The sequence below is a fragment of the Astatotilapia calliptera genome, chromosome 17 (genome assembly GCF_964374335.1).
Source record: "Astatotilapia calliptera chromosome 17, fAstCal68.1, whole genome shotgun sequence".
Lineage (NCBI taxonomy): Eukaryota > Metazoa > Chordata > Actinopteri > Cichliformes > Cichlidae > Astatotilapia > Astatotilapia calliptera.
The window spans coordinates 39,241,504-39,347,763 of NC_137438.1; the positions used below are offsets into that span (position 1 = coordinate 39,241,504).

Below are 106,260 nucleotides of genomic sequence, written 5' to 3' on the forward strand. Positions count from 1 at the left end.
ATCTCAATAAAGGAGCCATGGTGAAAGAATTAAACCCAGAGGATATTTCTGTTTTACAATTATTATTATTATTAATTTCTAAGTGGACACATCCCAAACATGCTTTTCCCGAGAAAAGTTCCACTTCACTATATTGGCATTTGGCTTTATTCATTGGGCATGAGGTACTGGTGTGTGTAAAATGTTTGCAGTTTTGTCCTGTTATACAATATTTGAAATGTAAAAAAACAACCAAAACACCACATTTTCAGAAATATTTGTGGGTTTTTTCTTGTTTGTTTGTTTCTTTGCACTACTTGAACACCAAAGTGGCCCTCCAATGAGAAGACAGTGCCGGCAGGGGCCCACAGCTCATTTAAGTTTAAATGAACAGCTGCAACATCTGTTGTGGAAACAGAAAAGTGTCTGAGTGGTAATATTTACCGTTTCCCATTCAAAAGTTTCAAAGGCGACGCTGATGGAGAATGAAGAACAAAGACAGAAATGATCAGCGTTTAAATGCTTCAGTTGTTCGTTGGCTGAACTTTGACGAGCTGTTGTTGAATTTGTTGTACAAACGCATAAAGGGTTCAGGTTCCTATTAAATTGTATATTCTCGATTTTGTGGAGAAGTGATCCAATGGGCTGCCGGTATACACTATTAAACCCGCCTTCTTGTGGTTGCTATGCCTACTCCGCGTTCCTCTCTGATTGAAGGGAGGAGTAGCCAATCAGCGCTGAGCTGGGAGGGAGTTTGCGCTCACACTGGAAACTGCCTGGTGAATTTCTACTACTAACGTCAAACCGCTCAGGGTCCGCTGAAGAGTCGAGCCCGCTGAAAGCCCGGGGATGGAAAATGTACGATAAGCTGTGTCTGAAAACTCCGTGCAGGTGATACGTTCTTCCTTTTCCTCCTGCCTTCCTTTGTGACATTCTCTGCAGGCAGAAATAGCCTAGAAAGACTGCGCTACTGCACCGCTATTGAAAATATCGGGCAGTAGTAGACACGCTTGTTTGACATATGAAGCGAGGGAAATCCAGCTAACGCTGAAGGAGAAACTTGGGTGAGACAAGTACGTGGGTATAGAATGTAAGCTATGGCCAGAAGCTGAGCTTTATCTTAATGTTTCCGCAGAAACACTTTGTTTTTGGTCCTGCTAACATAAATGTGTTTAATATCCTGTCTCGCACTGAGAGGCTGTTTCTGCTCTGTGATGCTACTTTGCAGTCATTTGAGTGAATTTATTGCCACAGGGTTGTTATTGGGAGTTGAACTGCTCGATGGGGTTTCCTGCATGCTGAAGCAGGTTGTCTGTCGTTGTGATGATTGTTACTAGACAAGTTTATGCAATCATGGAAACCTTTGACTTATAGGCCGGTATTGGTACTGGCGTTTAAGAGTTTAAAATACTGTATGCTCGTACAGGTCTGTCTGTGATAACCTGAAAGCAGCTGCTAATATCAGCTGCATGTGCGTGACCAGCGAGGTGGATCAGAACCAGTCCTGGGTTTAACTGCTGGACATCACAGATCACGCACCCGCTGTGGGGCTTCACTGACTTGACTGCAGATGTTTTGTCCTAGATATCCTCTGTCAGTTCTTAGAAGTGTGTCAGGCTTCACCGAGTGACACCCAACTTAAAGACATATGAGGGAATTCGTCTAATACTTCTAAGCAATATGGACATATTCTCTGGGCTGTGAGGTACATTTCAGTTTGCATGTCTGTTTTGTAGCTTCAAAGACACTAAACTGAGAGATGCAGCAAGATATCAACAGAACATGGAAATCAGCTGATACTCATATTGGTTATCTGCAAATATGATAGCAAGAGCACTTGGCAGTTCTCCTGGACAGATGGGGAGATAAATAACAAAAATATTGGACCGACAAAAATCAGCATCAGCCGGTGGCCAAATGACTACTTTATCATGTTAAATGTTTGTGTTGGCCCAGAGTTTCACAATGAGTGTAATGTTTGGAGCTTGTCGTGAGTCTCAGTCTCAACTCAAGAAAAATACATATTGGCAGTTTCATAGTGTCCTGATTGTCGGTAAACAAGCAAACCCACATGTAAATCAGGTCCACCCCCTCGCTCCACGTCCTCTCTGTCACTCTGTTGACTGCTGTCAAATAAAGGGAGCTCGAGTGGTGTTAGCCTAACCTTGAATCCACTTTGCTTGATTCTGGAAATGCATCATGTGAAACACCTTCAGGTGCAAGTAAAGGCTCATTTAATTCTGTTGCATCACTTTTGAGGTGCAAATCAACCACTGTCTGGTTGCACCAAAGAAACCATTGTGTGGAAATCCCCGTTTGACTGATAGACATTCTCGCCATGACTTTATGTTAGTTTGCAAGCATGTATAGCGTGAGCCGCAGTGTTTGCAACCTCAGACTGTAGCACAGCTGTCTTTCTCTGTGTGTCTTTGAAACCAAGTGGCAGGAGTTGAGAGTTGAAGGCTGCTGGGATCTTTTGATATGAGAGGTAAACAACACTCTCCCTTGTGCCTTGACTACAAGGAGAAGGTTCTGTTTCCTCCTGACTCTGAGTCAGGGTGAGTGGGATGCAGAGAAAATACTGAAAGGAGGTGTTTTACTATCATTAAATAAAGTATAATGCAGCAGCGTCGGGAGGAATGGATTTCTTTTCTCGATTCTTTTGTTTACAGACGTCATTAGAACGGATTGCGTTTGATTGCTCGCTGTTCATTCGCTCACTAAGCTGCGTGTTTTCACACCCCCGCACCGATCTCTGCCTAAAAATCTGATTGCACATGGACCAAAAGTTTGATCTCGATGTAGAAGGACGCGTATACTGGTTTCAACATAAATGACGATGCGGTCTAAGTTTGTCATTTTTATTAGGCCGTTTGATGTTGTGGGTTTATTTTGGTTATTGACGGTGTGTTTCTTTCTGGGAGTCTTAAGGTCGGTATGATATCTAGATTCATGCGCACTGTGTTCGGTCAAACTGCTGGCATCATCATAGATTGAGTCTTAAATCAGCTACGTTGGCATTCGTTGAGTAGTTGCTTGTGAAGATGCTGATGTTTAGCTGATTATGTGACGAAGGCTTATATCACGGCGGTTGCAAAGAATCTCTGCTCTTCCCACGGAGTCTTCACTCTGTGTTGAAGGTCAAGGTCATACTTGTCGTTTTAGGTGTCATTTTTCCAATTTTAACCAGAATTGTTACTCATCCTTGAGTATTGTGTGATTTTTACTGAGCCCTGCACACAGTCATCACCTAATGGATCAAGGTGAAGGTCACGCTTGAAAATTCATAGTTTCACATAGCCTTGGATTCTGTTAATCAGAGACAGATGGACAAAAGTGTTTCAATGAGTCGAAGTTACTCAGCGTAAAAGCCTGTGTGTGTGTGTGTGTGTGTGTGTGTGTGTGTGTGTGTGTGTGTGTGTGTGTGTGTGCGTGCGTGTGCATGTGTGTGCGTGCATGCACACGTGCGTGAGGAAACACTGCATCTTTCAAGACGCACACAAACCTACAGATGTTATTACGTGCCTGGTAAGGCTTTGCAGTATCTCTGGAGCAGCTGAAGACAGAAAGTCTGTCTGAGTGCTGGACAGGTGCTGTGCAAGATGGATAAATATTGTACGGTGACACAGTTCTGCCACTGTTGTGTTTTCCACGTATAAAATATTTGACTTTTCGTGATTTTAAGTCTGGGATTCACACGAACCGTCTCTGCTGGTCTGCCTGGCTCCGTCTCCTTCACTGATGTCACTGAACAGTGAATAAGTTGGCAACGCGAGTTCTTCTCGTCATTGCCAACTTACCAGCTGTGTTGCTACATTTAGTCCTTTCACAGTTATTTTATTTGTTTATTTATTTTTGTTGTTGTTTGTTTTGTCTAAATATTACGTACTGCTGCTAAGCGAAGCACTTAATACTGACCGCTGGATATAAAAATGCCCTGATGTATTCACATAGTGGTGCTCCAGGACTGATCATTACAGGACCGTTTGGAGAGCTGTTGGCTAACATGTGATTTCTGTATTTACAAGAGGTGGAATAACCAGACACCACACAATATGATATTATTGGGATTTTTAACATTTTCCAATATGATGATTAACCTTCCTGTTCTATGGGAATATAAGCAGAGTAACATCAGCTAGCTTGAGGTGATTCCTATAGACCGGGGGGAGGCAACTCCAGGCCTCGAGTGCCGGTGTCCTGCAGGTTTCAGATCGCACCCTGGGTTAACACACCTGAATCAAATGATTAGTTCATTACCAGGCCTCTGGAGAACTTCAAGAAATGCTGAGGAGTCATTTAGCCCTTTAAATCAGCTGTGATGGATCATGGACTCATCTAAAACCTCCAGGACACCAGCACTCGAGGCCTGGAGTTGCCTACCCCTGCTATAGACTGATGGCAACATGTTGACAATCTATGCATCTTACAATTTAGACAGTAAGTGTTGAAAATCTTCAGCTCTGTCTCTGAGACTGATTGCATTCGGTCCAAGTCAGACACCATTATTCGTGCAATCCCCTCGTAATTGCCTTTTTATTTATTTATTTCTGTCCCGTCTCTCACCAGCCTGGTTCTGCCAGAGGTTTCTTCCTGTTGAAAGGCAGTTTTTCCTTCCCAGTTTTGCCATATTTTTTCCCCAAGGGGGGTTGATCTTCACCTTACACTATAAAGTGCCTTGAGGCAACTGTTGTTCTGATTTGCCACCATGTAAATAAGATGGAATCGAACTGACTTAATCAAAAGGGGCCATAAGTGTGCAGCACCCTCAAGCTTGGGACAAACACGAGGTCACCACAGGTTGCAGTTGGTTGGAGAATGTGAAGAAATCAGGCAGATATCATTTCTATTTTATTTATGTATCTATTTATTTTGTGTAGGTGGAGGGAGGCTGCTCTCCCACTTGCACTCGCGTGACTGAGCCGTTAGTTTACTCTGAATTAGAAGGTCGCTTTTTCCAGATAAGTGTGTTGTACGTTTTTTTGTTTGAGCCGATTTAGTGAATGTTTGCTCCGCTAATGTTATCTGAGGAAGGTGGTGCATGAGATGAGCCTCGTTTGTAGGATTCCCAGTGTCTCTGTGTATTTTGCAGTGTAACAGCACAGCAAACGCAGTAAAATTGTTGTGGGAGACCAAAAGCATGGGCACCTAGGGATCATTCCAGGTGAGATATGTAGTAGTTACTGGTCGTTATCTATGCAGCCACAGCGAGTGAGTAAGCCGGCCACCTGAGAAGATAATACAGGCAGTGAAAAAGTACCCGAACCTCTCATGACTCCCTCAAACATTGCTGACTCGCACTTTCTCTCACCTGCTGCACACAGCCAATTACTGAAGCACATACACTCCGTTACAACCTGGTATTTCCTCCTGCAGGCAGAAGAGGACAAATAAAAAGAGCTCCCTGTTCTGCATTTTAATTTGGAAGCACCAGATGCCTGCACTGAACTGATGCTTTAACCTGTTTGAACAGTCCTTCGGCTCGACCTTTCAAAAATGCTCATGTGCACACAGAGCCACACGATCAATTATACATGTGTGTTTTCATATGTAGGCTGGAGCACCGCAAGGCCTTCCCTTGTCTTTGCCAAGCAGGGCAAGACCTTGAGACAGGAAACAGTCGAGTGAAGCTCTTTTGTAATAAAGAGAACACTTTCAGTTCTGAGCTGCTCTTTATTTTACAGTAAAATATTTTATGTAAAATATTGTATACTTTTAAAGCAGTTGGAGTTACATGTAAGAAATTTGAATGAAAGCAAGATTAAAATAAAATAAAAAATGTATCTAAAACCACGACCTGTGCCTGAGGTCACGAGCGAGTCCAGCCAAGCTCCTCTTGTAGCAGATGGGAGGGTCCCGAGGCAGGATGGAGGACTGAGCTCGCGCCTTCGGCTCTCGCCCGGGTCTGTTTCTGAGCGCTCAGCAGAGCGAGAAGAAGCGTTGAATTAAAATAAATGACAGGAACACGGAGAGTGACTTCAATTTAAGATTATTTTAATTACTTCAGATTAAAACTAAAATCAGCCACCAGAAGGGAAACTCTGAGTCAGTGACAGGTTGTCTTTTCATGTAGTTTAGAGTAATACAAGTGTATTTATTGGGCTGTTTTATGTGTGGTGGTGGTTTAAAATGTTTCATTTTTCCGTTAATGAAGAAACGTGTCGAGCAGTACAACTAAAAGTTGTTGGTTGCAGGAGGAGGAATTTACTCTTTCCTGTACCTGATACTGTAAATATGTTTTTAGCTGCTGATCAAACAAAACAAACAATTTAAGGAGTGGTAATCCAAGACAAAATAACTGGTTTTCACCGGGACTGTTTGACTATTCTTTAAAGATCACCCGACACCCCGGACTGGTCTCAGATGACTGAGCGTAGTACCACACCTGTAATATGTGCGCTTTAACTGGTACAGTTTGCAATATAAAGGAATATTACACCATGTCACCTAATCTTACCAAGTCTCACGTGCTTTGCGAGTGTGATACCGGGTACATAGTAGACCAGCGGTCCCCAGCCTTTTTTGCGCCGGTTTAATGTCAGATAATATTTCCACGGACCGGCCTTTAAGGTGTCGCGGATAAATACAACAACATAAAATGACCACGACAAAAACCGTGGTATTTTGTAAATATAACAATAAAGGCGAATTCACTTTGCAATTGTGTAACTTTATTAGCAGCGTCCACCTGAAATGTGCCAACAACACTGACAGTAACGTCCTCCTCTCTGCCCCTTAATGCTCTCTGGTCGCTATGGTAACGGGTAAATATTTCTTTCAAAATAAGACGCGCAACTACAATGCGGCAAAAGACCCAGGGAAACGGAGTTAACGTTAAAAAACCCTGAAAACCATAAATTTCACACCCGAGCCTCAACTCTCGCGGCCCAACACCGGTCCACGGCCCGGGGGTTGGGGACCGCTGTAGTAGAGGACTCGCATTTCTTTTGATAAATGTCCCCAAAGTGTTTCTAGATGCTTTCCCAGCAGCAGTAGTACTGGTTTTATATACATTTTTCTTTTTTTTGATAGACAAAGCTTTTTTAAGTTAAGATATACTCTTACATGTAAAGATTTGCTGCTTTTCTTTGTTTTTCGTTGCAACCTTAGGCCATAAAGAAGCAAAAATGACTCAATTCTGACTAATTTACCCTTCAAAGAGTCGTCTTGTCACCTCCACTGCTGTCCTTTTAAAGAGCACTTCCTGAACGCCGTATGTGAATTAGAGGTGGGAATCACCATACATCCCACGATACGATATTATCACAATACTTAACACACGATACGATATTATTGCAATTTTTAAAAATATTTTGCGATATTCAGATTCTGTACATAAAGGTAAACTTTATCAATATTCATTTATCTAATATCAAAGTCTCACACTCAGTCTTTCTCTCAGTTCAGTCAGTTTTATTGTTGACAAACTGAACGGTTTGTATTACAGTCTAGTCCAACTTAACTGAATGCAACCATCTGGTACAATTACAGCTATTCTGAACTATGCAATATGAAAACTATGCAGCCCCTTCAGCAACTGAAGAATTTGAAAGTAAATTAAAACAAAATATAATTTTACATTAAATAAAAAAGTTTTAAACGTAATTAAAATAAAACACGTCTTAAATTAAAATAAGTAAACTGTCATGTTTATTGCTGCCAAAAAAAGGTTAAACACATTTGGACAGTGTCAGGATTCTTGCTCAGAAAAAGGATCAACATGCTCTGAAGTCAGAGCACAAAAACCTTTTTGTAACAAAATATCGATTTCTGCTGTCCCTGTATCGATACATTATTAGCAAACAAAATATCACCATACTACACAGTATCGATTTTTCCCCCCACCCCTAATGTGAATATAACAAAAATAAAAACGCCATCTTCTCTAGCCGTGCATAGCGCTCGATGAGCGGCTCTGGCCTTATGCAGCTGGTCGTGCCAAGCTTAGAAGTGATGCTCGCCTGGCACGTTGTCATAGACTGGACTCGACTGGAGCTGTGTGCTGCAGTAACAAAAGCGCATTCAGGCCGGGACAATGGGGAGCTGACAGCCCGGGTTGTGTTTATCACTCTGCTTTTTCTTTCGCTGCTTTCCTCCTGTTTATTGTGTTTGCCGTCTCTCCGCTTCTCTCTTCTGCTCTCGGTCGTTGCCTGTGCTTACGTTCAGCAGGCAGCGCGTTTGTCACTGTAAGAGAATAGCTGTGCACAGTGTGGCTTCGTCATTAAACACAGGGTGTAATTCTGTCACGGTAGTGACAGCGATCTGATTGTTGGGTTCAGGCTCTGCTTTAGCACACTTTTGTTGACTCATTTGTTTGGTGGGCAGCAATTTGTGGGTGCTGAGGTAGTTGTCTATAATTGTAGCAATCATGTTTTCTTATAATAGACCAGCAATGAATCACCAAGAGGATTTTGTACGTCTGTAAGATCACGGTCTCATGTGGACAATTGATCCAATCTTTCAGCCTCAAGAAGCAGCCCGGCTGTCTGTTTTTGTTTTGTTTTTGTGATCAGTCACTTTAATGAGTTTGTTTAAAGGATATCAGCAAGACATGAAAACGCTCATTGCAAATTGCCAGAGATTAAGCCGGCATGCTGAAATACTAATGCCCATACATTTTCCATTTGCAACAAATCCTAATAGTCCTGAAGGCGGCCCAGCATCCGAGCACGTCATTTGCTTGAATGTTTATTATTAGACTCATAAAGTTAAAGCAGTCGGTCCAACGATGAACTTACGAAAAGTTCGTTTTGTTTTTTCAAGTAGACGTGAAATATTTTTTTGGTTTAAGTTTCTCAGAAGTACGAGGAGAGTCCCAAAGTCAGGTCTCCAAAGACGTAGAGAAACTGTTCGTACGGCTGTTGGCCCCACTGTTGTGATTGGTCCTTCCTCCCAAACAAGCATGCGCGGCTTCGCTGGGATGCTCAATCTTGAAAATGGAACATCGCGCAGTTATTTTGATTTTTGAACCAAAAGGTGATGAAGCGGTTGAAATTCATTGACAGTTAATGGAAGTATACGGACAGCTATGCATGGATGTAAAAAACTTTGCAAGTGTTGTAGAGAGTTTACAGCCTGGTGTCATAGCGGCATCCTAAAACTGTCACAGCGTTTACAAAAATGATCGACCGAAAATAAATAATTCTTCAACCTTTAAAATGATGCAAATATGATAGAAAATAAACAGTTGTTTTATTTCAGGAAAAAATAGGAGACCTTACTTTTGGGTTCGCCCTCGTAAATATATTGTTGTCATAGACTGTATCGTGCAAAGGTTTGTGGTCATTTAGTCATCTCATTATTCTTGTTATCCTTACTGTAAAACAGGAAATCTCTCTCTGTTTGTTTCTTTGTCCACAATCTCCTCCGACACAATCAGGATTTGAGCTACAAACTTGGCACTGGTACATTTTCTGGGCCCATCATCCATGCAAACAGTGACGTTGCGACAGCTCCCTACCATTTTGGGTGTGAGCACTCAGTCTGCGTGATAATTCACCAAGGAAAACCTCCACATCAGAGCTGCTGTAGGACAGAAGAAGAGAAGTGAGAAGCAAAGTTGTTCTGTCAGAAAGCTTTTAGCGACATGTTGTTTTTTTTGCATTATGCCATTTTAATTTCACAACATCGTCTCGTTTATATCGACAAAAGCTGAATGAGGCATCTTATAACGTCATCGTGTTATAATGTGATATGTGTTGCGTACTTGCGTTCATACAACGCCTTATAAAAGCATTGAATGTCATGGTTTGCAGCATCAACAGGCCCAGCAGTACTGCAGCATGCTACAGTAAAACTAACCAGAAATGTTATGAATGAAACTCTTGTTTACAGAGACTCTTTAACATAATCCAAGTTTATCGTGTTTATATCATAACTGATCATTGGAAACAGCCTTTTTTTATCAGGTCAGCACAGCTGAAAACTGTTAAACTGCTAATCAAAGAGTGAATGCATCTGTATAGCTGAGTATCGGAGCAGCTTTCTGGGTCTCTTCTGTCTCATTGCAGTTTTAAAACAGGAACCGCTCCTCTCACAGAGCCCCCCCCCCCACTGTCCATCAATCAAGAGAAGTGTATCAGTGTCTCTGCTGTGATAAATGTTCTTGTCTGTAAAAGTAGTAGTACTATTGTTGAAAACTTCCCAAATTAATTATTATTTCTCAGAGCAATTTGTTTTAAGCTGAAACTCAACCTACAAAAGCAAATGCACCAGACAATTTCGACCGTTTTTAGTGTTGAAAAGTCAAAGTGCTCATGTTAAATTAAAAATGTCCCTCTGTAGCTGTGCGTCCATTAGAAATGTGAAAAGTTCCTTTGATCAGTAATTGTTCTGCCTCTGTCCTGGTTGACACTCCTCTGTAACATTGTAACAACAAAAGGAGGATCTGAGCGTGTGCTCACATTCCTCAGCCTCCCTTTAAGGTCTTTGCCAGGGTGCTGGAGAAGAGATCCCTTCAATCCGGGGGGGATAATGCACTTTTCACGTGGTTGTGCGAGACCGGGCCAACTCTTTGTCCACTCGAAGATTTGGTGGACAGAATTTCGAGGCACAGCCAGTAAGCAGAGGGTTTCTGCTTCGGTGGCCTTGGGATGACCTCTCTACATTTTGCTGATGATTTATCAGACAGAGACCTCCAGCTAGCACTGGGGCAGTTTGCAGCCAAGTGTGAGGTGTTGGTGATGAAATTTAGAAGCTCCAAGTCTGAAACCGTGGTTCTCAGCGGCAGAAAGGCGGCAAAAGTTTCGGTATCTCGGGTTCTTGTTTGTGGGTGATGGATCATAGATGGTTTGGTGTGATTCAGCAGTGACGGACTGTGCTGAAGAGGTAGCTGAGTATAAAAGCAAAGTGGTCAATTTATATGTCAGCCTCACAGAGTAGAGCTGCTAAAGTCTGCGTTTCTCTGCTTAGGCTACAGCTCACATGGCCCTAAAGGTGGTAGACTACGCGAGGAAATAATTTTTGGTATTAGCTGATTAGTTAATGAGTTGTTTCTTCGGTGCTTATATAACATGTAGTCCCATTCCACGTGTCATTCTGTTAGCAATGATGAAGAAAGTAAGTGGGGAAAAAAACAATCCAAAGTCTGAATATTTTGTAATGAAACTCGATTTTACAGGTCAGTGCCCACAGGTTTGATATGATGGAAGGAAACATCCACACTGATGTCTCGCTCTAAATTACTGTCCTCAGTAGTGAGTCATCCCATTGGCAGATGTGGCAGAGCAGTGCTGGAGTCTGTTGGTGGCGGTGACACAAAATGAGCTCTCCTCCACACTTCACCAAATCAGGTTTAAAACTGATAGCGAAGGACAGCGGAGCTGCTCCGCAGTGCAGCCGACGCCGGTCGCTTCATCAGTTCGGTCCGCCTGCCCATGTCCTCTCTCACACTGCGTCTCACATCTGCACTTGGGTAATAGCAGTAAGTCTGACTGCTGTTTCTGGCAAATGAATTCACACATTTGTTCATTAGAAATAATTCTGGTGATTATTTTCGAGACAACATTTTCCTGTCATTCCCATTTCGTCCAGTTTAAAAGCCGGTGTTATTAAGTCTCGTCAGTATTCAGAGATTATAATGGTTTCTGATTGTACAACTCGTTTGGTATTAATAGATGATGAAAAGCATCATTTTGACACCTTTACTGATTGCTTCCTTCCCGTCCTTCAGCTGTTCGAAGGTTTGTTCACCGATCCGACTCTGTGCTGTGGCTCGTTTGTTTTATCTTTTAGTCACACTTTGCCTACGTGTCCTTTTTCGTCCTTTCCTCTGTTCCTTTGCCTCGTTTTTTAACACCTGCTTTGCTCCCAGAGCTTGTGACAAATGCGCCTCCTCCGAGGTTAGCAGGGCATCTTTATTTTATGCTCAACTGTGTCATTACATTTAACCCAGTTCCATTTTTATTTTGCTTTTTGAGCCAGATGAGGATGCCGGTGTCTGAAAGCGCGAGGAGACACGTGGGGACTCGTTCCTCTGTCCTCTCAAGCAAAGGAAGGAGAAAGGCAGGTGGAGGTGGTGAGGAGGCGGGAGTTTGGGTTGACCTTCCCTTACCCTCCTTCCCTCCTCCCTCCTGTCAGAGAGACGTCTGCTAGTAGAGCCATCGCTGGCAAAGGGAAAGGAAATAAAAACTGAAATGCTTAGTATGGGCGGAGAGGATGCATCATTTATATCCTGCTGTGGGTAGTTCTTGTTCCTGTATGAGACCTTATTTCATTCCTTCCCATCTGCTTTTTAAAGGCCTAATTTTTCATGGCAGCCGTCTGCGTGTTGTCAGGCAGTGTGAGGGTGGCAGAAGACGAGGTTAGAGTGTTTTTAATTGATAAGGCTGCATTTCCTCCCTGTGTGGCTGTTAAAGATATATTTTCCTCCTCGTGTTTAGTTTTAGTTGCATTGCCTGTGTTGCCGTTCTGCATCTGCTCGTCTTCGGCCTGCAGTGCCAACGCCAAAAATAAGGGTTGATCGGGTGTGTAGAAAACAGAATTACCTGATGCCGATGAAAGGCCGTTTGAAGTTCTGCCAAAAAAACATTTCTAAAAATAATTTCATCGCATGTTTCTCAGAAAAAGGCATGTAAACGGTTTCAGTGCGTTTTTAATTGGTGGATAATCAGTCCAATTTTCAGAGTAAATATTTGTTAATTTATATATTATTACATCACATTTTGGGTCATTTAGACCAAAATACTCAATTTTGCTCTACATGGGCCTGATATCCAGTTACGAGGACGTTATGCTGCTACTGTTCTATCAAGCTTGTAAACGAGTATCCTCATATGTGGCTCTCATTTTTCTTAGAAACAAAAATTAGGTAAAAAAAATAAATCTGGTAATTCTTTGTTTTTACATTCATCAGGTCCCAATCAGCCCAAATATCAAAGAGAAATTAAAACTGCTGCTGTGGAAGAGTTCGGGTCTCAGGAGGTTAAGCCACCTTTATTGTCCCAAAGAGCAGGACGAGATTGAAGGAATCTGAGAACATGAGCACCGTTGCCTATTTTTGAATTTTGCCACATATTTTGGTGCAATCCTCCAAGATAATAAAACACTAACACAAATAAATTAAAAATATTGGATGCAGCAGATCGTGATATTGCTGTTAGTTTGGTTTGACTATTGCAGATCCAGCGGCCTAATATTTAACCTAATATCACCTCGGCATCAGTGACCAAACATTCATATTCTACAAAGTTTGGTTCGTTGAGGGGAAAAAACTTGGAAACTGTGGCCCAACTTTAGTGTTTCACACTATGAGAAAATTTGTATCACAGTATTTTTTAAGACTGTTGCTTCATAAAGTCGAAGGAGGTTAGAATTAACATGATTTCTGCATAATTGAGCTTTTATAAATGTATAAGGACTGTGTGGAATAATAACGCTCTTTAATGGCAACATTAAAAATAAAATAAAACCACATGATTGTTCGACATATGACTACAACGTTGGTCCTTGACAGGTGACTTCTTTTGTTGCTAAACAGAAAACATTTGGCCCGTTGGTGTCAGTGTTTCCACAGCAGAACTTCACACGGACACGTCGCTCTGTCAGGAAAAACATCCGTTAGATTTGCCTCGTTCCCCTTGGCGTTTGTGGACGAGATGCCAGAGTCTGATTTTATAAAGCCGGGGAACTTGCAGACAGCAGACGCAGCTCCTGTCTTTGTCACAAGTTTCTTTGATCCATCTCTGGTCTCCTGTTGATCTGCCGCTACAGTTTGCTCAGCTGTTCACAGACTGTCGTGCTACCTGACTGCCTAGCATTACCCAGCATGCTTTTCATTAGTGAAATGTTATAAACGTGCGATGATCTTATATATTTATATGATTTTTAGGTTTAGAACCATTATTGAGGAGGGTGCACAGTTGTACCTCCTCTCACTGTACTCTACAGTCCTACTAGTATCCAGTAATATAAGTCACTCGAGAGGACACAGAGGACTTTTGCCTTCTTACTGACATGCTCAGGTAAAGCTAAGGTTTAGGCCCCGCCCACAGTGGACACAAGACTGGTCAGTGAATTTTTTGCAAGCTGTGAATAGTTGACGAGTGGTTGCTGGAGGTTGCTCGCAGTGACTAGTGTGAAATGATTTGTGTACGGCGCTGCACTGAAAACCTTGCGATCGCTGTGGTTGCCAGCAGACTCCTGGAGTTGCCTGTATTTTGCACGGAAGATGCTGACGTGTCTGCAGACACTCGTAAACTACTCGCTATTCTGCATTGAAACTGCGAAAAGTGCGACGCCAACCAGAAACGGTGTCTGCTCACCTTCACAATAAAAGTTTGAAATGTGTGCACAGCTTTTACTGTGAAGGCAAACGGTCTCTGTTTCTGGTTGTTTCTTACTTTCTCCAAGCTTCACTACAGTCTGGAGAGAAACTGAGAAGTGTTTGTACAAGTCGGCAGCTTTCAATCCCGGGTGGGTCCGGTGGTGCTGCACCCTGCTCAACACGACGCATTCAGTAGATGCGATCAGTGAAACTTTATTGATATGTCATAAGAAAGTGTCAGGCGTGAGTCTCACACCCACACTGTGACATTACAGCAACTCACGTTTCCAAATGTCAAGCGTTTAATCGGTGCATAACGCGTTTCAGCATGTTCGCTGCTTGTGCGAGCAGTCAGTAGATGTTGCACATGGCAGGACCAAAAACTGCGCCCACATTTATTTCCTGAATAAAAAATGATCTGGAGTTTGAGGAATCAGGGTCACAGAGTGTCCCACTTCTTCCCAGGGCTCTGTTTGCCCCAGAGCTGATTTCAGCTCAACGTTTAGTTGGAACCAGGCGGAGAATGCTGGATGTCAGCTACTTCTATACATGCCAGCACCGTGGGTATGGTGTCTTTGTGCCTCTGCTTTGTGCTGCGTCAGGACTGTGAGGATTAGAGCTAAAAGTATATGTAATTAACTCAGATCTACGAGCAGGTTTCGGTGTCTTTGTGACGCGTCTGTTTTTATCTGGTGTGCTCCCTTTGCCCCCCTTTCTGCTTGCCTAAAAACCATCTGGTGCTCTGGTCAGATCTGCCGTCCCGCTGCACGGCTGCCGTGGAAATCTGCTCAGGCAGGATTTATTAGTAGTGGGTTAAAACCTGTAAAATATTCTGACAACGAGGACCAGCATTTCTCTGAAAGGTTAGGATAGCGTTTTAGAAATATCGAGGTTGGCCAGTGATAATCATTTGAGGTACTGACGAGAAGTTGTTGGGTTTTTATTAAATAAATTGATTGATGTGCTGGTGTATGACCTCCACCGCTGACTCCGCCCATATTAAAGGCCAAAGATGATGAATCTTACGGTGGCAGCGCTGCAGTAGTCGGTCATTAATCATCTTCAGGAGTTTGTTTGGTTTCCACACTGTACAGCAGATATGAAAATATTGGCAAAGTGTAGTTTCGCTGGAAATCGATACACTAAGCATTGATATCAGTCGTGCAGCTGCTGCTCCGCAGTATTTCCGTCCCTCCTGTGGGCTCTCCTCCTCTGCCCAACACAAAGCGGTCTGCAGGCCTCCAGTCCTGCTGCTGAGCTAATTACTGAGGTGTGAGGAGTTTCAGGTGTGTGTGTGTGTGTGTGTGTGTGTGTGTGTGTGTGTGTGTGTGTGTGTGTGTGTGTGCATGCACACTCTAGGCTTGCTGTGTTGGTTTCTGCATGTGTGGCTGTTGTCTTATGCCAGGTCACCAGGACTGAGCTGAATCTGTGCCAATAGAAGGAGAGGGCTGTTGTCAACACACACACACACACACACACACACACACACACACACACACACACACACACACACACACACACAGTCAGCAGAATAACAGATAACAGGAACCCTGCGTGAGCCCTGGGGAAACTCTTGCCCCATTATGGATTCTCTTGTAAAGGGCAGGATGCTTTGTGTACACGTTGCATTAAAGTGTTTGTGTTTCTTTGATATAATTGTGTATGCAGGGGCGTAAAAGGTGCATGTTGCTCTGCTGCTGCAGTGCACTTCCTCCTGTCACCAGCAAATTAAAAATAAACCTCTCGTGAAAACGGTGGACGCACGACAAGTCGTATTTAAGCTCTGAGGCGATGGGGGTCACATGTTGTTCTGATGTCGTGCGATCTTTGATTTTCCTGTTCGACCGCTCGCACAGACGTGCGTTGGCATGTGTGACAGGGCTTGTGTGTCGGTAATAAATTGTAATAAACTGTTGCAATCCAGAAATGTTGAGCAGATAAGCAGAGTGTTTGCTGCATGCATGTTCAAACCTAAATGCACCAGTAGCTGTGCTGCGATGAAGTGCAGCACATGCACGTCTTTTTTTTTCTTCTTTCCGTGGAGGTTACCTTGGTCTCTTCTGCCTTGTTCACTCCATCGATCGCTCTCTCTCTCCTCCCCTGTTCTTTCCTCCCCCATCTCTCCCGTGTCACCCCTCCTCCCTTCATTCTCTGAATTTATCCTTTGAAGTCATCTGTGAAGCTCCTCTCTGCTCTCCCTCAGGAGTTCCCTTCCTACGCTCAAAGTGTCTCAAGAGTTTCTACAAAGCTGGACTTTGCTGAAATCGTTTACATGCGTTTTGCTGACACTTTGATAGTTTGTCACAGGGCAGAGGAGAATCTTTGACATTTCCACATTTTATAGAGTTACAAAACATCCTCTGGGTCATTTTCCTCTCCAGCATGTGGAGAGAAGGGGGGGAGAGAATCTAGACGTCACACTTTTCTCTAATGCGGCTCTCCCTCTTTCTTACAGATTGCTGTGACGTTCTGAGTGAAGATGGCATTATTTCAGAACAACTTCTGGGTAAGTGTCTTGAAAACCTCTTTAAATGGAGTAACGCTGCAGGGCACGTGCAAAGATCTCTAACTGAACTTGGTCACCTGTGGTAGCTGGATCACAGCTATGACTGACCCAGCTTCTCATTCATATTCTCCACAGACAGTCGTGCCTCTCTGTTGTGCATCAGGTACAAACAGGAAGTGCTTGTTACCAATAGATACCAGTCTTTTATTTAGATCTCAGCTTTCAAGCAGTCTCATTTAAATTCTGCTTCTAGGCTGAGATGATGGTGATGAATGGCTTTTAACTCGCAGTTACTAGTTATTATGTTAAGACTTTATTTATTTAAAATAACTGTTATGTGGCAGATGCTGTTGATGGGCATCAGTGATTTTTGGCAACTTGGTTTGAGGAAACTTATTTTATTTAAAAAACACATTTTTCTGGTGAATGTCAGAGATTGCAAGTTGAATGACTCTCCCTGTCACTTCTTTTCATCTGTTCTGCATTTCCTTTTACTTTTGGCTGGTTTATAAAGAAAAATAAAAGCTTTTCAAACCCACTTTAAAAAAAAAAAAAAGTAGCTATAAATATGTTTGTCCCAGTCCTGGCGATTTATCTGTTGGTGGAAAATCAAAATCCAAAATCTTTGGTGGGAACCTGAATATTTTTATATGCAAAAAAATGCTGCAAAAGGAAAAGTCCAGTTATGTTATTTCCCTTCAGTCTTCACATTTCACCCGTATCTGTCTTTGCACACAGAAATTAACGTGCAGGCGTCTGTGGACACGTCTCTCTTCAGATAACAAGCGGCAAAAGTCGCCCACAGACGTGCTCCCGTGCAGTCCTCCAAAATCTAGGTCTTGTGTCTGTTTGCGAACCACAACTGTGCGAACACAAAAACTCAAACGCTTCGTTTAACAGATTCCCCGAGCCGGTGCCAGGTGTTTACAGCGTCTCGCCTTGTGTGTTCACCGCCACTAACTATACATCATGTCATGAATCATCCTCTAACATGACATGTAAGAGGAAAAAACAGGGTAATTAAAAGCCTGACAGCGAAAGGATTCATAAGCTCGGGTTAGATTACACTCGGTTTTGCAAGTATTAAAAAAACTAGTATGACTAATTATGGCATTAATTGGCTTAATTTCTCCGTGAATAACGGCCTCATTAGTAGTCTTACACCAATGTACGAAGCACAGGAGTGAAAGTCTCCCACATGCCTCTGTGACTTTGTCAGCTGACAGCTTTTTCCTTCTCTCTTTGTCCTCCTCTTTGCTTCTGTCCCAGCCTACCTAGTACATCTATTTCAGGTGTGCCCTAGTTTTTGGCCTAACAGACAGAAAAGTTTTGCACATTGAACTAATATTTCCAGACTTTCAATTAAGGTGCAGAAGACACAGTTTATAACAGAGACTCTCGAAGTTTAGTTCATTGAGCCGACGTGCGGTTTAGGGCCAGAAAAGAAAAATGACCCATCTAAAGCCACTAATTTATAACTCCAGAGAACCTGCACGGACGGGGGAGTCCAGTAGTATAGTTAACTGTAGCCACACCCCTTATTTCCTATCATGCCTCATTTCCCATCACTGACTTAGTAGTCAGTTGTCTGTTTTATGTTTCAGTGCAAGTGATTCTTCAGAGGAAGCTGGTTTTTGCTGATGGTCACACCACCCATATTTGGAAACTGTATATTGGTATTAAACAGTATTTTATTTTTGCATGCAGCCTTATTACTGAGGCAGTTTGAGAACCTCGTCATTGAACTTCACCCCATGATGATTAGGGATGGGTATTGAAACCCGGTTCTTGTTGAGAACCGGTTCCCACTGTCTCAAATCCTTGGAATTGTTTGCCATTTTTGCAAACGATTCCCTTATCGATTCCAGTCGCCCCGAATGACGTCACCACGTTGCGGAGCGTCATTTACCTGGCAGGAAACACGGCGGCTCAAACGCTCAAAAGTTTGGTTTTACTTTACGAGAACGGATGACAACAGGGCAACTTGCAGTACTTGCAAAGTAGATACTTCATTTAAGGGAGGAAACACTACGAACATGCAAAAGCATTTGCTCACAAAACACGCGATGACCTTAAATGAATGTCGTGTTTTTAATTCCGCTCCGGACTCGTGAATCTCAACCAGCAGCAGCGGTAACGTTTGCACGTCCTCTCCCGTTAATGCGGCAGGTAAATAATCAACTAACAGTGCATATTATGTTAGCGCGATCTGCCTTATTACAAACCTGCCATTACTGTGCATTTAGTGACCATGATGAGACAGAGTCTGGCTCAGATGCTGGCAGTTCTCGCTGCAGTCTGCCGGTAGCGTCTCCTTTCAGGCAGGATAGACGAACGTCACCGAGCAGTGACTCAGTTTGTGGTCAAAGGTTTGCACCCGTTTGCCACAGCAGATGATTTTCAGTAAGTGAATGTGTTTAATTGTAGGCAGGGACATTACTGGATATTCTTGTGTAATTGCTACAGAATAATTGATGTTATACTTTGTTATTGCTACAGAAGAATATTTATTTTATTATTTTACATTTACATTTTGTTTTCCTGGGGACCCTGTGACACCCCATTGAAGAGCCGTAGGCTGGATCTCTTAAGATCTCACTGCTGGGTTTGTAAGGCCATGTTACTCCTACATTTCTATCTTGTTCAAAGAGAAGATAAAAAACAAAGTTCTGAGCTGATCGACCTTAGTGTTCTCCTTTTTAAAAAAGAATCGATAAAGAATCGAATCGTTAAACAGAATCGAAAATGGAATCGTGAAAATCTTATCAGTACCATCCCTAATGATGATTTATTGAACTTGAGCCCACTGTAAGCAGCTGTTATTACCTCTCCTGCTCATCTGTCCGTCTCTTACAGCTGTAGTGTTGCTTTGCTTTCGTGTTTTCTTTACTGGTGAATATGAGCTGTCGATTGTCTTTGTGTGTTTGTGCTGAACATAGAACTGCAGATTTACAGCCAGGCAAGTAGAAAAGCAAAATCTAAAGAACAAATGAGGTGACGTACTTGTGTGTCTTTACATATTTCCCATTCAGCCTGCTTTCAGAGCCAAATGGCTTTGAAATACAAACCACTCTCTAGTTAATTAGGCAGCACAGCCACTCGGGGACGAGCTACACACAGAGCCTCGGCTTGTTTGGCTCAAGAACATTCACAGCCACTCACAAAGCCTCCTCATAGCACTCTGTCCTTTCCCATTAACTGAATGAAAGCTGTGCTTATGGTCCACAGGAGGAAGCGTACCGGCTGTAATTAAGTGCATCCTTAGCAAATTAAGGCGCTGCTAAGTCTTGGGAACAAAATGTGTTTCTCTGTAAGGATTCGTCACGCTCGATCGTTCCAGGAAACGTAATTGCACTTAGCAATAATCATCGAGGTATATAGAATATAAAATATCTCTTCAGTATGCTTTGATTTCGTTTGCTGGCTCTCAGATGTCATCACTTTGCGAGTGTGCCAAAGGATTGAGACAGTTTTTATTCTCTTGGTTCTCCCTTTGCCTCGAAGGTAGAGAAGCTAAAATAGTTTATTTCAGTGGATGAACCGAGCGGCTCCACAAAGGCCCAGAATAAGGAAGATAAATAAGGATTACTTGGACCTGCGAATCATGCAGAGCTACTTCACTGGAGTCCAAAAATAAAGCAAAATATGGAGCTTAAATTTTGGCAGAATACGTCGCCATTAAATCTTCCCAATTAAGAATTTCATATGGTTTGTTGTTGTTCTTTCCTTTTGATGTAATTCAAATAATTTATTATTTAACAAAGTATATTTTCTAATATGGATTAACTGAGTAAGCTTTACAGTTTGTTTTTTTTTTTTTTTAAATGATGATGTAAAATATGGGCTATTGTCGTCACCCCGACAGGCAAGTTTGTGAGTTTGATATCTTAAAGATAAAAAGGTTTCAAATTGATCTCAAACAAGTTCAAATCGCAGTGATCTTGAAGGTTGCATATATTTTGTGCCTCTGCGCCTCACAGTCCTGACGCAGCACAAACTCAATCTAGTCTGTTCCCAGCTTATAAACGAAATATTACATTTGATTTGATGCCATCACCTACAAAGTTGCACCATTTAGCATCGTTTTACAGCCCCGATAAAAAGTTTAAGACCACTTGAAAAATGGCAAAAAAGTCTTATTTTGCACGGTTGGATGTTAACAAGCTTCAACAAGAAGAAACGGGAGAGAGACGAAACATTTCTTTGAGCATGCGATTCGTTGACGACAACGCTTAAACTGATACAGGCCGTTTTACAGCTGATCAACAGTTCAGGACCACACCTAAAAAACAAAAACGTTATTGTTGATCACTTCAAAAATTTGTTGCGGCATCCTTGATGCAAGTGTTTCCATGAGGTGAGAGGGAGCATTTCTCCAAGACGGCCGCATGAAGCGTCCATTTTTGTAACTTCCCCAAAGGTTCTCTGTTGGATTTAGATCAGAGATGCAGGATGGTCCAAAAGAGCGATGTTATTCTCCTGGAGGAAGTCCCTTGTGTACTGTAGCGCTGTCCTGTTAAAAACCCAGTGGTTACCACACAGACGAGGGCCCTCAGTCACGAGGGACGCTCTCTGCAACGTCTGGACACAGCCAGCGCCCGTTTGACGCTCCTGCACCTCCTGAGACTCCGTTGTTCACCTCACGGTGCACCTCAGCAGCGATGGCACGCTGCGAGAGACCCTGCTTATGCAGTTCAACAACACGACCATGTTCAAAAAGGTTTTTTGCCTTTGCCATCAGAGCGTCATGACAGTGTGACGACCTGACAGAAAAGGACAATGGATCCACATTGTTGCACAGATTTGGCCTTTTAAAGGTCAACTGGTCCTAAACTGTTGATCAGCTGTAGATCAGCATGTTTCAGTTTAACAGTTGTTTTCAATAAATTTCTTCTTGCTGCATGTTGAAGCTCGACTTTGAACCTTGTTAAGATCCAACCATGCAAAGTAACATTTTTTGCCATTTTTGAACTGGTCTTAAACTTTTTATCAGGACTGTATTTTAGAAAATAGCCACATAATCTGAATTCATTACTAAGCTGACCTGTATTAGCTTCTTTAATAATATTCGCTGCAGTGCTGTATAGATCTCAGAAGGCCAGTGTGCGTGCTTACCAGGGGAATTTAGAAGAACTGCATCAGAGAAACCTTTAAAGCTCGGCGAGCGGTGCAGCTCTGTACAGTATAAAGGACAGCATTGTCTGCTGTCGTCTCTTAAAAATGCCTCCTTTGCCTGCAGATATGTCTGTTTGCACAGAAACGCTGCACCCACTGGACTTTTATTATTGCCTGCAGCTCAGTTTAATGATGCCAGTGTTGCTGCCCTGCCATCACTTTGAGTCATGTGGGTTTCTTGTGGGGTGAAGATCTGTGAACACACTGAGAAAATCTTCCTGCTTTCAGGGTTTTCCCCCCTCCTCTCATTTCATCCCTGCTCCTCTTCTCCCTGCCACCTCCTTTCGTCCTTGCTCAGTTGTTCATTTTAAAAAATGCTCTGTGCCAGGTTAGAATAGGAGCCAAGACCGATCAATATGAGACTCGTTAAATCTGTTTTATGTATGGCAGTAATCTCCAAATATTCGTGTTCCTCGTGAACTGACTGCATAGTTTGGGTTGGTTAACAATTAAATAAATAGTACATATATCTATGTGTACATGACATAAGAAAATCAGCAGGCAAAATAAAAAGACGCGCTTAAAGAGGTGAATTTGCTCAAACCGTCCTACTCGTCTGCGATGATGAGCCTCTGCTGCAGCTACCTGCTGCTGACGTTATTGACACCTCTCTGCTGTGGGAGCGTTCACGCCGCTCAACCTGCTCGGTCAGCAGAAAGTTTCTGTGAGTCAGCGAAAGTCGCAGCAGCTCTGACAGACCGGCCAATCAACTGGCTCCGTGATAGTCTGACGCAAGGTTGTAAAAGTTTACAGCTACTGTCAACAGCAGCCCGTCAGTGCAGGACAGTTCAGTGCATCACTGTGTGGTGCTGACCTGTCACGTTTAAATGATGTTTTGCTCGTGACTTGTGAAAACTGCTACAGCATAATAAAATTGATCTGTGATGACTGGAAATAGCTGGCTTTGCCTTATTGCAGACAAATAAATGCACTGGTTCTCTAAAACCAGCAGAAGAAATTTATTCTGTACATAATTCAGCAAAGTACAAATGTAGTTTAAACCAGCACGTGTTGAAAAAGGGTCTTCCTGTGGGTGCTGGGCGAGGCTGGATATGAAGAACTTAAGACGTGCAGTATCACTGCGGCCTTCATACGCCATGCTGTAGACCAGGGGTGTGAAACATAAGGCCCGGGGACAGAATTGGCCTGCCAAAGACTCCAATCTGGCCTCTGAATAGCAGTTATAAAGTTTAGACATTTAACTTTATTTTCCTGCTGATAAACCACGACAGCCATTCATACAACACCTAAGTAAACGAGTCAAATCGAAATAGTTAAATACCAGAAAGTTGCTTTTTTTCACAATTTACAATAGAAAATATTTTTTTTAACATTTATTTTAATTAATTACTATTTTATGACTTTATCATGTAGAAAAACTGAGATATATTGAAATTGCATTTCTATTTCTGGAGTTAAACTTCTTTGCAGTAACAGAAAGGAGCGTTTGTGTGTCTGTGAAATAAGTTTGACTTCCCTGCGTTAGACTGTTTGGGATTTCTAGAGGAGGTGTGTTCCTGGTGCTACTATGTGTCATTTGTTTCTGCTTGTTTCTTACTATTGATGAAACAATACAACACAATGTGTTAAAGAGCAGGAATATGCTCAGACACTGGATCCATCCGTCCGAAAAAGAGAAATCTACAAATGCAGTTCCTGGGAGTCCTTTTGTGTCTCTCTCTGGTCCTTTTGTGTGCTGCGAGTTAGAGAGCACAAATAGTCCTAACGCAGGTAAAACCCGCTGCCGATTCTAAAAAGCAGAATATTTCTGAATTAATGTGACGTTTCTAAAACCACCAGCCAAGAACCGCAGGCATCCAATCAGGTGAAAGCAGAGGATTTCTTGCTAATGCCTCAAGCTGTCTTTGGCTCATCTGTGTAGGGCACCATATAATCTTTTACCCTTTCTGTCATTTGCCAATCAGCAGCACAGGTTAAACAGTTGAGATGCACAGGAATACGTTTGTATTTGTTATAGAAGCAGCTGTGAAGACGACCGTGCAGCGCAAAGTGCAGCTCAGCCCAGGTTCACCGTCTGTAATTAGTTTCATAAATGCCTGGAAGAAGTCTGAAGATGTGTCTAATTAGAATCAAGAGAGAGCAGTTTAAACACACACACACACACACACACACACACACACACACACACACACACACACACACACACACACACACACACGTCGGGTATTCATATCTTATGGGGACATCTAATTGCAATCATATTGCTTTCCCTAACCCTTAATAACCCAGCTGTAACCCTGACACTAAAACCACATTTTGAGTCACTATTGCCTTCCAACTCGTGGGGACCTGGATTTTGGTCCCTATAAGGGCTGTTGGTCCCCACAAGTATAGTAGCATTCCAATTTTGGGTCCCCACAAAGATATGAATACGTGCTCTCTCTCACACACAGAAGCCGACATTACACTGAAATGATGACTAAGATAAAGAGCTAATATACTGTCTGAAACAGCAGGCTTATAAGTTCAGTTATTTCAGTGTCGTCTGCTTCAGACGCAGTAGCGGGTAAACTCTGGGGACTTGCTAGACTAAATCCTCGCCCTGTTTCACACTAAAGGTTTTGTCTGTTTTAACAGGGAACAGCATTTTTAGGTCATGTGAGCCACGTTATTCTTACATCCTGTTTATATCCTTATGAACATGTCGTGTTCACAGGAAACCGTTTGAGAAATACAATGTAACACTAAACTCTGAACTCACTCTAAACATTGTTGCCATTTCGATGAAAGTGACCTCACAGGAAACCTTCATGCAGCCTCTGAGTGAGCCATGAGAAGACTGAACTTCTCTTCTTCTCACTTGCATGCAGTTCACAGCAAACCCTGTGTAAGAGCCAAAGTCAATGTTCATGTTTTTCCTTTTTGTTTTGGTGGCACAGGTGTATAGCTTTACCTGCGTCTCAGGTGATGGTATGTGGGTGTGGTCACAGTCTATTTACCTGATGTCGGTGTTCGCAGCAGGTGTTGGGTGAGTGGTTTGTGGGCAAACTTTTCTGTTGACCGTCATTTTTTGGCACACCAGTTAATCCATGCGCTAGTTGTAAATTGATTGAAAGCGCAAACGTTTGTTTTTGTTTTGTTCTTAAAATAAATGCGCAAAGTACAAGTTCGACTCATTATGGATTATTGGAGGCGCGTCACAGGGACACAACCAACTCAGCCGGCCGGGGCTTTATTTACGGATGAAAGTCGCAACACCCTGTGAGCCTCTCTCGTATGTTGGCTTCCAAAACTGCCAAATCAGTGATGGTCAGTACACTCATCAACACGCTTGATTTTAAACCACTTTTAGAGGAGTCTTCCCTGCACCACCTTCCCTGTTAACAAATCTGAGCATTTCTCCTACTGACCTTAGTGTCCCGCCAAGTCTGTGTCTTCATGAGAAACTTGGACACATACAGATTTGAAACCCTCCCTCGTCTCCTTTTTTCCGCTCCTCATTGTCATGGTAATGGCTCCATCATGCATGACCAAAGCGGTCAGCTTAATTGATGAAAAAGAGATCAGCGAGAGGTGGGAAGAGAGGGGGGTTCGCATATATCAGGCATGAAGGCTTTTCTCGCACTGAAGGCTTTAAGGAATACTTATTGCTAACCTGCATATTTATTGTTTTTATTCTATACAGTAGTTTAGTTATAGCCAATGAATCAAAGCAGGAAAGCACCAAAAACCATGATGTTCTTTTCAACCTGATCTGCACTCGCCCCGTTCATTCTGAACTCATCCTGAAGTGAAGATGAATAAATTAATCCCTAAACTTGTGCAGCGGGATCTATTTTCAGCTGCCGATAACATTTGGATCTCTAGTGGGTTTTTACTCGTTGCTGAAAATTGTTTGTGGGATTGACTGAAAAAGAACCACAGAGCCCATAACAACCAACATGTTATGATGTGTTTTAAATAGAATTGGTGGTGGTACAACTTTGCTTTCAGCACAAAGGAATAAGTTTCATCAGGCTTTGAATTCATGCGAATGTGTCTAATATTAGCATTATTTTCTTTGGGGGTTTTTTCCATGGGAGATCTAAAACATAGTTTATATTTAAAGATTTTCTTATGGCATACAGTTTCCCAATCATCAGCATTTCATATAATCAGTAACGACCCAGTTCATCCACGTGATCTGCTGCAGCTGAGGACACATGATCTGAATATTCTAGTTTTCAGGCAGTCGTGCCCTGAAGAGACGATGGACAAAGCTGAAACTGTCTGACAGCCCTGCTGGCGGGAGAGCCTTTTATTTCCTTACATCAACAATGAGTCTCTTCCATCTAATGTGAAAACTGCAAGACGACAAAAAAAGACCAGCTGTCGCAGAGAATGAAGCAGATTTGGAAAATGCGCTGCTTTCTCTGCTAAAAGTGGTTTGTAAAGCAAACCTGAGGTGAAACGTTGCCGCGGTGCAGAGAGCAGCACAGAGTCACACAGCTGCTCCTGAAAGTCATCGTGTTGAACTAACTGTACATGCAAAAAGTGAAAGAAATGGTTTAATTAAATAAAAAAACAACCTTCTGGTCCGTTCGGTGCACGCTTGTCACGGTGAAACTTGTCACTGAGAAACGACCTCGTCTTTGTCAACTTAATCTGCGATCGCCGAGTTGTCGGCTAAACGGGAACATGAGTAAATATTTGAGCCTTAGAGAAGGTAAATGCAGACAATTCAATGTGCTGAGCAATAAGCTGTTGTAATAAAGTTCGTATCTCTCCTAGCACAGTTTGCTCAGACTCGCTTCTCACATATTCAAATGTTCTTAAGGACTGTGATCATAATCAGACACGGTGCTCACCTTATAAGGCACCGTGACAGACTGTGGGGAAGCTCTATTTGCATGGAACTGAGAGGTGTGTGTGTGTGTGTGTGTGTGTGTGTGTGTGTGTGTGTGTGTGTGTGTGTGTGTGTGTGTGTGTGTGTGTGTGTGTGTGTGTGTGTGTGTGTTGGCAGCTCACCTTTCTGTGGCACGTGTAAAGTTTCTGCGAGGAAGGAACGAGTCCTGCATGACATTAGTCCAACTCGCTGTTTATGGACAGTGAAAGTCAAAACATTCAGCCGTTTGGTGAAAACACGGATCTGAAGTTACGAAGGACAGAAAACAGGATGTAGGCGTTTCATCGTGTGCTCAGTACAACGAAACCACTTTGTGTGAAGTTAAAGGACTGAGTCTTTATGTCAGGATAGTGTAACCAGTCAAGTCTTTGTTTTTTTTAAATTTATTTTAAAATTGTATCTTGCACTAGTTTTATTTCTAAAAGCAAAACGGGTTCATCCAAACCATAAACTGAAACTGGTTTTAAAGAGTTGAATATTGGCCTAAAATTAAAATTGTCTTGTGTGTTTGCACTTAGATTAACCCTAATGTTAGCTTCTAAGGAGCTGGAGAGAAAAGCGACCGAGAGGCTTCTTGGCTCAGAGGTGAAACGTCTTAAAGAAACTTTATGAAGTCTAGTCGCTTGACCTGGATGTCTGAGAACCTACACAGATACATTAAGAGTAAGATAAAACATCATGTTAGTGAATGTACTCACAGATGTACCCATATGAACCTATGGGTGAACCTAATCTTTGCTTATGTCAGACACAGGATCAAAAGTTAAACTGATTGCGGCTCCGCTGATGATTATTCTGATGATTAAGCTGCAAATGAGTTTCTCTAATCTTCATGTTTGAGACTTCACAAAGCTTGTTTTATCTGTGAAACAGCATAACTCGGACTTTACTGAGGCACAAAGAAAATACAAGGTTAATTTTTTCTTCTTTATCAGCTGATTGACTTTTTCACCCAGATCTGATCTTGTTTTGATCCTTTTGCAAAAGCAGTGACTCATAAATGTTGTCAAAATTCAGCAACATCTGTATAGCTGCTTTAAGAGTGTGTGTGTGTGTGTGTGTGTGTGTGTGTGTGTGTGTGTGTGTGTGTGTGTGTGTGTGTGTGTGTGTGTGTGTGTGTGTGTGTGTGTGTATTCATATCTTTGTGGGGATCAAAAATTAGAAGTTTACTTTACTCATAGGGACCAAAATCCAGGTCCCCACAAGTTTGAAGGTATTTTTGAAACTCAAAATGTGGTTTTAGTGTCAGGGTTACAGTTGGGTTATGGGTAGGTTCAGGGTCAGCAGCTGGGGAAAGCTTTGTGTCAATGAGATGTCCCCACAAGATATGAAAATGAGTGTGCATGTGTCTCTTTTATGGCTATCATAAAAATAAAGCTCAGGGGACGTGACCGTGTGAGAAGCTGACTTTGTTGTGTGTTTTCTGACAGATGCCAGCACCTCGTCTGAGATCTTTCTCAGCTGTTTTTTCCTTGTCCTGCTCCTTTACGTCTGGTTTGTGCGTGCGTGTGATTTACTGATGACCCTTCCTTGGCATTCCAGCCATTCCCCTGGTACCTGGGAAGTGGTCTGTTCCCCAGCGCGATATTTTTAGGTCCTGCGAAGCAGCTGTCAGCGTTTCTGCTTGCACACACAACCCTGCTGTCTGCTGACTGAAAAATGTGGTGAGGCTGAAGATGCAATCTGCCTCTGCCTCAGTCGGGCTCTCATCCAGATTACATAGATGTAATCGGAGGGAGGTTTGTGTAATTACAGCGGCGATGGGGACGGTGCTAAATCTGCTGAGCCATAAGGTGTGCGACTGATCTCACCAACAATCCAGTTCTGTGTTTGTTTGTGCTTCTTTCACACAACACTGAGTCATGTTGGTCCTGAGCTTTCTGCTCCACAGAGGAGCAGAAAGCTCAGCTCAGATTGCAGCAGCCGCTCGCAGCCCGAGACGTGGCGTAGTTGATCCTGGAATATCAGCACGAAGCGATCTGTTCAGTTATCACAGCTCATGTTGGAACTAAGAGCAACAAATGCCAAATAATAGAGAGAGAGGTGAACAGTGTGGGTCCTTTGTGTGATAGTCTAACATTTAGAGTGTGTCTCAGCTGGTCAGGCTGCTTTTGGAGTAACTATCTATGAGCACAAATTGTTGTACCTGAAGAGGACTGGTACTGATGCTTATACAGCAACGTCTGAATGTGTGCTACACGAACATGTTGTTTCTTCAAGCACATGCTTTCCAACTCGTAGGGCTTAATAACAAAAGAAAGAAAAGCAGTCTTTGAAAGAAAATTAAATTATTTTGATGAATTCATTTGCAAAAATGTTTTCAGAAGGCTGCGTGTAATGATATTCACTAAATGAGTGGCACAGTGTATTCAGTATAAATGATTTGATGCTGTGCGATGCTGCAGGGTATAAATAAAAATAAAACTGTCAGCGATCAGAACAAAGTGACAACGAAAGAAAACAGCAGTGAGAAGAGTCAGTAGCTGCAGGGACCCGTGAGGGACGGCTGGATTTAAACCGCTGAAACTTACAGACGGTCACAGTGTGAGTGTCCTGTGCTACATGTGCTTATGGAAATCCATCCGAACACTACCGATAAAGCACATTAGTTATTCATTCATAATTAATGTCAATAAATTGTTCTTTTATTAACTCGACTGTCTGTCGACCTGCAACTCACAAGAATCACTGATCCTCCTACGGGATTCACACGATAACGAACTGAGAGGTTTTCACCCCGATTGATCACTTTTGTTGTTTTACGGGCAACAACCTGAGAGTTATGAGTAGGGATGGGTATCGTTTAGGTTTTATCCGATACCAGTACCAAACCGGTACTTTTGAAACTGTGCCGGTGCTTAAACGGTGCTCGAACCGGTGCTTAAAGAATCAAGAACACAAAATTGGTCCAAAAACCTCTCATGTTTAGCTGTTTCCCATTTTTTCTTTGGTCATTTTAGCCTTTTTGGCCAGGGTGAAGGGAGCATCTGCCATCAAACAAGAAGACAGCCGCATGTAGCTATGATGATGTTTGCTAGTTCACCTTACATGCATTAATGTAATAACGTGGTTAGCCTACTCAACGTAAATTACACACGAACAACATTAAGCTACTCACGCAGAGAAGAACGGCTGCTGCTGCATCATCATCCTCATCATTTCTGCTACACTGGCAGGGCTAGGGGCCAGGACTCTCCTCTTCGGGTTTTTGGGGGATGTTGCTAACTCCGGGTCTGATAACAGGCAACCCACCCGCAGTAGATGTGCTCGATGTGAGGTCTCGCAGCAAGCTATCAAATACGGCGCATTTCTCGGCTTTTAAAAAGACGCTATGCGTCGCCAGGTGTTTGATCAGATTTGAGGTGTTACCTCCTTTGACAGTATCACAGTATCAGCTTAAAGCACTTGTTGCTGCTGAGTTTGCATCTTTTACTGTGAAGTACAGCCAGACTTTGACCGCTTCGCCTTGGGCATCTTTAATCTGTAGCTCTGCTCTAAAAGAGCGTACGTACCTGGACCCGCCTACTACGCTTGCAAAGGTAAAATGATTGGCTAGAATCCAAAGTGTATCACATCTCAGGGAAATAAAGCACCGAAATATGTGCGCTGCTTTTCGGTCTGGTTACTACCGTTTATGTCAGAACCGGATACCGGTACCCATCCCTAGTTATGATGGACTGTGAGTCAGACGAGCTTCTGCACACAGATGCTGTGGTTACGTTTAACTTGAAGTTGTGCTGTTCAAACGCTAAAATGCTGTGATATGACAATATGAAGACCGTCGAGCGGTAAAGCAGTTTAAAAAGTGCATCAGAGAGACACTGGTGTTATCAAAAGGAAACTTTAAACACGCAAAAGGTCTTTTTGTGAAGCGTTGAGTTCCCTCGTGCACTGATGACCAATCGCTGTGATGTTTTGAGGGAGAACAAAAGAAATGAGTAATATTTGTGGCCATATGTTAAATGACTTTTGCCGCCTTTGGAAGCGCGAATGCTCGAATAGCTTTTCTATAACTGAAGGTCACGTGTGTGTAACGTGCAGGACTGGCTTATAGAAGGTGAGCGATTTACCCGTCATGCCCACACGATTCATTAACTTCTTTTAATAATTTCTTTTTATCCAGATGGTAGAAGCTGGTTTCATTTTTACTTTCACCCTGAACCTTTGAGTGTCTCTGGTGTTTACAGCAGACGATCAGGAGAAAAATGTCTCAAACTCGCAAAACTGGCATCGCTTTTGTTACTTTTGCCATGTTGGTTTGCTGTTTCTCGACTTACTGCTAACAGACGTGTGTGTCTGTGTGTTATTTTCGGCAGGGGGAGAAGAATGCCGGCTTTGATGTGCTCTACCACAACATGAAACATGGCCAGCTGGCAACCAAGGAACTCGCCGAGTTTGTCCGAGAGAGGTGAGGTTTGTGTGTATTTGTGAATATCTGTGTGGGAGGTGGTGCAAGTGATGAGATTTGGGTGGAAAATCCACCGTTCTTTACTACGTACATGGATATAAAGATTGTGCCAAGTTGGAAGAAATACTGGAAAATACCAAAAAGCATTCTGATCTCATCTCTCAGTATAACAAGGTGTTCAGATTCATCCTGTCTGTAGATTGTGTACTGTGGAGCACACAAGTCTGTCTGTGCTTTGACCTCTGACCTCACTATTCTGCTTCTTTTGAAGTGCCTGTTTCTCAAGCACTCAGGTCTGAGCACTGTATGTGGATGACCTCTCATCATAGCTCGCCACAGCAGGCGACACACTGCACGCTGCAGTTCTGAACTTTTTTTTCTATCATAATCCGACGAGCAGAGCAAAACTGCATGACGCCGTTGGATCGGACATGGCGCCATCTATACAGTCAGGTCACATAAATATTTGGACAGAGATGACTTTCTTCTAATTTTGGTTCTGCACGTTACCACAATACGTTTTAAACGAAACAACTCAGTGCAGACTTTACGCTTTAATTCAATGAGTTGTGACAAAATAAAGCATTTTAACAGTCTTTTCATTTCAGGGCCCAAAAGTAAACGAAGAAACTAAATAACTGAAAATAAAATGCTCATTTCTAATACTTGGTTGAAAACCCTTTGCTGGCGTTGACGGCCTGGTCTTGAACTCATGGACATCACCAGATGATGGGTTTCCTCCTGCTGGGCCTTTACTGCAGCAGCTTTCAGTTGCTGTTTGTTTGTGGGCCTTTGTGTCTGAAGTTTAGTCTTCAACAAGTAAAATCCACGCTGAACTGGGCTAAGATCAGGTGACTGACTTGGCCATTCAAGAATATTCCTCTTCTTTGCTTTAATAAACTCCTCAGGATCTGTGTTATGAAACGCTGCCCAACCAGTTTGACTGTATTTGAGCAGTCTGTCTCTGGACACTTGCACCTTGCAGTGAACCCTCTTATTTACTGTCATGCAGTCTTCTCTTTGCGGTAGGCTTGGATATCGATACGCCGACCTCGAGGAGAGTGTTACTACTTGGTTGGCTGTTGTTAATGGAAATAATTCTGCGATCATCCACCACCGTTATCTTCCGTGGACATCCAAGTCTGCGTTACGAAGTTCTTTCAAATGCAAGCACCACACCTCAGATTAACTCCAGGTGATCGATTTCCTTAATCAACAATGACATAATAAAGGAATTCCCCACACCTGCCCATGAAATGGCCTTTGAGTCAATTGTCCAATTACTTCTGGTCCCTTTGAAAAGAGGGTGGCACATGTTGAGTGTGGGTGCTCTCAAATGAAAGCTGAGAGTGTAGACGTCTTGTACACGTCTATTGTATAACAATAATTGGAAAGTGTTTAAGGAAACGGGTAAAAATGTATCCAGATGTATATATTTACACCTAACTGTGACAGTTTTTACCTCCCTGTGGTGTGCATGTTCAAATTCATCAGGTTATTGTCCATTAAATACATAGAAAGCCACTTAATATAATGTGGCCTTCTCCTTGTACACTGTCGAGGCAGCACCCTCACATAAACCAGAGTGCTTCTACTCGTGAGACACACCTGAGGTCACCTGCTGTGTACACCTCTCTGACTGTTGGGTTTCTCTGTGTGTTTTATTGTAGGGTCTACCTTACAATATAAAGCACCTTGAAGCAACTGTTGTTGTGATTTGGCGCTGTATTAATAAAATTAAATTGAGCTCTGCGGTACAAAATATTTTCCTTGTGTACATGTTTACCACTTTAGTAATCAGTTACTATGCATGTAGACACAGTGCACGTCTTTGGGACCTTTTTAAATGGTTTGCAAACTAAAATAAATCAGTCAGATGAAATCTAGTTGTCATTTTTCTTAGCAAAATCAGCATGAGCCATCTACGAGTCAGTAATAACTGGTGGTGCCATCGTGTCTGGGATGTAAAAACGGGACAGTTGCACACTGACACAAAACTAAGTTGAGAGTGTGTAACGTCAAATACTCTGTCAACTCATTTGTGATTTGCAGTTAGCACACTGAGGGGAGTAATGAGGAGTTTGTGCTCTCACAGCTGGATGCTAACGCGTACAGAGCACACTGTCAGACCAGCGATATAATCCTGACATCGATTCAGAGTGCTGTGCACATTCCTCACAGGGGAAATTCACTTATCTGCTTGGAAAGCAGCAGACAACAAATCAGCAGTCAGGAAATGAAATAGCGCTGTGGGTGAAACCGTGTGCGATCCTGCAGGATGGAGGCGAGGCAATTGTCCTGATAAATTTCCTCAATCTTTCTCTCTCGCCACTTTCCCGAAAGGTCATTTTGATATAAGAGAGTCTATGAAACACTCGGTTAAAGTACCAGAGCAACCCTTCAGCCACACTATCAGGGTTTCTGCATTCTCTGCATAGCACTGTATTTACTTTAAGGAAGACAATCTGATTGGCTAGAGCTTGGAGTCTGAGGATAGACGACGGTTGTCTAAATAAAATGTAGCAGAGATCAGCCTTTAAATATATCATTCAATGAGCTAATTAGTTACTAAACATCACAGTGGTCATTTATTATAGAATTATGTACTGAGAGACTTTAAGTTAGATACAGTTGTTCACAGTTTCCAACAGTGTGAGGATCTCATCCTGGAAATAAAAAGTATTTGGATTATAGTTGGTGGATGTCCTACAGACACTGCATTAAATAGACATTCATTACACAGAAGAAGAAGAAGCAGCAGCACATGAAAGTGTTGGGCCGGACGTGTTATTGGTGAATCCAGGTGTATAAAATGAAGCACTCAGCCGGTCTGTCTTTACAAACACTTGTGAAATAATGGCTCATTCTAAAAAGCTCACTTACTGTGGGATTGTAATAGGATGGCAGCCCGTTTGTGAAGTTTCTTCCCTCTTTGATATTCCACAATAAGCTGTAAGTTGTGTTATTACAACGAGGAAGCAAATAGAAAAAGCAGCAACTCAGCCATAAAGTGGCAGACCACATGAAGTCACAGAGCGCCGAGGCGCACAGTGTGTCACAGTACCAACGCTCCAAACTTCCTCTGGCAGTAACGTCAGCACACAGTCTGTGCACCGGGAGCTTCCATGACTGAGCAGCTCCTGCAGGTGTCATTTGTAGGTGTACCGTGATAACTTCACTCTGGGATAAAATAACTGGTCATCTTTATGGGAACCACGAGCCATGGAAGGCTGGGCAAAGCACAACAACAAAAAACAGATTTTAAGCCTTTCTAATAAAAAGTAACAATAATAAACAAAACTTTAAAGCACGACCGTCAACAGTAACATTAATTCTCTATACGTGCTGTGTCGACACAGATCAAATAGAGCCCCCATGAATTTTTAATAGGTGCAGTTTAGTATCCAAAGATATACAGATGTTCACAAGGAGCACTAATGTGAGATTCCATTAAAATAAACCACTTCTGAAACTCCTAAAACATCAAACATTTAACCTGTTACCACAAATCAAGCCTAGTCTTTGGCCTCCTACAGAATAGAACTGGATCCTTTCGGATAATCAAACGCCTAAAAAGGTCAGTTTAATTTAAGATATAAGTAATAACTTGTGAGACTGATTCAAACTCTCTGCACGAGACGAAGAGTAACGATAAGTCTGTTTGTTTACGACTCTCGGTTCTCCTCTGCAGCAGGTTCCTCTGTTCTCGGGATATTTGGATCGATGTTCCTCTGCTGTCCCTTCAGGGTCCACAGATGGTTATTAAAGTTTTATGGCCAACCTTGTAAACATCTATTTATCATTTAAATGTGGCTCCTTGTAACAGTTACCCAACACAGATGAAAATTAATCTTTATCTCACAGACTCTGACTCAGGAGGCAGATGCCCGGTGTCTGGGCCAAAGTAAGCTCTAGATGGAGAGCATAACATATGAGGCCATTAGCTGATGCAATGGCGTTGTGAGGAAGTGCTACTGGAGTGCATTTGGTTTATCGGTCTAAAGGGTATTTAGATTAATTTACATTTCAGGGGGTTTGTGCATCATTAGTCTTGTCATGCTATTAGGATAACAGGGAGGCTAAGAAAAGGTGTGCAGCTCCACCTTGCAGGCATACATGCATATGTGGATGAGATATAAAATTAGTCTAGCCATGTGTCCTGTTCATGCTTACGTATATATGTTTTTCTCACTTTCTTTCCCTAAAGGGCTGCTATCGAGGAGACTTACTCTAAGTCAATGAGTAAACTAGCTAAAATGGCCAGCAATGGAAGTCCACAAGGGTGAGTACCTCATGTACGATATATAACAGCAGGACAGCGTCCTGTGAAGGGGTTCAGAAAATTACTGTATAGATTTTATTTCCCAGAAGGTGCTGGTTTGGTAATTATAGATGTGATGGTCATATGGCTGCATATGAGATATGGATGAGCACCATCTGTGGCACCAAATGCCCACATTTGTGATGCCATTCAGCCTATATCGTTCCAGTCATGTCGTCTACTCTTTGATGGATGATATTTGTATGTTTAATTACCTTCTAGGACTGCATCACTGGACACGATTACACAAGTCTGCAGTGGTTCAAAAGTTTTTCTGTATTTGTTTGTTTTAAAGCTGATTTGGCTCATGTGGAAATACTTTGCTGTGCTAATCATATTTCAGTAACATGATTAGAGTGTGTGGATTGTTTGGCTGTTGTCAGTCAAATCTTATCAAAACACAACCAAATAAGCTGAGTTTTGTTTTTTACTTCACATTATAAGACAACAAACAGTTTTCTTGGCATTATTTAGAGTTTAGGTTTAGTTTTTAAGCTGCGTCGTCTGGTAGCTGCGTGTATACTCCGTGCTACATTGTTGCAGTCCAACATCACTGCTGTGATTATACTGTATATGTAACAAAGCACACTTCTGCACACTCTGGTCAGTGATTCGTTTTAGTCAGACAGGGCTGTGAGAGCCCTGCATCATTGATTTCCACATACATCGATCAGCCATACCATCGATGTTCTTGGTCTGCAGCGGTCAGTGTCTCTCAAAATTGGTTCGAGGAAGGAACAGACGTACCAGCGACGTGGTTGTAGGCAGCCAAGCCTCACTGATGTGTGTCGGGAGTGAAGGCCGGCCTGTGTGGTCCCATCAACAGACGAAAAAGTTCATGCTGGTTCTGATAAAAGGTGTCAGAGGTGCTCAGTCAGGGTGTTGACTCCTGTCCACAACTGAAAGCGCCAACAATGTTCTTCAGAACTGGACCACAGAGTAATGGAAGAAGACTTTCTTTTATATCACATGGATCGTCAGATGCATGTGCCTCATCTGCTATCTAGCAGATATCTGCATCAGGCCAGCGGAGGCAGTGTGATGCTTTGGGCAGTGTTCTGCTAGGAAACCTTGGGACCCGCCATCTATGTGGATTTACTTCGACCCGTACCACCTACCTAAGCATTTTTGCAGACCATGTGCACTTTTTCATGGGAAACGTATTCCCTGATGGCTATGACCTCTTTCAGCAGGATAAAGCACACAGGCACAAAGCAGGAATGGTTCAGGATCGGTTTGAGGTTCATAACAACAAGTTTGAGGTGCTTCCGAATTCTCCAGAGCTCAGTTGAGTCAATTGTTGGTGGGATGTGCTGGACAAACGAGTCCCAATCCGTGGAGGCCTCACCTCCCAACTTACTGTTGCTAACATCTTCAGACAGCACACCGTCAGAGGTCTAGTGGAGTCTGCGCCTCGATGGGTCTGGTTGTTTCGGCACCAAATGGGACCAACAGAATATTAGACAGACTGTTATGCTTGATGTTTGAAGGAAAATCAATTTCAGTGATCTCTGAGTAACAAAATGAGAATAAATTTGTGTAAAACAATAACTGCAAATGTAATTTTACATTTTTGGTCCTGTTAGTGATGATAAAAACTATTAATATGGTGCCCGACATGAACAAATATACCTATGAAATACTCAGTGGTCCACGATTTCTTAAGCGTAGTGGAAAATGTAGGAGTCTTTAGGACAACAGTGGAATTACATGTTGATTATCTCTTATTACTATCTGCATATTTTCCAGGACTTTTGCTCCCATGTGGGATGTTTTCAGGGTGTCTTCAGACAAACTTGCCCTCTGCCACCTCGAGCTGATGAAGAAGTTCAACGATCTCATCCGCGATATCAACAAGTACGCAGACGAGCAGGTCAAAATTCACCGCAAGGTACGTATCTGAAGTGAGGGGGAAAAAACACTTCACCCCAGTCCTGCCAGCCCTGATCAGCTCTTTTCTCAGAGCATATCCAGTTACCATCCTTTCCTTCATGTAATTGGTGCATTTGCCCTGAAAAGTACTCGGTACAATGATCCCCTGCACAGTATGTCCATATGTAGGCTTTATTCTTTATGCATGTTTATGTGTATCAACCAGACTAAGGAGGAGATGGTGGGGACGGTGGAGGCGGTGCAGGTGCTTCAGGTTCAGAGCGGACAGCTTCAGAAGTCCAAGGAGGGTTACCACGCCAAATGTTTAGAGCTGGATCGACTCAGGAAGGAAGGAGGTCCTCAGAAAGAGCTGGAGAAGGTTCGCCTAACCTTTCTCACTGCAGAAACCAACTGCAAAGTGTCCCATGAAATGAAATGTTTCTGTTGTTGCAGAGGTTTGTTGTTGTTGCAGCATCATCTCGCTCAGAAAGTTTGAATTAGATTCAATAATTTAAAAACATGAATGCCTGGGTGATGTTAAGTCTCAAGCATGAGAAATCTCTTGTTTTAAGTAAATATCAACTAGATAGAGAAGGTCTGCAGCAGCGTGAGGGAGCCAGGCTACATATTTCATGCTGGCCTTGGAAAATCTCATAAACTGAAAGCGTGGCTCGAAAAGGAATGAGCAACCTCGAGTTTCAATCAACTGAAGAATATTTACCAAAATCCACTGCTCAAAAAAAATAAAAGAACAGTTTGAAAACACATCAGATCTCTCGGTTGGATTTAGGTCGGGCGGGGTGGGGACCAATCAGTGGTATCGGTTCCTTCATCCTCCAGGAACTGCCTGCATGCCCTCACCACGTGAGGCCGGACGTTGGCGTGCACGTGAAGGAACCCTGGGCTCCTTGCACCAGCGTAGAGACACGTAGTGGGTCAGAGCATTTCATCCTGGTACTTGATGGCAGTCGGTGCTGTTACCTAGCCTCGTTAGAAAGAGCCGTGACAAGACCAAAAACATTTCTCAGGTGCAGAAATGTCCACAAAAAGTACTCATTAAGTCAGAGTAACACAAATGTACTAATAGAGCTGTAACTAATGTAAGAGTATACAATAACAGGAACATTACAGAATATCTTTACAATAAAATAAAAACAGCCAGCATTAAAAAAAATACTGGAACATAAGTATGGTCAGTTAACTGTCATTAATTAGTCATAATTATCAGTTCTCTTCATGATGGAGACTGGATCTCTCAGGATCTAGTGATAAATAACAGCTACAGCGTCTTTGTCAGCATCACAGATAAAGTTTGGTCTGATTAAATTTGGGAAACACTTGATAATCAGTAGATTGTACGTGTGTGGGTGTTTGCTGCAGAACATCTGATATGACGTGCTATTCTGACTTTGTCTGGTTATAAGCTGCCCACAGCTGTACACACTGGTCTCTCCTTCCTCTGCAGCTGACACTGTAGGCTTGTATCTCTCATCTCCTGCAAGCTGGTTTATTTTTTTACACCAACTAAAATGTTATTTCTCAGGAAGTGGCTGCAGGAACCTTGAAGAACTGCAGATCTTGGTATCGTTTAAAATACCCAACTTTACACATTAAATGCATCCAATGCATACAGCCTGGTAGAAAAGTAGATTTCCTCATCATTGCAGCTGTGTTATAGATGATTTTATTTATTATTCTTCTATACTGGAATTTCTTTATTTATATTTTAAGAAATGATCTAAAGATGTCAGTGCCTCTGTGCTTTACTCCCGTACACTGTATGGATTCAGTTTGGTAAACCTGGCTGTTGTTTGCTGAATGTTTTTAATCATTTGGTCACTTCTGTCTCCTAAAAACTAACATGGCAGCAGTCAAAGCGCAGCTATGGCCGTCTTTCGTATACAGCCTTTGCTAATCTGTGGCCACAGGTCGTGGTAGTTCTGTAAAAATTAACATTTAAAATATATTTGCTTGCAAGTTCATTAAAACTCATATATTAATAATCTTGTCAGACCTGTCAAAGAACTGTGTTTTGATGAGGTTTAGATGGGAGCAGAGAATCATGGAGCGAGGAGCAGCCGGCCGAACAAACTAAATGCACAGCTGTCTTTCAGAAGAAACGCTTCCTGGAGTCTGAGGTGCTCTTTGGGAGGGATACGTACTGGTTTATACACCCAGAAACTCCAAGGCCCCTCTTCTGTGGAACCAGCTTCCAGTTTGGATTCAGGAGACAGACACTATCTCTACTTTCAAGATTAGGCTTCAAACTTTCCTTTTTGCTAAAGCATATAGTTAGGGCTGGACCAGGTAAATGGTAAATGGCCTGTATTTATATAGCGCTTTACTAGTCCCTAAGGACCCCAAAGCGCTTTACACATCCAGTCATCCACACATTCACGCACACATTCACACACTGGTGATGGCAGCTACATTGTAGCCACAGCCACCCTGGGGCGCACTGACAGAGGCGAGGCTGCCGGACACTGGCGCCACCGGGCCCTCTGACCACCACCAGTAGGCAACGGGTGAAGTGTCTTGCCCAAGGACACAACGACCGAGACTGTCCAAGCCGGGGCTTCAGGTGACCCTGAATCCTCCCTTAGTTATGCTGCAATAGACGTAGGCTGCTGGGGGATTCCCATGATGCACTGGGTCTTTCTTCTTCTCTCACTATGTGTTAACAGACCTCTCTGCACTGAATCATACTTAATATTAATCTCAAGCCCCTCCCTGAGCCTGGTTCTGTCGGAGGTTTCTTCCTGTTAAAAGGGAGTTTTTCCTTCCCACTGTCGCCAAAGTGCTGCTCATAGGGGTCATGTGATTGTTGGTTTTTCTCTGTGTGTATTATTGTAGGGTCTACCTTACAATATAAAGCACCTTAAGGCGACTGTTGTTGTGATTTGTTGCTGTATAAATAAAACGGAACTGGATTGAATTAAGGCGGCGCTCCCTTTTCAAAAGACTTTGTTCATGTGAAGGTATCATGTAAAAACAGTCTGTGAACACACCAACAGGAGATGTCTTTAAAACCTTGGCAGGTGAAAGAGGACGAAGATTCACCAAAATTGAATTCAAATCTGACAAAGAGAACAAAAAGGGGAAACGTGGTGACATAACTGCGTCTCTAATAAAGTTCATGAGAAAGCTGTAAAATCCCCGTTTAACTCAGGATACTTACTGGCCCGTAAGCCTTCAATCCAAAAAACGTTCCTTTGGTTAAGACTCCTGTGTCTGTCTGCTTGTGTTTAAAGAGCGACGTGATCAAAGGCTTGTGGTGTAGACGGGTTACTATTCTGAAGCAAGCTAGAAAGAAAGAACCTGAACACACAAACTAATCTGTAGTTATCGTAGTAGGACTCAAACTGCCATCAGAGTTCATCACTGAGAGCTCACAGGTGAGCCCTTTAACAACTGTCAACACTCAAAAGTGTCATAAATATGTTTTGAAAGTAGCACGTGGTCACATTTGAGAAGTTGTAACAAAGTCGTTCTTATTTCAGGACAGCCAGCTGATGACTGGTTACATAATCTGAGTATATGTGATGTGTTCCAGCGTTGCTGCAGACATTTTTTAACAAATCTGTCTCGTTCTCTTGTGGAGTCATTTACTTTTGTCCGTCTTGTGATCGAGGGTCAGTATTTAAGGGCCGTTGTCTTTTTTCCTTTTTCCCCTCACTAGGCGGAGCTGAAGTCAAAGAAAGCAGCCGAGTCGTTCGCGCTGTGCATCGAGAAGTACAACCGCGTGGGAGGAGAGTTTGAGCAGAAGATGAGCGAGTCCGCCCAGGTCAGCTCCGACTCCAGCTGGGCCTAAAGCCACTTTTATCTCTCTCTCCCACCCTCTGATTTACTGATTTATGCATTTCTGCTTCTCTCGGGCTGGATTTGTCTCTCCGTATCCTCCCACCACACGAGAACTCGCTCTTATCTGTTCGTTTGTCATCCTACATCCTGCTTTGCCCAAAAAAGGAAACCTCTGCCCCCGACTCCCAAACACCCACCGACCTGTGCACACATCCCGCAACCCTGCTCGTTACCTTTAATCACCGGCTCTGCACTTCCATGGTTACTGCTGCTGTTACCATGGAAATCTTCAACAAACCCCGTTGAGCGGCTTTGTGTTTTAGATTTGAGATGGCGACAAGAATCTCAGCGACCAATTATCTGTTGTAATAGCTCTGAAGGAAAAGGTCTGGTAGTAATTATGAGGAAGTACTTGGAAGAACAACATGTCAGGAGACGGTCGTCCGGGTGGAGGGAGGCTGCTTTTATAAGATCAAAATCCTTTAATTCGACCAAGAGAAGAAGAAAACGCACGTGGTGTGTGTTCACGCACATTCCTCCTGCAGGAACTGTAAATATGAAACCCCTGAGAAGCCGAGGGCAGCGTGCCGTACACCAAAAACAACACCGGCTTTAGGGAGAAGCGTAAAGGTGCATTTTGCTTGTTGATGCAGTTGACAGACGGGCACCTTCACACGATACAAAGTCAGCGGTGAGGCATGAGTTATTGATTGGACCGCTTTGGCAACAGCCATCCTAAACGATTATTCGACTAACTGTTGAAGCTAGTTATCCACAAACTCACTGCCAAACTAAACCAAATGCACCAGAGATGGTTCAGACCCAGAGCAGTTTGTTGTGATGTTTCAGGGAGAAACCAGTTGCATACACAGAAGCGTTGCAGTGAAACCTTGAGCCGTGTCACAGTGCAGATGGAAATGAGGACTCTGCCTGAGGCTGACAGCAGCAGTATTTTATATTTGCTCTCCAAGCCCAGATCTTGCATGTATAATTGGAGTAAAGGAGCTGGCACAAGCTTGCTCATAAGCTTGCTTCTCCACCGAAAGCCAATTTCCCCTATATCAAGACAATTCCCCTGAAGCAGACAGCGACAAATGAGCTGGCTGAATAAAGAGCCAGATCAAACTCAAATGCTAAATCTTCTCGAATTATCGCAGGTTTAACGACCTGGCGAGCCGGTGCCTCCGTAGCTGGCTGACCGCCCAGCTGCAGCGCGGCTCTTTTTCAAAGGCTATTTCCATTTTATTGAATAAAGGTCGAGTTTGAAGAGTGTGGTGGCTGCTCGAAATGCAGAAAAAAACCAAGCCCCACAGTAAGTAGCTCTTAAATCTCAAACCCCACACGAGGGTTTTGGCGCCGTAAAGCAAAGGCTTTTCTTGTCTCACCATCTTTGTCTGTGTGTGTTCGAGCAGAAGTTTCAGGAAATCGAGGAGGCTCATCTGCGGCAGATGAAACAGCTCATCAAAGGTTACTCCCACTCCATAGAAGACACCCACGTCCAGGTGGGACAGGTACGCTGGAGTTCATGTGAAATCCTGCTCTCATATATTTTGCCTCGTTCTTTTCATGCCGTCTTTTTCTTTCATCGTTTCCTCCTGGAGTTACGTTTGTTTAAAGCTCGGTGGGAGAGCCGAGCAGAGCCACAAATCTGGTTCAGGATTTGTGGTGACAGCCGATGGTAGTGGACCGCACACGCTAGGTGTCCTTGCAGATGTGTCAGAGGTGGAATGGTGATTCCAGTGTTTCCCAGTATGACCATAAACAGCGTGTGCTCTGTTTCCTGCTGGGGGGGGGTTATGTGCAGTTTATATTAAACAAACAGTGTTTGTGGGTAAATTAGAGCCAGGAACTGACGCATCAGCACACAGACGCTGTAGCGGTGCGTCGTGGTGAAGAGAGAGCGCTTGATTTACCGGCCAATCTACGTCCCTACCCTCACCTGTGGTCACGAGCTGTGGGTAGTGACCGAAAGAACGAGATCACGAATAAAAGTGACAGAAATGAGCTTCCTCTGACGGGTGGCTGGCCTCTGAGGAGTTCAGCCATCAGTGAGGGGCTCAGAGTAGAGCCGCTGCTCCTCCACATCGAAGGGAGCCAGCTGGGGTGGTTCGGGCATCTGACACGGACGCCTCCTGGGTGAGGTGTTCTGGGAGAGATTACATCTCTCCGGCGTGTCCTGGGTCTGGGTCAGTAACCAAATAAATCCTTCTGCTGTTCTCAACTGCAGGTTCACGAAGAATTCAAGCAGAACGTGGAGAACATCGGCATCGATAACCTCATTCAGAAATTTGCTGAACAGAAGGGCACGGGCAAAGATCGTCCAGGTACTGTGAGCTGGCTCGTCCAGTTAGGAGGAAACATTCAGCTGCAGAAGTTGCATAACAAAATATGAAGACGCCCACATTCATAACAGCAGCGTGGAAGCTGATTCACAGAAGCAAACTGTGACTGGCTTAAATGGATGGATGTGTGTGTGATTTTCATGCAGCTGCGGTTGGATTTGAGGAATACATGACAGCTTTGGCGCCCGAAGGAGGGAAAAAGAGTCGGGCGAAGGCCTTCAGGATACCCGGTCTGGGCAAGAGGGACAAAGAGCCAGACTCTGCGTGAGTGTGCGCATCAATGCTCCTAATAATACACATCGAGTGTCTGAGGGATTTTCTGATTCACCTGCGTGTTCGTCTTATTTGCAGCGATTCGGCTGTGACCGAGGCTCTGGTGAGTATTTCACAAAAGGTTTAAAGGCCTGTGCGTGTGCGCGTGTGTGTGTGCGTGCGTGTGTGTGTGTGTGTGCGTGCGTGTGCGTGCGTGTGTGTGCGTGTGCGTGTGTGTGCGTGTGTGTGTGTGTGCGTGCGTGTGTGCGTGCGTGTGTGTGCGTGTGCGTGTGCGCGCGTGTGTGTGTGTGTGCGTGCGTGTGTGTGCGTGTGCGTGTGCGCGCGTGTGTGTGTGTGTGTGTGCGTGTGTGTTTACAATGTGCCTGACGGTGTGGGGTTTCCTCGGTCTATTTCGGTACTTCTGGGAACAAACTTGTGCCAGAGGGGAAGTGCAGCGCTCCACGTGAGGGCACGTGTTTGCGTACACAACTCGGTGGATACGCAAAGTGCTGTAAACAGAGGTGTGTAGCTTCGGCCTGTGGTCGCTGCCACAGTGTCATCCAGCAGACTGAGACGGAGAGTAATCTAATTACACAGGTTTGGTTTCTCGATCAATGGACTTTAATTAAATCAGTGGCTGCTTAAAGTTTAGATATGAAATTGTGTTTTATTTAAAGGTTAGATTAGGTTATGATTAGATTAATAAGTAAACAAACAGTAAACTGTTTATTTTTTATTTAATTTTTTTTGTATATTTTCATTTTGTTTTGTTATCTTTAACCTCGTAAGACCTGAACTCTTCCACAGCATCTTAAATTTCTCTTTGATATTTGGGCTGATTGGGGCCCAAGAATGAAAAAACAAAGAATTACCAGATTTATTTTTTATTTTTTTACCTTATTTTTGTTTTTAAGAAAAATGAGAGCCACGTATGAGGATATTTGTTTAAAATTTTGATAGAACAGCAGCAGCATAACGTCCTCGTAAGTGGATATCAGGCCCATGTAAAGCAAAATTGAGTATTTTGGTCTAAATAACCCAGAATGAGATGTCCACACATGTGGACGCAGGTCCTAGGAGGTTAAATGAACTTTAAGAAGTTTGCAGTGGTTATCTGTAGGTAACTGGCCGTGAATAACTAAGTCTAACTAGCTGATCAGTTTATTCTCTTTCTCTTTAGAGATGAAGAAATAAGATCTTAAATGTACAAGTGAGGTCAGAGGTCAAATGTTATATTTAGAATCCCCGTATACCTGGATTATTACCTGAATGCTTCCAATACAAACAAAGGCAGCAGAATGTTTTAAGGATAAGAGACAATTTATGAACCTTTGACCTTATTTGACCTTTAAGAAAAGGTCAAAGGTTCAAAGTAACATGATCTGAGGAATCTCCGTGCATCATTCCCTGTATGTTGTGTTTTATATAACAGTATTAACACTTTGGCCTTCAGATCAACACATTTCCCTTAAAGGAAAGGTCAGAGGTCAAAAATGTTACACAGTACTTTGTTGTAATAATCAGTTTCTAAGGCTTTTTTTTTAACACATAAATCTTTCATTTAACCTTGAACACCTCGGTGCAGGCCAGATGATAAGATGACCCCACTCTGCAGCTCTACAACGTTTTATCGGTTCTGCCTGTAAACACGAGACCTTTGAATGACTCATTCAAAGCTTTCCGAGCTTTCACAGACTGGACGACACATCCCAGCGCCGCCGCAAACACGACCTCATTGACGCAGAGCTCAAAGAAACGAGAAAAACGGCTCATTTTTCATGTATAACTTTCTAGAGTTTATCACTGATTTTATGTTTGATGCTGAGCGGGTGACGCGGAGCCCAACAGCAGGCCGTTATTGTCAGACTGCGACGTGTAATCACTGAGTGCTAATGTAAAATCATTGATCTTTACATCTACAGCACGTGGCTTACTGCAGTTAAGCAGCAGCTGCAGCTGCATTTGTCTTATTAATGTGACTTTTATAACCTCGTCATATTAACTAGATCACTCGCCTGCTCCTTAATTATCGTCTTTCCCTGCGATCCTGTTCAAAAACACGTCGGCGGTCTCGGTTACACTCGTCATCTCAGACCCACAGAGGTCTGTTTGTTGAAACCGCGTGTAATGAAATATCATCTTAATAAGCCCGCGCTCTAAAAATAACTGCTCCCATGTCGGCGAGGTATTAGTTTGGATTTCCTCTCGTCTTTATCGTGCTTTCGCTCCCAGACGTCCTGCCTTGCTTAAACGATTTCCGTCAAACTTGGAAGTGCTCTTGCTGCTTCAGCGAGCTGATGGCAAGAATGTGTTTAATGCACAGCAGCTGCAGCAGTTAGTCACCGACTACCAAACAGTGTGTCATATTTTTCAGCTGTATTATTCCCACTAATGGAAAGCTCTCAGTGCGCGCAGGTCGGAGTGCTCAGTTACACCGTGTGACAAAACCCTTCTTTGTGTCAGATATCAGCCGCTTGTCTCTGATCCAGCTGCTGTCTGCCTCCCTCTCTCCCTCCTCTGTGCGCGTATGTTCCCATTCATTCCCGCAGAATTCCCCCCTGGAAGTAGACGACGAAGGATTCGTCATCCGAGCTGACAGCACTCAGAATGATATCCTTTTGCTCCTCCTGCATTCAGGGCCAGGAAAGACCATTAAGGAATATTTCTGTTTTGAACCTGTAATAAAGAATAACTGAGGATCCAGATGCGTGGCAAACAAAGAAGACGCCACAGAAAAGCCTCAGTGTTCACGAAACTGTTTTGAAATGAGCTGAAAACGTGGAGGCGACTCTTCTGTAACACGTGACCTTACTGGGAGTCGATGGCACCAGCTCAGAGTAACTTTTAATAACTTGTGTCCTAAAGAATCGTCTGTAATCTTTTTTCCGTCACCTGTCTGCGGTGTCTCGCCCTCTCAGGAGTTTTTATTTAGTTTTTGGTTTATTCCGATCATTTTGTAGCAATCTCTTCTCTCTGGAACATCAACGTTTTTGATTTAATGTAACAGTTTCAGCACACGAACACTCCCAACCCAAGAGGCTGAGTGCGTCTTACAGCCGCTCTATTGTCTTTTTTATGTCTGCACTATTTCAATTTCATGCCCGTATTTAATCGATGAATGTCCACCATATGTCATAAAAGTCTTTATTTAGCAGCCCGGTAATAACCATGACCCAGAGTGTCCACAGTTCAAGTCTAGCGGGGGTCTTATTCCCGCCCTCCCCGTTAGTATTTCCAACTTAGTCTGAGCACCGCTCAGAAACTCTCCAAAAGAGTAAACGACGGCGATTTTGATCAACTAAATCTCGATAAACTTCCTGTTGAGTCTTGGGTCTAAATGTGAACGAGCACAAATATAACGAGGACCATCTGTTGGATGAAAACTGGAAGAACAATCGCTGCTCCAAATGATTCACGTCTCTTTCGTTGCTGTGACCGAAGGAAAGCTTGACTCAAGTTGAGTGACGACAAATTATAACCCCTGAGATCACTGCATGAAGTCTGGGAGACCCCTTAGCTGAGAAGGATTACGGTGATCTTTAAATGGTTTGTAGTCAGAAGGTGAGAGATGGAGTTTAACCAACGCGTCTGCGACGTTTTCAAATTAACCGTAGACGCAGACGCGCCCCTCGGCTCGGCTGCGTTCGTGTTTGGTGGCAGTGTGAGTGGATGTGAGGAGGCTGCTCTCCCTGCCTGTGCCATCTCTCCACTAAGCTCCCCGCAGACACTAATCAGAGTCTGAAGGTGCACGTAACATTTTCATATGCAGATTGAAGTCCGGGGAGAGGAGGAAGGGGGTGTGGCTTTTCTTGTGGGTAATGATGTGGCAGGAAGTGGCAGTTTGACAGTTCTGCACCACTTACCTGCAGGAAGCGGCGGTCCTGCTTATGTTCATCATGTCCGTCTGTCGGCCCCTCGTTGCTGCTGGTTGTGTTTTTGTTCAGATTTTAATGAAATGAAATGTTTCCCGGTTTAATTATATTTTCCTGTTTGTGTTTCTGAAATCTCAAGTCTCAGGTGGATCATTTTAACTGAAATTAAAAACAGCAGAGTCTTTGTGTCATTTAACCATCACGTAGTTTCTTCCTTGACCCTCCTCCACGCTGCTCCAAGGAGAAGGAGACCAACTTTTACTCCAGCGATTCAGACTTTGATGACGAAGAGCCCAAGAAGTTCCACATTCAGATCCGACCGGTGGCCAGCAGCAACCGCAGCAGCTCCGTTGCCACAGAGAAGGAGCTCAAAGCTACCGTGGGGGCGCTTACGCTGCCACCCAACAGAGGGCCGAAGCAGCAGGTTGGCTTTGATTTCCTTTAAATGAGGATATATTTGAGATGTGCACGTTAACCCTCCTCAAAACAGTCTGAAGACGTACTCTTAGTAAATTCCACAAAGAGACAATATGATGACAAACACATTTAACTTTGAACAAAAAACCTCAGCATGTTTTGGAAACGACTACTTTGTTTATCAGCACAAAGTTATTAAGAAGCTAAAGCTTTGTTCCTTTGGGTATATTCATGGGATTTATTGACAATAATAAAAACACCCAGCAGAATGTCAGCTCCTACCCTTTTCATAGCTCAATATATTGAATATTTCTCACTCTCTGTCTCGACTTTCAGGTCAAGCGACATCTCTCCCGTAAGTTTGAATGTTGGCATTTAAACTGCTTTAAAAAAGAAATAATAAAACATTTCCAGTCCTTGCTGGTGTGCAGTAATACCTCTGCTTGTAACATAAGGCAGTGGGAAATGTTTAAAGTGCCATTTCTTAACTTTGTTTCCAGGAAACTCGAGTACCGCAGGAGGCCGATCAGAAGATGGGGACGCTGCCTCCCGCAGGGGTGAGTCTTTCAGTATCCAGACATCCAGTCCAGTCCTTTATTTACACAGAATAAACAATAAAGATCTAAAGATAAATTTCTTATTGGGGAAAAATAATGGACAGATTAATGAGTAGTGAAGGCACTTGATAGTTTTCAGTTCTGTCTCTGTTTACATCTGTAAGAGTGTTTTCAGGTTGGTGTCCTTCGTTTTTGCGAGTCAGAATCATCTGTGTATCTGCAGCATCTCTCTGTGTTTCTGTCTAAGGTCAGGGGTCGGCAACCCTGGACGCGCACCGGCTACCGGGCAAATGCCGGATGGTGATCTTTCTTTTTTGTGGGCCGATTTTTATTATTATTATTTTGTAGTGGTATAAACAATGAAAGGTGGTGGATTGGCCAGATGCTGGTCGATTAACAGGGAGAAGGGGGCACAAAGAAATACTTTTCTTTCTTATTCTCATTTAAAATGTCTCGCTTTTAATAAATAATTATCTGAATTTTACAACCAAAGTTTTTACCTGATGTAAAATGTATAGAAATCATACATATACCAACAAGACTGTACATCACTGTCACAGCAGCGTCTGTTTTCATTCAAAGGCTTCATGGCTTTAATACCTGGGGGGCCGGTCTCTAGTCAAAATGCCCGGGCAGATGTTTTGTCCCAGTCCAGCCCTGGGCACGACACACAGTGAGTTAATCTGAGAAGGTGCATTAAAAAATAAATGGCCGGGCCAGCGGTGCACATCGCAGATTAGCTCACATACACACATTAGTTGTGCCGCTTCTTAATGACGGCATCTTAGCTAACAACCCCAACTACCAGACTCAACTTGTAATTGGCTAAAAATCACTTCGCCTACCGGTGAGAGGGACGTTGCTAGCTGGCAGTTTTTTCAAGCGATGTTGAAATTTCCACATTCCAACACTTCAAATGCTTCAGCAGCTGTCGGCTCAGCGCAGCATCAGCACCGCTGAAACACACGGATACATCCGTAGACTCGAGACAGAATTCACAATGCGTTTTCAGGACTTTCAGGCGTTTGGACCAATGTTTTCTTTTCTGATCAAACCAGAAGCTTTAATGAGCAGCTGGTTGTCTCACATTAACTGGCTGAGTTAATGCCAGTTAATGCAACATCGAAACGCAGCTGATTGAACTGAACAGCTCGACTCTGTGGGGTCAAAGTTTGCAGAACTACGAGCGCAGCTGGACTCCACAGCTGTGCGTGTTCATGGAGCTGCATGTTCACCTGCTGGACGTCACTACCTGACAAGTTTAACTGTCTTCAGAACATTGCAGAGGCCTTATTGACAGTATTTGGCTCTACATGTCTGTGTGAGCAGGTTTTCTCTCACATGAGTCCTGAGGCAGCCTCTGAATGCTGGACACTCGGAGACCTGTGTCTCTGAGTGGGAGACCAGAGATCACAGTAACATGTGTGTCTCTGTATTAACAAACATGCCATGTTGGCCCAGTTTATTTTTCTTATCATTGTTGTGAGGAGGCCATAAATAGCATTGGCATTTTCTGTTGTTCAGTTCATTTGCTGTTTTGGATAAAAAGTCTTTTTTTGTTTCAAAATAGCTGATAACTATTTGCTGACAGCTGCCAACATCTGCAAACAAATATGATTCTATAAAGTGGTTCTATGTAGTGTGTAACTGTTGATATACAGCCTTATTACATTTATTGCTAATGCAATCATATGGCACACTGACCTCTGAGGAAACTTTAGATGCACTCATCATCAGAAATCTGATCTAGGCAGAAAATCTCTTCTTTGGTTGACCTTGCACATACCAGTCGTTAGTCTGCTCGTGCTCCGAAGCATGTTTTATTGCAGACTGGTTCATTATTTTGTCAGAGGTTAGGCTCAAGTGGGAGTCTACAACCTGCTGCACTCCACCAGTGGGGAATCTCCCTCTTAAATCCACAGGCAGCAGGATTAATGATCAGCATCTGATTAAAGCCGTTACTCTGCAGTGACAGCAGCACTGGCTGGAGCTCAGTGAGACCCGGCTAATTGCTGGTATTTATTACAGAGAAGATATTGGCGGGGGGGGGTCTCATGTAGTCTCATGTCAGCTCGTCCCAGCCTCTGAGAAGCTCTGACGAAGGACAGCGTGCTGCTGATTAGTCCCGATGTCTCGTAATGACGTGTGTGTCTGTACAGATGGAGAGCAGGAGGGCCTTCGCAGGTCCACCTCCAGCCCCGATCACAGTAGGTAAGCTACCTTTGCCCTTCACATCATCTTCTACCTGCTTTAAATCTGGCTGTGAGCAGGGTGGGGACACTGTTTTGGAGGTTAAATGGCATCATCAGCATCATCAACGGCCTGTGCAGCGCTTTGAAGCTTTCACCCTCTTCCATCTCATTTTACCTTTGCAAGCTCGTTTAAATGTGAGGCTCATTCGTCTAATTACCTCGTCCTTTCGCCTCCGTCGCTCAGATGAAACGACTGTTTTTCTCGGTGGTAGTGTGGCCCGTATTGTTTCTACCTTGTTACCATGGCAAAATGTAGTAGCGTTAGGCCGGTGTTTATATGATTGTGGACAGATGTGACAGCACAATAGCGCCACTGTGATGCAGGGGCGCGAATGATACGCGTGACCGGGTGGCACTGGGCCCACACCTTTACGCTGTGGAAATCTCGATATGCTGCTTAACTGCTTACCCAGTCAGGGTAGCTGTCACAGGGCAAGAGGCGGGGCTACACACTGGACAGGCCACCAGTCTCATCACAGACAGCCACTCGTGCTCGCATGCACATGCTCGCCAGATTAGACCAGTTCCCCGACACGCTACTCTTTAGCCTCTGGCAGGAAGTTGAAGTACGCGGACAGAGAACCTCCCTCTGCCACTCGCTCTGATTTTCTTTATCGTTTCTTCGCTACATCAGGTTGAGCTCGACAGCGTCGGGCTCGGACAGTCTGTTTGGACCGCCGCTGGAATCGGCCTTCAAGTCCAAAAGCTTCGACAGCCGGGACCAACTCAGAGAGCGGAGCGCGTTTGGAGCGTCTGAATGTAAGGTTACTTTCATTTAACTGTTGCTTGTGTTTTGTTTCTTACAGAGAGACGGGACTGTTGGACGACCTGAACATAAAAGCTCTAAATTCTGTCTCGGCGCCGTTCCCACGACTAATGTGTTGATTGTGTGTGGCAGATGCTGCTTTCTCCTCCGACTCCTCGTCTCCGGAGAATGTTGAGGACTCTGGCCTCGACTCACCCTCCCATCAGCCCCTCGGACCCTCCCCCGAACCAGCAGGCTGGGCGGCCTGGCCTCCTGCATCGCAGAGTAAAGAGCAAACACGGGGTCGACCGTCGGACCCTTTCCTTTCCGCTTTCCGTGACCACTCCCCCGGACGCAGTCCTCACCCGCAGGATGACCCTACCGCCGTCTGGTCTGTCGCTCCGTCGCGCCCCTCGCGAGTTCCCCCTGATAAGGACCCCTTGTCGGTGCGGTTCCCCGCCTTCTCTCAGTCCCTCGCCCCACCAGAGATGGAGTCATCAGTGTGGAACTGCAAACACATCCCACCCGAGGATCCCTTCCTCGCCGCCTTTGAGAGGACCGTCACCCAGGAGACGTTAAACCTGTCGGACGCCTGGGCGCGCCCTCCGCCTCGCACTGCTCAGGAGGGCAGAGGAATGGATCTGCGAGGGGACCCCTTCTCCGTTACCTTAAACGACACCAAGACACTTCCAAGCACTTCCTCTTCCTCTTCATCCTCCTCGTGCAATCGGAAAGAGAGGGAGAGGAAGCGGGATCGCAGCCTCCCGCCTCCCATTTCTTCCGATGACCCATTTGCAATCACAATGATCGGCAGCCCGACGCATCAGTCGTCGCTGGCGGCAGCTGTTGGGGCGATCCCTCCACGCGGCGGCAGCGGCGGCGGCAGCGGCAGCGGCGGCGCCGCCGGCGCCACCAGACTTGGATTCGATGCCAATTCGAACACTTTACCGTCAGCTCAGCCAAAGAAGGAGCTAACGCACTGGAACTCGCTCCACAACCCATTTAGTGAAGGCAACGGCTCCAAATCACAAGAAGCAAGCGGAAAAGGGGAAGGTGGCGGCGGAGAGAGGAGAAAACACCGATCATCGGAAGGTGAGCCGCGCAGGAACGCCCCTCCCCTCACGAGGCATTCGGGGCCCCAGGAGGATCTCTGCTTTTCAACAGACAAAGATCAAGACTGTCTGGATCTCAGCACACAGATGTCCTGCAGTGTCAGCTCTCGTAAGGGTACTGCTTTATTCTTTTAAGTTTCTACTGACTGTATTAAAAACATTTCCAGTTCTAATTATAAAAGTAAACGCCGAGAGTCGTGCTGTCCTCCAGCCTCAGTCTGTGGCGCTCCTTAATTAGTCACAAAGGTAGCAATCAGTTTCTTCTCAGAGTAGTCAGAGAAATGAAGCATGAATATGCACATATGCTGGATTTAGTAACACCTTCGTGTCACCTGTGCTGTTTTCTGGCTCACACATTAAAGAGTCAGCTGTTTTCCACTTGGAAAGAAAAGTGCTTCAGACTCTCGCTGTGATTGGCCCTTCTAGGTGGGCTAGCCCTTTTATTTCACGTTGAAGGTTATGCAGTCTGATTATTTAATAGCACGTTATGCCTTCCTGATTGGTCATTAGAGGCTGCAGGGTGGCTGCGTCTGATTAAAACAGGGAAAAATAAACGCTAAGCGGAAGGACTGAGATAAAACACATTTAACCAAGTAGACAATACTACAAAGTTAACCAGCAGGTACTTTTGATCTAGGGCCTTTTTTGAAATACCATACCTATAAGGCGCACTTAAACTCCTTTAATTTTTTCAAAAATCAACAGCGCGCCTTATGTGTGAATTCTGGTTGTGCTTACTGACCTCGACTGATTTTACGTGCTACACGGCGCTCAGACATCCGTCACAAATGTTTTAGTCCGACTTTGGTCGGATGGATCGTCGGAGAAAGGAGCCTGGCGGAGTCATCTGGGTCCTAAACTCCGTCTGTTTCAGGTAGTGATGTGCGATACCACTGATTTCCAAGTAAGATTCAGGGTGGAGTCGACGATACTGATCCGAGACCGATACTTTGCACAAAAACATTTTATTTCTTATAAATTATAGCTTCATAATGATTACTGGACATCAGATTACTTGTTCTTATCGCTTAACAATGTAGAATTCATCATATAGAAATAAAAAAACTGAAGTTGTGGCTATTTGAACACCTTGCCTGCCTGCAGCACTAAAGGACTCCGTGAGAGACGTCTGTCTCGCCCTAGCAGCACCTGTCCCTGTCCTCCTCTTCAGTTCATCTTAACATACGCTCGTCATGTTCTGTGATATGATTTACTCTGAGGTGTTTGACGAGGTTTGCGATACATTTCTTGCCACATGTATCGCAAACCACGCCTCGGCTGTTTGTGGAGGTAAAATACGTCCACACATGACTCCATTTAAGCTCAGCCATTGTTGTGAGTGCGCACGCCAGAGGCTGCCACATTTATACAGCTGTTCAAATGTACAGCTCTGCTATCACTTCCAACATAAATGAAGACAGAAAACTAAACAGCAGTGACGTTTGTAGGTAGGGCTGGGCCATATTATACCGTTCACGGTAATACCGGTATAATGTTAGGCAACGATAGGAAAATGAAATATCGCGATAGAATGGGAGTAAAACGCGCATGCGCAGTGCCTTTGTTTTCATACGCACATGGCGGATTGTTGAGTGAAACAGATGAACCAGAATTGGTTTGTAAAAATGGTGCAACTTCCGTGATGTGGAACTGGTTTGGTGTTTGTCCGTCAGATACACAACAAAGCACATTTTTTTGCAGAACATGCAAGCGGCCGTTGTTATTGTCGTATTTGTCGGACTAAGATGCTCTTAAATCTGGGAGTAATCTGGGTCCTAAACTCCGTATGCTTCAGGTCAAACAACACTGCAGCATCACTGAGAGTTAAAAACTGTCTAAATTCTTTCATCTTTAATAAAACGATCAGCATTGTTGCTTTACCAGGTGTAACTATAAAGTTTAACTTCCAGGCATCCATGAAAACAAAAGTTATTACATTTAACGGAGTTAGAAGTTAGCAGGAAGCTAGCGGAAGTTAGCTCGCTAGTTTCGCTAGTTACCTAAGCATGATATAGCATGTTCTGACTGAGAGATTTCTGAAAAAAAATCAAACGTACAGCTCTGCTATCACTTCCAACATAAATGAAGACAGGAAACTAAACAGCAGTGACGTTTGTACGGTTACTGAAGTTGGGCTAGCTGGTATATAATGATGTGCTACGTGATCGCTAGCGACACAGCTATGTTAGCATAACATAAACAGTGAAGCTGGAGGACGAACACTAACACTTTTCCACTTATAAAAGTTAAGGTGAAGGTTCTTCATGGTTAGAGACAAATGCAATCGCATGGCAGGATGCTGTAAACGGACCAAACTTCAGTCAGGAGAACAACTGAGATAATCCATCCACAATACGAGGTTAGTCAGTAATATACTGCAACAACATGGGAATAGAGCAGCTGCCAGAGAATTCAACATTAATGAATCAATGGTACAGAAGTGGAGGAAGCAAGAAGAATGAGTTTAATAAAGTTTGATTTATCTGACTGCTTTGTTTCACTTAATGTGCCTTATAATCCCGTGCACCTTATGGTCCGAAAAATGTGTACTGCACACTGCAGTTTAATGTTGCAAAGCACCTCTTTTTAACTTCAGTGGATATTATACATGGTTATGCTCAGGATGTGTCAGCCCATTTCTACTGGAAATGCCTTTTGGTTAAACTTTCAGCAAGGAATTTGCATTTGCACTGTTACATTTTTATAAAGCTTTAATGTACATAAAAACCAGCTTGTTTAAGTGAAAATAAATGGAAGGTTGTCTTTTTGCGCTAGTAATGTTGTGGAGTTGTATTTTGTCTCGCATCAATTATATCGTCGGTTATATCGTTATCGCAAATTTTCAAATATATATCGTGATAAATATTTTTGGCCATATCGCCCTGCTCTATTTGTAGGGTTACTGAAGTTGGGCTAGCTGGTATATAATGATGTGCTACGTGATTGCTAGCGACACAGCTATGTTAGCATAAACAGTGAAGCTGGAGGATGAACACTAACTTTTTTCCACTTGATAAAAGTTAACATGAGGGTTCCTGATGGTTAGGGACAAATGCAATCGCATGGCAGGATGCTGTAAACGGACCAAACTTCAGTCAGGAGAACAACTGAGATAATCCATCCACAATACGAGGTTAGTTATTAATATAGTGCAACAACATGGGAATAGAGCAGCTGCAAGAGAATTCAACATTAATGAATCAATGTTACTGAAGTGGAGGAAGCAAGAAGAATGAGCTGAGTAAAGTTTGACTTATCTGACTGTTTTGTTTTGATTAATGTGCCTTATGTATGAAACATAGGGTTCCAGCCATGTGGTTTTATGTTTTTAAATTGCTGTTTTGTTGTTGCTTTGTGTGAACGTTTACCAAAGATATGCAAAGCTAGAACTTTTCAGCCTGACTTATATTTTTTGTCGGGATTGTAGTCGATTGCAATTTATTCAAATGTGAAAATAATTTTTCTCACATGAGCTACAAAACAAACAAAGCTCTCGGCATCCCAGAGAAAAACAAACACTTTTCCAGCTCGTCAATCACTCGTGCTCGTCTTAACACAAACTCGTGTTCAGCAAGTCTTTGTTGAAGCAGTGCAAATAAGATTTTGTCAGCGTGGTGTTTTGAGCGTGTCTCATCCTTTAGATCCGCTTTCATCCACTTTGTGTGTGTTTCTTTTTTAAGGCTCCAAACATAACTTCAGACAGGACACAGCCGAAGGCATCACAGCCGCTCCTGCGAGAGCGACCCGAGCCAAGAGGTCTTCGGGTCGACTCGGTGGCTGTGAGAGAGTGAGTATCGGTCACGGCTTAACCGTTCAATGTCAGAAGCAAGACTGTCATTAGCAGCACTAACTCAGACCCGGCTGTGCGTTTCAGTCGCGGTCCCTGTGTTCCTCTCCACTGCCAGAGCCCAGCCCTTCCCTCACCTCCTCCTCCTCTTCCAGTCCCAGTGAGTGGGGGGGTCAGAACCGAGCTCAGAGCCCTGCCGGGGTGGGACAGGCCTCGCCGCTGCCCTTCCAGCACCAGGACCACCAACAGAGACAGTGTAAGCCACACGGGCACGTCTAAAAATGTCAGTTAAAACCTCGCAGTGAGAGCGAGAGATGTGAGCAATGTTTCTCTACAGTGCATCTGTCCAGAGGCCCCAGTCCCATATCGCTCAGCACACAGGAGGCGTGGCCAGTAGCAGCAGCCATTACTGAATACATCAACGCCTACTTCAAAGGTGGACAGCACAATCGGTCAGCGTGGCGCTCTTTATTTCTTCATTTTGTTATCTAACTGCAGACGGTGCGCTTACTTATTAACTTGCCTCGTCTTCCGTCCTCAGCTGTCTGGTGAAGATCACAGGTGACCTCACGATGTCCTTCCCAGCAGGCATCACTCGTATTTTCACTGCCAATCCCAACGTTCCCGTGCTCAGCTTCAGACTGGTCAACATCTCAAAGATCGATCACTTTCTGCCCAATCAAAAGCTTCTCTACAGGTCAGCCATCTTTTTGTTGCTTTTTAAGTCTCAGCTCTCGTGTCTTTATCGTCGCTGTCTTCGATGCTCCTCAGCGACCCGTCTCAGAGCGACCCCGACGCCAGAGACTTCTGGTTCAATATGCAGGCTCTGCAGCTGCACCTGCAGCGAGAGGCCGAAGTCAACCCGCAGGCTTCGTACTACAACGTCGGGCTGTTCAAGTATCAGGTCAGGATAGAAACCGAGGGTGCCGCTTCTCCGTGACACCCAGAAAATAACTTTGCCTCGTTTTCTCAGGTGTCTTCTCAGGACCCGGGTCGGGCGCCTCTTTTGCTCTCAGCCGAGTGTCAGCGGAGCGGCACGGTGACCAGGGTCTCCCTGGATTACCACTGCTGCCCCGCCACCGCGCCCTCCACCCAACTCACTGCCGTCCAGGTGCTGCTGCCGTTGGACCACACTGCCACAGACCTGCAGTGCCAGCCGCCCGCCTCCTGGTGAGCAGACGTGACTTCTTTGGCGTATTTTAATTTATCCTAATTTTGTTCTACTTTAACATCCAGAACGCCTCATGAAGGCCACAGAACGACAGTGTCGGTGTGATTATAGGGAGCGGTGTGACCCCTCCGTCCAAAGCAAATTTCTCCCAAGGGAGACAAAGAAAGAGCGAAACGTTGACATCCAAATAATGACATAAATAGAGCAGCTTGTGAGATGCAGCAGGTATGACAGAGGTGCACGTGGTTGCAGTAAAGCAGCAGTAACTTGTGTGAGAGCGTGCTACAGTCAGAGGGGGGGAGGTCAGAGCTCAGTCTTCTGACAGTCTGGTGGATGAAGCTGTTCAGCAGTCTTGCCCGAATGCTTCGGTACCTCCTCCCCAAAGGCTCCGGAGGCTGAAAATGGAGCATGAAGGGTGGCGGGGGCGAGGCGAATGTTGAAAATGTTGTCCACGAGGGAGGGCGGCGAGGTTCTACGTTTACGGGTCTTTGAGAAGGAGGTTGTGAAGCCTCCGTAGCACGCGGTGATGCAGCCAGGAAGGACGCGCTCTGCGATGCCCTGGCTGAAGGAGAACGTGATTAGAGGCGGGACTCGTGCTTCTCATCGATTTGCAGAGGAAGCAGAGGCGAGTCGGAGCCCAGGAGACGTCCTCAGAGTTCCTGTGGGAACTTGCTGCTGCTGCTCGCGGTCTCCTGCAGCACCGCTGATGCTCAGTGGTTGGTGCTGCAGGCTGGAGCAGTACCAACCACCAACAATACGATGATGCTGGTGATGCTCAGTCACACTGTAGCCCTGTGACTGTTTGAAGACAGGACAGTGAAAAGATGCTGCATATACACTTCCTGAGAGCTGCTATAAGTAATAAATGTATGGGAACTATGCATCATGGGTAAAGATATGTGCATGGTTAGCAGACTTCACTACTACTGCTGGATCTCTCTACAAGAAGGAAAACAGAAATGTCTGGAGGACTCTGGATGCATAAAATGTCCTGAGTTACACATTTACTCATGAAAAGCCCTGAAATCCTCTTAAATGGATTTTGTTTTTAATCTCATCGCTGTGCTGCTGTTTTAGGCCCTCAACACGATCATGTCCTGTAACGCGACTCCGTCTTTAAGGTTTCATAGTTCTGCATTCAGGTTTTGTAACAGTAGGCTGGTTGGTATCTAACTAAAAATGATTGTAGTTGATGCCGAATCTTAAACGTTCCCACTGCTTCAGCGTGGCAGGAGGTCAGTTTAACGTCGTCCGGCTTATGCTCCAATGAAATAATGGCGGAGCTTCATTAGGAGTTGTACCCAGTCTCTCCATATTTCCTGTTAATGTCGAGTCACTTTTTGTATCGAATGTGACACATCATGGTTTATTCTGTGTTTTTAGTCATTTTATTATCAGGACGCCGCCGTGGTGCAGCGATAGTCTTTGTCTCCTCACAGGAAGTGCTCCTCTGTGTGGAGTTTGCATGATGCACTCTGATGTTCTACTTTTCATCTCTCAAGCATTTTTCTGACAACTCCGCACAAACCATACAATCTATAGATGACTTAAAGTGGTTTCAATGGATTCTGAAATACCGTGCAGTGACACAGGTGCAGGATTATCCTAATATTGTCCGGCACAGCCCCATAATGTCAGGATGTTCCTTTCTTGTGCTTCTACTGCAGCTTCTCAATTAGAGCATATTTTCCTCATTAACTCATTAAGACCTGAACATGATGAATGTAAAAACAAAGAATTATTTTTTTGCTTGAGCGCCACTTATGAGGATATTTGTTTAAACTGTCGATAGAACAGTGGCACTATGTCCTCGTAAGTAGATGTCAGGCTGTTGTAGAGCAGAATTTGGTCTAAACAACCCAAAATGTGATGTCCACATATGTGGACGGCAGGTTCGAGGGCAGGGGTCGGCAACCTGCGGCTCTTTAGACCTTTTAGTGCGGCGCCGCGTGGTTTGGGAAAATAAATTAGTTTTTTTTTAAGTAATTATCTTTAGTGTATTTTATTTATGTTAGTTCTTTTTTAACTTGTAGTTCTAAATTGGAAGATTATTGTGATTTTGAAATATAAAAATAAAATTATATTCTATTATTTTTTGATCGCTCAAAATAAGCGTCACACTGGCGAAAGCCGGTGTACCCCCCGAAACGCCGTGCATTTATCGAGACTTTCGACCCCAGGTAGGCCAATTATGGATCTTCTGATCCACATTATGTCAGCAGCTCCACCGTGAACTATGTTAAAAACAAACGCCGCTCACGCCTCACAGACGACAGCTTACAGTCCTGCGTAAAGATGAAAGCCCCGACCTGCAGACGCTGTGCGCAGAGGTTCAGGAGCAGAAGTCCCGTTGTAAACATACCACGGCAGACCCGACGATGTTTGCATGAACACGCTTCATGCCTCTTTATTGACCACTTTTCACACACGGCTGCTGTTCGCACACAGCCGGCTGTAGCTTTGCAGCTCACAGCCCGACACACCAACACAACAGCATAGAGAGCACAGACGTAAAGGCGGCGAGGCGTGATTGCAGACCACGCCCCGCCACACACAGTAACCAGGTAAAATACATATTTAGGCAGAATTTTGCAAATATCTATTTTTCCTCTTTCAGCAGCTTCAAGCTTTTTTCCCCAGTTATTTTTTTAAAAGTCAAGTCAAGGCTCCAAAAGCCCAAAGGAGACATAAGGGTGGCGACTCACAGCAGTTTTTGTTTGCTGGATCATTTTAGTTCAGCTTGGCGTCTTTCCTTTGGTTATATTTCTTTAAGAGTTCAAAATGTGTTCATTACATGAATAACATGTAATCCTCTCAGTAAAATTACCAAGAGTCTCACTGTTCAGGCTGTTTGCAGACAGCAGCAGAAAATCTGATAAAGTGGCTCAAAAGCGTCAGAGTGCAGTCATCTGCCAACTTCTCTGCTGGTTTAACTTCTGTGACCTTTGATATTAAACCACATTTGCTTTTACAGGCTGCAGCCACAGGTGGCGCCAAATCCATCGTCCAGATTAACGGTTATCGTCGTTGTCTTCTGTATTAAAGATGTTTAATAGGCTGGCTGAGGTCGATAACCCGAGACATTTGGAGGATGTTTAAAGGTTGGAGGTTCAGAGTGTTTTTGGCCTCACTGACTTTTTTCTGCCTCCGCAGGAACGCCGATGAACGCCGGCTGCTCTGGAAACTGCCCAACCTTTCCCCGACCAACCACAGCAAAGGTCAGGGCTCTGACCTTTCCTTCGTCTCTGTTTTTAACCCCCATCAAACCAAGAAACCTCGATTAGTTGATGCTCGACACCATTAACCGATTCGTTTTCTCCTCTCTGCACCACTGACAGTCGTTGCTCTCGGTGACTTCACAAACATCCGTGTCCTCCTCCCGGAGGTGTGCGTGGCAGCTTCTCCGTCTGGTGGAGATGAACAAAATGAGAGCGAAGCTGCTTCTGAATACTGAGCCGACTGATTGCATGACATTAATGGTACACAATGAGAGGCGGCTCTAATTTCAGCTGGGAAAGTCGAACATTTAAGTCATTTAAGCTGAAGGTTTTCTTCACCCGTGTGCGTCTTTGTACCCGACACCCAGAGCTCTCCTCTGTGTCGCGTACCTAATTCTTCTAATCATATATTATTACCTCTATGTGAAGCAAAGGGCTTCACAGACACCGATAAGGAAACTTCACAGGACAAAGCATTGATAGTTAAAGTTGTGCGAGGTGGTGACAAAGCACTGAAAGGCTGCTTTAACTCCTTCCTGCTCCTTCGAATCCTTTTTGTTTCTTTACGAGTTCAATTGTAAAAGTGCAGCTTTGCATAAATGCTGCCTGACAGTCTGTCATCAGTTAGCTTCACCGACTGTCTTGTAAACAGGTGTTGCTCAACTAGCATTTCTTCTTGTACGTCTTCGAACGCTTTGTCATACGTGAACGCGCACATCTCTGCGACTCTCGCTTATTCGTTTGTTTGCGAGTCAAACAGGTGAGCCGCTTAACTGCTCCTTAGCTCTGGTAACAGTCCCCCCGTTTCCAGAGGCTCGGCACAAACGAAGCAGACATCTGAGCGGCTGAATGTGGATCTCGTGTGGATATGAGGAGATGTCAGCAAAACTCTGGAGCTCCATGGCTACTTTCAACTTCCAGGCTTCTTTGGTGTTTTCCCTCTTCTTTGTAAAACCACGTTTTTCATTTATAAATGTGGCTTCTTTTGTTACATGGAAAACAAATGTAAACATTTAGGTGTCGTGTTTTAAGAAACTCCGCCCCTTCTTTGTACTTTATATCTGACAGATGCCCCAAAATGATTCTGCTCTTCACCTGAACTCAAAGCGTGTGTGTGTGTGCGTCCTGTTCAGACATCTTTGTGAGGACCAATAATTGGAGGTTTACTACTACAGTTAGGTTAGGGTTCGACTTCATTTTTCCTTGTCAGGGAAAACATGTCAATTAGATGTCCTCACTAAGATAGCAAAACGAGAATGTGTGTGTGTGTCTCAGTGAGGTAAACGGACCTTGAGAGTCACCGACTTCAAAGGGTCAGGTCTTTCCTGCTCTTTATCACTGCCGTGTGTTGATGTGATTCCAGGCTCGGGGACTCTGTGTGCCAGCTGGCAGTGCCTGGAGGTCCCTCGCGGCCCTCCACCCAGCCTGGCTGTTCAGTTTGTGGGCTCTGGGGCCTCGCTGTCGGGCATGGACGTGGAGTTGGTGGGCAGTCGCTACCGCATGTCGCTGGTCAAGAAGAGATTCGCCACAGGTGACTCTGAACACACTCACGAGGTTTCTTTTTACTAATAAAACCGGAGGTGGTGGCATTTCATCTTATTTTACACACTTTACAGTGCTGTGTTAGTCGTTAAACACTCTTCTTTATATTTTGCTTCAAGGAGACAGACTTTGTTGTAATTTTTTTAAACCTCCATGGACGTTGGCTGTTTAGCCCCTTCACTTTCAGTCCAGTCCAGCTGTTTTCAGAGGAATGTCTTTGTGTTTAAAGCCCCCAGCACTGACCTGAGAACCATTCAACTTATTTTTAAGATTTTCTTTTTATCTGTAATGGAAATAATGCGAGTATTAGTATTCCTGTCATTTTGATATTATTTTGTGGCCGATGATATACAGGTGCAGGACAGTTAAGCATTTCCTTTCTAACGCCGTTCTCATACTTTAAATCGAAAGCAGCTCAGTTTAGCACGATGGCTGCCAACAGCAGCTGTACGCTTTTACACTTAGTCTTTATACTGATAACAACATCATTTTTAGCAATCTCTAGAGTTAGGCTAACACTTGGTGCTAAGCCGGGTGATTTCTGGCTCCAGCTCCATGCTTGATTAAAGAGACTGATATCATAGAGAAGCTCCAGTTCGAGTCCACTTTGTGTTTATGGATAGCATAACAAAATAGGATCTATTCTTTTTTTTCCTTTTCCCCTCAATAGTTTGATTTCTTAATCTAAACATTTTGCATGTGTGGCTTCCTTTCTGCCTTCTGATTATTCATTTATGTTCATGTCTCTGACAGGGAAGTACATGGCGGGCTGCTCCTTGTGAATCAAACTAAAGGACCGTCAGGTTTCTGAACGGGGATCGCTGAAGGTTCAGAGAACTTTGCACTTTCAGCGCTTGAGTCGAGGAACTCGCTTCCTCCCGTCAGTATCCTGCTGCTCTCGGACCAATTCTTTTCTCTAATTTATCCCGTGTGCCGTCGTACGTTCAGCTGTCCTCCTCGTCCAGGAAGAAAACTTTTTCCTATTAAATCTGTGTCCGTGTTGTTCTGTACGCCTTTGTGTCAAAAGACTGCAGACTGAGATATGCTGTTGATGACTTTTCTTGAATTAGAGAAAAGTGTGAATAAAATTAAACTTTACTGTCCATGAAATCTCTACAGCATCGAGTCAGTTATGAGCAAACATCTTGTACAAAACCTTATAAAAAAAACTTGTTTGTAAATCTGATGTTTGTGATGAGATTTGATAAAAATAAAAGAAGTGCTGGAACGTTTGGTTTTTTGGTTTACATCGATTTATTACACTGTGACCAGGTACAAAATACAGCTGAACTATGCAGTTTATTACAGACCGTCATCTGTCCTTAAGCTAGTTAAAGTGTAGTCAAGAACAGGTTTAAAAATACACAAAAATAAGGGTTCAGTATACTTGTAAGAACCTAGTTCAATAAAAAATAATCCTCCGTCAAAAAATCTAAAACAGCCTTACAAAACATTACAAAGTACACATAGAAATTATTCTTCCCAAAGCACTTTAAGGCAAATTACTGTGACAGGCACAAGTTACAAAAAGCCTTAAACTCAAATTCAAAGATTCCCATTGCTACAACAAAATCCTCTGTGAGGGAAACGAGGAGGGAAAAAAAAAGAACCAATTTCAACACAAAACTCCATTAAATCAGATTAGTCCATATAAATAGATTTTATAGTTTTTTTCCTTACGTCAGTTTAATAGCTTACGGAGAGCTTCAGCGCTGCAGTAATAATTAAATTTCATTACATTGAACAGTTGAGATTGGATACAGATTCATCACACACGCCAGTCTAATCCGTTACACATCAAAGCATTTCTTTCTGATACAATGTGACCAACCAGGTAACAGCATGAACAAAGATTAGGCAAAGACCAAAGGCCACGAAGCACACACTGTCTACATCATAGAAAGATAGATATATATATAATTTATGGATTAATTCCCCAAATAACGCACTGGATTTTTCTATTTCAAACAAAACGTAAGACTTGAACTCGGTAACAGCGTGAGGTCAAAGGATTCGGGGAGTGCGCGTCGGCTGGGACGCCCACGAGATCGTTTTTGGTTTCGAGGCGTTTGATTCGTCTTGAAATGAGCGAGTCCAGATTCCAGTTCAGGGGTTAACGTCCCGTCTCCGTAAAGCTGATTACTGTGGATTTGTTCTGACTGCGTGGCAGCTGAGTAAACTGCCACAGAGCCGTCGCGACACTCAAACCGTGAGGAGGAACGAGGAGAACTATTTACATTTTATAAAAGAACCGGGTGAGGGACACGAAACAGTGGCTACTTTTCATTTTTTACTTTCATTTTTTGTTTTTTAAATAGTTGCCTCATCGCGTGAGCCAAATGAGGCACAGCATAGAAATCTACTGAGGTAAACGGGTCAACGTGTTACACAGCCAAGCTAACAGCAGGAGCTTCCTGCCTTACCGACTACTGCGACATTACGAGGTCCTGCCTGACACACGGAGCCGGAGCTGAGGCTCGGCCGGTGGGAGCAACTGAGGAGAAAGGTCCTTTGGGTCTACAGGTTGCATGTTCTTGTTATTACCCCCCCGCCTGCCCAGCGTTCGCTACGAGCTGCGGCAAAGGCAACGAGGAGAGCACACCTACACATAATCACTGTTAAAGGTGCTTCGAATGTTTGAGGTTTGGAGACGATACATTCATACTGCGGTAGAGGCACAGCTGAGGGACAGACATCTCAAAGTTAGCAATCTAAGGCACTCAAATGACACTATGGCACAGCTAGTTAGTCTTAAAAACAAAAAGAGGGAGGATGAATCACCAACACCACACATCCAGTAAAAAAGGAAAAGTACTGCACACACTCATTGACAGTTGCCGCAAAAACAAAGATGCTCAGACCTGTTGCAGAGTGGCGTAAAAAGAAACAACCCGTGAGCTTCTCGTATTTATAAATGCTAGTGAGGGGAGAGCTGACATTGCTACACTCTTGTCTATGTACATTGCACACACTGACTGCAGGAGGATGCTCGGCCCAGGGGCCAAGAGCGGCGACCCGAAAGGCCTAAAAAAAACAAAAACAAACGAGTGAGATGCTGGTCGGTGTGGCTCTCAGTCTGACCCCGTTCACACCAGACTCACATCTCCTGCAGAGGGTGGCTCATTTCGATCCTCTCTCTCTTCACGGCCGGTTCAGTCGGTCCTCTGGATGCATCGGCGTCGCTGCCCAAATCACTCATCTCATCTGAGAAAGACGCATCTGCAGAGACGCACACGGCGACTGTCAGTGTGAAAGCAGTGACCAGTAAAACTACAATACAGTGAAATGCATTCCTAACAGCACCCAGAAGGTTGATGCTGTTCATCTGGACTTAAACTGAATTGTATCAAATGAAAAATGAAGATGAACCTTTTTCCATGAGTGAAGGCATCATAGAGGTCAGGTCACTGAACTGTAATTTAGATGAGAAACTGTCAGTCGCTGCATAACTTAAACTATTCCTTCCTCGCTCTTTAAACACTCTCACCTCTCCCATGACAGCAATAGGAGTTTCTCCAGTGGCCTGAGCCACGCGGTGCTCCACCAGGTAAAACATGTACTCGTCGTAAAGAAGGCGAATAAGGTGGAAGGAGCCGAAGCTGGCTGCACTGCGCAGAGTCAGATCTCTGATCACCATGGAGCTACAAGAGAAGGAAAGATGTCACGTCAAGGAGCTACAGGGAGCTTTACAAGCTAAAGAACGTTTCTAAAAACACCACGCAGTCGGCGGCTTATACTGGAAGTGTGAACGGAGACGAGTCAACCACACCGACCTGTAGAAAGACCATTTGAGCAGGAACTGGCGTGCAGCTTTGGGGAAACTGGGGCTGCCCTGGTGAGGCTTCAGAACCTGAGAGACCACGTTATCCAGCCAGGTGGCCCACTGGTCCAGAGAGCTCTGCTGCTGCAGGGTGACCTTAAAGTCCTGCTCCAGACGCTGAACCACACTTTCGTCGCACTGACACACCCACGACGCCTGCTCCTGTTAGACACAACAAACACGCCACATTCAGCAACAAAACCCCAAACACGGTGTCGACACATTCCCTTCCCGTGTGCAACGCAAATATTTGTCTTTTCGATGTGAGGTTTTCCGCTCACCTGGACGTTGGCAAAGTCCACCCTGTTGAGGTCGGAGAGCATCTGGTTGATCTGGGAGGTGTTCTGGAGGACGGCACGCGCCGCCTGGGCCAAGTGGTTCAAACTGGTGTATCGTCTCAAAGTCTGAGCAAACGCGCTGACCACGGCCACCTGCGCACAGAAAATACACCGTGAGCCCGTCTGACTGGAATGAGACCGAACAGATGAACCGTTTGTTTTCAGGCTGAAAATCTGCACCAAAAATAAAAAGCACGGCTATTTTAAATGTCACAGCGATGCTTCAACATTTATTTATTTATTTCACACATGGTACAGCAATAATTCATTTCCCATACACAGCCTTCCTTTCAGTTAAAGTCACACTGTTTCCATGCATGAAAAGGAAGAAGAAGAAATTCTTACTGACACCTGCCTGTGATGTCTGTGACAATACAAGTAGGCAACCAAAATTACACTCTGACAATATTCTGCACATAACAAAACAAACAGAACAATATACTCAACAATGAGCAACACCACTAAATCTCAAACTAAAAGGATCATTTTTTCAACAATTAAATTCTGTTATTTTCAACTTCTTCATATTGCTTTATCATTTTATCCTTATAGCAGATTTTAAATGGAGAAACATTTGTTCTTATGCCTGTGACTGTTGGACACATTTGCCTTTGTGTGGTTCGACAAACTGATGCTTAAAATAAAACTTCCTTCTGCCGCACAATACAAATAAACTTTGTAACATAAGGTTTTATTTTTTGCCTTAAACATAATAATTAATGTCTGTAATTTTAATCATTTTGATTTTATAAACAAACTATTAGTGTGTTCTTCATATTTAACATTATGCATAACTCGAAGCTTCTGTAATAAATATAATGGTTTCATATTAGTCACGTATGTATTCCCCCATACTTCAACACAACAGCTCAGATAAGGTAGAAACAATGAAAAATATATTATTCTCATTGTCTTGTAATCTAATATATCTACATTACCCAGGATATAAATACTTTTAGCCAACTTTTTAACATGTTCAATATGAGGTTTCCATGGTAACTCGTCCACCATTACACCCAGAAAACAGATTTCTGTCACTCTTTCAATTATCACTCCCTCTATAGATAATACCATCGCTTCCTCCTTTACACGGTTTCCGAATACCATTACATCAAATCATTGTTTTATTTTTTTATTTCAATAACCATAATTTTAACCAATTCTTTCAAGTTTTCTCCAGAACAATAGAAATTTGTATCGTCTGCGAACAAAACAAAGTGTAACATTTCTGACACATCACAAATTTTGTTTATATAGAAATTAAAAGGTTTTGGTCCTAAAACAGAACCTTGAGGGACCCCACAGTCTCTTTTCATTCCATCAGATGAGTCGGCTAAACACTGCACATACTGAAACCTATTATCTAAATAGCTGCTTAACCAGATCAACACTATTCCTCTCACATCATAAGTTCTTAACTTAGAAATCAAGATGTAGTGTTGCAGAGTCAAAAGCTTTTTTTAAATCAATGAAGACCCCTACAGTATATTTATTATGATCTGTTGCTGATGAAACGTCTTCAATAGTTTCCATTAATACTTCTGCTGTTGATCTGTTCCGTCGAAAGCCCTACTGACTTTCACTTAACAGCTGATGTTTTTCAATGAAACTATCAAATCTTTGTGCAAAGAGTTTTTCAAGCACTTTAGAAAACTGTGATAGCAACGATACTGGTCTGTAATTATTAAAACTGTCTGTCTCCTGATTTATAAAGAGGGATAACTTTTGCCACTTTCATTCGGTCAGGAAATACACCCGCATAAAATGAGATTAAAAATATAACAGAGAGGTTTGATTATACAATCCAAGGTCTTTTTTACGATGACCACGTCTCGCCCATCACAGTCAGTGGATGTCGTTTTTAGATTCTGCTACAATAGCTATGATTTCCTTTTCAGTGATTTCCTCTAAAAACACAGACTGTACCACTCTGCTCTCCATTCTGAATCATCCTGTTTTCTAATTAAGTTTGCCAGGTTAGGCCCAATATTTACAAAAAATAAATAAATTCATTCAACACTTCATTCATATCACGTGCGACCTTATTTTTCTTATTAAAGTAAGTAGGTAAATTTAAAGATGTATATTTATTACCCAATAAGTTTTTTTAAGATATTCCACGTACCCTTAATATTATTTTTGGTTTTGTAAAATAATTTATTATAATACTCTTCCTTAGCCTCTCTCATAATTAATACCAACTTATTTTTATCAACTTTATATTTCAGCAGGCTTTGTTCTAAGTTTTATATAATCTCTATACAGGTTATTTTTCTTTGTACATGCATTTTCTAGTCCTTTTGTTGTCCATGGTTTACCAGTAGTTTTCTTTTGCTTATATAATACCAGTGGACAGTGATTTTTATACAAAACCAAATAAGTATTTAAGAATGACTCGTATGCAGCATTGACGTCATTTACATAAACCTCATTCCAATCTTCTTTCATAAGGTCTTGCCTGAACTCATTTATTGCATCATCATTTCTAATTCTTATATATCCGTCCACACACACGTCCTCCTTTCATGTCATTTTATAATCTAAAGTAACAAACAAAAAAAACAAAAAAAACAGGTAAATGATCACTTATGTTACTTTCCAAGCAATTCATGAAAATGTGATCAATTGAAGTAGCTGACTTTTCAGTTATTCTACTAGGTTTAGTAATCAGAGGGTAGAACCCTCTTCCAAATAATAACTCAAAAAAATCTGATGATGCCTTATGATTGGACGTTTTAAAAAAAAATCTATATTATTATCACCGCAAATACAGAATGTCTTATTTCCCTTTACCTTGCTCAATAAATCTTCTACTACATCTGTGAATGTTTCCATCAGTGTCCCAGGCCTCCCATACATACAAGTAACAATTAGATTCCTCTTTCTTTCCATTTCTATTTCTACTGTCACACACTCCATTAAATCAGCAATAGCCACAGACATATACTCAACCCGTTTACATTTCAAATCACTATCAACAAAAAGTGCCGGACCTCCTGCCTTCTTATTAGATCTATTTAATATAATTCATACCCATCAATGTGAAAGTCCCAACGCCTTTCCTCATCCATCCATGTTTCTGACAGTGCTGTCTCTTTAAACTTGCCTTTCAGATTATTCAAAAAATCATTGATCAGAACAAAACTTTTATAGAGGCTTCAACAGGTGAAATGAATTAATGAAAATGTATTGAATCTTCAGTCATTGTGATTGAGTATTCTTTAAATGTCTGTTATCCTTATGAAATACTCATTAACATCCATACAAGTATTTCACCACATATTTTGAGAAACCACTCATACCTATACAGTTCTTTCTGATCCATAAATAACTGCGGCTCAGATCGATATCTCGTCTCTGCCCAGTTCCCATCCCAGTTCCATATCCACCTGCAGCTTCACACTAATACTCTTCCAGTCTACTGTCTCATACTTTGCCATTTTCCCCCTCCGACAGTCGGAAATAGCATCTTTCATTGAATAAGTTCGGCTAGTTGTTAGCAAACACATCACAGACCTTCTGCCGTCCGACCGCAGCAGTGCAATCATCCCCCGTAGTTGTCCTGATCATGAAGATCCCTGATCATTACAACCTTGGCTTCTTCTGGTGTTCCGTTGAGCTTTATCATCACTTTGCAATTTCTCGTCCATGTTGCTTGGATTTTCTTTTCTTTACGCATGATACGGGCTTGTCTGGCAATATCGGTGTTCTTTTTTGTGAGATGTTCATTCACATATACTCCACTCCCTTTCAGTTGTCCGGACTGCCTCAGTAGTTCAATTTTGTGTTTTCGATTCACAAATTTTACTACGATTGCTCGAGGTGTCCTGGCATTCTTTCTGGGGAGGGTGTAACACGCCGCGATGTTGTTGCTATGCAGGGGAAGTTTTTTTACTCGCAAAAACTCCACTACCTGACGCTCTAATGTTTGAGTCTCAGTAACTCTTGCATAGCTCCTGTGTTTGGTTTCCAAACCGGTAATAATCACGTCCTCCAGTCGTGCATGCTGTTCCTCCACTCTCCTTCCTAAGAGCTGGATTGTTTTATCCTTTTCCATAATCAAGCTTTTTAATGCTTTGATTTGGTGCATTAAAGTCGTTAACATTCCTCGTTGCTTAACTATTCTTTCGACGTCTGTTAAGCGACAGCTTAATTTCCTCCAAATCTTCTTCAATTTTTCTCATCTTTGCCATTTTTTCCTTTTTGTTTGTTTGTGTTTTGTTTCAGGCAAAATATATTCGACTTAAAATTAATCACACAGCCTATTCTGAGACGCCAATCTGGCTGTAGCTGCGTTCGCCATCTTGGTCACCTACATCACACGGAGACAGCTGAGGTGGTTTGGGCATCTGACGAGGATGCTTAATGGGCAGCTCGGGCAGCTGTTTCCGCCACGTGATACCTCGGGCCTCGGGGTAGACCCAGAAAACACGGGAGAGATTATATGGAAAGCCTCTGTGTTACCCCCAGATAAGGTGGAGGAGAGGGAGGGCTGCTGCCCCCACAACCCAGTGTCCAATAAGTGGATGGATGGATGGATAAACAAGATTCCACAGTTTTCTGATAATTCACTGAAGAAATCTTCAGAAAAGAATTTTTGGGTAAACTTTTAAGGTCATATCACCATGCAGTGATACACAGATGGACATTTAGCAGCAGCGTATAAAGAACAGTGATGTACATGACTTTCACAGCCAGTAATAACACATAAAGCACAATAGTAGACTGTATCCAACCTCTGTAGGTAGTGGGCAGGTGCATTCATAAAAAACAGATCACTGTAGTGTTGAATGAAACACTGATCACACGAGAGTTTGAAAAGTTCACAGCTGAACATTTGTGGAAATATGATTTTAAAAGCCTACTTGGAGAGTTGCTGGGTTTTATAGCTCACATAAATCATGTGCATGCATGCAGACAATCTGAAAAAGACTTCTGCTGATACCTTAGTGCGGATGATCTCTTGTGGAAAGCTGGTCATGGCATTAGTCAGCCAGCCCTCCAGACTCTTGGCAAAGTTACGGATGGCCTGAGTGAGAGTGCCTGAAGAAAGAGAGCAGCCTGGATTATCATTACTGTCCCCACTCTGCAGAAAGCCTTTCAGCGAGAGTGTAAACGCCGTACGCTGAAAACAAAGAAATGTAAGTAAGTAAGTAAGTAAGTAAAATTTATTTATATAGCACTTTTTTAAGACAAAACGCTGTTACAAAGTGCTTCACAAGAAAACATGTCAAACAAACAATGTAGCAACATAAAGAAAGTATAAAAGCATATCAAAAAAGCAATAGTACAATATAAATATAAAATAAAACAACATGTTACGCATTAACATTTCCCAAATGCCTGTCTAAACAGATGAGTTTTAAGCTGTTTTTTGAAAGAAGCCATCGTGTCGATGGTGCGTAGTGGGGGGGGTAAACCATTCCACAGTATAGGAGCCAGGGTTTGAAATGCGTGATCCCCCTTTGTTTTCAGACGAGTCCGTGGGATAGATAGACGACCGCTATCAGTGGATCTAAGAGTTCGCTTTGGAGAATAGGGCTGGAGAAGCTCCGAGATATAGATGGGGGCCCCACCTTGTAGAGACATAAACGTAAAGGTGAGGATTTTGAACTTATATCTATACTCAACCGGAAGCCAATGCAGGGATTTTAGTATAGGAGTGATATGGGAAAATTTATTGCTATGGGTCAAAAGCCTTGCTGCAGCATTCTGAACCGCTTGGAGCCGATTTAGTGAGGCCTTAGATACGCAGGAAAAGAGTGCATTACAATAATCCAGCCGGGAGGAGATAAAGGCGTGGACAAGCATCTCCAGTTCGGTTGTGGAGACAATAGTCCTGAGTTTGGCAATATTTCTTAAGTGAAAAAAGCAAGAGCGGGTCACGGATTTAACATGGACATCAAAGGACAAAGATTGGTCGAAAATTATCCCAAGATTCCGGGCAGTGGCTTTTATCGACGATGAAAAAGCACCCAGATGTTGACTAATCTGTGGCTTGATATTCTCCGGGGCTAGGATTAAGCACTCGGTCTTGTCTGCGTTCAACTGCAGAAAATTGTTTGTCATCCAAAGATTGATTTCCTTAAGACAGTCCATAAGAGTGGATAGCTTGTCTAATTCCCAGGATTTAAAAGAAATGTATAATTGGATGTCGTCCGCATATAAATGATAGGAAATATTTTTGAAACCGCTAATGATCCGGCCTAAGGGAAGAATATATAGTGAAAATAATAGGGGGCTTAGAACCGAACCTTGTGGAACTCCACATAGAAGCTTAGCCACGTCTGATTGGAAGTTTCCCACTGAAACTAAAAGCGTCCTATCTTCCAGAAATGAGGTGAACCACTTTAGAACAGATCCTGATATCCCTACCGTGCAGTTTAAGCGATCGATTAAGATCTGATGGTCAACGGTATCAAAAGCTGAGCTAAGGTCCAGAAGAACCAGGACTGAGCAATCACCCCTGTCTGCAGCCATCAAGAGGTCATTTGTGACTTTCAGCAGAGCTGTTTCTGTAGAGTGTAATTTTCTGAAACCCGATTGAAATTTATCAAGAATGTTATGCTTCTCCAGCGCTTTCTTTACTTGTAGCCAAACAACTTTTTCTAGGATTTTTGAGATAAAAGGAAGTTTTGAGATGGGCCTGTAGCTTGACTGAAGTGTTGGATCCAGGTTAGGCTTTTTCAGCAGAGGTTGAATAACCCCCTGTTTAAAGCACCTGGGGACAGAGCCAGATAGCAATGAATGGTTTATCAGCGTGACCACAGAGGGCCCGATGGTCTCAAAAACTTTACAGAATAAACACATGCCTCTAATGTGTCAGCATGTACGTCAACACAGCGAGCCCCTGGTCCTAAATTCATCCTGTTGTCACTCATCAGTCTTAACTCTCAATATATTGCTTTACTTGTTTAATTTTTTTTTTTAAATCATTTGAATGAAATCCTCAGCAGTACTGACTGGGAACAGGTCGCAGCACGTCGGGGATCAGGATCTCCACCAGGGCCTGGTAGAGGATGTGATCGCAGCTCCTCATCCACAGCCTGACAGGCTCATATTTACACAGAGCCACCAGCTTCTCTGTGGGAATCACACCTTCCGGTTCATCATCACTACACACACACACACACACACACACACACACACACACACACTTTTAAAAATAACGTCCGCCTCACAAATAAAACTGTTGCTCGTAATTCAAGTGAAAAAGCAGTAATCACAGACATGACATCACAGGGTCATTTAATGCCCTGGCGTCAAACACTGAAGCCTTTTTCCCCCTTTTTCTTTCTGACCTGCTGGGAAGGGTTGTGCTTCCATCACTAGGTGGCGGTGTTGAATACCAAAACGTCTGCCAGAGTTTCTCAATGTAGTGGAACTGGAGGTTCATCACCACATCCAAAGTAGCCTGCAGGAGGGGAAGCAGGGGAGGGAATTGAGGGGGAGGGAACAGAGGAGGGAAAAAGAGAGGGAGGAAGAAGGGGACAAAACACACAGAGCTGAACCATGGCAACCAGACACACAACAAAGTTTCTACAGCCAGGCGGGCTGCCTCTCTCTCACTGCAGGTCCTCCTGGTTAGACAATGAGCCAGCTCAAACACAGCTCCCTGCACATTAATCACCAGCAGAATCTTAAAGGCCACGCTCGGGCTTCATCTAGACGGGTCGTTTTATGCTTTTTGCATTTTATTTCACATAGATTTATGCTTCCATCTGCCTACTTTTAGTGACCTGCGCTAACCCATGTGACTTCCTTTTTCCTGTTCAGAAACCCCTTTGAAAGGAGAGCATGCTGCATACAAGTGAACACTCGAGCACAAAGGAAGCAGTGGCAGGGTTCAAACCTAAAATGATTTGCCGCTTCTATAACTAGAGTCAGCACATAACCCCCCGCCCCCTCGAATCCAGCGCTGCGCAGATTTTTTGGGGCCGTTCATCAGGTCAGAGGAGGTGAGAGTCTGGACTCCACCTGAAGCAAAAGGTCAACCTGACAATCTGAAACTGTCCACGCCGAGCCTCTGCTGAACTGAAAAGTTTGATTTGCACTGTGAAATTCTCTGCTTTCTCTATCTGGCAGGACACGCACTTGCTGCTGGATCTTGTTACACAGCAGCGTAGGCTCAAATCACATGATATGTTTTTGCTTCCTCTCCAGCCATCGCCATGGCAACCATGTTTACAGTTGCCCCCAGCAACAGGTCAAACACAGAGCTCCAAAACAAAAAGGAGAATTTCCCATCCCCTCTTAAACAGGAGCTTTTTGCGTCCAGTTTTATGTGCCACCCCCCCCCCCCCCCACACACACACACACACACACACACACAAATATAAAAAACATTTAAAGTATAGGAGAAAAAAAACAAAAAAAACAACGTGTTCATGTGCAGAGCTCAGACAGACAAGCAGGCCTCCGGTGGAGCTTCCTGAATCTTAACTGCTTGTTTCTGTGCACTCGCACAAAAAGATCCTGTGATTTATTACCCTGCAAGGTTTACTGAAAACTAATCATTTATTCTCAAACGTTCATCCAAAGGCTTGGCTGACGCCTGGATATTTGGCTGTTACCATGACATTAATAAATACATGCCCCACACTGGATACTTTACAGCCCACTTGAAAAGAGACTCTTTACACTTTAGAGTAAAATATTATTTTTAGCTAAAATAATCATTATTTGTGTTGTAACATTAAATGATATCAGTAAAACCCTTGGCTAATGTGTTAATAGGTCAGTGTTCTCTCTCTCACACACACACACACACACACACACACACACACACTTTTTTTTTTTTTTTTTTTTAAATAACAAAACAGGATAAAATGTCGAGTGCTTGAACATTAAAGACGCAGAGGCAGCGAGACTGACAGAAATGTGCCGGCTGCCAAAGCCAGGAGCCCGTGTGCCTGTCCGCCGACAAGGCTGCACAAAGGCCCAAGGGGAGGCCACCACAAAGACACCAAGATGTCCACCCAGTGCACTGAAAGGTTAATTGGCATGTCTTGAAAGCTGCACGGAGATGAAAAGACGGCTGGAACAAAGGGAGCGTGGTGAGGCTGGACAAGGGGAGGGCAGGGATAATACGATAAAGCCAAAGCTTTGCTGCTTTTAATCACAGCCGCTCGCCTGTCTGTAAAGACCCACGCTTTAATGTCCAGAATTATTTCTGCTCTTCTGCAATGTGGTTCGATACAGGTTGCTGAGGGCGACGCTAAATTTCACCCCGTAAGGTTCCCGTCGCACCTCTCTGTCTTCCTCCTCTTTCTCTGCACATCAGTTAAATGATATTTAAATGTCAGTGGTGTCGAATTGATTCTTATTCTCGAAAGCAACACCAGGTCACCGCAGCCGGGCGACGCCTGACCTCGGAGCAGAGGGCTGACATGGGTGTCAGTCTGACGAGGTGATCGCTATTTATGAAGGCAGGAGGTTTGTGGGATCGACTCAAAACGAACAGCAGGAAACTCACTGCTCGCTGATATGATATCTCACACTCAACTGCTGACTGATGCGTAAGAGTTTGTGACATAAGAATGAGTCATTACAGCTTATAATGCCACTAATTAAACTGCAGGCTTCCATTGTTTCAGCTTCATCCTGTTTAGCAGGTAATAAATATCAAAGCTGGAATTTATAACAGTGCAGTAATAGGCTCCACTCAAATGTGTTGTTCATGTGTTTGATGTGCAAAAGACCAAAATAACACGATTAAAACCAAAACTACACAGGACGCATTAATTGTTTCTGCAGATGAAAGACCCCCCCCACACACACACACACACACACACACACACACCTTTTTTCACTGTCAAAATGCATCTGCTTATTAAAAATTCATCATCGCTGTCTGTTATGTATATTCACAGATCTCTGAAGGTGTCACAAACATGGCACTTAATCCACTGAAAGTAAAGTGCAGAACACTCTGGTGGAGAGGTGTCAAACATAAAGCCCGGGGGCCAAAATTGGCCCGCTGGACAGCTATGATAAAAGTGAAGGAGGACAAATTTTGCACTTTTAACTATATTTCCACGAGTTTTACAGTTTTTCCTACTGATAAAGAAGTAATAGATGAAAAGTCATGTTTTTTTTCCATTTCAGTTACAGTACAGTATTTATATATAACAAGGTTTTCATTGTTTGTTTAACATTTAACTATGTGAGAAATTGAAGCGGCGAGGCGAGGGCAGAGTGTACTGTAACTGGGAATGGGATGCTACAAAACTGAAGAACAAAGGTTCACGTGTAAGACAAATCCAGAAAAGAATACGGCTTCACTGTGACCCACCTCGCAGTGGTCTCTGTAGAGCGTCTGCAACTTCTTAATATCATTCATGTTGATGCGCTCAGGCAGAGGCTGGGTGCCCAAGTCAGGAGTTGGAAACGGAGGCAGGCTGTGAGACATATCTGCATAAATGTAGACAGGCGTCACTCATTTCACTCACACAGCAACAAGGAGTAATGACACATATGACATCAACTGCTTTATGGATACGTGCAGCTCATATGGTCTGCGTCACAGTGTCTGACATTTATCACCCAAGTTTAAAATCTATGTTCTAATAAAGCGAAGACGAAGCTATGACGTATTGTTATTGGAGATTATGTATCGGAATTTCAGGAGCGGGACCACGCCTCCAAACACGCTCTTTCCGGTTGTCATCTATATAGGTTCCCTCAGTTCTGCAAGCTGTTCATTCTCGTTTACGTGACCCTCCCTCCCTCCTTGTTCTCAATTCTTTAACTTAATTTCTATTTAGTGCATGGGGATCTGCTAGACTGTCACCAGTCCCCAAACCGCAGCTCAATTCATGTCCAAGCATCACCTTTACCTACTAAAACGCTGTCAAACCTAAAATGAGGACGTGGACCCAGCTAGTGAAATAAAAATAGCTAGTGCTAGCATTAAAGACTGTATCTGGAAAGAGAAGATAAGAGTTAAACCACCTTAAGCAGTTTCAGTGGGAGCGCCTGTGCTTACCTATGTACTGCTGGTGGTGTTGGCTCTGAGCAGCCACAGACTGCTCTGGAGTGCTGCTGCAGTGCTGCGAGCTCCCACACAGACTGTCAGACATGCTGTCCACCTTCTGCAGAGGCTTGAACCTGTGTAGACACAAGAGGGTGGAACGTGTACATTAGTGATTTTTGAAGGTCTGGGGAAGCACAATGAAAGAATCGGACACTGAGGAGCACACGCACACATCGCATTCGGTACAAAACCGAGACTGATTTATGCGGGTTTATTTCTGATTTAAGCGGCAACTATCCATCCATTCTCTTCCATTTATCCAGCGCCAGGTTGTGGGGGCAGCAGCCTATGCAGAGAAGCCCCGACCTTCCTCTACTTGGCCATCTCCACCAGCTTGTCAAGGGGAACACCAAGGCGTTCCCAGGCCAGATGAGAGATATAATCTCTCCAGGGTCTGCCCTGGGGCCTCCTCCCGGAACACTTCGCGCAGGAGGCACCCATGAGCCATCCCTGGAGCCAACCTGGCTCCTTTCAATGTGGAGGAGTAGCAGCACTAGTGTGAGCTCCTCCCAGGTGGCCAAACTTGTCACCCTATCTGTAAGTGAGAGGCCAGTCACCCTTCACAGAAAGCCCATTTCTGCCGCTTGTATCCACAATCTCGTTCTTTTGGTCACTACCCACAGCTCGTGACCACAGGTGAGGGTAGGGACGTAAATCGAGAGCTTCGCTTTTACACTCAGCTCTCTCTTCACCACGACGGACCGGTACAGCCTTCACAACCCTGCAGCCTGTGACAAAGGGCAGGCCAGGCAGAGTCCAACACCCACCGGAAACGAGTCCGACGTATTCCCGGCTATACGGACCAAGCTCTGGCAACAGTTTTATAAGGATCGAATGGCTCATAGCAACAGGCCTGGCAACCCATGCTCCCGAAGCACCTCCCACAGGACACTCCGAGGGACACGGTCGAATGCATTCTCCAAGTCCACAAAGCACATGTAGACTAAACTCCCACGCACCCTCAAGTGTAAAAATAGTTAGTCCAGCGTTCTGCGACCAGGACAAAAACTACATTGTTCCTTCTGTAGTCGGTGTTCAGCTACTGGACGGACTCTTCTTTCCAGCATCCTGGCATAGACTTTCCCAGGAAGGCTGAGGAGTGTGATCCCCCTAATGCTGAAGACCACCCTCCTATCCCCTTGTTAAAGATGGGAACCACCACCCCGGTCTGCCAATCCTGATCTTCACACAACATTATAGAGGCGTGTCAACCAAGACACCCCGACAACATCCAAAGCCTTCAGGAACTCAGGGCGACCCTCATCCACCCCAGTGGCCCTGTAGTTGTTTAGCTGCCTCAGTGCGTCGTCCCCAGTCTCTGCTTCCTCTACACAAGACACGACAGCAGCATTTAGGAGGTCCTCGAAGTGTTCCTTCCACCACTTGATAACAGCGGCAATGACATTTTTGTTTTTGAAATATGTTTTCTAAGTTCAGTGGGTGTGTCAGATAACCAAGACGTGCAGTGATCTATTATGTGCGGCATTAAAGAGTTTATTCCTGAGTGAGTTTCACTAAAAGAGGCTCATGGGTTTCCAGGACACACGGTGCATTATGCACACACTAGCAGCAGCGCTGTTCTTGTTTTTGGTTAAGCAAAAGGGAAATGAACATAGCCAACTGTCACAGGACTGATGTCAGTGAAGGTTTATTCAGAAACTAGTAAAAGTCATCACAGAGCCACAGAGATGTAAAGAAAGGACGCTACAGCAGGCAGACAGGGAGAAAAACCTGACCTCTGTTTCTGGTGGACTGGCTGCTGCCTCATGGCCATGTACTGGGTGTCCTCCTGCAGTCGGTTGAGCGGCGAGTCTGGCTTCACCCGGATGCCGTAGTAATGATACTTAGAGTTGCCTCTGGTGGATAGAGTGAGAAAAGCCAGAAACCAGTCATGAGAAGCCTTGCCATCAGTGTAATCACTATCATTAGCCCGGTCCATCAGCAGGTTACCAGTGCCTATAAGCATTAAGCATCATCAAATCTATAATGGTCATGTGATTACCGTCATCAGCATCTGCAACAACCTCTTCCTACCTGGTGCCGAGGCGGCGGGTCCTCAGGCCCATAAAGACTGAACGGATGAGTTTGCCGAAGGAGGCTGCGTTAACTGGGTCCAGTTTCTGCTCCTGACAGTGCCGCAAGTAGTGGTTATAGAGGGAGGACCGGGGCAGGCTAACTCCCTCCGCTGTCTCGTAGTTGTCCAGAAGCCATTGCAGCTAAAAATACACAGAAGACAAGTCACAAAAAATAAAAATAAAAATTAGCGCTATAGTCACCTGGTGAAGACACGTCACAAAACAGACAACACGCACACGGTAGCCTGTTTTAGTTTAGTGATATAAATACCAGAGACACCACTGCAGCCCCCCCCCCGTCTAACTGTATTCTTCAGAGAACATAAGCGACTACAGCATGACGAACAGTAACTAAGGAGAATGGCTGAAACTGAAGAAATAATCAGCAAAATTATGATTTGCAATATGCAATCCAATAAAATACATCAAAGTAAATTTATGCAAACAATATAGCAAAAAAAAAAAAATTATGTTAAGAGTGAAGGAATCTACACCACAAATGTCCTCATGCAGATAAAAACCTACCCAGAGATATTATGTGAATCTCATTCTTAAGCCTTATTACACCTGACGGGCAGGACGAAAGCTGCACTGTAATAAAATCTGAGTGTGTGTCTCGCTGTACTTAGAAGTGAAAATAACAGAAATATTTGGAAACATCAGTCGACTTAAGTACATGCAGACGCAGAGCATTAATGCACATGTACAAGATACATAACTGAGGAAAGAGTGATAGCAAATGCAAGTTCAGATAAAGAACATTAAGTGTGCGTGTCATTGAGACAGTGCAGAAGCAGATTAAGTAGCAGTGCGTTCATCTCAGCACACGAAGAGCACACAGCCCACAGATTCAGCCACGGCTTTCTTTCCTTTTTTTCCCCCTCACGTCCTTTTCAAAGAAAGTTCCTGGTTGACTTACATGGCTGTTGAGCAGGCTGCTTTTGTGACTTGCAATTCCTTCAGACTTTTGGAGGTTTTCAATCGCCATTTCAAGCTAAAGAAAGAAGAAGCATGCAAAAAAGAGAAAAAAAAGAAAGAAGTGGACACAGAAGGGGGAGGAGGCAAGAAGAGATTGAGAGACAGAAAAAGGGAACAGAAATAAGCAGGGGTATATGAAGAAAAAAAACAAACACACACACAAAAAGATAAAGGTAATAAGACTGTTAGCGAGCAGCCAGATCTCTGCATTTCTATTAAAATCAGTCAGTGTTGTAGCCAAATCTATTACTGGCTGACAAAAGCATGCAAATCAAGGGACTCATAGGGTTAAGCTGCTCAGTGAAGGTTTGCAGTCAGACACTCTAATGTATGCAAATAGGAACCACAAACAGGGGTCGCAGGTCAGCTTAAGGTTTTCAGCAACAGGTCAACAATGCCTACCACCCCGCAGTTTATCAAACGATGTAGCTGAAAAATATTTGAAGAGCTAAATGGCAGACAGAGTAAGCTGTGACTACGACTTAAGCAAAACCGTCAGTGTAGAAAAATACGCTGACATATTAGTCTCTCACTAGACAACGAAAAATAATGGAGTCCAACTGGCGGGCAAAGTGAACGACAAAACCAGGGACATTCTGTTGAGCTGTAGAAGAAAAATCAAGTCAAAAAAGACTTGGTAGTGCAGCCAAACTGGAGACAGAATAAAAGGAAAAAGAAACGGGCAGCGGTCCAAGGCTCCCGAGGGCTCTTGGCCAAATGGTAATGAGCCCCAAGGGTTGCTTTGTTTCGTAGGGCGCTCAAGTGCCTGTGAAAACCTCTGAAACAAGGCAGTGCTGAATTATTTAAGCCAATGTCCCGGTTCTGCGGGCTCACTGGCCTGCACCACTCTGTACGTTACTACAGAGCTAGGAGGCCCCGACTCAGGCTGCAGGTTCCTGGGAAACTGGGTGGTGAGTTAGGACACAGTCTATCTCAGGTAGTGATGAAACCTACCAAAACTATTATTTAGACCCCCCCCCAGACTCTTTCAGTCATTAAGTATTCATTTTTGCTTTGTTATTAATCCTGTTCGAGTTGGTAAACGTGCACCAGAATAACAGCACAGCGGGATGGCTGTTGCTCACCATAGCCGAGGAGGAACGCGACGAGTGCGATATGTGGTTGCGGCTTCCCTCCATATTTCCGCCGTGGATCAGGTAGGTGCTGCCGCTGGAGATGATGTGGCTGCTGCCCACGTCCATGGTGATGCCTACCATGCCATGAGTGGGCACGCCGCCGCTGGCAGAGGAGACCACCGTGGTAACATGACCTCCACCGGCCTGAGAGTCAAAGTAGGGCCCGCCACTGCTTTGCCCGTACAACTGTGCCTCGGGGTTGTAGGAGTAGGCTGTTCGGCTGCAGAGAGGCCACAGAAATTAAAGAACATTTGATTTTCAGCTCTGCCTGCAAAGAGGAATCTTTATGCAAACGCACGGGGAAACAACAACAACAACAGTATTGTTAATATACTACATAATTGTGTTGACATCGGCAAAAATTACCGAGGTCGTGCAAATATTTCGCTTTGCTAGAGTCATTAAATATCAAAGTGTGGGATAAAAGTCGTTTAGGCATCAGTTACCTTTAATGGCACTTTGATCTGAGAGATATTTGTTATAAAGTAGTCTGGACAATTATTTGTATTTTTCAGGCCCCTCTTCTGTGGAACCAGCTTCCAGTTTGGATTCAGGAGACAGACACTATCTCTACTTTCAAGATTAGGCTTCAAACTTTCCTTTTTGCTAAAGCATATAGTTAGGGCTGGACCAGGTGACCCTGAATCCTCCCTTAGTTATGCTGCAATAGACGTAGGCTGCCGGGGGATTCCCATGATGCATTGAGTTTTTCCTTTCCAGTCACCTTTCTTACTCACTATGTATTAATAGACCTCTCTGCATTGAATCATATCTGTTATTAACCTCTGTCTCTCTTCCGCAGCATGTCTTTATCCTGTCTTCCTTCTCTCACCCCAACCGGTCGCAGCAGATGGCCGCCCCTCCCTGAGCCTGGTTCTGCTGGAGGTTTCTTCCTGTTAAAAGGGAGTTTTTCCTTCCCACTGTTGCCAAAGTGCTGCTCATAGGGGGTCATATGATTGTTGGGTTTTTTTCTCTGTATCTATGAAGCGCCTTGAGATGACTTATGTTGTGATTTGGCGCTATATAAATAAAATTGAATTGAATTGAATTATTTGTCTTATTCCTTTTATCCTTTTATCCAGCCCCCCCCCCCATAATCCAAGATGACTCCACGTTTGAGATGGAGCCAAATACGTGCAGCGCTGTGTCTGTGTGAGTTAGAAAGCAGTCCTCCGGGTTCTTTCACTGACAGAGTCATTGTAGTAAATGTGTTTCAGTTTCACAATAAATCTTTGTCTGCATTTTTTTTTTTTAAAAATTTTTATTCCCCATTTGGAAAAAAATGCAGCACGACTCACATTGTTCCATTGGTATAAACCGCATCTCCACTGTCTCCAACATACTGGACCTGTGACGGGTAGACATGCTGCACCTGCTGCACCTACATGGAGATTACAGTACAATGAAAGCAGCGATCAGTGGAAACAGGCCTGAGAAGATTTCTTATTTATTTATCAGAACCAGCTGCAATCAAGTGGGCAACAGGAAAAAATAAGATAACGGCATAATTCTCTCATTGATGCAGTCTCCCACAAACCCATGGGAGAATGCATCAACACAACTTACATCCATGTCTGTCCACACACACATAGTAAACTGCATGAACTGAAGAGCATTAAATGACCTTTGACTACCAATTTTTAATCAGTTCCATCCTTGAGTTTAAGTGAACGTCTGTGCCAGAAACTAAAGGTGATCCTATCGCTTTTGCAAGAATGGAAGAAAATTAAATCACAGTGACATTGATACCTGACTGCTAAAATCAAATCAGTTCTTCGTGGAGTAAAGACTTGTGCCAAATTTGTGGAAATTCCCTCAAGGCATTCAAGACATATTCACAAAAAGCACCGTGCCGCTGACAGCTGTTGCAGGCATACAGACAGAGTAGATTAAAACATACACTTTGCATTCGGTGAAACAGTACGAGCGGATTTCAGCTCGAACCAATGAAGACATATCGCACATGTGGTTTCGCACAGAGTGAGCCACGATGTTGCAAAATGGAATGATAGCGTTCCTCCTTCAAGTCTTTGTTTATCTTGTGCAAATCTCCCACTTTACCTCTACCAAAGCACTCCACCACTCTTGACAGATGGTAAGCCGCGCTCCATCATCTTTTCGTTTATTCTACATCTCACAGATGTAGAAAATCTTTGGGCCAAGCACATCAAGCATTTTTCCAATTTTCTGTCCGGCATGTTCTTATGCCCATCTTAATCTTGTCCTTTCATATATTGCTTTTCCTCTCTGACTCTGCTCTAAATGTCGCCTTCCCTCTGTTGACAGTGTGAAGGCTGTTTTGTGGGTTTCGTTTAATGAAGCTGTCAGTCGAGGACCTGCAGTTTGCCCATTTCTTTAACTAGAGACTCTGATACTTGTCTTCTTGGCCAGATGTCCACTACAGCCTCCTACTTCACTTTCTCGAAAGCCAGCACAAAGATTTTCATCTCAACTCAAACAAATTTGAAATTCTAATCTAAAGATTAATAAGGTTTTTTGCATTAGAGCTCACTCTGTACAGTGGAACACAGGAGACACAGCTGCAGAAAATTAGACAGACATAGTTTAAAACAAAAAACTAATTACTGATTACATCCCATTTACAATGCTTCTAATTTTAAAGTCACGTAAATTAAGAAACTTTTCTTCCAAGAATGAGAACATTTCTAAGTGACCCTGAGGTTTTGAGTGCTAATGAATGATGCACTGAATGATAAAGATGAAGAGTCCTATTTGCGATCAGATGACCAATGGACAAATCACATTATAGTCTAGGATCCAGAGCTACACGTAAGCACAATGTAAGCATACATAGGCAACAGAAAAGCCAAGAAAAACACTGTCATCACCACACACACACATTCAAAACTTGTTCTTTTATCCAGCAGGACAAATAACAGTTTAAAATAACATTTTCATTTTAAAAGCCGCCAAGAGACATTTTATAGGTATACACATGTTATTCATGTATACAGCCAGTGGACCAGGCTCAGCCAGAGAAAGAAACTTTCACACACCCATGAGGAGCACAGCAAGAGGAGAAATGTGCTTAAAAACAAAAAACGGGCTGCCATGCTAGAGAGCGTTTAAATACACAAAGGTGGATCTGTTACCAATTTGGTTGTGTACTTCCTAGTTTGTTAACTGAAGACCAAAGCTGAAGCTCTTCGGACTAAATTTCATTATTATAAACATAAACTGTCACCTGAACAGGACCTGACGAATAACTAGTATTTGTAAACGACAAAACTAAGCCGTGGTCAAACAGGGGACACGGTCGCGTTACCAGTCTGGTATTCTGGATGTGCGAGTCATTTAAAATGTAATCTTCTTCCTACTTTATTGTAAGACTCCACAGGTCTTCAGCCGTCAAGTCAAGCGGTGTACATAATGTCAGAGCACAGTACAAGTAAGTACAGTACTGTGTACCTGCTGAGGGACCTGTTGAGCCCTGGGTACTGAAAGCTGCTGTACTTGTCCTCCCTTCTGAGCTGAGCCTGTGGCTTGAACCAGCACTCTCTGTGTGAATACGAGACATAACTGAATTACATAGATGGGCATTTAAAATTCATACAAACGCATTATTCTAAACATGCAACAGTCAACACAATAACAAACATCTTCATCTATAAATGTCAGGTTTACATCTCTTTTTAATACAGGTTTTGAATATAAAGTAGCAACGATAGCAATAGACAGACATAAAAACAACACGACAGAAATTTCGACTGTCATTTGCGCTTGCGCTGATAATTCTCATTTATCTGCAGCCTCGAAACATTAGCAAATTTGATGTACTGGTCTGGCAAGACAGAGAGAACTCATGGCAGAAGCTAATAATGTAAATTGATACGAGAGGCATCTGTTGGCAGAGTGGACGGTAGCGGCTTTATTTGCTGACAAGTTACAAATTGGAACCACAATTTAAAAATACATTCTTATTTATTGCCGGTGCTGCTGGACAGGGCAGGGTTTAACCTGCTGTGTTAGGGTGGGCTTTTAGAAATAATACGTGGGCAAAGCAGGACGTCGCTGTAGTCTCAGTCAAGAGACAAACCGTGCCAGTCCTCATCAGATTTTTGTCATACAATTCCTGATGAAATGAGCTTAAAGCACTTAAGTTAAAATAGCATTTAGAGCACTAAACTCCTCCTTTCTGTGCACCAGTTAGAGCAAGTTATTTGTCTGAGTGTGTGATTTTTCATGGGCAGTGTAACCGTGTGCGCGAGCAGACAGGTCTGCCTGCTGCAGCTCTCTGCGCTGCACACCCAATCAGAAGTTATAAAAGGGATCTTCTATGCTATATTTCCATTGGCATTCCATGTAACGTTAGCTCCTGGCTTGGCCTGGTTTCCAAAATAACTTCTCCCTTATACTTAACATTTGGAAAGAGATGGCACGGAACAGTTAAGTCATGACAGACTTTGTCCTATCATCACAGTAGCAGCAGGGTAGATATATTATCCTACCTGCTGAGAGGCTGGGACAGGCTGTACCACCGGAGCCTGGGCTGATGATGACGTCCGCAGCGCTGCCACGCTGGTCGTGGTTTCTGACCCTCCCTCGGAGTTCTGCATGCTGGGAAGCATTAAGGAGAATCAGAAAAGACATCACCAGAAGTCATTTTCTACCAGACTGAAGAAATACCCTTCCAGGTAAAATTTAAAAAAAGAACTTTGAAAGAATATAATATGAGCACCTTAGTAAATAAACACTCTTACATCCCATCCCTACTCTTGTGGAGCCACCCGGGGGGGGGGGGGGGGGTTTCTAGCTTTACCAAATCAAGCTGAGTCACTACAGCACTCAGAACCCTAGAGGCTGCCCACCTTTAGTTTTAATCAAAGACAAGATCAATAGGCCAACAGTATTACTGACACACATCGTCCTGCTGACAGAGGAGACCCAGGAGGAAAAATTACAGTAGAGGAGTTGAAGTTACCAACAGGACTGAAGTGCTTCGTGGGGACCAAACCCATTGCCACTACTCTGCTTTCGACTGGGTGACAATGTGCACAGCATAGCAAAGGGGAGCTAAAAATGGAGTGACACAAAGGCTCTCTTTAAAAAAAAAAAAAAAAAAAAAAAGGACAGAGCAAGAGCGGGAGCAACAAGGCAGGGACAAGAGAAGAATGGGAGGGGGGGGTAAAAAAAAAGCCCCAAAAGAGAAAAATGATGGGGGGAAAAGATGAAAATAGCAGTGGGGTTCGAGCCCCTGCCAGGGTCCTGATGATATCCAGTGTTTGTTTCAAGCAAGAGCTGATCTCTGAGGGCTCCAATAATCCAGCTGATATGAGGAAATTCCTCAATGCTTTGTAAACGTTTGTCGGTTGCTATGGTGAGGAATCTGTGCCCCCCCTCAGCTCCCTCCCCACAAACTCACCCTGACTCCCACCCCCACGCCTTCATGTTCACTCCTATTTTAGCCCCCTTATAAAGCTTCTGCACAGGAACTTTCGAGTACAACCACAAAGAGAGTAGGGGGAGGATGATTTGAATAAAGGAGAGGGAGATACGGGGGGGCTGAACTGAAGAGCAGGCTTTAATTTAAAGGCAGAAAATGTGGGGTAGCAGGAAAAGTCAGTAGGGGAACAAGTAGGTAGTGTTCAGATAGAGTGTTATAGCCAAGGGCCGCAAGACACAACCTGCTCTAGACATGCTGCGATTAGTCATAACACACAGCGTGCGCAACAACGTTATTTTAATTCACTTGAAGAGACCTGACAAAAACCACTCTGTCTGCAGTAATCTGCACACTGAGTCATTAGTGCAGCCACACACGTGTCTTGGCTTTCTCAACGCTTAACTTTCAGGTAAGTCAAAAGACTTCGACTAGTAACTAAGGGGTTGTAAGTGTGCCTTAGAGATTAAACACAAATTTCAAAACCAAACTTGAACTTTTCTGTGGACGTGCCAAAGAAAAAAAACATTTGGAAAAACTAGCAACGCGAGAGCAAAAACCTGGATCAGTGACACTGTTGATGGCAACGAGGAACAAATACATTTAACTAAAAAAAACATGAATATCACAGATACACAATCTCCACCACGCAAAGCCGTGACATTAAAAACACAGACCATAAGGATAAATGCTTCACTACAAAATGATAACTAGAAACAGTAAATCTCCAGCAGACCAGCTAAGGACTGTATCGCACAACGCCTGGCACTGTCCCTCATAAGTACTTGATCAAATGTTAATTACAGCATTTAGAGCTTACGGTTCTTTCACTCTGTAAGCTATTTTAATGCACTTTTAAAAACCATGAAGGAAACATAACTTTGTTTAAGATGCAACACTTATTAATAACACACAAAAACCCCAGAAAACAAACACAAAAATCCATCATAAACAAAAATAGACTTTTTAACTGTTACTTCTCAGGTTTTGGACACCGAATGTAACTTGGCAACATGTAGAGTTTGGGGGATAGAATACCTTTATGATAACAGATATGGGTGTGCCACTAGTGACAACTTCCATGTGTGCCAGAGGCAAAGACAGTGTTCTGCTTACATGACTAACAGACTAAGCGTAGGAGGCCTATGTTGAAATTCCTGATGTGTGTCAATCACAACTGAAACACCAACCTAATCCTAAGTGTTGTATGAGTCTTTCTTTTGGGGGCATGCTTCTGACTCAGACAGAGACATTGTCCTTTAAAATATTTGAAACATGTAAAAGGACCAAATGTGAACAAATGACAAGAATCTATTATTAAAGAGCACCAACGGGAAGCAAGACAAACCTCAGGAGCTTCTTTATGCCATTAATGAGTGGACGGCACAGCAAGGTGGTGAGCAAAACAAGAAAAGGATCATTGACCTGCGTGTTTTTGTCTATGAAGGTGCTGACTTAAATTAGATAAGGTAAACTGCGCTCAAATATTTTTTTTAAAAATTAAAAAGAAAAAAAAATCACTGAGTTGGTGGGAAAGGAGAAAGTCTGTGGCTCAGAGGAGTCTGTTTAGCGTTCGAAGAAGGTTAAAAGCCACACAAAATCCCCACCAGCAGCTCTGAAAGGCACAAAGGTAGAGCCCAGCAGGAGGGCCAGCTCGCTGCTGCAAACCCACTACTTATGATGGGCTACGGTCAGATCTTTATGCCTCCTACTCAGAGACAACTTCACACAAAAAGTCTGTTTTCATGTCAGGTCTGCAAGCCTGGTTTATTTCAAGCAAAGCCCAGATAAGCACTTTACAACATTACACAAAGAATCCCTGCTTTCAGGAGATACCAGAGTTTTAAAAGCTATACAGAAATAACAAAAGTCACATGTTAGGAACCCTGGAGGCCTCCCAAACTGTCATTAATAATCAGGCCTATATTGCCAACAAAATTTAAACATCTGTCAGTGACAGATCTAACTTACACAGGGCTCAATCAGAGAAAAACACATACAGATGTTCAATTAAAAGCAGGAGCCCGCAGTCTTGGCTCATGTTTGCACTGGCCCACATTGTTTGCAGAGCAACAACGGTTGCTAGTGGCAACACCGTCCACTCCCGTTTCCAGGAGCCTGTTGCTACGCAACCAACAGAATACTTCCCAAACCAAACAATGCCATCCCCCACCTGATCCTTCTATCTCACGCTAAGTAGAAACTTACAACAATAAATAGTGTGTATGCTATTAATTTCAGACGGCAGGGGACATGGAGGCAGAGTTATTTCTGTGCTGCAGTCATAGAAAAATGTACAGACTTTATGCTGGTTAGGATTAGGTTGACTGCGACATGACAAAGTGCTGTTTTCTGAAAACACTCGGTGGTCAAAAGGAGGAGGGCATGTTTAGGCCGTCGAGGAGACAGGAGTCCATTCGTCAGGGTTAGCTTTACACTCATGGCACCCAAAAACAACACATCCAAACCACGCTCAGTCTTTGTCCAGGCAGATGACAGTAAACAGCTTGAACCGAGCAAAACTTTTTCCAACTCGGTGGAAGAGAAAATACAGCATAAGTAACACTTGTTGTGTTTGAAACGGAGGATATTTGTACAACCCTGCATTACCTCTCTACATCTCTCCAGAATGAGCAACAGGTCTCTCTCAGGGCTTTTAACATACACTCCCCCAATTTGGGGACTCATTTAGTCAGCGACATCATTTCAAGCAAATTCATTACAATCTGTGGCTTTGAAAAAGAAAGCATTGAGCTTTTCTTTGATTTCATTAAAAGAACTTATAAGATCACACAGGCACACGCGCTCGCACAAAGAGCGAATTAAGATATGATAAGAGATTTCCACAACAGAGGCTGTTCTTCAAGCCTGTCTCATTAATTCATGGCTAATCCAATCAAAGCAGCTCTTGGGGTCTGCAGATGGCAGAGTTTAGGGAGAGCTGGGAGGGGGCGGGTGGGCGAAAGAGAACGAGAGACCGAGTGAGAGAGGGAAGGAAAAGAAAAAAGGAGGCACCGGCCACTATCTCTGATGCAAGCACACTCCTCCCCTCCCTAGCTCGCACCTCCCCGCCTCTGGTCATCAGTGCAACCTGTCCACTCCGTCACCATGTGTGCTGCAGGCATGACAGCCACAGAGAGAAAGATCAAACTGTTGCCATGGAGACTGTGTGTGTTCGCCTATGCATTACACTCACAACTTCCTCCCCGACGCCATACCTCTTCTAACCCTTTCCAGATTTCCATGCCCCCGCCCGAGCCTTTTATCCTTGCCATTTAACATCTGAAGATTAAGGCTGAGGATCTGAAAATGGCACATTTTCAACAAAAGTTCAACTGAAAGAAAGCAACACAAGACAGGGAAGCGGAGCGAGACAGTCACAACTGGGAAATGTAATCAGAGTACCCTCTCGTGTGTGGGCGCCTCTTTCCTTCGAGAGAATTTAGCTAATGTGTTTCAAGGCTGCCACACCGATAACACAAAGAAGGGAAGTTTACTCGAGTCACCTGGCTGCTTAAGAGCAAAGGAGGCTAATGACTACAGAGTAGAATCTTCAATAATACCAGTTTCACTCATGTAACAGCAAGACTTAAATCACATCCTCCTGTCAGGCCTGCAAAATGCTTTCATTTTGTCAAATTATAGAAAACATGAGAAGCTACAGCTGTATTTTAGAAGCTTTTTTTATTATAATGCCATTTTGTCATTGAGATGCAATATTAAAAATCTATAGATACACTACAAAAATCGATTCATGTTTTCAGTTCTGGTTTTTTAAGGAGGAACTGGAAAAAGGTGACATATCCTAATGCTTAAGTTGGTCGTGGATTTTCACCTTCTCTGTAGCTACACTAAAATACACAAATCTGGTTTTAGGTATTCTGTTATAACAGGTGTGTTTCAAACCCGTGCACTTCCTTTTTTTCCTTCAGGGAAGCACATTCTCTGAAGATTACCTCAGGTGCTGGCAGCAAGCTTTCTCAATCTTGACCGATGAACCTGAGATAAGCCTCATGTTTCACTTGAGCAGTCTACCTTCTTGGCAAGCGTTTGCGCCATAGAGATCTGACACCAAGAATCATCGTACTGTATGTACGCGGGGCACTACTTGATACGAAATAATGAGTCATCAGTTAATGCTTTAAATCTGAGACAGATCCAAGTGTCTGTTGTTTATGTAGTGAATACTACACCAGGCTGAGTGCTTGCCATCAAAACACAGATTTAAGTGTTTAACGCATCCTTTGCCTTCTACACATCTACACATGACTAACACATGGCAAACAAACAAGAACAATTTCAGTGCACTTTGGCCCTCGATTCTCCAGGTCGTGACCTGTTTCGCCAGTCTTCCAAACGGCTCCAGAATGCCCCAGGTTTAATCTGGGCAGAGATCGGCAGATTGAGGTGGTCATTTCATTCACTATATTTTCTATACTCACCATTCAGTGACTCTTAGTGTCCTACGAATAGGGTCATTGTTATCCTGGTGGAGAACACTCCCCCACAGGACAAAAATGTTTCATCACAGGATAAAGGTGATCACTCAGAACAGCTTTGTATTGACTCACAGTGACTCAGAGGTGGAGTGAAACCAACCTGTGCCGGGTTACTTCCACACACAACAACAAAATAAAGCCACCGAAGCCCCTCACGCTAAGGGTTTTTCCTTTCATTTGTCAGCTCTTTGGTATAAGTACTATACATACAGCATATGTAGACAGGTGTACTTTGCATGCAACAGTTTGTGCCAGACTACTGGTTACAGATAATAATCAGTTTTGTAACGGTACAGTTGCCACATACCAATATAATTAAATGATTTCAATGTAAATTAATTTAAACTGCTTGTCCATCAACACTGGACAACTTACTTAAATTGTATGGTAAACACAGAACAAACAGTCAAACTAACACACTGCTAGGCCTGCTGCCCTACCTTACAATCTGCAGCGCTCTTCTGTCAGAAAACACGATACCACCAGCACTGAAAAATCCAAGACTAACATTTGCTCTCCATTTAAGATAAAGAGTAGAAAAGGGTCTTCTAAGATAAATAATGAGATCGCACTGTAAAAAAACATCTACCACTTAACAGAATCAAGAATGCTTCCACCAATGAATGCTCTGCAATCGTTGCCCATTAAATCTTATCATGTAAATGCTTCTAAAAAGCATTTCTGCCTAAAAATACTGTTTGAAGGCCTCTCAATCAAAAAGACTACCGTTAGTCTTGGTTCTGGTTGTTACTTTGTAGCAGGTTTGCACTAACAGAACATGTTCTCTTTTATTCAAATAAATATCCCTTAACAAATTAGCACTAAAAAAACCAAAAAAAAAAAACAGGAAAAGTGGGGAGTGAATGGGGGGGGGGGGTCTGCTACTATTCTGACTCAAAGGAAGGTGGGGGGGCAGTCTTTGTAATGCAAATGTGACTGCCTTGTCTGCTGTTTGCGGCAGGAAATTTAATTACCAGTGTTGTAGCTACGATACAAACAGGTGGAATGCTAAGAATGCCGCTGATGACACACACACACACACACACACACACACACACACACACACACACACACACACACACACACACACACACACACACACACAGAAAAACATTTCATTTCACAACGAGTTTCAACTTGCTGTCACCACACGAGGGCCAATCAGTGGCAGCATTTTTCAGTGTGGGATTTGTTTCTTCGTATCCTAGCAGCACAAGTCTCCACTGATTTCCAACATCTTTACAGCTGGAAGACTTGATGCAAGTCAAGAGGATACTTAAAACAATTTTCCCTATCAACAAATCTTATAAAACAGTAATGGCAGCACATCAGTTAAAATGAAAAGCCCTTAACAAATAAATGAATTATGGCGCTTATGAAATTAAAACATTTCATGTGTACAAATGGCACTATTAATTTCCACTTAACAAGCCCCGCGAGGCATTTGTTTCTTAGTTCTTCTGCTTCGCTCTGTGATATCCTGACATGCTTTTGACTGCAGTTATGGGACAAGCCATTAAAAGTGGTGTTAAAAACAGGGGGGAAAAAAAATCAGACAGTGATAGGTTTCGAAAGCCAAACAGTTCACTTATCACACTGGGAGGTAAATGTAAGTCTGCAGGAATACGATCAACTGTAAACAGCACCAGCAAAACTCACAGTAGTGGTCGGGTCAGTGTCTGTATCTGAAGCTAGCTATTGGATTGAGAACTCCTCCCTGGGGCAGCATTGGGGCCTCATTAAGATGGGCTAAATACAGCATGAGCAAGCACACGCACACACCACATACACAGGGAGAGAAAGAACATGTGACTTAAAGCTGTGTCAGGTCACCCCCCTGCTCAAGAGACCACTGCAGCTGTCCTATTGATAGCTGAACTGTACTACAAACACTCAAAATGGCACACAGGCAACAGTGGACACTGCAAAAAAATAAATAAATCATACACGCAAGTCCGGACATGGCTTAAATTAAGGCTATGAGAGACGAAGGAAAGCCTAAAAAAGAAACATTAATATCTCTAAATCACACCCCAATGTAACACTTACGGTTAGCGATCTCAGGGTGAAGGCAATGTCAATAAAGCCAAGTGTGGTCACTGAAATTCAGGATAAAGACAGATGGCAAAGTAAACTACATCAGAAATTAAAGCAACATGCTAATTAATAATTTCCACACTTTACAAGCTGTGCAGTAAACAATTCCCAAATAGCTCTCTAACCCCCAGCTGCTCTCCACTTTAATTCTCTTTGCTGACCTGCCTCTGTAGGCTGAAGCTATGCACTCCTACCACAAAGAGGGGGATGAAAATAACCCGATTAAAAACACTGACTTTTAAAAGAATAACACTTCACCCCCCTCCCCCGGCATGCTCCAACCCCTTTCTTTCCACGACTTGGGTGTATTTGTATATCAAGTTGCCATGTAAACATAACAGTGTCATGCTCAATTGGGGGGGACACGCACGGTTTCAGCGCAGTCATTTATTTATTTTCGTTGTAGTTGTGGGAAGTTGTCTGACCAATCAAACATAAGCTTCCCTCTCTGACACACAGTCCGAAACAAGTTCATGCACACGTGGTTCATGAACATTATACTTTAACATACCTCTTTTTGACCTAAAGAAACAAGATATTGGTTAGTCACTCAATCATTCAGCTCAACTTTCCAAAATGAATTCTTCATCCAAGGATTTTGTGTGTGTGTTGCCAAGTTTATGGATCATTGCAAAGAGGGCATCAATTAGTGAAATTTTCATGGTGCAAAGATGCTTCCTGATGCTTCAATAGCAAACACTACAAATGACCGAGCACCTGACAACTGTCTCGGAAAAGACAGTTCGTTAGAATTAATGTACCTCGTGGGACAGGAAGAAACACAATCCCAAAAGCGGGGGGACATCTTTGGTGTGCAAAGACCTGGAAAACCAGTTACAGACACAATCTAAAACTACTGAAAATCTCTTGCTTCCTTTGTTTCCTTTAAATGCTACAGCACAGATTGATATGCACCTTCGGCTCTGCAGAGGGATCAAACAGCAACCCTAGCGAGACCTTCTGCTTGAACAAAGAGGCAGTGGCACTAGGAACACCTTGGCCATTAGCACACAATGTGCTTCTGAATCTGATCAGTAAATAAGGCATTGTCAAAACGGGGGGGGGGTGTACTCCAAATTTAAGAGTGGGGAATAGGTCGACTACATAAATCTAGTCATTATAAAATGCATAGCGGTATATCGCATGCACTGCTTTAAAAGCACGCAGAAAACAGCAAATTCAACGCTTAGTTTCTCATCCAAGACAGCTACATAAAAGAACCATCATAGCACCACCTAGCTGTAATATACCCCCTTATTCAAGCCATTTCTCAAACATCACAACTTTTTCTACTGAAGTTATATTTTGGTATCAGAGGTCACAGAGTTTGATTCATGACGTGATTTAGTAGTGGGAAAAACCAGGGGAAGCGTCAGAATTTGGTGTAGTAACCCCGCCGGCAGAAGTTGATCAGTGGTTAAATGTTCGATATTTTTCATTGCTTTTAAGAGAAAACTTGCGAGTGAAAAGTGCTACGAAAGAGCTGCCAAGCTCCCGGAAGAAATAAAAGTTGTCACGGTGAGAAGATGCACGCAGCGGACGTTGGTTACGGTTAGAGCAACATAACATAACTGCCGCTCGTGCTAAAGGCTAGCTAGCTAGCCTTTCCACCTGCTTGAATCCGATTCTGGGAACGACGAAGTTTGCCCGTGCTGTGGCGAACAACACACAGCCGCCGTCAACAACGCCACACGAACTAACGAGAGAACTTGCACTCATGGCTGCTGGTCGTCCAAATTAGCATTAGCTGTAGCTTTGAGCGGTAGCTTCACCATCCATCCCGCTGATACTGAGCTGGAAGTGCGTTCAAACCTCGCAGCACACGGTACAACGTAGCAACAAGTGTAAAGTGATGCTGAATCGATTTGGAGTTGAAGTAACGATGACACGGAGTATAATGTTAAAGGCAGAGTGTAAAACAAATTAAGTAGGATAAAAGGAACGGATCCCGGGCTAAAGGCTGTCGCCTGCAACTGGTAAATGTCAGTCAAATGAAGAGTGGAAAACCGTTCTCAACTTGGGGCGGATACCACAAAAGAAGGGAAAGTTGTGTTGTAAATAATCCAGACCCCTGCTAACACGTTCGACCTCGAACTTAGGATTCATTTAGTTTCTAAATTCTACAAACGTATAGTCACCTTTGCCTTGAGAAAAGTTGTGCCCTCTCTCTTTCCACTCTCTCCCTCTCGCTCGGTGACTTCCAGATGCTGCAGCCGCTGTTGCTGAGTGTTGCGCCCGTTGGTAAGTAACTGTCTCCACGGCTACAGTCACTATAGCGCGACGGGGTCTCGAGGCAACTGTTGCTACCCTCAAAAGCCTACGTCAGGGCCCTCACTATCCAAGGGAGGGGCCAAAGAGACGTGTTCCGCCCAGTTAAATAAAGCTGTAAATTCATATTGAACCACTGGGAGGTGGTCTTGGCTCAGGAGGTGGACAAGTATGGAAGACCGAAGATGCCGTGGTATAAAATAAGGGTGAAAAAGGAGTCAATAAATTAATTACAAAAATGAAATAAAAATACATTAAATGCTTCAAAATGTAATTAATTTAATTTTCTGCTTATATTCCCAAACTATTTTTTTGCTATACTTTTTAACCTTTTATAAGATTTGTAATTTTAAAAAAGAGTTTCTGAAAATAACAGGATCAAACAGAAGTGTTACGAAGTGGGAACCTTTCCACACTGTTACACTGACTGTGTTTCAGCTCATTCAGGGCTGTTGTAATGGTGACGCTGGAGTAGAGTGAAGGTGGATGAAATGAAATACCTGGGGTCAACCATCCAAAAACAACGGACAGAGAATACAGGCTGGGTGGAGTGGGTGGAGATGAGTGTCAGGGGTGATTCGTAACAGAAGAATAGAAGAAAGAGTGAAATGGCAGGTTTACAACAGGGGTCGGCAACCCTGGGGACGGGTTAACTGATGGCACGACCATAGCTGGATTGGCCATCGGGCATACCGGATGGTGATTTTTCGTTTTTATGGGCCGATGATTTATTTATTTATTTATTTATTTGTAACGGTATAAACACTGAAAGGTGGTGGATTGGCCAGATGCTGGTCGATGTGTAAAAATAAGTCAGTTGTTTGGTGGTGGCTAGGGCTGGGCTATATCATACCATTCACGGTAATACCGGTGTAATGTTGGGCAATGATAAGAAAATGAAATATCGCGATAGAATATGGGTAAAACGCGCATGCGCGGTGTCTTTGTTTACATACACATGGCTGTGACGGAAAATGAGAAAGGCGAAAGCAGATCGTTGAATGAAACCATGAACCAGAACTGGTTTGTAAAAATGCTGCAGCTTCACTGGTGTGGAACTGGTTTAGCTTTCATCCGTCAGATACACAACAAAGCACTATTTTTGGTAGCGCATGCTAGCGGGCCGTCGTTATTACCGTATTTTTTGGAAAATACGGCGCACTTAAAATCAATCCTTTGATTTTTCTGAAAATCGACAGAGCCCCTTATAATCCCGTGTGCCTTATGTATGAACTCTGGTTGTGTTTACTGACCTCGAAACGATTTTATGTACACGGCGCTCAAAAATCTGTTAAATGTTTCAGTACGACTTTGCTTAGCTACGAAGCCGCACCGCTTGATGGATTGTCGGAGCATTACGGCTATCGTAGGCGGAGCCTCGCGGAGTGATACTGTGCTTCAACATAATGTTACCATACTGTGTGTGTATAACCTCTTTAAGTTTTGTGCATATTATACATGGTTATGCTGAGGATATGTCGGCCAGTTTCCACTGGAAATGCCTTTTGGTTAAACTGTCAGCGAGGAATTTGCATTTGCACTGTTAAATTTTTTTATATAACTTAAAAAGCTGCTTGTGTAAGTGAAAATACATTGATGGGGTTTTTTTTGCACTAATAAAGTTGAGGAGTTGTAAAGTATTTTGTCTAGTGTCAATTATATCGTCAGTTATATCTTATCGCAAATTTTCAAATGTATATCGTGATAAATATTTTTGGTCATATTGCCCTGCTCTAGTGGTGGCTATGGCGGAGCTTCCACAGAGGCAACAGGTGGATGAGGGGAAAGTGGAGGCAGGAGAGACCCGAGGCGGGCGCCGGTCCAAGTATCAGGTGAACTGAACTTCAGGTAAGAAGTTATGACCTGCAGTCTATCAGGGTCAGATATAAACCAAGTTTAGATGGAGTTTATTTTTGTTAGGCTGACTTTTTCGTACTGCGTATTAGCTAGCATGACGGGTTTCCATACAGCTGGGTGGGTGCTATGATGTTACTGATGGTGAACTTTATTTTATTCATAAGGTTAGTTAGTAAAGTTTCCAACCGTCCCCTAAAAAACGGAATCGTTCCGCATTCAGAGAAAATATTACGCGTTTCGTGTTGAGCTGAGAAGGAACACAGTTTGTCCAGGACTTCAGCTAGAATGAAAAAGACACAAAGCTGGATTTATTCTGTCTTTGCTGCACAGCTGCCTCTTCTCTCATTCTCTCACCCTCCCTCTCCTGTTGCTACTTCAATCATGAAACTGATCAATGATCAGCTGATCGTCTCTCTTGTTTGTTTATCGCCCACTTTGCCAGCGGTTGTCGCGCTAAACAACAGCAGCACGTTTAAGCTTGATCAGCTGTTGTTAGAATTTATTTAATATTAATTTCTAGTATCAGCTGATGTTTGCTGGAGCCACAGCTGTAAAGCTGCTGGTCATGATATCGGTTTGGTTTGGTGAGAGGGAAACATGAAGATGAAACCAGGAGATGTCCTTACTGGATCATCAGAGCTGAACAGGTGATGGAGAAACAGGTTTACCCTTTAGGTGACATGAATGAGTTGAAGTTATGAACTGTTTCTGAGAGACAAATAACACCAGGATCCTTTTCTAAGTAGCTGACAGCTGGTAACTGTGCAGGGGCGGGTCTAGCAAAGTTTTGCCAGGGGGCAGGTAGGGCATTAACAGGGAGAGGGGGGCACAAAGAAATACTTTTCTTTCTTATTCTCATTTAAAATGTCTCGTTTTTATTAAATAATTATCTGAATTTTACAACCAAAGTTTTTACCTGATGTACAATGTATAGAAATCATACATATACCAACAAGACTGTACATCACTGTCACAGCAGCGTCTGTTTTCATTCAAAGGCTTTATGGCTTTAATACCTGGGGGGCCGGTCTCTAGTCAAAATGCCCGGGCAGATGTTTTGTCCCAGTCCAGCCCTGGGCACGACACACAGTGAGTTAATCTGAGAAGGTGCATTAAAAAATAAATGGCCGGGCCAGCGGTGCACATCGCAGATTAGCTCACATACACACATTAGTTGTGCCGCTTCTTAATGACGGCATCTTAGCTAACAACCCCAACTACCAGACTCAACTTGTAATTGGCTAAAAATCACTTCGCCTACCGGTGAGAGGGACGTTGCTAGCTGGCAGTTTTTTCAAGCGATGTTGAAATTCCCACATTCCAACACTTCAAATGCTTCAGCATCTGTCGGCTCAGCGCAGCATCAGCACCGCTGAAACACACGGATACATCCGTAGACTCGAGGCAGAATTCACAATGCGTTTTCAGGACTTTCAGGCGTTTGGACCAATGTTTTCTTTTCTGATCAAACCAGAAGCTTTAATAAGCAGCTGGTTGTCTCACATTAACTGGCTGAGTTAATGCCAGTTAATGCGACATCGAAACGCAGCTGATTGAACTGAACAGCTCGACTCTGTGGGGTCAAAGTTTGCAGAACTACGAGCGCAGCTGGACTCCACAGCTGTGCGTGTTCATGGAGCTGCATGTTCACCTGCTGGACGTCACTACCTGACAGGTTTAACTGTCTTCAGAACATTGCAGAGGCCTTATTGACAGTATTTGGCTCTACATGTCTGTCTGTGCAGGTTTTCTCTCACATGAGTCCTGAGGCAGCCTCTGAATGCTGGACACTCGGAGACCTGTGTCTCTGAGTGGGAGACCAGAGATCACAGTAACATGTGTGTCTCTGTATTAACAAACATGCCATGTTGGCCCAGTTTATTTTTCTTATCATTGTTGTGAGGAGGCCATAAATAGCATTGGCATTTTCTGTTGTTCAGTTCATTTGCTGTTATGGATAAAAAGTCTTTTTTTGTTTCAAAATAGCTGATAACTATTTGCTGACAGCTGCCAACATCTGCAAACAAATATGATTCTATAAAGTGGTTCTATGTAGTGTGTAACTGTTGATATACAGCCTTATTACATTTATTGCTAATGCAATCATATGGCACACTGACCTCTGAGGAAACTTTAGATGCACTCATCATCAGAAAGGTTGCCGACCCCTGAAATAGACTGTGTTTGTGATTTGAAGGAGCTATACACTGTGTACGACAAATACCATAATCATGGCCTTATAAACCCGTTTAAATAGGCTGTTCCCTATAAGCACAAATCAAAATCAGAACTGAACTTTCTGATATTGCACCTTACCGTTTCAAACAACTCTATATTTTAGCACTAAGTTGCAAATTGTTACATTTAAAAAATTGGTTAGTCACCCTTTTTCTACTTTTATTTATTTCTGCTGCACATAAACAGATCTTTGCATTTGTTTCTGCACTTGTACACATTTGATTCTGTTATACACATGAATTTACAGACCCTTTATTAGGTACACCTGTAATCAGACAATGATATGTTAGCAACTCAATTAATTTAGGTATGTACAAACAATCAGTACAAACCTGCTGAAGTTCAACAACAACTTCTGGATGGTAGTGTCAGAATAAACAACATGAAACCATGGATCCATACTGGCTTATATCAGTGGTAATAGAGTGGGGGATATGTTCTTGGCACACCTTGGACCCCAGCTGAGCATGATTTAAATGTCACAACCTTTCTGACCACAGTGTACACATCTTCCGATGGCGGCTTCCAGCAGGGTAACATTTAATGTAATCTGAAACTGGTGTCTTGAAGAGGAAACTGAGTTCACTGTGTTCAGATGATCTCCACAGTCACCAGATCTCAATCCAATAGAGGGTCTTTGAAATGTGTTAGAGCGGGAGATTCACATCATGGATGTGCAGCCAACATGTCTGCAGCAGCTGTGTGATGCTATCATGTCAAACATGAGATTTGGGGCCACTATGAGAAATGTTTCCAGGACCTTGTTGAATGTATCCCATGGAGAATTAAGGAAAAAAAGGCATCCACTCAGTGCTAGTAAGGTGTCCCTAATAAAGTGTCCAGTGATGTATAAAATATCTGTATACTGAAAATAAAAATGTCATTTTTTTCTCCTTGCAGCAGTGCAGTCACAGTCACTTCCATGCACTTTGCCATTTGCGGCACATGATGGCAGCATATGTCTATATTGTGATACGGCGCGGGCAGACATTTTAGCACATATTGAAGAACAGAGCACAAATGTGTTACTGAGAAACTGTGTAGAGTTTAAATGTTAGTATTTGAATTAATCTTCACTCAGCATCAGTCATGTACAAAACACTCTGATGTCACCATGAGGCCTTTGGTGGAGTTGGACCTGATTCAGTGGGACAGAAGTGGACTGGATGTCTGAGTATTAAAGTATAGTTTTATTTATTATTATTATTTTATGAGCTAAAATTATGCTATGACTTGAAAATGGAAGGAATGATTGATATTTAAATGAATTTATTTTAATTAAACTTTTTAAATTAAACACTGGAACAAAAAACTTTTAAGTGTTCTTGTTTTTCTAGACATTTTTTCTTTCCTTTTTTTATTTTGTTATATGCAGTTGCTCCACTTCCAGCTGCACAGGAAAAGTTTGGTCCTCTTCCTACAGATTCCTAATGAAAACAAGGCTTATATTTAACCAGTCCAGTTAACCCTCCTGGCTCCAGCTTTTTTCTAGTCAACTGAAAGGTTATATTTAAACACCAGCTTCAGGTCTTACTATTTTAATATCGCCCACTGCATGTTCCACAAGCCTTTTCTGTGCACGTAGTAAAAAAGACTCCTGTAAAAATGAACTAAGTGATTATATGACAAAAACAGACACCAGGAGCTCCTTTAGGCCCTCGGTCTGGGGTCTGCAGATCTAAGTAGTTTTTCTAGATGAGGGGGGAGGCAACTCCAGGCCTCGAGTGCCGGTGTCCTGCAGGTTTTAGATCGCACCCTGGGTTAACACACCTGAATCAAATGATTAGTTCATTACCAGGCCTCTGGAGAACTTCAAGAAATGCTGAGGAGTCATTTAGCCCTTTAAATCAGCTGTGATGGATCATGGACACATCTAAAACCTCCAGGACACCAGCACTCGAGGCCTAGAGTTGCCTACCCCTGTTCTAGCGGATCCCACTGCTTGAATAGGATTCCCGTCTCTTTCCGTGTAAATAACACATCCAGCTGTCTGCATGATGTCAAAGAAAATATGAGTCATTCAGCCAGAGGCATATTGAACCCCAATGAAAAGGACAAAAACATGTATCTAAATGGAAGCAGCGGTGTGGTGAACAACCACAATCTTTGCTATGGAATTGTAAAGACAGATGGATCCACTGTGTGTAAGGATACACCTCTGACATGCTCACCAGCTGGTGTCAAAATACCTGAAACTTCAACCTTCTTTCATTGCCCTAGGATCCACCTAAGTGGGTCAGCCCTCTGCAGACCCATCCAGGTGTGGACGGGGCCCAGAATGGGCATGGCGTCTGGTCATAGCCTCATACACAACAACTGTATACTCTTATACCCTTCTATCATGGCCACCATTGAGCTTTTTAGTCACTCTGTAGCTCTTCTGCAGGATCAGCACTCCCCACCTTAATCACTGTCTCCCATGAGTTTGCTGGGGGTTGTCCTTCACTGGTTTTTGATGGGCTCTCACCTCTGCAAACCACAAGACCTGTTCTTTTGAGATGCTCTGATTGAGCTGTCTATCCATCACCAGTTACCTTGTTGTTTCCTTGTATGTTTTTCCTGTTACCAGCACATCAGTTTGACTGATGTACAGTGGCACATACAAGAAATTCCAGTTCTGCTTTCTTACGCACATTGTGGAGATTTTTTGGATTTTTGGCAATGCCTCCACAGACCGCAATGATCTCACGCTAAACAACGATAAACATTCAGCTACAGGCATAAGCTGGGTAAATACATACATGGAGGAACGCTATAAGTTAATCTATAATGGTATAATCCAAATGTAATAATGTAAATGTGTACATACGTAAGATACCTAAATATGTTAAAAAATATGCATGAATGTACAACCGCACTGCCAAAGAAATCGCAGCACTGTGTAAAATGTGACGTGCTGTTGTAATAGATGCAGAATGTGGTTTAGCATTGTCTTGCTGAAATATGCAACGCCTTCCCTGAGAAAGACATTGTCAGGATGTATGGTAACATATAAAACCTGTAGTACTGAAGCTGAACTTCCTGATATGCGAGCTGCAGATTCCAGAGTCACTAACGGCTGATCGAGACTTTTGTTGTGAATCTGTAAAGCTTGTGGAGACACTTACTTATGTGGCTGACACTGACACCAGCATTAATGGTTGTGTGTGTTATATGGTAATTACCTCATGGTCGTGTCCTGGTGTTCCACAGTACTGATTGGCAGATGAAGGGCTGATCTAAGGGCAAAAAATAAAGATGTTGTTTACACCTCAAATATTTCTGGAGCTGCAACCGTTTTATATGTAGTGGCAGCCATGACCGAAACAAATCAAATTCTGCAATTTTCTTTTCTTCTAAATCTTTGCTGTTGATCATTTATTGATCAAGGGACACAAATTGATTCTTCAAGCTACATTCATATAGTTTTATCAGTGTTCCTCCAAGAATTCAGGGACATTTGTGAATCCTTATATTGATGCTATGCTCATTATTCAATAATTGTTATTGTCTGACTGATAAACTCACAACTGGGGCAAAAAGCAGCTGGAAGTGGAGACGAGAAATCAACAGTATACTGAACAGGCCAATCAGAGTAGCAGTGGGCTGTCACATGATGTGTGACAGCCCACTGCTACTTTGCTATCTTTGCGCACATCAGGTTACAATATAAATTATGTTGTAGGGTTTCAGAGAGGTTTGCATTACGATGCACCTGTAAATTCTTCTACTATACACCCCCAGCAGAGACACTGGCTTTTGAACTGAGCGCTGACAACAAGAGGAGTTCCTCTCCTCTTTAGTCAGAAGGATGAAGTCTCACCACAGAGCAGTTTTTCTGTTCATTTTAAATGAGCTTTGGTCCAGATAAGTTGGCAGCAGATAGGATTTCTGAATCATGTTCACATGTGGCTTCTTCTTTAAATGACAGTCTTAAGCTGCATTAATGAGCTTAAGATGGCAGATGTTTCTTCTTAGTAACACTTGCTTTTCCAGGCTTTTGTTGCCCCAGTCCCAACTTTTTTTTTTTTTAAATTGTTGCAGCCTTCAAACTCAAACTGAGCTATTTTTTCTCCATGAAATAGGAAAATAGTTTTTGTTCTATTGTGAATAAAATATGGATCTATGAAATTTGGAAATTTGTGTTATTTCATTCTGTTTTTATTCACATTTCCCAGCATCCCAACTTTTCTGGAATTAAATCTTTATATCACAAAGTTGTATTATAAGCATAAAAACAGACAATACTCACCACAAATGGGTGTTGCACAAGAAAATGATTTTCTCGAGGGCACTGCCTTCTTACTTAAATGTAAAATTATTTTCAAAATACACTTATATTCAAGTATAATATTGAGGTAGACATCCATTCAATCAGTATATTAGTATTAAAAATGGGCAATTTATCCTTCATATTACACTAGTCCAAAAAACATATTCTGCTTTTTACTACCGTACCCTTAAACATTAACAGTTTACAAAGAAAACTAGTGGAAATATGTAGCCTATTAAAGGTGGCACATTTAAATATATTGAACCAAATAGTACTGTGTAAAGTAAGAATTCAACTAATTTCATATTAAAATGCTTTGACATTTACAGCACGTTACAGACATCAAAGGGAAATCTATTGCACGTAACAAAAACTTCTGACAGAAACTGAGAGTCGGTGCGCTGTGCTGCTGTCTGAGAGTAGGATGAGAGAGAAAGGAAGAGATGATGCCTCTGACCGGCCGTAGCCTCGGCGTGGGTTGCGTAAGCACTAATGCATTCTGCAGCTCTAGAGCATGTGCGCATGGTTGTACTGGATGAGCCGGTCCCTGCGTGTCATCTGATGCTGTGGTGTGGTGCTCGTCTCTCCCGGCGATTGGCTGATACTGATCTTTCCATAGACCAATAATGAGGGCGCATCTTCAGAGTCATTTTAAGATTCATCTTAAAAAAAGAGAGAAGTAAGGCTCATGAAGATAATCATGTGTTAACATACGCCATGCATATCCAGGCGCATTTTATAATTTGCAAAAAAATTAAAATTTTTGAATAAAAAATATCATTAAATATTGAAAATAGGTGGCATTAATTTCTTGTGAGGTTAAATGCCCAAGTGAAGGTTTAATCCTGTGTGTGTGTTTTCGTGTAATCAGTCCGTGGAGGACATTTCTGTACTTTCCTCTTCCTCTCCTTGAACTGCCTCACCTCTCGAATGATGCAGGCGGGACTTCAGTGGAAATTTGCCTTAAGGAAATTCTTTCATTCATCAGTGACACCAATGGACATGAGTGAATAGTCATGAAACAACACGTCCGGCATATTTTTGTGTGTGAACCGGATTAATAGCAGCTCACTGACATTCACACTGAGCTACGGATGGATGTGTACTGTAAATTCAGCTGTGACTCCACACCCTCATTAACCTCGGGGGAAACATGCAGTTCACGAGAGGTCGTGGACTCGTTCCCCATTACAGCTTTGTTTACATATTTTACACAAGTTCAGTGTGTGTCAACAGCGTTTATCTGCATCCCTCCCATCCCTTTGTTTTTAATGCAATTAGGTTGTGACTCATAAAACCATTAATACAGGACTGGTCTGTCAAGCTTAAGGTCGGAGCTCTGTAGTTTACCAGGTCACCTTTTTACTGCAAAGTCCTCATTTCTAAACTAAGTAGAGCAGTGAACTGGAGCCGGAGTGAGGATTTTTAAAAAATCCAGTTGAATTGCAGTGGAATACAAATAGAAAAGTATGAAAGTAAAATGTAGCAGTTGTCAATTTGTCAAACAAAAAGAAAAAAACCTGATTTTCAGCTTCTTCTTTTGTAGGTGGACATTTGTTATGTTATATTTACATGTCATAAATTGGCGTCGTTGGTAAACTTTAATGAAGACGAAAAGGAGCATGTGCAGTAGTTATAATAATGTAGGTTGCAGGATGTGGTGCATTTGAAGTGCGCGTTTCTGTCAGTGGAAAGTTATGAAGCTAAAGCCAAGCACAGGCTCAGCCGCGCTAGCTGTCAGGGCTCTGCAGTTTGTCCGATAGTAACCCCCCGCCCCCCTCGAGCCGGCATATCTGCGACGTGTACGCTCGAGGGTGGAGGAGGGAGG

At 43.3% G+C, this 106,260-nt stretch overlaps 2 protein-coding genes across 8 annotated transcripts; one reads left to right on the plus strand and one right to left on the minus strand.

Moving 5' to 3' along the window:
- Positions 1-757: 757 nt before the first annotated feature.
- Positions 758-63,666, plus strand: fcho1 (FCH and mu domain containing endocytic adaptor 1). Of its 4 annotated transcripts, none has more exons than XM_080291701.1 (28): positions 758-870; positions 16,698-16,748; positions 31,086-31,177; positions 35,385-35,459; positions 37,248-37,389; positions 37,597-37,749; positions 41,050-41,154; positions 42,427-42,483; positions 42,584-42,682; positions 43,399-43,495; positions 43,660-43,777; positions 43,865-43,889; positions 46,315-46,375; positions 47,868-48,061; positions 48,391-48,409; positions 48,555-48,611; positions 50,771-50,822; positions 51,498-51,622; positions 51,762-52,829; positions 56,401-56,507; positions 56,595-56,763; positions 56,845-56,959; positions 57,049-57,204; positions 57,279-57,411; positions 57,481-57,677; positions 60,832-60,896; positions 62,260-62,427; positions 63,192-63,666. In XM_080291701.1, exons 2-28 carry the CDS (start codon positions 16,722-16,724, stop codon positions 63,218-63,220), a joined length of 3,705 nt encoding a protein of 1,234 aa, XP_080147827.1. In that variant the 5' UTR covers positions 758-870; positions 16,698-16,721; the 3' UTR covers positions 63,221-63,666. The 4 variants fall into 4 exon arrangements, with proteins under 4 accessions (XP_080147827.1, XP_080147825.1, XP_080147828.1 ...); XM_080291699.1 differs by having other exon boundaries at positions 759-870; positions 51,762-52,835; XM_080291700.1 differs by lacking the exon at positions 758-870 and adding an exon at positions 4,398-4,419 and having other exon boundaries at positions 51,762-52,835.
- A 7-nt stretch (positions 63,667-63,673) lies between these two features.
- Positions 63,674-96,141, minus strand: rfx2 (regulatory factor X, 2 (influences HLA class II expression)). Of its 4 annotated transcripts, XM_026147934.2 has the most exons (19): positions 95,956-96,141; positions 86,290-86,398; positions 85,250-85,339; positions 83,119-83,201; positions 81,770-82,040; positions 80,626-80,700; positions 79,666-79,847; positions 79,368-79,487; positions 77,584-77,705; positions 76,891-77,009; positions 73,898-74,010; positions 73,560-73,711; positions 71,542-71,639; positions 66,540-66,689; positions 66,212-66,420; positions 65,926-66,079; positions 65,808-65,850; positions 65,540-65,657; positions 65,144-65,462 (listed from the first exon to the last, which is right to left on the minus strand). In XM_026147934.2, the coding sequence occupies exons 2-19, from the start codon at positions 86,395-86,397 to the stop codon at positions 65,294-65,296; spliced, it is 2,376 nt and encodes a 791-aa protein (XP_026003719.1). In that variant the 5' UTR covers position 86,398; positions 95,956-96,141; the 3' UTR covers positions 65,144-65,293. The 4 variants fall into 4 exon arrangements, with proteins under 4 accessions (XP_080147829.1, XP_026003719.1, XP_026003722.1 ...); XM_080291703.1 differs by lacking the exon at positions 85,250-85,339 and having other exon boundaries at positions 63,674-65,462; positions 95,956-96,130; XM_026147937.2 differs by lacking the exon at positions 80,626-80,700.
- Positions 96,142-106,260: the final 10,119 nt, after the last annotated feature.

Bases quoted from the DNA above. Each gene is read 5' to 3' on its own strand.
- fcho1 (XM_080291699.1), top strand. From the start codon at position 16,722: ATGGCATTATTTCAGAACAACTTCTGG. The intron at 37,390-37,596 runs GTACGTATCTGA...TGTATCAACCAG, and splicing joins AGGTCAAAATTCACCGCAAG to ACTAAGGAGGAGATGGTGGG. The intron at 56,960-57,048 runs GTCAGCGTGGCG...TTCCGTCCTCAG, and splicing joins AAAGGTGGACAGCACAATCG to CTGTCTGGTGAAGATCACAG.
- rfx2 (XM_026147934.2), bottom strand. From the start codon at position 86,397: ATGCAGAACTCCGAGGGAGGGTCAGAAACCACGACCAGCGTGGCAGCG. The intron at 79,848-80,625 runs GTAAGTCAACCA...GTGTATTTTTAG, and splicing joins GCAGCCTGCTCAACAGCCAT to CTGCAATGGCTTCTGGACAA. The intron at 71,640-73,559 runs GTCAGTACTGCT...CTCTTTCTTCAG, and splicing joins CGTGCTGCGACCTGTTCCCA to GCACTCTCACTCAGGCCATC.